At 39.5% G+C, this 144179-nt stretch overlaps 1 protein-coding gene and 1 non-coding gene across 3 annotated transcripts; both read left to right on the top strand.

The window, feature by feature from the left end:
* Positions 1-29744: 29744 nt before the first annotated feature.
* LOC131237148 (metal transporter Nramp7.2-like) lies at positions 29745-116987 on the top strand. Of its 2 annotated transcripts, XM_058234818.1 has the most exons (12): positions 29747-29904; positions 30273-30313; positions 30482-30560; positions 112015-112119; positions 112772-112881; positions 112975-113156; positions 113841-113910; positions 114109-114282; positions 115428-115532; positions 115635-115766; positions 115845-115940; positions 116414-116987. In XM_058234818.1, the coding sequence occupies exons 1-12, from the start codon at positions 29802-29804 to the stop codon at positions 116732-116734; spliced, it is 1518 nt and encodes a 505-aa protein (XP_058090801.1). In that variant the 5' UTR covers positions 29747-29801; the 3' UTR covers positions 116735-116987. The 2 variants fall into 2 exon arrangements, with proteins under 2 accessions (XP_058090802.1, XP_058090801.1); XM_058234819.1 differs by lacking the exon at positions 112015-112119 and having other exon boundaries at positions 29745-29904.
* Positions 51481-51587, top strand: LOC131238388 (small nucleolar RNA R71). The gene has a single exon (XR_009167793.1). It is a non-coding gene; the product is annotated as a small nucleolar RNA R71 (small nucleolar RNA).
* Positions 116988-144179: the final 27192 nt, after the last annotated feature.

Here is a 144179-nt window from a genome sequence, read left to right as displayed (position 1 = left end):
GTGTAGACAGTAGCTTGTGTAGGTTGTGAAGGTTTGTGATTAACCTAATTTAAAATCATCAGATAGTGAAATCTGGCACACTCTAGGGTGGAGTGCATTAGCCGTGAGTAGAGTAGGCACTTAGCCGAACCACTATATATCGATGTATTTGTCATGATTCTTGCATATTTGAATTGATAGGTTGATAAGTGTTAATATGCAGTATTTGTGTTCTGATTAACTTGGATCCTTGATATTCTTTATAGCCATGAATATGAATAATTCTCTGATAATCTTACTGAACTAATTTGGAGGAGTAAACATTACAAGTCAATAAGATTAGAAATTTTGAAAAGTCCTATTCACCCCCCTTTTGGACACTTTGACTAATTCCATACTTCTACTATAGCGGTATCACCGCAATTTCAATTGGTATCAAAGAGGGTTCCTCTTAAAGGATTTAATCACCTAGAGGAAGATCTTAATTGAAGTTGGAATTATGGGCAAAGGAGATGGACCATCAATTTCATGTCCTCCCATCTTTAATGGCTTAAATTATGCGTATTGGAAGGCAAGAATGATCTTCTTCTTATAAACTTTAGATCATGACGTTTGGGAGATAGTTAAGAATGGATATGTCGCACCCACTAAACAGGCGGTACTTGAAAATGGTATAACAATCTCCAAACCCACACCAAAAGAGAAGTGGACTCAGTTTGATAAAGAAATGAGGATGTGCGAAGCCAAAGCTATGAATGCAATTTACTGTGGAGTTTCACTAGATATGTTCAGTTAGATAAGTACTCAAAGGCAACATGGGAGTTATTGGAAACTACCCATGAAGGAACTAACACAGTAAAAATGTCAAGGCTGCAACATCTCAATTTGAACGTATAAAGATGGAAGGACATGAGACATTCATGGAGTTTTTCACTAGGTTGAATGGTATATGTAACTCCATGGGGGGACTTGGGGAGAGAATTCTGGTATCTAAATTTTGTAGGAAAATTCTGAGATCCTTGCCAGAACGATTTAACCCCAAGGTCCCCACCATAGAAGAATGTAGGAACATTGATGAAACAAAAGTAGAAGAACTAGTAGGTTCCCTACAAACTTTTGAACAACACCTCAAACCACACACAAAGTCCAAAAATAATGCTCTTAAGACCTTTAAGAACATGACTGTGATAGAGGAAGAGGAAACTAAAAATGAAGGTGGTGATGAGGAGGTATCTCTCTTGGCTCCACGATTCAAAAAATTCTTCAAAAAAATCATGGGAAACCATACAACAACAAGGGGAAACAATTGGACAACAAACGTCAAATAGGCAAACCATTTAGAATGTCCAAAGAACCCCAATGTTATATCTATAGGAAATATGGTCATTTATCCACTAATTGTCCTACCAAGAAATCGAAAGGAAAGGCTATGGCAGCCACATGGGATGACACAGATGAATCCAATTCTGAAAGCAGTGATTCTGAAAGTGATGGAGACCAAAAGTCTTAACAAATACTTATGGCCTTCACCACCACAGTTATTTCCAGCTTAAAGGATAATGAGGAAAAATATGATTCACAAGCCAAAAAGAGACACGCTCCTCGGATGATGAGGAAGAAGAAGAAAAGGATAACATCCATGATGCTTATGATCAACTTTATATCCATAGCATTAGTGTCCTTAAGAAACTTGGTGTTGCTGAAAATAAAAACAAACAGTTGCAAGATGATTTGAACAAAACTCTAGAGATCAATACCCACTTGATAAATGATCTTTAGCAATATCATATGGAAAATGATAAACTAGAAAGGACAACAACTTCCCTCACATCTGAAATACTAAAATTAAACAAACAGATTGAACATCTAGAATTGGAGAACATGCATCTAAAGACTGAAAATCATAAACTTAGAATAGATGCAGAAAAATAAAAACAATCTGTTAAACTTAGTCAGAGGTTCTCCCAAAGTAATGAGAAACTAGAGAGACTTCTAGGAATGGGTAGAAATCAAAAGGATAGGAGAGGTTTAGGCTATGAAATTTGCAAATCAAACTCTTTTCCTGTATCACCTGTGACTAAGAAAACTGTTGCATCTGGATGCAACACAAAGAATACTCCTATTTGTCATTCTTGTGAAGATTTGGGACATTACAAGTTTGAATGTCTTACATTTGGTAAGTCTCACTCCACTTCCGGGTTAAACGATTCTGGTAAATTTAAACCAATTGGAAGAACATTGCAAAAACCAAATAGTCCTTCAAAACGCACAGCGAATGAAGGAAGAAAATATCCTACACCACCCAAGATGACAAAAAGGATGTAGGAGCTACTAAATTAGGTAGCTCAACTGAATGAATTGATGAGACATGGGAATCTGGTTCAGTTGCCAGAGAAATCTAAACAGCCCCAAGGTGAAGACAAAATACCATCTTCAAAGAAAATTTTCACCAAATGGGTGATAAAAAATAAGAACAACTGCCTTGTAATTCATACTTCTCTCAAAACATGCAGTAGTTCTAAGTGGTATCTTGATAGCGGTTGCTCCAGACACATGACCAGTGACTGGACCCATTTCTATAATTACTCAAAATTTGATGGTGGGTCAGTTACATTTGAAGATGGGAGCTCCGCTAAGATAATTGGACAAGGAACAATAGTTGGCCCAGGATTGCCCAAGATTGAAAATGTTCTTTGTGTAGGATTAAAACATAATCTCCTGAGTATTTCTCAAATCTACGATAAAGAACACATGGTCACTTTCTCCAAAGATGTGTGCAAGATCTCATACCTTACATGAAAATTCATTATGAAAGGTCTTCGCACAAGTGACAACTGCTACGTAATTGAAAGTTGTGGGGAGAATGTCATATCTACAAGATGCGACATGGCAATAAATTACGAATCCAAGTTATGGCACCAAAGACTTGGACATGCTCACTACCGAAACTTGAAAACGCTAAGCTTAAAAAATTTGGTAAGATGTCTACCCAAGATTCGAAAGGAAGAGAAGATTGTTTGTAGTGATTGTCCTAAAGGCAAACAAATAAAGGTTGACATAAAAAGACAACAACCATAGCAACTTTCAAACCACTTCACTTGTTTCATGTGGTTCTGGTGGGTCCCACCAAAGTTAAGAGCCATAGTAGAAAAAGATATTTTCTAATAGTGGTAGATGATTACTCTAGATTCACATGAGTCACTTTTATTAGGGAAAAATCTGATGCATTTGATGAATTCCATATTATTGCAAAACAACTCCAAAATGAGAAAGGATATTGTATAAATTGTATAAGGAGTGATCACGATGGAGAATTTGAAAATAATCAATTCCAAAAGTATTGTGATGTGAATGTCATACGACATGAATTTTCAGTCCCAAAAACACCACAACAAAATAAAGTGGTTGAAAGAAAGAACCGGGTGTTGCAGGAAATGGGATTGGTTATGCTAAATAGCAAGGACATGGCTAAAAGCTTCTAGGCCGAAGTTGTCAATAACGCCTACTACATAATCAACAAGGTGTATCTGAGAGCAGGATTAAGTAAAACACCGTATGAGTTATGTTATTGGAAGCAACCTAGTGTGAAACACTTTTGTGTCTTCGATAGAAAATGTTACATTCTTAAAGATAGAGAACAACTAGGAAAATTTGACTCTAAAAGTGATGACAGCATTTTCCTCGGATATTCTCCAAACAGTCTTGCTTACAGAGTATATAATTTAAGGATCCTTACTATATAAGAAAATAGGTAAATCTCATGATGTGGATTCATGCATAATAGGTGAATTTAATGACAAATCCATCTCCCCTAATGAACCTCAGCCGTTGAACAACACTCCATTCATTAAGGATCATCCTCTCAATCAAATCATTGGAGATCTTAATGACGGCGTGAAAACTCGACGTCAACTTGAGGGTATTAATAGTCATCTCTGCTTCACCTCAAAGTTTGAGCCCAAAAATGTTATAGAAGCTCTCCAAGATGAATACTGGATTGCGGCTATGTAAGATGAGCTACAACAATTTACGAGAAATGAGGTATGACAACTAGTTCCCAGACCACTTGATACAAATATCATCGGAACCAAATGGATCTTCAAGAACAAATCCGATGAATTTGGGAATGTGGTAAGAAATAAGGCAAGACTTATGGTGCAAGGATATTGATAAATAGAGAGCATCGATTTTGATGAAACTTTTATCCTAGTAGTGCATCTTGAGTCTATAAGGATTCTCATGTCTATTGCTTGTGCTTTACAATTCAAATTGTTTTAAATGGACATGAAAAGCGCATTTCTCAATGGTGTACTTGAGGAAGAGGTATATGTTGAACAACCGAAGGAATTTTTAGATCCTAAGTATCCTCATCATGTATATCTATTGAGCAACACACTTTATGGTCTTAAACAAGCACCCCATGCATGGTATGAGCGCTTGACGCAATTTTTGCTAGACCACCATTTTTTGTAGGGAAAGTGTTGATAAAACACTATTTACGCAAAAGGCATAGAACTCCTTACTCATTGCCCAAAATTATGTGGATGACATAGTCTTTGGTTCCACTTGTGAAGATGTTGCTCATAATTTTGCCAACTTAATGAAATCTAAATTCGAAATGAGCATGGTTGGTGCGCTGAATTTTTTTCTGGGTCTACAAGTGAGGTAAATACATAATGTGATATTTGTATGTCAGCAATGAGCACCACACTCAAACTTTCCGAAGATGCCAATGGCAAGAGTGGGGATCAACACTTGTACCACAGCATGATAGGTAGCTTACTATACCTAACCGTGAGTCGGGTGTATATAGCTTTTAGTATTGGTGCATGTGGACAATTTCAGGTTGATCCAAAAGAATCTCATCTATCCACGGTTAAAAGGATTATCAAGTATGTGTTTGGAACTACCAATTTTGGCTTATGGTACCTGTTTGATACATCTACCATCATTGTCGAGTATTCTGATGCCGATTGGGCTGGAAATATAGACGATCGAAAATCAACCATTGGTGGTTGTTTTTATATCGGCAACTGTCTTGTATCATGGCAAAGCAAAAAATAAAACTCAATATCCTTGTCTACTACTGAGGCCAAATACATAGCAGCCGGTAGTTGTTGCAACTTCTTTGGATGAAACAAATGTTACGGGATTATGGGATTGAACAATCCACAGTAACACTTTTTTGTGATAACACAAGTGCCATTAATATTTCCAAAACTCCAGTCCAACATTAAAGAACAAAGCACATTGACATTCAACACCATTTTATATAAGAACTGGTTGAAGACAAAATTATTATGTTGGATTATGTGCCTACCGAGCACCAACTTGCCAATATCTTAACAAAGCCCCTAGATGCCAATAGATATGGAGATCTCTAAAAATCTACTAAAATATGTGCAATCTAATATAGTTTATGAACCATGAACGTCTAATGCTATATTTGAGGACTTTGGGCCTCCAAAATTCTTTTTAAACATAAACATTGGATGTGTTTATAATTTTGGTTTTTATCCTTTTTTGTATAACTTTTGTTGAGTGTACAAGTTGGTAAGTAGTTATATTCTTTTGTATATCTCCTTGATCCAATCGAAGCTGTCAATCAAATCCTAAACTTCTCGCTTCAATGACACATTCGATGAATCGAATGACGCCTCGATGATATCGAATTAATTTCGATGGCATCGAAGGCATATCGGGAACTAAACCATCCAACATTCTCTACTGTCATCGGCCGACTCTTCGATGACACCAACATCTGGACATTCGATGACATCAAATCAGTACCGATGCCATCAAAGAACCTCAACTTATAAAAGTAAGGGGGAGCGCAAAAAACCCCATTTTTGGGTTTTTTTTTGGGCGTTCATTCGTCTTCCTTAATCCTTCCATTTGATGGTGTCGTGACACTTGTCTTATGCTCAAATCAGCTCTAATCTTGGTAAATCTTCCATCTTTCCATCACTTTTTCATCAATCAGTGGTTTTTTAGTTGTCTTCTTCTTAAACAATGGGTAAAGATAAGGGTCCAGCTTTTACACAAGGTGAATCATCCAAATGCAAGAAAACCAAGAAACACACACTTATCTCCATCTCCTGTCCTCCTACAGATTCATCTTCGGACATAGAACAAGTGACTGAGTGGATTGTCCTTAGTACATGTATCGAAACTTTTTGGGGTTGTTCTTCTTCTAGGGATGAATGGATGGTACAATATCATCAATCTGGGTGGCGAGTTTTAATATGACCTCATACATCAGTTTCTAAACACTTGTCACATTGTTAACAATGATCTCCCATCCATTAGTATCACGTTCATGAACCAAACCAAGCACGTCACTCCTGTGTTGATAGGTCGTCTCTTGGGTATGGAAGTTACTCATATCCCAGTGACTGACCGCAATCTGAACTCACTAGGAGTTTGGGGAGAACTGACTCGAGCTCTGTGCAGTGGATCGATGATATCCAGAAATGAGAGAAACTTTCTCCATGCTAGGTATCTAGACCCCACATTTAAAGTACTTCACAACATCTTTAGTATAAATGTCTATCCTTGTGAAGTTACTAGCAATGAGCTCTCTCCCTATGTACCCAACATTCTATATAATGTCCATCAAGGGATCCAAGTGTGTCTACCTACTCTTCTCCTACAACAGTTAATCCATGTTGTCAAAGGAGAGCATCTTGCAACACTTCCATTCCTGTGTCTTATATGCAAGATCTCAAGATTTGTTAGACTATCACCTTCATTTGATTCCCAGTACCCTTGTGCTTGGCTCATACACGAAACCATACATAGTTTGAATGTGACTGGCAAAGTATATCCAACCAGTCTGATTGGTCAGACCTTAGGCGAGGAAAATGCTTAGCACAGTCCGGTACCAACTCTCAGAGACTCCACTCGTACCCCTGTGCCTCTACACAGTCTAGACTCTGTCATTACACATAAGTTTTTCTGACAGAATGATCTCGCCAGACATCTTCTCGACAGTCAATCAGATATGGCGGATCGACTTGGCCAATGTTAAACCCAACTCTCTGGAATTGAGCAAATGGTGATAGCCTTGCAGCATACAACGCAACAATTTCTTGATATACTAACCTGCCGCCATACCAATACCAGTTCTCTTGCTCCATAGTAGATCTTCTCATCATTAGATACATATGTTCATTCATTGTACTTGAGGCATAGATATCTTTTTAGATGCCTTAAGTATGTGTGTATGCATGTGATGATCACTAACCATTTTTTTTTCTTTTATTGACATACTTGTGTATTTGTGGTGGATGATAGTGCCCATGGATGGGCTGAATGTTTTTAGATTTCCTTTTTGGATATTTCTTAGAATATTTTGTTTATGCCAAGCTTGGGCACTTATTTTCTGATGCTATATGTCATGCTTGCCTATGTCTGGTATTCAAATTGCACTTTTCTTTGTGTTTCTCCTATGCAATTTAAACACTTCCACTTTAGTCATATAATGTTTTTATTTGTTTACAAACCCTTTGCCAATGACTGACAAAAAGGGGGAGAACAATCCCACCCTTCTGTTCCTATAGTGTATGTTTAAAATGAATGGTGATGCGGGATGATAGGGGGAGCAGCACTCAAGCAATACAGTTGTGTACGAGTTTAGTTTTAGATTACAATATGTAAAATTGTGTAATGAAGTTGTACACACAATTTTGGTTGTTGTTCCAAGTGTTATAGGTGTTTTGTCACGTAATTGACAAAGCGGGAGATTGGAAGTGCCTTTGTTTGTCAATTAATGTGAAGGTTGAGTCAGTTAGTTCAGTGAACCCCATATGAAAGAACTACAAGATGCAGACTCAAACACAGCGGATGGATTAAGATCGTCAAAGGTAAATTAAACCTCACATCCCATGACCAAAACACCTCAAGTATATAATACCTATTAAAAAACACTCTAATCTATTAAAAAACCAACAAGGAAAACATGTTTTAAGGATTAGGGAATAGAAAACTAAGTTGGAAATTTATATGAAAATTATATTAGTTTTCTACCTCTTTCGAGTCATCGAACATTCATGTTCGATGACATCGAATCTGACTCGATGACATCGAAGAATGACCTTGAGATGTCCAGCGAGCTCAGAAGGAAAATCACCTGAAAATTTGATGAATCGAACTATGATTCGATGTCATCAAAATTCGAATTTCGATGACATCGAACAAATACATGAAAATGTCCAGAGAGCTCTAAAGGAAAAATCACTTAAAAGATCGAGGAATCGAACTTGATTCGATGACATCAAAATTCAAATTTCAATGACATCAAGTTAAGTCAAGAAAGTGTCCAACAAGCTTTAACATTTTTTCATCAAAAATCCCGAGTCATTATAAGTGTTATGGTTTCTAACTCCTATAATTGTCAAATTTTGTAGTGTCAAAACTTCTTGGAATCTGTGTCTTGTGTAGCACATCAATATATTCAAGACATTACAAGGACAATAATCTTTACTTCAAGAACTTGAAATGAAAGATTATATGTTCATGTTCGAGTACAATATCAAGTGTGAATTCAATGTTTCAAGATTCAGAGTTCAAGCTTCAAGTCAAGAAAAAGTTCCTATACTTTGAACCTCAAGCTCAAGCTTCAATGTTAGTTATATTCAAGGGTCAAAAGGTCTCAAGTTCAAGCTTTTATATTTGTCAAGATCTCAAGCTTCGCGAACTTCAAAGATCATCTATAAACCGAAGGAAAAGAAGTTTCAATATTCATACATTATGTATAAGGTATGAATGACCCTAGATTGACCATAGGGTAGGTCATTTTGAATACATAATTTAAATTGAGTCACTTTATAAGTGCATTGGCTATTTCTTGACTAGTCTTAGACTATGTTCGACTAGTCCTAACACTAGCTCAACCAGTCCTAAGGTTGTTACTAATTTTCAAAAATTTTTGTTAAACCCTCAACCAGTCCTGGAGACTGCTCGATTGGTCGTATGAACAGTTCTCGATCTGTGCTCGACCTGTCCTGCAAGCTCGACACAAAGTCCAGCAACTAAATTAGGTTCCACATGACTAGTCATAGACATGACTTGACCGGTCGTGCAGGTCACTCGACCAATCGAGCAATCCCTATGACCAGTCGTGGAACAATCTTATCTTATCGCGCCTAAATTTCAAAAGTTTGTTGATCCTACGACCAGTCGTGCCAACCTCAAGACCAATCAAGAGTGCGATTTCTACAACTATAAATAGAGCATGAATTTAAGAGTTTTATATTCAATTCAAGCTAAATCAATACGCCACTCTTAGAGATAAGTTAGTGATATTCTTAAGCTATTTTGTGCTTATTATATATTCTCTTTAATTAGCTTTCTTTATATTTGATTTTGTATACTGCATTCCAATGTTATATGAAAGAGGAATTGAAGTATTCTCATTTCTTGGAATCAAAATCAAATCAAGCTAGCCCAAGGTGATTTAATTTAAAATCAATCTAGAACCTATAACCATTTCATAAGTGAGTGTGGGCATTGAACTTCTATGTTGAACTTCTACTCTGATTTGGTTCTTCTAAGCTGCATCAAAAGGAGAATATTCAGGTATTTTACAGCTTTGTAGATTCTTTATTTTGTTTTCATAGAGATTGTACCAGAAAAAACTCTTTATTTTGGTTTGTTTGAGGTGATCCAAAAAACCCAGACTACGGGGTTTTTTGAATTGTGTAAGCCCACTTGAAAGACACAATTGTGAGGGTTTTACGTGAACCTTAAAAAACCTTTTTTTATAGTAAACGCTAATATCCACTGTGTGAGGATATTAGGAGTAGTGTATTTTTGTGGATGTTGTTTAACAGTTGGTATACACACAAGCGAACCACTATAATTCTTTGTGTTTGGTGGATTTGTGGTTAATTTTCTTTATCTTTTGTGATTAAAGATTGTGGGATGTATTTGTGGATGTGAATGTTGTAATCTTTACATTTCAACATTGTGTGGTGAATGTTGTAATAGATTAGTTTCTATTTCTTTCATATCCTCTTCAGTTTGAGTTTTTGATACTCACCTATGTTCTAGTAAGGTTGTCCTGCCAAAAACCATTAGCTTTTTGTGTCAGGTTGTCCTTAGAACCAACTTTGTATCAACCTCTCAATACTAGATTTTTGAGGTTGTTTTACATTTCCGCATTGTGATTGTTTAAGTGTTATCTTTACTTAATTGTTTAAATTTTGCTGTAATTTTTTTAATTTGGCATAGTCCTATTCACCCCCACCCCCCTCCCCAGGATTTAATAGCTCGGCCTTTTCAAGTGGTATCAAAGCCTAATAACTCATTTTAATTGTTATTTCTTTTAGATTAATTGCCTAATCGATTTGAGCTTTGTAAGATGTCAAATTTTAATAACCTTTCGGTCTTCAAGCCTCCACGATTTGATGGCTCCAATTATGCCTATTGGAAAGCCAGAATGAGGATTTTCTTAAAATCCATGGATGAGAGTGTGGCAAGCCACAGTGACTAATTGGACCCCTCCTACCACTGAAGTAACCGGTACCTACCGATCCAAAACTATGAAAGTCACACCTTATTTCTCTTGGACCACTCTTCAGAAAAGTGAGAGTAGTGTCAATGCAAAAGCACTAAATACAACCACTTGCGCACTATTACCGGACAAAAGAATTATATCTCGTGATACTGCAAAACAAGCCTAAGATATTTTAGAAATGACACACGAGGGAACAACAATTGTCAAGAAATCTAAAGTTCAAATCCTCACAACCAAATTTGAGGAAAAACGTATGGAAGAAAGTGAAACTTTCATGGACTTGTATACAAGATTAAATTGACATTGTTAACTCTATGTGGGGTCTCGGTGATAGAGTCCCAGAAAGTAATATCTGTGCAAAGATCTACGCTCACTACCTGAATGGTTCAATTCAAAGGTGATGGCGATCCAGGAACTTCGTGATACTGATAATATAAGGGTATAAGAATTAGTTGGTTCCTTACAAACCTATGAGTTAACTTTTAAAGCTCTTAAAGGTAAATCTATTGCCCTTAAATCTTCTAAATGTATTTCTTAGGAAAATAGTAGTAATTCTGATTTAGAAAATTCTAAAGATAATATGGCCCTTTTAGCTAAAAAGTTTTATAAAATTTTTAAAAGTAAAAAGAGGGTTGATTTTTAAAAACCTAATGAAAAGAAAAGATCTAAATCTAAAACTTGGAAATCTTTAAAAGACATTTAATGTTACATCTACCATAAATATGGGCATTTAGCGAACAAGTGTCCTAAAAAGGACAAACCTAAAAAGAAAGGTATGTTGGCTACTTGGGATGAATCTTCTAGCTCTAAAGCCTCTTCTGAATTAGAAGATTCTGAAACCGAGTCGGGTAATGAAGTCAAAGCCCTTATGACTCTAGCCAAGTTCACTTTTTTAGATCATGATGATTCAACTAGTGAAAAAAATCTGAATAGTGTTCGTGAAAATGAAGAAGATCTTCAAGATGCTTATAATGCCCTTTACAAGGAGAGTTGTAAAATTGTTGTTAAACTTAAACTTTAGAAAGAGAAGTTTTCAAAACTTAAAGAAAATTTTGATTCTCTTGTTTTAGAAAAATCTCACATTTCAGATTGTTTTGAAAAAACTAAGTGCAACTTAGATTTCAAAAAATCACAAGTTGAAAAATTAAAATCTGAAAATGAAAAGTTAAAACTTGAAATCTCTTCACTTTTAAGTTTAAAGGACACATGGAAGTATGCTCAAGGTGATCTTAAGTTAGAAAAACTATTATCCGGATCCAGAAAATATGGCGACTGATCTGGATTCGGCTACGATAAAAGTATTCCTCCTAAATATAAGAATACTCCTCCTAAGTTTGTGAAAGGAGAGTCTTCAAACTCAAACGGGAAAAGCCTAAATCAAAATTATCATAAAAATGCTAAAAGTTTTCAATCCTTAAAACCTAAAAGCAACCATATCAACTACAAAAATCAGAATCATATCCTTTAGCTGAGAAAATTTTTGATTTACTTAAGGAGCCGTTAAAATCTAACTCAGTGGGTCGGTCTTATAACAACTACAAAATAAGAAGACCAACTATACTCTGAAACCCAAGACTGTAATGAAATGGGTTCCTAAAATTACTTGCTTGGTTGCCCACACCGCTTTCAAAGCTTCAAGCCATTCAAAGTGGTACCTAGACGGTGGTTGCTCCAGACACATGACAGGCAATAAGGGTCTATTCACCAACCTTAAAGATATGACTGATGGTTCAGTCACATTCAGTGATGGTAGCAACTACAGGATTGTTAGCCAAGGTACGGTCCAACTTTTTAACCTCCCTTTATTTGAGAATGTTTTATATGTAGAAGGGTTAAAACACAACTTATTAAGCATTTCTCAAATATGCGATAATAATCATAGCATAAAATTTACTAACCTAGGGTGTGAAATTTTAAATAAAAATAGTTCTGTAATATTAACTAGTTGTAAAACTTCTGAAAATTGCTACATTGTAAGTGATTCTAGCTCAACTAATCTATCATGTTACATGGTCCATACCAATGAGATCGAGTTATGGCATAAACGCCTCGGACATGTACACTACCATAACTTGTATAGATTGAGAAAAAGAGAGTTAGTAAGAGACTTACCTAAAATATAGAAAATAAATAAAATATGTGGTAAATGCCAGATTAGCAAGCAAACTAGGAGTACTCACAGAAAGGTGGACTCCAATGCCACATCTAAACCGCTCGAACTCCTCCATATGGATCTTATAGGACATACTGGAACAGAGAGTCGAGGTGGTAAGAAGTATATACTAGTAATTGTTGATGACTTTACCAGATATACATAGGTAGTCTTCTTAAGAGACAAATCAGAAACTTTTAATGAAGTAAAAAGGGTACTTAGATATATCCAAACTGTAAAAAGAGTCTCAAGTCTGTAAGATCCATAGCGATCATGGATCAGAATTTGAGAATAGCGTTATTGAGAAGTTTTGCAGTAATCAGGGAATATCACATGAATTCTCTGCGCCCAAAACACCACAACAAAATGGTATAGTAGAAAGAAAAAATAGAGTGCTTCAAGAAATGGCAAATGTAATGTTAAATAGTATGAAGCTCCCTAAAAATCTATAGGCCGAAGCCGTAAATACTGCGTGTTATATAGTTAACAATGTTGATACTAGAAAATCAAATAGTAAAACGGCTTATGAAATGTGGTTTGATAAGAAGCCTACTGTCAAATACTTTCGAGTTTTTGGCAGCAAGTGCTACATTTTACATGACCGAGAAAATCTGGATAAGTTTGACACCAAAAGTGATGAAGGAATAATTTTAGGGTATGCTCTGAATAGTCAAGCGTATCGGGTTCTTAATAAGAGGACTGGTATTATTCAAGAATCTATTAATGTGGTCATTAACGATCACTTGAATACACCTATCTTATGTTCAGAAAATGATGAATTACTTCTTATTGATAGACCAGTTTCTTTATCAAGTCAAAATAACTCTGAATTGAGGACTGTTAAAGATTATCCAACTAATAAGATTCTTAGAAACCCTCTCACTAGTGTACGCACTCATAGACAACTAGAAGATATATGTAATTACGTGTGCTTTACATCTCAGATAGAACCGACTAACATAAAAGAAGCTCTTACTAACAAAAACTGGATAGTTGTGATGCAAGAAGAGCTTAATCAATTGGTTAGAAATGATGTTTGGTACTTAGTTCCAAGACCTAAAGATAAACACATTATCGGAACTAAATGGATTTTTAAAAATAAGTCTGATGAACTTGGTATTATCATTAGAAACAATGTTAGGCTGGTTGTACAGGGGTACACTCAAATTGAAGGCATCGATTATAATGAGACTTTTACCCCAGTAGCTCGTCTTGAATCAGTCAAACTATTTATATCAATTGCATGCTTTAGAAAGTTCAAAATATACCAAATGGATGTAAAGAGTGCTTTCTTAAATAGCAATTTGCATGAAGAAGTGTATGTTGAACAACCAAGGGGTTTTGAAGACCCTAAGAATGTTGATCATGTCTATCGCCCAAAAAAGGCTCTCTACGATTTGAAATAAGCTCCCAGGGCATGGTATGAAAAGTTGACTAAGTTTTTACTAAGTCATAATTTTCTAATGGGAAGTGTTGATAAGACTTTATTTCTTAAGAAACATAATGATCACATTTTAATTGTGCAAATTTATGTTGATGATATAATTTATGGATCTATCTGTGCTAACATGACTGTTGAGTTTGCAGATCTTATGAAATCTAAGTTTGAAATGAGCATGGTTGGGGAATTGAATTATTTCCTAGGATTAGAAGTTAAACAACAACCTGATGGTTTCTTTATTTCTCAAACCAAATATGCTCTGAACTTAGTTAAAAAGTTCGGATTTGAGAATGGGAAAAATTTTTATACTCTTATGATACTACTTTGAAACTCTCAAAGGACTCTACAGGTAAGAGTGTAGATCCTAAACTATATCAAAGTATGATTAGAAGTTTACTTTATTTAACTGCAAGTAGACCCGATATTGCATTTAGCGTAGGAATTTGCACTAGATATCAATCTGACCCTAAAGAGTGACATTTAACTACTGTTAAGCGGATTATGCGATATGTTGCAAGCTCTACAAATCTGGGTCTTTGGTATCCACATGATACTAGTGTTTAATTAGCTGGTTACATTGATGCTGATTAGGCTAGTAATATTGATGATAGGATATTAACTAGTGGTGGTTGTTTCTATGTTGGGAACTGTTTAAATTCTTGGCAAAGTAAGAAATAAAGTTCCATATCGCTCTCAACTGCTGAGGCTAAATACATTGCAGCAGGTGATGCATGTACTCAGCTTGTATGGATGAAAAGAATGTTAAGCGATTACGGAATTGCACAGAATTCTATTGTTTTATATTGTGATAACTTCAGTGTAATTAATATATCTAAAAATCCAATCCAGCATTCACGAACCAAGAACATTAACATTAGATATCACTATATTTGTGAATTAGTGGAAGAAAAGACAATTTCCTTGGAATACATACCGACCGAGATCAACTTACTGACATGTTCACAAAACCGCATGACAAAAGTAAGTTTTCTAAATTGAAATTTGATCTTGGTATGTGCAATTTGAATTGATTATTCATGTATTTTTATATCATAATGTGTGTGTGTGTGTGTGTGTGTGTGTGTGTATATATATATGTTAGTTTAAATGTTTAAATTTCAAATTTTCATGAAAATTGCATATTTTAAGCTGTGCACGACCAGTCGAGTGCTTACTCGACCAGTCATGGCACGACCATTTGAGCAAATACTCGACCAGTTGTGTAGTGAAGGTTGGTGCTTTATTTAGGGGGGAAATCCCTTTTTCTTCATTTTGGGTTTCTTCTCAAATGGGTCCTACGTCGACCGGTCGAACCCATCTCCTAGTTCTTCAAGGTTAGTATTTTATTTCCATTTTCCTAATATATTCAAGTTCATAGCACTCCTTTTTCATCATTGATGTGATTTATTTCTTATTTCATAGTGGTTTAAACCCACTCTACTTCTTTTACAATCTCTTGGTTCCTTGATTTCCTAGTTACAAATGGAAGGTAGAGGCAAAAGGAAAAGTTCTCGAGGTCCTTCATCTTCTAGATCGTCACCTATCATAGTGCGCCACCTTCGGTCACCCGAAGATGATCCCTCCTATGTGTGGGATATAAGGTTGCACAATGTTATAGTTGAACGACCTGTTCATGTTGAACATCTTGCTCCATTTGAAATCCTTCATCTTCTTCAATCTGTAGGATGGTATAACATTGTACATTAGGGTGGGCCAACATATCGGTCCATTGCGCAAGCTATGTATGCATATATCTCTGATTTTTCTACTGAAAATCTTACATTTATTATTGCAACTAGAGAATGTCCAATTCAAGTAGGCCATCATCTGATCTCTGGTTTAATGGACATACTTGTCAATGATAAACGTATTCCCATTAACACTCTAGTAGTTAAACCATCTGAATCTAAAAAATGAATGCTTACTAGAGAATTGTGCAATATAGATGTGCAATGGAGTACTAATGGAAATGCGTTTGCTTCAAAGTATTTGTTACCCAGATACAGCGTCCTTCACAGGATATTTATTTCTAATGTTTATCCTTGTTCTGGTAACAAAACCAAACTCACTACGTTCATGGTTCAAATTCTTCATGCCATTATTTTTTGAACCAATATATGTCTTCTTTCTTTAATCTGTCATTGCATTATTCAATTCTTTCTCCATTCTAGACATAGTGATATCCCTTTCGCTTATTTTATGACTATGTTGGCCACCTATATATTAGTGGCTATGCCTGTTAGAGAGGCTCCCATTCAACACCTAATATTCAACAACTCCAATATAAACAAAATGAATTTGAAGTTGGCCGCAGGCCAAGTCAATGTGGGTGTTGGAGGAGCGGCTGCAGTGAATGAAGAAGAAGTGATTTACCTCCAGATAACATAAACATGGATGATATTTTTGATGAGATCGAGTCTGATTCAACAGATGATCCTGATTATCAGCCATCTGACTTTGTTACGCTCACTTGAGGAGAAGGTAGAGAATATAAATGTGTCCCATGATTTGCAGTTCAAAAATATGCATAAGTATCTTAGGCGCCTTAACAAGGGACTTCATAAACTTGATCCTACCATATCTGCTCCTTTATCGGGTTCTGATTAATCTTTGCTAATCTTGGCTTGTAATAGCTTTAATGATACTTAGATTTCTTTTATCTTATGAGGTTGTACTTGACTTAACTTGGTTTAACCTGGTTGTACATGGTTTAATTTAGTTGGTTATGCTTGAACATGACTTACTTATGGATTTATTATATTGTTATCTTGCTCCATTATTCCTCATCATTCTTCTTATTCTTCCTTATATATCTACTTTCACTTCTATTTATTGGTTCCTTCCTTTGTCATATTGTGGTAAAAAGGGGGAGAAATTTGTTATGCATGTGATATATGGCATGTGGAGTGTGGATGGATTAAGGATAGGTTGAGGTAGCCGCTCATCCTTCTTTTTTTTTGGTAAGGGGGAGTATAATATTGTTGGTGGAAATGATGTGAATTGATTCAATTTGTTTTAATCTGTTTATAACTGATGCATGATTCTTTAACTAGATTGTCACTGGTTTCTTTTGATAACTGGTGCATGATTCTTTGTGTGTATAATGCTTTTGTTATTATGAAGTGTGTTTTGTCACAAATTTGACAAAGGGGGAGATTGTAAGTGCGATGGTTTCTAGCTCCTATAATTGTCAAATTTTGTATTGCCAAAACCGCTTGGAATCTGTGTCTTATGTAGCGCATCAATATATTCAAGACAGTACAAGGACAATGGTCTTTACTTCAAGAACTTCAAATGAAAGATTACATGTTTATGTTCGAGTACAACATCAAGTGTTAATTCAATGTTTCAAGATTCATAGTTCAAGCTTCAAGTAAAGATAAAGTTCTTATACTTTGAACCTCAAGCTCAAGCTTTAATGTTAGTCAAATTCAAGCGTCAAAAGGTCTCAAGTTCAACCTTCGATATATGTCAAGATCTCAAGCTTCGTGAACTTCAAAGGTCATCTATCAATCGAAGGAAAAGAAGTTTTAATGTTCATACATTATGTATAAGGTATGAATGACCCAATATTGACCATAGGGTAGGTCATTTTGAATACATAATTTAAATTGAGTCACTTTATAAGTGCATTGGCTGTTTCTCAACTAGTCTTGGACTATGTTCGACTAGTCCTAGCACTGGCTCAACTAGTCCAAGAATTCCTCGATCAGTCCTAAGGTTGTTACCGATTTTCAAAAATTTTTGTTAAAGCCTCGACCAATCCTGGAGACTGCTCGACCGGTCGTATGAACAGTGCTCAACCTGTGCTCGACTAGTCTTGCAGGCTCAACTCAAAGTCCAACAACTAAATTGGGTTCCATATGATTAGTCGTGGACAGGACTCGACCGTTCGTGCAGGCCAATCAACCGGTCGAGCAAACCCTACGACCAGTCGTGGAACGACCTTATCTTATCGCGCCCAAATTTTAAAAGTTTGTTGATCCTACAACCAGTTGTGCCGACCTCAGGACTACTCGAGAGTGCAATTTCTGCAACTATAAATAGAGCACAAATTTCAAAGTTTTATATTCAATTCAAGCTAAATCAATACGCCACTCTTAGAGATAAGTTAGCGATATTTTTAAGCTATTTAGTGCTCATTATATATTCTTTTTAATTAGCTTTCTTTGTATTTGATTTTGTATTTTGCATTCCAATTTTATTTGAAAGAGGAATTGAAGTATTCCCATTTCTTGGAATCAAAATCAAATCAAGCTAGCCAAAGGTGATTTAATTTAAAATCAATCTAGAACCTAAAACCATTTCATAAGTGAGTGTGGACATTGAACTTATACGTTGAACTTCTACTCCGATTTGATTCTTCTGGGCTGCATCAAAAGGAGAATATCCAGGTATTTTACATCTTTATAAATTCTTTATTTTGGTTTCATAGAGATTGTGCCAGAAAAATTCCTTTGTTTTGGTTTGTCTAAGGTGATCCAGAAAACTCAGTGTGGGGTTTTTTGAATTGTATAAGCTCACTTGAAAGACACAGTTATGAGGGTTTTAGGTGAACCTTGAAAACCTCTTTTTATAGAGAACGTTAATATCCACTGTGTGAGGATATTAGGAGTGGAGTAGTTGTGTGGCTATTGTTTAATAGTTGGTGAACACACAAGCGAACCACTATAATTCTTTGTGTTTGATGGATTTGTGGTTTATTTTCTTTATCTTTGGTGATTTAAGATTGTGGGATGTATTTCTGTATGTGAATGTTGTAATAGATTAGTTTCTATTTCTTTCATATCTTCTTCAATTTGAGTTTTTGATACTCACCCACTTTCTAGTAAGGTTGTCCTGCCATAAACCATTGATTTTTGGTGTCAGTTTGTCCTTAGAACCAAGTTTGTATCAACCTCTAAATAATAGATTTTTTAAGTTGTTTTACATTTCCGCATTGTGGATTGTTAAAGTGCTATCTTTATTTAATTGTTTAAATTCTGCTATTAATTTTTTAAATTTGGCATAGTCCTATTCACCCCTCCCTCTAGGACTTAATAGCTCGGCCCTTTCACATTGAACTGCCACTCGATGACACTGAAGGTAGCCTTCAATGACATCGAATGTAAAAATATTCTGCCCATTTTATTTCCGTTGGGGTTTTTGTCTATATATCTGGAAGTTTGCTTTCTAACTTAGCATTGAGAAAAAGAGAGAGTTCTAAGAGGGTAATTACTTACCTACCATCATAAATCGTTTTTCTCATGGGAGTTCATTCCTCAATCCTCTCTTAAATGCAATCATTGAATATTCAATAAATTGGATTGGAGAATGAACTTCACCATTCAAGGATCCTCCAACAACTAACTTAATGGCAAATCATTATGCTGGAATCTCTTGAATGCACAAACCTTGGAATCACTCTATCTCTTAAAGATCCACATTCATTAGAGTAGATTCCGCCAAATACCTTGACCCAACCCCAGTTACTTATGTTGGAGCATCTACAAGTGTTGCGGTTCAAGGGAGCTGAAGACACTTCAACATCAAGGGAGGTCATCTTCATCACATGTTGAACGGGGCTCACCTACTTACAAGTAAGTCTTTAAGAGTCCATAAAAGCTGAGGATCCTTCCTTGTGTAGGTTTGGTCTTCAGGTTGTGTTTCACAATCTTACCAAGACCTTTTACAGGCCTCCGACGGGAGAATATGTATAGTGTCCTTGTGTAGGATCTATTGTCCTTGTGTAGGGCATGTATGAATGCCTTTGGCAGGAAATTCCTTGTGTAGGATATGTGTCTTGTGTAGACAGTACCTTGTGTAGGTTGTGAAGGTTTGTAGTTAACCTAATTTAAAACCATCAGATAATGAAATCTGGCACACTCTAGGGTAGAGTACGTCAGTCGAGAGTGGAGTAGGCACTTAGCAAAACCTCTATATATCGATGTGTTTGTGATGATTCTTGCATATTTCAATTGATGGGTTGATAAGTGTTAATATGTAGTATTTCTGTTTTGATTAACTTGGATCCTTGATATGCTTTATAGCCATGAATTTGAATAATTCTCTGATAATCTTGCTGAACTAATTTAGAGTAGTAAACATTATAATTCAGTAAGATTAGAAAATTTGAACAGTCTTATTCACCCCCCTCTGGGACACTTTGACTAATTCTATACTTCTACTATAGTGGTATCACCACAATTGCCAAATGTGCAATTCGACTGGGCAAATTCTCCCGAATTCCAAAAGTTTGCATTGCTGGAATTTGACACAAACTTTACTTGAGCAGGGCGAACTTCAGGTTAGGCTAGCCGAACTAAAAGTTAAGCTAACCGAATTTTCAACAAATTTTAATTTTTAGCCCAAACTTGAAGTTAGGTTAGCCGAGGAAGTTAGGTTGGCCGAACTCCTGAATAAATACAATATAGATAACCCAAAAATGAATAGACTTTTGAAAGTACCTAACCTAATATCTTTCTAGGATTATATCACTAAGCAATGTCTTCTTAAGATGATAAGCCGATCTTGAGCTGATGTTCAAACATGTAGAGTAGTTGTGATCAAACCATACTTTAACTGGTATCACTTTTATCTTACGAAATTTGACAACCATATGTGTGCTAAACATATAAGTACTTATAAATTTTATAGCTCAAAATTTTTGCAATTCAGCATAAATTTGAAGAATTTCCAAAGGAAACCTACCCCCCCAACCTAAAATCTACATTGTCTTTAATGTATAAACATATGCAATAAGATCAAAATTAAGAGCAACAAAAATAAAGAGTAGATGAAAATGTACCTAGAAGGCGATAGACGGATGGGCTAGTGCAATTTTCCTTTCAAAAGATGTTCCAACAACTAAACTAAACCTAATAAAATAAACAAATCATAAAATAAAGAAAACACATTCCTAATCCTAAACTAGGAAAGCAAGGGAAAACTACTCATTCTGAGAGATGGGTTCCTCCTCCAGTCAGTATCTCGATAAATTTCTCTGTAAGCTTCTCAACAAGATCATCCAAAAGTCTTTTTTGTAGTAGGCTTGGATGCCCTGGAGTATGAATGTCTAGAGAAATTTATGAACCTTAATAAAAATATCTTCATTTAATCCCCTGAAGTATCCAAAGTGGATAATATTCACCTGTGAGAAAAAAAATTCAATGTTAGTACACTATGGTGAATCAGAGACTACGATTAGGTGAAATTCATAAAAATTCTCATCGGGTAGTGTAGTCTCAACACATTCCAAAGCTTTAGACTTCGGCTGAAATTTTAGCTCCTCCTTTAATGGTAAACATTCAAGATCTGTGGAAGGAGGTTCTTTAGAATAATTATTCCCTCGGTCAGTATCAACTACTATGGTATTTTCTCACAAAGCATCTACTATGTCTTTAATCATGTAATCATTAAAATTTTCAAAGTGTGTTAAGCAATATTCTAAAGAGTCGGGATATGCAGTTAAAGGGACCCATTCTCCACATTGGAATCAAACATGTCATGTAGGTGGAGTGAGTCATCATCACTACGTTTGAAAAATACTCGTGCTTCTCGATCATTAACTTGGACCATTATCGAGATCGACTCTTCGGATAATTGAACCATATACTTATGAATATAATCCAACTCCTCATGAAAATAATTCAGTATAGTCCACAAGCGAGTTGGAATCACTCTCCTCACATTGTGTTTCTAGATTGGGTTGAGGCAAGGATAACCTAGCCTATTCCTCATCAATAAGTCGTGACTGACATTCTTGAATGGGTGATTCAATCAACTCTAATGATTTTCTAATATCAGCGAATGATTGCGGGACATATTGGTTGAATTGTTTTTTAGCATCCATGTATTTCTGAAGTGAATTCTCTTAGATTGTTTCTAGTTGGATCTTAGAGGTAGGAGATCCAAAAGGATAGTCACTATAATCCATTACTGGTTTGAAAGTGCCCTAGTTTGTCAATTAGCATGAGTGTTGAGTCAGCAAGTCAAGTGAGCCCCAAAGGAAGATCATTCAAGCGTCTACCTCAACTGCATGTGTGCTACAAACTCGTCAAAGGTAAATTAAGCCTCACATCCCATGTCCTAAAAACACCCAGGTATATAAAAATACCTTAAATTGAGTAGAATAACATATGTGTTTGAGTATGAAAACTTATCTTGCAAAATAAGAAAATGTCTAAGTTTTCAACCTTTCTCGATATATCATATCACATCAATGTGATCGAACACCTGTTATTGATGTCCTCGGAAAGTACTCGATATCATCGAATTGAGAACATCTGGTGTCTAGCAACCAACTTGATCCTGGACAACACTCTCGATGAATCGATGGACCCTTCGATATCATCGAAATTCAAATACCGATAACATCGAGACAGCTCGATATAATTGAATTTTAGCTAGTTTGTGTCCAGCGTGCTGATAAGGCAAAACTCATATTTATCGATAACTCAAAGCTAACCTCGATTCCATCAGAAATCAAATTCCGATGATATCGAGGGACCTCCGATGTTATCGAATTCAGACCAAACTAGTCCAGCGAGCTCAATAAGAAAATCCTCTAGAAATGATCGAGGAATCGATGATGTCTCGATATGATTGTATTTTAAACATCGATGAAATCGATATATGCTCGATATCATTCAAATGGATCAAAGATTGTCCAGCAAGCTCTTTTGAAAATCATGTGAAAATGATCGATGTATCGAACAGATTGTCGATGAAATTAGAATTCAAACTCCGATGACATCGACGCTCGATCGATGGCATTAATCCTCAAGCAAAAAGTTTTAAGTATATATTTCAGTGGAGTTTGTATCATCGAACCTTGGTTCGGTAGCATCGAAAGTACACGTTCGATGATATCGAAGCAGGCCCGATGATATCGAACTCAGTCAGAATCTAACATCTTTATTGCCGTTGGAACTTTTTGTCTATTTAAGGAGAGCTTGTTCTTGGTTAATGTATTGAGAAAAAGAGAGAGAGCTTTGAGAGAGTAATTACATATCATCTAACCTAAGCCCTTTTTCTCATGGGAGTTCATTCCTCAATCCAACTTCTTCATTGACATTCAATAGAGTGTATTGGTGAATGAACTTCCACATTTAAGGATCTTCCGGCTACCACCTTAATGGTAAATCATTGAGCTGGGATCCCTTAAATGCCTAAAATCTTTGAATTACTCTATCTCTTTAATGATTATCATTTAATAGAGTAATTACCAACATAACCTTGACCCAACCCGTCACCACATATCGAAGCATCATCAGTGTTACGGATCATGGGAGCTGAAGGTTCCTCGTCATCAAAGGAGGAGATCTTTGTCAACGTGTTTAATGGGGCTCGTCTACTTATCTGTAAGTCATTAGAGTCCAGAGACCCTGCTGATCATTCTTTTGTTTAAGATTGGGTCACAGGTGATTCTCACCCCTTTCAAGTCCTCATAGGAGGCCTCCGATGGGAGAGTACGTGTGGGTGTTATGTATTGACCCTTGCTCTTGTAGAGCATAAACTTAGGTCCTTAATGTAGGTCCTTGGCCTGTGTGGCCTCAAACTTAGGTGTTGTGTGTTGACCTTTGCTCCTGTGTAGGGCATAAACTCTAAGGTCCTTATGTGGATCTCTAAACTGTGTGGCCTAAAACCCTAGGTTCCTTATGTGGATCCTTTGCTCATGTGTATAGCATAAAATCCGAGTGTTGTGTGTTGACCCTTACTCCAGTGTGGGGCAAAACATGTATCGCATGGAGACATGCCTAGGTTCCTTGTGTAGGCCTTAGAGTTGACCTTGTGTAAGTTGTGGAGGTTAGAGGTGAACTTGATTTAAAACCTCCTTTAGTGAGATCCAGTACACTCAAGGGTTGAGTGCATCCGCCGAAAGTGGAGTAGGCACGTAATCGAACCACTATAAACAACTATATTTGGGATTGATATTTTCGCCTTACTATTTGTGTTTACTTTAAATGTTCTCATAAAGCATGCTAACATGATTATTTAAAACTCATAAGAATCACATCCCACACACACACAGTCGTATTGTTCATTCATCATAAACTAAGATTGCACACTATTTAAATACTAGATAGTCTTATGATTAGATCCTCTATTTGGCTTAGAAGCCATTAGAGTTAAATTGGGGTCATCTTGATAGGTGTTTGTTAAATCAGGATTATGATAATGGGATTTTAAATCATCATAAAATTTTATAAAGTCCCATTCACCCCCCTCTAGGACACTTTGACCTATTCCCACTTCTATTAAAGCGGTTATTACCGCAATTTCATAGTTCACCTCTCCAATTTAAACTTTGATGTTTCCACTGATTATAGTCATACAAGTCATATGAGTGAGAGTTCAATGGTTGTTGGTACGTGTTATCACCCATAATATAATCACACATTGTTTTCTTCTTGCCGGATGCATTATAATTCTTCCCACTCCAATAATCATGTAACGATTTCTTAATCAGTGGAGTGAAATTGTTCTCCCGGATATGAACGCGTAAGGACTTCTTAACCGGTGGAATATTATATCATGGTCGGTTCTCAATCATGGTTTTAATAAAACTTTGACACAGGTTTTTTCCTAACATAATCATCTGACATCCCTTCACAGTATCTCTCACATACTAGAAGTATATTAGAGTATTCATGTGTCCACTCTTGCATAAACATGATGAAACCCTAATTTTGAATCTAATCCTAAAACAAATCCCTACAAAAAAAAATCCTATAGCAATATGGAAAGCAGGTAAGGAGAGTAAGGGAAGATATAGGAAGTAGAATGAAGATCTTATAAGATAAAAATAATAAACTATATTAGTAATGTTAAAGAAGAAAAAAAAAATTAAGACAAACCCTAAAAATAAAATTCTAAAAATTGAAAAATCTTAAAAACCCTATATTAGAAAAAAAATGAGAAAATAAGAAAAATCTAACTTAAAACAAAAATTAAACCTAAAAAACCTAAACCTAATCCTGCTCAATGTTAATCTCCAATAACAGTACCAAAATCGTGTTCACAACCCCAAGTGTAGGGTCGCGATGTAGTAATAACTCGGTGAGACGAGATTGAATCCACAAGGAATGCAGAACACGGCCTAGAACTAATCTAAGTCTAATGAATAATCTGGGTGTTTAATCCAACGAGATAAAAAGAGTTTTAAACAATAAAGATAAAAGACTAAGGATCCATGAATTCACTCATAGCAATCTCGATATTTAATTTACTTGATTCAATGGATAACTCAATTGGAATTGAAGTCCTATCCTATCTAATTGGATAATGGAGCGGTTAAAACATAATGAGATTCTGAACTTTCATTACAGTAGTTCACTCATGAGGCACCAATGTGATGATCGTAAAAAATTCAACCATCTACCATGCCCAAGAGACAATGGTAAATTACAAATTTTACAAATCTCATGATTGTAAAATAGATAAGAAGATATCGAAAGCTTTTAAGAATCTATTACAATTGGAGTCACAATAAACCATAGAAAACTTAAAGTATTCATTTATTCAAACTAGAAATCAATAGAAGTTTAACCATAAACTTGAATCAAAGTAAACTAAACATCAAGAAGAACTACAAGCTTCATCCCTTAACCTAAGCTAAGAGATTATGCTAACAAGACCAACATCGTAGAAGAAAACTAAAAATATCAACTAGAACCTATGAAGAAATTGAAGTGGAAGAACGTTGTATGCGCTCCGCCTTGCCCTTCTCTCCCTTTCCAAACCCTAGAAGATGCTTTGAAACGTTCTAGGGACTCCTATTTATAGGTGGAACTCCAATTTTCACACCGACTTGGACATTTCACAAACCGAACTTGGATTTACACACTTCTGTTATGCTTTGGTCGCATCGAAGTTGCCTTTGGTCGGACCGAAGTCACATCTGAAAATTCTATGCAGAATCTGACAAATTTAGGTGGGACCGAAGTTAGCTTCGGTTAAACCGAATTAAGGCTCAAATTTTCACTTTATCATTGGACTGTTTTGCGCGATTTCAGTAGAACCGAACCGAACTTCGGTCTGACTGAAGTCCCTTTTTGGAATTATTTCAGGACTTCTCCTTTTAGACTCAAAATTTTATAATATGATTTTTTTGGCCAATTTTCAGGATTCCTTTACTTTACTTCAAATCTTCGATTCTCTTCATTCCTCACTTGGTTTCCTTGGATCTTTGGCATGTGAATTCTTCATTAAACACCTCTAATTCTCCAATTCTTCATTATCTTCTTTTGAGCTCAAAATCTATCCTTTTAAGCGCATATTCATCTTTAGGTCCAAAACCACCTCGTATAACAAAAACATATATAATTAAATCGAATTAACACTTAAATGCCAGGAAAACCGATGTGATTGAAGGGTTAAAATTCAATATTTGAGTCTCAACAGTACCATATCTTCTGACACCATTAGAGCACCAAGCCACCACTACATTCTAAAAAGTTCAAAAAGGTAATTTTACCTAAAGGCAGTCTAGTATGGACCATTTCTAGGTGATAATAGTCCAGTAAGGACCATTTCTAGGTGCATTCACAATTGTGGGGCTCCCTACGTCCTGATTCGTTTTGTAGTGCAGCTAGAAGGTTGCTGAGAAACCTCATGTGCCTAAAAATGCCCCTTAAAGGCAAGTATCAGGATTTCCTAGGCTTATTTAAGGGGGGGCTCATTGCAAATGAGCCAAGGGGATAGAGGAAGAAGGAAGGAAATTTGGATGTAGAGTGGAAGATTGAAGAAAGCAGAGGTCGTGGGAAGCCTGATCGTCCCAGAAGAAATGTTTTTAAGTCAAGTATTGAAGTTAGTCTCAGTCGCAAAGCACTATCACTCACTTAAAATCTATACGCGTCCAAACGCATTGATCCTCTACCATGTATGAAAAAGCTATCTATAGGGCCACTTCGTCCTACTAAAGCATGACCCATTGAAGCCAAAGAAGATATTGAAGTCAACGAGTAGGGTTGGAATTCAGGACATTTGACCATCCTTTTTTATCAAAAAAGATATCTGATTTTCCCTTTCTCTTTTCACATTTCGAATCAAGCCACATTCACTTTCATACATACCTGAATATCATCAACTTCTACATACCACACCCCCATGCATCTTCTTTCACTTTTCTTTACATCGCCTACCCGGGTCTTGAAACCTTACGCAATATGGCTTAATAGAGTTCTCTCTCTCTCTCTCTCTCTCTCTCTCTCTCTCTCTCTCTCTCTCTCTCTCTCTCTCTCTCTCTCTCTCTCTCTCTCTCTCTCTCTCTCTCTCCTCTTCTACTATTTTTTTCTTCTGCCAATTTAGGTCTTGGAACCAAGTGTAATATGGCTTAACTTTGTAACATTGAAAGTTTCACTCGAATCCCCTAAAAACTGTATAATTTCGTATAGTAAAGACTATGCATTGCATGTATGGAAAATGATGCCTAACCCAATCTTTTTCCATAACCTCTCTCTTACCCAAAATGTATGGTGTAAACCAACTCAAGAGTCACTCGAGTCGAGAAGTTTTTAAAATTTTCAATCTTTAAGTAATTTTATAGATTCTAGCCAACCCTAGATTTTAAAAATCAGTAGCAGTAACTCCAGATCAAATGCATTTTTATTGTTGAGTCATCTATATATTTAAAGCCAACCAGACTAGAACAAAACAGATAGAGAAAACTTAGAAAGTGAGAGCATTTTGCGCATGGGCATGGGTCACCGTTCACGAGATCATCATATCAGTATGGTAGCCACTCAAATGTGTGTAGGACGTAATGAGCAGTCTAGAGCAATAGATTAGAAATGTTTAAGTGTCACGGTGCAAGCACTGGAGCATCTCTCAACGAGTAACTAGGAAAAGGTGCGTCTAGAAAAGACAACTGTTCCAAAATGACCATGGTACGGAATATATGTCCTCTCTTGCACTCTCCTTGGCACTATTTAATCAAAGGTGAAATACTTTGGTACTCCAGTGGCGTGTAATGGATGATACTCTGACGCTTAGAAATTTCATACATGACACTTTACAAATTTAAATTAAATTGTAAAACTTATGAATCAACTTTAGATGTCTTGTGAACCAAAAATCATCCCTATTTGATTATCTAACTATCAGATTGGCAGACATTCGTTGGACTGCTAAAAGTGAAAAATGTCCACTGATCCTATTTCAACAAACCTCCGCCTTGCATGAGTAACAAGCGTCATACCCTGCAGAGTATCAAATAACTCCCCTATCAAATATGGGGCCCATTTGTCGACTAGCCATACTATCATTATCATATGGGCTCGATAGGTCGTTGACACGCCCTGAAAGCTGTCAACAAGCTTGTCGCCTTATCAGTTTACACAAGGATGGATATCCATACCATCCAACTGATGGACCACCTCTCAGATAGGTCATAGCTCAAAGACTGCAATAGCTGGATGATCCTAACTCCAATGCATGGCCTATACATTGACCATTTTACTGAGCGTACAACAGTCAGAAATCAGGAGTTTAAGAACACCTGATTGGTGCAAATTCAAATTTACAGCCGACCCCAAAAGATAGCCCATCGATTGGACGGTTCTGATTGATCAAAATGTGCAAGAGCCGTGTTTTCCTTTACAAGTAGGATCAAACCTTCAGGCGGGAATTAACAATCTGAGGTGGCCAGTTCACCTAAATGGATAGACCAGGTAAATTGCATAAGATCCATAGAAAGAACGTGGATACTGACAGATGCTAACTACCTGGAGTTATGATTTATTTGAAGTACACAAGCCAACTGAATGAACTTCACATGTGGTTGCTGGCATAGTTTTAATACTACGTGACTCGTCCGAGTTAACTCGGATTCAATACTATCCAATTTAGGGCTGAATGTCCAGTGGGTTGTGTCGGGTTGGTGCTCAACCCTAGCCCAACCGAAGGTTCCTATACCTCAACCCTAACCTAACCCAACCTACGTTAGGAATTTTCAACCTAAGCCCAACCCAAGTGGGCTCGGTCGGGTTGGTCGGGTGAATATATGCTAATATTTTTTCTTATTACATTAATTTATTATACTTCAATACATATCTTATTTTTTTGTATCTATGATTTTATTAATTATATATGTTGTTACTTATTGGAAAAAACTTCAAAAAACTTCAATTTTTCTAAACAAACAAGCTAAAATATAGGATAACTAGTCATTTAAAAGGCATGTTGTGTAGCGTGCAATCTATTTGCAAGAGAGAAGTTCGGCGTATCTTGTTAGCTTGAGTCATCGGAAATGACTTAGACCAGTGAGACCCGACGGCACTGAAATTTCATGTGCCTTCAACATAGACGATCAGCACTCAATTATAATTTATAAGTAACTTATATATCGATCAGGTTTGGGTTGGGTTGGGCAACGCAAAACTTCAACTCGAGCCGGACCCAAGTTTTATTAGGTTGGTGTTTGTATAGCCTAAGCCCGAGACCAAACCTGATAAATCCTGCCCGAGCCCAACCCAATGTTGGGTCGGCCACTGGTCGGTCAGGTTGAACCCGCCCGACTTTCAGCCCTAATCCAATCCTCTTAGGTACCACAAGTCGTCCCGAGTCAACTCTTACTCGTGTGAGTTGTGACTCTAGTCTCAACTTAACGAGTCTATTTGAGTCGCTGAGTTTGAAAAACATCAATGCTGGAGCCTATCCATTACTCCGTTTATAAATTTCAAGATTTCTTACACAACTCTATTTCCATTGCTTCTTTCAAGAGATAAGACATGTCACTTGTTCTGATCAAAGAGACACCCAGATGGAAGAAGCTCTTGGGCTTCATTGGCCCCGGCTTCTTGGTTTCCGTTGCATATCTGGACCCCGGAAATCGTATGAACCCCACCATTCATTTATTACTGTCTTCCTACCTACAACATGGAACTTTGGGTGTAAGATGGCATGGAATTGTATCTGTCATATTCATGTAACACATGCATGGAACATATCATGCGTGTAATTTCAACCTTTGAATGTTCTAATATGATGGTTTCATGGGTTTGTCTTGGTTTATAGATATGACTGACTCTGTATAAATCGTACGTATTTTATACATTGACAAATCAAGATAACTGTTATGATTTGTTGCTTCATCTTTCTTTCTTCTTCTTCTTTTTTTTCAAAGTTGGGTATGTTTTGATTTCAAAGGTGCTTATCTCTTTTTCTTTTTCCTTGTCTTTTTAAATGTTGCAATTTGGAAGTGGAGACTGATTTGCAAGCAGGTGCTGAACACAAGTATGAGGTTAGGGACCTCTCTCTCTCTCTCTCTCTCTCTCTCTCTCTCTCTCTCTCTCTCTCTCTCTCTCTCTCTCTCTCTCTCTCTCTCTCTCTCTCTCTCTCTCTCTCGCTCTCTCTCTCTCTCATTCTTCTCTCTTCTCTCTTTCGGTCTGAATGACCTATCTGAAAACAGTTGCTTTGGATCGTGCTTGTTGGATTGACATTCGCTCTCATAATACAATCCCGCTCTGCAAATCTTGGGGTCGCTACAGGTTTTTCTTCTTTACTCCATGTACTACGTAGAAGAGATTTGCTAGAATACATCCCTATGTATTTTGCTAGCCATTGGATTTGGGACTTTTTCAATGAACAACACTGTTCATGTGATAGTACTCTCTTTGGATGAGGTATGCCCCAAAAAAAAAAAAAAAAAAAAAAAAAAACCCCTCTCAAATTGAATATTTCAACCCTTTGCTCATACAATAACCTGTGATAGTTCTTGTTTCAAAGCGAAAGAGCCAAATTATCTATCAAATGGTTGAAATAATCCAGTTGAAATATTTATTATTTGTTTTTTTGTCTACCATACAAATCAATACTCGTAGTATAAATGTATTGGATCAATAAAAAATGACTAGGATTCAAAGGATAAAGTCCCGCTATGTCATGCTGCAATGCATAGGGATGCTTTCCAGCAAACCTCCATATCAAATTGATGGTTGAGGCCATCCTTAAATGAGGAATGCTAATTCTAAATTGCGAAATTGATCCTACTGACCTCGATATATAGTCAAATTTCCTAAAGAGATTCAACCTTTCAAATATTTCGTAGGTGGCCTTCTGACACGCCTTCGAAAATTATTCGGACCAAAATGCCCTTGTCATTATTTCAATAGTTGTACATGTTTTTTTTAGGAAATAAGAAGTTACATCGTATTTAATGCCAAGAAAGTGATGAGGACGGAACCTTTTTTTGCACGTGGGCAAGGACCAAACTCGTGGGACCCACATTGATGTATGTGTATAATCCATGCCGCCCATCCTTTTTTCTGTATCATTTTAGGGCTGGGCCCAAATATCAGCCTGTTCCAGAGCTTGTGTGGGTCACATAATAGAAAATAATGGTGATAATGACACCCACTATTGAAACTTTCCAGGCTCACTGTGATGTTTGTTGGAAGTAGTCGCTGCCCAAGTTAGGACTTTTTAGGCCCACGGCGAGCTGGCGGACAAGGTGGACGGAACAGATCACCTCATTGTGGGCCTTAGGCTATTATAGCAATGGCTATCATTTCATTTGCTAGTAAAGGAAGTAAACATGTAGCAATCACGACCCATATAACACGACAACCACGACCTATAACATGCTATGATCAATGACAACTACGACCCATATAACATGACAACTATGACCCATGACAACTTCGAACCTTAGCACATTACAACCACAACCCTTACAGCATTACAACCACGACCCTTACCGCATTACATGCACGATCCAGGTATGGGTCGTGGTTGTCATGTTATATGGGTCGTGGTTTTCATGGGGTAAAGGTCGTGGTTGTCATAAGGTAAGGGTCGTGGTTGTCATGCTATACGGGTCGTAGTCTTCATTTTATAGGCCTTGGCAATGACCAGCTAGTAGGGCCTATATTGATGTATGTGAATAATCCATGTCGCCCATCCTTTTTGTCGTGTCATTTTAGGGCTAAGACCCAAATATCAGCCTGATCCAGAGCTTGTGTGAGTTCAAATATCAACAGTGGGTATCATTGTCACCATTATTTTCTATTATGTGGCCCACATGAGCTCTGGATCAGGCTGATATTTGGATCCTAGCCCTAAAATGTCACGACAAAAAGGATGGGCGGCATGGATTATTCACATACATCAGTGTAGGCTCCCTAGATGGTTCTTGCCAAGGCCTTTAAAAAGAAGACCACGACCCGTATAACATGAAAATCACGAACCTTACCTCATAACAATCACGACCCTTACCTCATGAAAACCACGACCCATATAACGTGGCAACCATGACCCATATCCGGGTCGTGGTTGTAATGCGGTATGGGTCATGGTTGTAATGTGGTAAGGGTCGTAGTTGTCATGGGTCGTGGTTGTCATCTTATATGGGTCATAGTTATCATGTTATATGGGTCGTGGTTCTCATGTTATATGGGCAGTTGTTACATGTTCACTTACCACATTTAACATGAGAACCATGACCCATATAACATGATAACTACAACCCATGACAACTACGACCCATGACAACCACGACCCATATAACATAACAACCACGACCAATATAACATGACAACCACGACTATGACAACTATGACCCTTACCATATTACAACCATGACCCTTACCACATTACAACCACAACCCAGGTATGGGCCGTGGTTCTCATGTTATATGAGTCGTGGTTTTCATGAGGTAAGGGTCATGTTGTCATGAGGTAAGGGTCATGTTTGTCATGCTATACAGGTCGTAGTCTTTATTTTAATGGCCTTGGAAAGGACCATCTAGTGGGGCCTATATTGATGTATGTGAATAATCCATGTTGTCCATCCTTTTTGCCGTGTCATTTTAGGGCTAGGACCCAAATATCAACCTGATCCAGAGCTCATGTGGACTCAAATATCAACAGTGGGTGCCATTATCACTATTATTTTCTATCATGTAGTCCACACGAGCTCTGGATCAGGCTGATATTTGGAACCTAGCTCTAAAATGACACGGCAAAAAGGATGGGCGACGTGGATTATTCACATACATCAATGTAAGCCCCATTAGTTTGTCCTTTCCAAGGCCTATAAAATGAAGACTACTACCCATATATCATGACAACCACAACCCTTACCTCATGACAACCATGACCCATATATCATAACCACGACCTATGACAACTACGACTCTTACCACATTACAACCATGACCCTTATCGCATTACAACCACCTGATGTGACGTATGCTATGATACAAATATCATTTGTACGACTATTGTATGAGTTGCACTAACTTGGTGACTACATGAGACAAACATACATAAGATCCTTACTATCTATCAGATGAAACTCCATGGGTCATAGTTATCATGGGTCATGGTTGTCATGTTATATGAGTCATGGTTTCCCATGGAGTAGCCCACCTGACCATTGAATCATTCTCATCTTTGGGTCTCAATCTAAATATAAGGTGGGGTATCTAACAGACGGTGTGGATCTTATTCTCATGAAGTTATACCATACAAAGTTAGAAAAGTAACGTGCCCATTCGTACCAAAGCTAGCCTAGCATTTTTTGAATATGAGATGACTATTGATAGACTGCAAAAGAAGGCAATACAGGTTATATGAGTCGTGGTTGTCATGTTATATGGGTCGTGGTTGTCATGGGTCGTAGTTGCCATGGACCATAGTTATCATGTTATATGGGTCGCAATTGTTACATGTTCACTTCCTTTACTAGTAAATGAAAGGATAGTCATTGGTACAATAGACCCTAAAATGACATGGCAAAAAGGATGGGCGGCATGGATTATTTACATACATCAATGTAGGCCCTACTAGTTCTTCCTTGCCAAGGCCTATAAAATGAAGACTACGACCCGTATGGCATGACAACCATGGCCCTTACCTCATGACAACCACGATCTTTACCTCATGAAAACCATGACCCATATAACATGACAACCACGACCTATACCCAGGTTGTGGTTGTAATGTGGTAAGGGTCATGGTTATAATGTGGTAAGGGTTGTAGTTATCATGGGTCGTGGTTGTCATATTATATGGGTCGTGATTGTCATGGGTCGTAGTTGTCATGGATCGTAGTTATCATATTATATGGGTCGTGGTTGTCATATTATATGGGTCACGGTTGTTACATGTTCACTTCCTTTACTAACAAATGAAAGGATAGCCATTGGTACGATATTCTAACGCCCACAATAGGGTGATCCGTTCCATCCACTTTGTCTATCAACTCGCCGTGGGCCCAAAAAGTCTTGACTTGGTTAATGTCCACTTCTAATGTCCACTTCTAATAAACATCATGGTGAGCTTAAAAAGTTTCAACAGTAGGTGTCATTATCACCATTATTTTCTATTATATGACTCACATGAGCTCTGGATCAGGCTGATATTTGGGCCCTAGCCCTAAAATGACACGGCAAAAAGGATGGGCGGCATGGATTATACACACACATCAATGTGAGCCCCACGAGTTTGGTCCTTACCCACGCGCAAACAAGGGTTCCGTACACATCACTTTCTTGGCATTAAATACAATGTAACTTCTTATTCCCTAAAAAAACCGTATAACTACTGAAATAAGGACAAGGGCATTTTGGTCCGAGTAATTTTCAAAGGTGTGTCAGAAGGCCACCTATGGAATATTTGAAAGGTTGAATCTCATTAGGGAATTTGACCATACATCAAGGTCAGTATGATCAATTTCGCTTCTAAATTACTCATGTTGCATGGAGTTTCTGCACTTGCCTAGGGTCATCAAAGGATCGGATCTTGAAAAGGATCCAATTCGAATTTTATTCGATTAAATTAGATTCAGATCAATAATGGCATCTATGGAATCAAATTCAGATCACAAAAACAGGATACATTTATAATCTGAACGGAGACTCCGATTTGACTTGATAGAGATCTGATTAGACATTTCTCTATTATATTAAAGATCCGATCCGACATGTATCTATTATATGTAATGTTTGTGTTCACGAATTGCTTATTCAGTTTCTAGCTATACATGTGCGGGTGTGTTAGAATTGAAATTACGTCTTCAATTCAAACCGAACAACTATGACCCCGAGCACCAAGATAGGAAGACGCATAGTTTATTACTGATATTTGATGAGATTGGTTGCCTATTCAGCCACTTACTCAATGTGTAAACAGGATTAGGCGATATTCAGAGGGTGGGGTTCGTCCTCTGATGATGAGTTGTACATTTGACTTTCATATGAAAAAACTTTTCAATATAGACAAAGTGAAATGAGAAAGGATTCTTATAGTCAGGCATGAAGAATAACTACAAAACAACTTTCTAAGTGAAGAACTAAATCTAGTGTGTAAGCGTAGACTCAAATTAAAGCTAAACTTACCAGCTACTTGATTAACACTACTGATTACACTACAGAATGTAAATAGCAAGCTGAAAATAAAGAATTACACTAAGAAATGTAATTTTCTTGATTAAAAAAAGTAAAGGATTACAATATGGAATATAAATTGACTGGTAAATGAAAGAATAATTGAAAGGTAGATTTTTTTTGTTTTGTTTGGGTTGGTATGAGGCACCTTTTTCTTACTGAATTCATCTATTATTTATATCTTTACCCTGGCCATCTGGATTCTTCCCACGTTCTAACGATTGCCATAACCGTTCGACACTACTTGGATTCCTCTGTTTCTCCATTTATCATATGTCGTATAATAGTTTCTTCACAATTGTTTCTTCATCGGCTGCTTAGACATTGACATGGCATTGTCTGATACGTTCCAACTATTGTTTGCTATGAAATCTTTTCAAATCTCTTAATATACCATGTGGATTTTTTTTTTAAATCACATGTAATCTACTCTAATTGGCTCTTAAGAGGAATGACGATAATGGGGATGAACATTACCCCCCCCCCCCCCCCATGTCGACTCACCTTTAGAAAAAGGTGAAAGAGACATATGACCCCTCATTAATGTGGCATTTATTGCCTACACGTGGCATCGAGTCGATAACCGTCTTCGGCTGATTTAGCGTAACATGTCAGCGAGGGTTGTACTTTATAGAAGTAAGGATCAAACCCTATGTTGACACATGTTCTTACATCGTTTCCTACAAAATTGCAATGATGCCTTAATAAATGTTTCTTCTCTTGGCCAATATAAGCGTCATTTTGAATTCTCTTTCGTTCTATGCTTTCTTTCCTTACTCTCTTTTCTAAACTAATCTGAATTCCAACTTTCTCTTGAGCAATGAATGCCTTTTCATCTTTCACCCCATTGTTCCAGTAAAATAATCTAGTTACAATGATGGATGCACTTGTTGACAAGTACATCAACAAGATAGTCTTTCAATCACTAATCGGTGATTACTACTGCTTAGGCCTGACGTTCACTCCATCAACAAAAGTTGAGGAACTTAGTATGATGGATTCTCTATTTTCTCTTTGCCTTAGTGAGACCTTGCTGATCCAAACTGATCTTGTCCCCGGTCCTGTCAATGCCTTTAGGAATCCTCGATCATGGTTGAAACCCCTCTCAGAATGGGATACTTGGTTTGCATGTCTCATCCCAACATAAGGCATCATGGAGAGCATCGGGCATCTACAAGTGTATCAAGCTCTCTGTTTTTTATTATCCATTAGATCTAGCTCTTCTCCTTGTAGCTTCAACCTTTTGGAGCCCATCGACCAACACATTTTTTTTCAATTACGGCCTCATGAGTCCAACTATTTTTTATATTACAGCTCTAACCCAACTTCTTCCCTTTGGTGAAGCCATTTATACTAGTTTTGCGCAGAAAAGCACTAAGCGCTTCTCAAATAAGGCTAACAAAGCCTATTCCCATTTTATACAGGCCTACCGTAATACCAGCGGACCAGTTGATTATGAAGAACACACTGCTTTTTTTGTTTTGGATTTGTCGCCACATGCTTTGTGTGAATGCCCTGTAGATAATCACCGAGTATGTCTCTTTGGCCGAGGCCCTTACCTAAGGTCAGAAACCTGCCTTGGTGCCTTATGTACTTAACCACTTCTACAGATGAATCTGTGAAGTCACCACTAAGGGTCTGTATCCAGGAGGAGGACCAATTTGGCTTCTCTAGATGTTGATCTATGAATACTTCCGCACTTCCCTTGCACATCACTCCATCCATTCTGAAGCAGTCTATACTTCTTATAGTGAGTGCATCATCAACTCTCCTCAAGAAGTTAAATCCTTTTCGATGTATATGGATATATTGTTTTTCTCTTCGAGTAAGAGTAGACGAAATTGTTCATTTATTCCATTTCATGAAGGAGAGTATGGACCTAGTTGGTTACCTATCGATATGAGTAGGAGAACGATCATGGGGCATTCCAAATGCATATGGCTTAGGAAAGCTACCTCATCGCCCAAGAATGTCAAGGCTGGAATCTAACAGTATTACCCGAATTTGCTTGCTCAGCAATTCAGTTTGGTTTAGTGTATCCCTTATCTGTTTACCCAAAAGACTTGCAACTAGCCCCCTTTTAATCGGCTAGTTGCCGATAAATTCTTCCTCTATCAATCTGTCCATTCTTCTTTTCAAGAGGCCATCCTGGCTCTTAATATTCCCTTTTATCCCAATCAACCACAGGTAATGAATATGTTTGTTGTTTGGTGGGAAAGACATTACCAGTGATTGCAGAATAAATCTCCAAAAGAGATCATAGCTCAACTTTCTGCAAAGTTTGAGCCTAAAGGAAAGAAGAGGGTAGAACTCTCATTAGCCAGTACACTGAGTCAGAAAAAAATAAGCCGAAGACAAGATTGGTTACGCAATCTCCCCCTCAAACTTCGTTGATTGAGGTAGTAGCTACTCCACCCAAATGCCAAACAGCTATGGCAAGGATTCCTTCTGCTGCAACACCTCCACCGATCTGCAAATCTTCACTAGCTACAAAGAGGATTCTTGACATAGGAGCTCATCTTGGTCCACCTCTAAAGCCTCCAGTATTAGTTCTTCAGCGTGTCAACCCACCTCCTCAGGTAACAATTCTATATCGACCATTGCTAGTTCCATCAAAGCCGCAACGAACACCCGGTACTTCCTCAGCCAAGGCCATATCTTTCTTTGAAAAATACTTCAAAACTAAGTATTGGCCAAGTCTCTCCATCACCAATTACTCAAAAGAAATTGAGGAAGGCTTGAAACATTACTAACAGGATGATTATTACAAATGCTGGAACAAATGATGGAAGGATAGGGAGAGATTAAATAATTTCGATCTTCCTTTCGTTGAAAAATATCTTACTCCTTATCATCCCAATCTACCACCATTCTTTAGTTCGAGGGGGTGTTGATAATGGTTAAAAAAATTCCTCGGGTTGTGGACACATGATCCATCACTTACATCGCCCATTCTGACTTAGGTGGAAATTACTTACCTATATACATAGCTATCATAGATTTTCTCAATTTTCATGATAATTAACTATGCCTTTTCCTTGCAGTTACTCGGTAGTTATCGGCCACTGACAAATAGATCATCATGGTGCAACCATTACAAAGCGCCCACCAGTGACCAATCGATGCCCCTGAGATTGTCGACATCTAGACTGTGGATTCTGAGAATATGGTCAGTGTTGAGACCATTCCATCTCATAGCCCTTCTGAAGTCACAACTCTTCCTTTAGTGTCCGAATATATGATTGACATACCTCCGACACCTCCTATTGTAGTCGATAAGAGAGAATAGGAAGCAACAGAAGAAGAAGCACCCCCCCGCCATCTGCCATTCGAGTGAGAAATTATCTTCCTAGCCACTGGTTCCTTTACTCGACAAACAAGTTCCTTTTAACAGTTGAAGAGTCTCCAACCTATGAAGGGACCAACAACATGACTGAGGAAACCATGGTGATCGACATCCCAAAGCCCTACTTGCATTTGTCATCCATTCCTATACTAGCAATGGTGAGCGATGCTTCGACTCTTGCCGCTGCTGATGAAGATGAACCTCTTATCGATGATATCATTTCTTCGTTCAAGAGGGCCCTTGCTGAGGATATTGTTGTGGCCGAGTCGCATTCTCTATAGAAATCTGCCAAGCATTAAAGTAGAACTTCGAGTCCTCTTACAAATGGGGTCATCTAGATCTCTCTTAGCTGAGATCGTCAATAAATTCGAATGGTTGGTCGAGTTATATTGTGTTTGCTCTTGGTCAGATCCTAGCCTGATAAACAAACTATCAATACTTCAAAAATTTTTGGGGATTATCAAAGCACACAACCATGTACATGCTATTGTCAACCAAATCGAAGAGGAATATTGTACAATTGAGTCCCAAATGACTTTTGCCAAGGATATCATCAAGGACCTTATGACTGAGACTATTGGACTGAAGACCTCTAGAACAAAGCTCGAGGACATGGAGGCTAGAATTAAATGTTTGGAAGTAGAGCAGATGACGCTAAAAAGGGACTATGTGGAGACGCATGAAGAACACTTCTGCCGCAAGGAGACGGTCAAACGATTGTAAGCGTTGGTTAAGACTCAAATAACCACCATCGGTCAACTCTAGTGATCGGTGATTAAGCAGGAGGCCACTTTACAGCTAGTGAAGGGCCAATTGGAGACGATAATCATGTCACTTGAACCCATCTCATTTGTTGAATTGCAACTTTGTATCGACCGTCACTTATCAATACAACCGACAATCGAGCTTGTTTTATTTTTTTCACACCTTAGTTTTTTTTTGCCCTTTTGTGCTTGTAACTGACTGCTAAGCTGGCCCTTAAAACCTGAAACATTATGGGCTTACTCCAAATTTAAATCCTCAATCACTATACATCACTTATTGCTCGGAACATGCAGCGACTTCCTTATTATAATCGCTCTGAATCGTGGGTGCCAAAATCACCTATTTAAACTGATTCAAACTTCATTCGAATATAAAAAAATCTTGTCTTTATACCTATGTCTTGCTCCCATGGCTTCCAACTCTTCTACTTCCGTTGCCGACGCTGAGAGTTATTTAAAAGAGATCTTTGAGTGGGGTTTAATGGAGTTTTTTCAATCATCGTTACTCTTTGATGTGAACTATTTTGTCAAAGAGGCTTTGATAATGGCTGAATAAGAGGTTGTGCTCAGGGAACTCCTCTAAAAGCTGAAGCGTCTGTATTCTATGGGATGTCGTTATCTCGAGCTTACGTTTGAAACTTAAGTGGTCTCTAAATACCTCTACCAGCAAGCATCGGCCAAGGAAGACTATAAAAATGAGTAAGACTCATGAATTGCTTGGCATGATCGATTGCGCTGGGTTCAAACGCACCAATTCAATCACACCATGCTCCATGCATTACAAGCTTACTGTATTGGATTAATGGAATTACTCAAGGAACAAAACGTGGTCATCTAAGAACATCTCTCATTTCTAGATGAACAGATTTCTATCTACTAGGTACGATCGAAAATAAGCCCCGACACGAAGAGAGCAGCCGGTAACAAGGTTTCTTCAAGTAATATTCACGTTGACCAGCTGCTTCACCTCTTGTCGATCATCAACAAGAAGGGAGAAAATTGGGCATTAACGTAAGAGAAGAATGAGACCGAAACGCAGGCTCTCATTGAGGAATTCGAGGGAATAAAGATTTGAGTCACTCGGTTGCTTTAAGTTTTACTTTTCCATTTCTCTTTCCTGCGTATGCAATCCGATTAATGATCTACAACGTTATTAAATAAATCCTCCCTCTTTATAAATAAAATCAATATTCTAGCACAATATGGGATGTGTTTCTTTCAGGTATTAAAACTTTGACCATTGGTCACAGCTAGAGATGTTCAGAAGGTTTAAACAATATTCCCTTAGTTAACTGAGTTTCTTTATCACTAGTCGGCCGTTCAACACTTACTATTTTTCCACTTACATATGCTTTATCATATGCTGACTCAGTAAAGTAAATATGCAACGTTCCTCAAGGAGTCTTCATTTATTCCCTTGTGTTCCCCCATATTCTCGGAAACAAATCACTAACCTAGTTGTCTACTTCTGCTTCCCAACTATCAAACCCTATCCACTACATGTATTAATCACTCCTCTTGCCTTTTATAAAAAAACACTCCCATTTCATATTTACAGAACGCCACGAATAGGAACCCTCAGTAGCAAACCTTGACATCATGACTTCTTTTTCCTTCTTCGCCTAATCCTTAAAAGTTCTGAAGGAAATTTTCAGAGAAGGGATCAACTCCTTTTCCCATTCCTCTCTCCTCCATGATCCATATTCCATCCTCAAGGATGTGACCGATGAACCTCTTCAAGAGGTCCTTAAGATCATCTCGAAACTCCAGCAGCTGGGAGGTGTACTCTAGGGCTGACTCTGAGCTCGAACGATGTACTGCCCCATTAATGGAACTCTTGGCCCTCTGTACTGAGTCCGTAGCTCTTTCAACTCGCTATAATGTAGCTTGGAAGAATCGACTACACTGGATTCATCAACATCGCTTTAACAAAGAGACGTTACGATCCATGGAGGTTGTACTTGAAAACCTCTTCACTGACCTCTCTGAGACCCAATGTGTAACGCCTCGATTTTTGAAACCGAGTATACAACTCATTTTTCAAAAATTGAGTGTTAACCTTTAAAGATAGCTAAAATTCATGTGTTTTTTTATCTTTTATCAGAGTTAGCAGTTTAGCAAGATAGAACAAGTCAAGCATAAAAGGTAATCCAAATACATAAGTCCAATTATTCCAGTGGCTGCCCAAAGGCTTATACAAACCAATGTCTCATTAATCACAATTATAAAAAAAAAAGATATAATTTAATACATAGAACAAGATAAATTGCAACTGGTCTTAAACTACAAGATCACGTAGCAACTCTTGAGCAGACTTTATACCCTGCTCCTCATCAACCTGAACGTGATTATCATTTAAATCACCTGCACTACCTGTATGGTTATATATTTGAAGAATGAGTAATCAGCTCAGTGTGAATTCTCCTCAAGATTGCACACCATCAGATTAATCAAGCATAGTTTTAAACAATAAGACATATAAAACAATCCATGATGTGATCTTGTTTAAGTGCACAGATGCGTGAATGCACATCAACTGGGGATGCACATCCAGTTGGGCAAATGAATGAACCTTTCAAATAGTCGATTCATTTCTAGTAAAATGATGGACATTTTAAATAGTCGGTCCATCAAGAAAGAGAATGGGTCTTTCAAACAGTCGACTCATTCAACTTGCAAAAGAACAAGTCTTTCAAATAATCAACCTGCTCAAGTAAGATAGTGGGCCTTTCAAACAGTTGGCTCACTTAAGCATGAATGGGCCTTTCAAACAGTTAACTCATTCATGCATGTGAATGGGCCTTTCAAATAGTCAACTCATCCCTAATAGGAGAATGGACCTTTCAAACAATCAGTCTATTCAAACAAGAGAATGGATCTTTCAAACAGTTGACTCATTCAACTTGCAATGGAACAGGTCTTTCAAATAGTCGACCCGCTCAACTAAGATAGTGGGCCTTTCAAATAGTCACCTCACTTAAGCAAGAATGGGCCTTTCAAATAGTTGGCTCATTCATGCACGGAAATAGGTCTTTCTAACAGTTAACCCATTCCTAATAAGAGAATGGACCTTTCAAACAGTCAGTCCATTCATAATACAAGTGTCATAAATGTCACGTCCCAAACTCGTAAACCGGGCTCACAGAATTCTCGATCACCAAATCTAGTGTTGACAGCCTCTATAGTACCCCATTCTCGGCTTCCAATACCCATACACCAATTTTTGATCCTAGGATCCTACAAGGAGCACTTTCAGTATGAATTTTTTTGTGTAAAGGAGCATAACCACAAGCATAACCAAGTCATAAATGACAACATCAACACCACATATCTACTAATATAACCATTCGAGTATAATGCTCAAAGGAAAATACACAAATAACAAAATCTCCAAAGTGATCTGCCATAAGCTCCTGCCTCAATGCTACTACGACCTAATGTCACTTGCACACAACAATCATGCATAAGCTTATAGAAAGCTTAGATGGTGGTGCAAGTGTGTGCGCAAGATAAGTTTCAAAAACATAAATATCAGAGTAAGTGAAAATACTAACAAATCCATAAGTCATACAATATCGGAGTATGGAATGCAGATTGTTCACACCCCAAGTGCAGGGTTGTGATGTAGTAATAAACTCGGTAAGACCGAGGTCGAATCCACAGGGACTGATACCTGTACGTTATCTGGAACCAAGTAGAACTAGAACTAGACTAAGATGTGATCTAAACCAAATAGAATTTAAGAAATAATTGTGGAATAACTATCTAAAACTTTAAGGAATTCAGAGGAAGGAAACTAGGGATTCAGAGGATCCACTTGTAGAGATCAGGGAGATCTTATGCCTGCATCAAGGATTATGGAATTCAAACTGAACTTACTTGATCTGGTTTTTAAGAGATGAAAAGTATATGAATTAGAATGGATTCCATCATCTAACCATGCCCAGGAGACAAAGCAAACAACAGGATTAAACTAATTACCAACTAATCAACAATGTATGAAGATCAGGAAGGGTACTGTCATCCTACCATGCCCATGGAACAATGATGAACAACAGGGCTTCCTGACTTCATAAACATAAAAAGGGAAAAGAAATATTCAAAGCCATTGCAAACCCATTGTAATTTCAGTCACAACAGACCATTAAAGACTAAGAAAAATATTCCTTGACTAATCAACTAGAATCACATTCAGTTTATGAATTAAAGGCATACAGTAAAATCTCCCATCTCGCTATAGGCTTCACCTCTTAGCCCTAGCTAAGAGGTTTAGCCAGACATGAATGGCTTGAACTCAAGGCAAATAAAAAGAAAAAGAAAACGACAAAATAAAAGAAAATAAGAAAAACTGATTATCTTTTCCCTCTCATCTTTCGTTTTCAGCCCCCTATTCCAGCCACGTCCAGCCTTGTCCTTCAAAAGAGTCTCCACGCTGCTCCCTGTCTTCAGCCACGTCCAGCAGAGCGCCCCAAAACCGAGCACTCACGGCTGCCTCTGCCCACGTGCTCCACGGCTCCTTCCTTCCTATTCAAAACTCTTCTCTTTCTCTCTTGCCTTGCTCTTGACGTCCCAGCCGTGGATGCCCTTCCCTGGTCCCGCTCACCTCTCCTTTATACATCCAGGGGCGGTGGAGAGCTGGAGTCTGCAGACGAGCCAGCTGCGGAAACTCCCTTTACGCACAGCAGAGACGTTTCGCAGCCGAGAAAACAACAAGGTTGTTGTTTTGTTTGCACATGCAATCATGCACGTAGGGCCAAACGGCGACCTTGGCGAGGGTCTCGTCCCACCTCCGGACATCATGGACGATCCAGATCATCAATATGATCAGCGATGGTGGCCCACCTGAATCGACCGCAACCTCTGCTGCGGAACAGAGCTCGCGCACACGTCGCTGTGAAAGTCGGTGGGCCTTTTGTCGGTGCCCTTTATGGAAATCCACTCGGCTCATTTGATTCACCTCGAAAAACCGGTCGGACATGGTCCGTTTTAGATCGGATCTGATGTGCCCCACAGAGTTCTTCACACTACCGTCAGTCCTGCGTTTAACGGCTGGAAAACCGATCTCCGGTGTCTTTTGGCATTCCTCCACCTAGGTGTGGGTCACACCCTCCCTCTGGACTTGGTGGACGGTTCAGATGGATGATTTGGATGCTGAATGGGCCCCACTGCTGAAAAATGGACGAACGTTGTCCGTCCGTTGTTCATCCGTGCTCGAGAAGGAGAGGGAGACGAGTCTCCGTCGCTGACCGGGGGACTTCGGTCCAGTGCACAGCGGGCGTACGCCTGCTGTGTGCACGGGCCGTGTAAAATGGGCCCCACCCTGATGTCTTATACACAATCCAATCCATCCATCCGTTTTGTCTCCTCAGATAATGGGTTGAGACCAGTTTTTAGGCATATCCAGATCTCAAGTGGGCCCAAAATCAATGGTTTATGGGCTGCTCTGAGTGTTGGACCACCTGCAGAGGGATCCAATGGCTAAAATTTGACGTGTACGGTTATTTTTTGGTCCTCAGGCCACGTATGGAGTTTTGAACTGATTAGATGGTGGGAACCCTATGATCTTGCATTCTGGACACTTTTCAGGCCACTTGAGCTTCAATTTCTCAATTTTCTTGGATCCCTGGCATGCAAATCTGTCGATCTTGGTCTCTTCGGGTCCGTCCCATGCTCCTGGTGCTTTCAGACCGTTAAATCCATGCTTTTAGTACCCTTTCCCAGTCCAGGCTCGTGAATACGCCCTGCATCACAAACATGATTAAATTAGGCTGTTAAATCGTACTATGTTCGTAAATCTAGGCAGTAACTGGGTCTGGTATGCAATATTTGACCCTCAACACAACCCCCAACCAGCATCTTGCTAGTCCCGAGCAAGGGATGCGAAAAATAAGTTGAGAAATACAGGACAATTTCTACAAACTCAAGAGATTTATGAAAAACAATTCAGATACTCGAATTCTAAGATTCATGAATGTTGGCATTACTTTCTCCTGAAATCAAGCTTACGGTAAACTTCATAATCAAGCTCAAGTGTTAATCCATTAATCAGAACGATTCTAGATATTGAGTTCCATGGATGTATCGTGTAATCTCAGCTTAACATTATTAAAATTCACTTCTCTATTTCAGGGTATCATTGGTAACCAATATGATAATTCATGATAACCAAAACTTTCCTCACAAATCATCTTTTTATTCCTCCAGCTTTTGATTTTTTCATTAAAAGTAACGCCAAAAAGGGGAATCAAATCTTCACCTACAGGGAGCAAACCTATGGTGAAGACCGATCGCCAAAAAGTTTATGAATATCAACCTTGGGGAATCAAATCTTCACCTATAGGGAGCAAACCTATGATAAAGACTGTTCGCCCAATCCATTCAATTTTCCAAGTTGGTTCCTTTCAAGCTTAGTGATCACCAAATTAATCCTTCAATATCGAATGAAACCTTAATGTGTAAACGAGGTGTGACATGTGAGATCATAACTCAATCAAAGTGTACAATCTTCTAATTCTGAATTAACAATTCAAACTTAGCTGTGAAATTTAATAGATAACTGAATCCAAGAGTCATAAAGTACCAACATCACGCATCTTGAAATTCTAAGTGCCCTAGATGGCCGTCAAAATCACTTCGTATTCATCAGAAATCTTGAGAAATTAAAAATTTTCACAACTTTTGCTCAAGACCAAGAAAATACAGATTAAGAGACCTAATCTCCCACCCCCAACCTAAAATCTACATTGTCCTCAATGTAAAAGAAATAAGCATGCGATGCACATGGGACAAAATAAGTAAATGAGAAGTGATGGAAAGATAATACCTGGATGAAAGAATCAAGAGGCTTTCCAAAGATATCTACGTAAGAGCGGGTCAGCACAAGAGAGAAAGCAACAAAAATAACAAAAATAAAATCCTACCTATACCACTTTCGTAGGTGCTCTCGATTGCATTTAGCGTATGCAACAAGCCTTTAAACCCCTAGGTTGTCCCTAGTGGACGAGTTGTAGTCTCGTGAGGGTTTGCAGTAATGTTACCCACAAACATTGAACTAATTAATGATAAAAACAAAATGAAATGACGAGCTGGGTTGCCTCCCAGGAGCGCTAAGTTTACCGTCTTTAGCTAGACAAATAAAGCAACTACCCTAATCCTAAGAAAACAGGAAACCTACCTATACCTCCATCAGACTAGGAGATCAATTCTGGTAAACAGGATCAGTCAGAGGCATGGACATGTCCTCTGAATCAAATTTCTCGACAAATTGTTTCAATCGATGTCCATTGACTTTAAACTCCTTGCCATTGTCGGGATCTCTTATCTCAACGGCCCCATACGGAAAAATAGTGACTACAATATAAGAGCCGGTCCAACAAGATCGAAGCTTACCCGGAAAGAGATGTAATCGAGAATTATACAAAAGGACCTTCTGACCAGGCGTGAATGATTTTCGCAAAATGTGTTGGTCATGAAATGCTTTCATCTTGTCCTTGTAAATTCTCGAATTATCGTACGCATCATTCCGGATTTCTTCAAGTTCATTCAATTGAAGTTTGCGTAGCAAGCCAGCATTATCCAGATTGAAATTAAGATTTTTGATCGCCCAGTACGCTTTATGTTCCAGCTCCACAGGAAAGTGACAAGCTTTCCCATAGACAAGTCTAAAGGGAGACATTCCAATAGGGGTTTTAAAGGTAGTACGGTATGCCCATAAGGCATCGGTCAATCGGATTGACCAATCCTTACGATCAGGGTTAACCATTTTCTCCAAAATGTGTTTAATTTCCCTATTAGAAATCTCAGCTTGTCCACTTGTCTGTGGGTGGTACGGGGTGCTCACCTTATGAGAGATACCGTATTTCTTCATTAAGCTCTCGAATGGTCTATTCCAAAAGTGTGAGCCCCCATCACTAATGATGGCTCGAGGCGTTCCGAATCGAGAAAGGATGTTTTCTTTTAGGAATTTAATGACCGTGCGATGGTCATTCTTTCGACACGGAATCGCTTCGACTCATTTAGTGACATAATCCACGGCGAGCAAAATATACAGATTTCCAAATGATTGGGGGAATGGTCCCATGAAATCGATGCCCCAGCAATCAAATGCTTCAATGATAAGGATGAGATTCAAAGGCATCATATTTCGACGGGACAATGCTCCCAATTTCTGACAACACTCACAAGCTTTGCAAAACTCATGAGTGTCCCTAAACATAGTGGGCCAGTAAAAGCCACACTGCAGAATCTTGGCCATGGTCTTTTTAGCAGAAAAGTGACCACCACAGGCCTGTGAGTGACAGAAGGAGATGACGCTCTGATGCTCATCGTCTGGTACACATCTCCTTAGGATTTGGTCTGGGTAATATTTAAATAAATAAGAATCATCCCAGAAAAAGTTACGCACCTCGGTGAAAAATTTCTTCTTATCTTGCGCAGTCCACTGTGTCGGTATAGCACCTGTAGCAAGATAATTAGCAATATCAGCAAACCAAGGTGAATGGGAGACTTTGAACAGTTGTTCATCAGGGAACATGTCATTGATATGAGTCGTCTTAAGGGACTCAGAGGTATTAAGGCGAGAAAGGTGATCGGCCACTACGTTCTCTGCTCCCTTTTTATCTTTAATTTCCAAATCAAATTCTTGGAGTAGAAGGATCCATCGTATCAAACGGGGCTTAGAATCATTCTTCGAAAGAAGATACTTAAGTGCCGCATGATCTATGTAGATAATGATCTTGGATCCGATCAAGTAGGACCTAAATTTGTCCAAGGCGAATACTACAGCTAAGAGTTCCTTTTCCGTAGTCGAGTAGTTCACCTGGGCAGAATTTAAAGTTCTACTTGCGTAATGAATGACGTAGGGCCTCTTATCTTTTCTCTGGCCTAGGACCGCCCCAAGAGCATAATCAGAAGCGTCGCACATAAGCTCAAAAGGAAGGCTCCAGTCGGGTGGCTGCATGATAGGTGCAGTGGTTAATGTGCCCTTAAGCTTGGTGAAAGCTTCCTGGCATTGCTCAGTCCACTCGTACGGAGCATCCTTTTGAAGAAGAGTGCATAAAGGACGAGAGAGGAGATTAAAGTCCTTTATGAATCGCCTGTAAAATCCTGCGTGTCCTAAGAAGGATCGCACATCTCTGATGTTCTTGGGTGAAGGTAGGTTAGAGATAAGATCTATTTTTGCCTTATCTACCTCGATTCCCTTGGACGAGATGATATGCCCAAGGACAATTCCCTTCTGAACCATGAAATGACACTTATCCCAATTAAGTACCAAGTTCTTCTCTTCACATCTTTTCAGCACACATTTAAGACTTTCCAAGCACTTAGTGAAAGATGGACCGTAAACAGAGAAATCGTCCATGAAGACCTCTAGATATTGCCCCACCATATCAGAAAAGATACTAAGCATACATCGCTGAAAGGTGGCAGGGGCATTACATAGCCCGAATGGCATCCTTCGATAGGCAAAGGTGCCGTAGGGACATGTAAATGTGGTCTTTTCCTGGTCTTCAGGGGCTATCTCTATCTAGTTGTAGCCCGAATACCCGTCAAGGAAACTGTAATAGGAATGACCAGCTAACCTTTCCAGGATTTAATCAATGAATGGTAAAGGAAAGTGGTCTTTCCTCGTGACGGTATTCAACTTCCTGTAGTCAATGCACATTCTCCAACTAGTAGTGACTCTAGTTGTCACGAGTTCATTATTAGCATTGGCTACGATGGTGATTCCGGACTTCTTAGGGACCACTTGAGTTGGACTCACCCATTGACTATCAGATATAGGGTATATAATACCCACGTCCAATAGTTTAAGAACCTCCGCCTTAACCACTTCCTTCATGTTTGGATTTAGTCTACGTTGTGGTTGCCGAGCGGTTTTTGCATTATCCTCAAGATATATGCGGTGAGTACAAATCGAGGGATCAATTCCCTTGAGGCCCGCTATCGTCCATCCCAGGGCTCCTTTATGCTCAATGAGAGTAGATATGAGCATACTCTCCTGTTCTTTCTCCAGGTGGGCAGAGATCACCACCGGGTATGTCTCATCTTGACCTAAATAGGCATATTTCAAATCAGAGGGCAAAGGTTTTAGGTCAAGTTTCGGTGGCTTGAGTTAGACGGTAGAGGCACTACATCGGTTTGTGGCAATTCTTCAAATTGTGGCCTCCACCGATTAACTTCAAGTACCGGTGCAGTATTAAGTAAGACACACGTCTCCCTAATCATGTCATCATCAAAATCATGGGAGTGGGCCAAGCACGTCTCCAGATGGTCGGAGGATAAGGTCAGCGGTGTCGTATCTTCCACGAAAGAGTCAATCATGTTAATGTCATGGAAATCGTCATCATCCTCTGAGTTGTTGCCGTTATTGAAAAAAATGTTTGACTCCAATGTCAAATTTCCAAAAGACATAGTCATGACACCATTCCTGCAATTGATAATTGCATTTGACGTGGCAAGGAATGGGCGACCAAGAATGACGGGAATCTGAGTGCTCATGTTATTGATGGGTTCGGTGTCCAGGATGATAAAATCTACAGGGTAGTAAAATCTATCGACCTGGACTAACACATCCTCAATTATCCCTCTTGGTACACGAATAGAGCGATCAGCAAGTTGTAGTATGGTTAGGGTGGGTTGTAATTCACCCAAACCTAACTGCTTGTATACCGAGTAGGGAATCAGATTGACACTCGCTCCTAAGTCAAGAAGTGCGTGATCAATTCGATGGTTCCCGATTACACATGATATGGTTGGGCTACCGGGATCCTTGAATTTCTGCGGCACGTCTTGCTTCAGGATGGCACTCACTTTCTCAGTCAAGAAGATTTTCTTTTGAATAATTTTCCGTCTTTTGGTCGTGCATAAGTCTTTCAGAAATTTGGCATATGAAGGAATCTGTTTCACGACATCAAGTAGAGGAATGTTGACTTTCACTTGTTTCAACACCTCTAGGATATCCTAGGAGTTAGAAAGAGGTTTTGGTGAAACCAACCGTTGGGGGAACGGAGCAACTGGCTTCTCTAGAAGTTTCGGTTCTAATTTTTGTGGGGCATCACTAGCTCCATCATTGTTGTCCTCTTCTGGTTCTTGAGGTTTTTCGGGTCTAACCGGAAGAGTTTTATCAATGATCTTCCCACTCCTAAGAGTGGTGATGGATTTAGCATGCCCCATCTGATTTGAAGAGCTGGGATCATTAATCTCGTACTACGGTTTAGGATTGGGGAGAGGTTGTGCAGGAAGCATCCCCTTTTCTATAACCGTCATACGAGAATCTATCTTTTGCATAAAATCTGTAATTCCCCGCATTGCCTGAGCCAGCTCTTGTATGGGATTTTGAACCGGTTCCTCTTAAGGTTTCACTTGATTTGGATTTTGATTGAAGAAACCTGGAGGAGTAGCCGTTTGTCCATTCCTCCAACTAAAGTTTGGATGATTTTTCCAGCCAGAGTTGTATTTATTGGAGTTAGGTCCAGTAAAAGGTCTTTGATAGTTATTTACGGCATTGGCTTGTTTATTCAACACTCCTCGAAAGGCAGGTATTGTAGGACAGTTTTCAGTTGTGTGAATGTTGCAATCACAGATGCCGCAAACAATTTCATTGACCTTATCCTTCTTTCCTTCCATGGCCTCAACTTTCCTTATGAGCGTAGTCACTTTACACTTGAGATCATCCTCTTCTTTCAAGAGATATAATCCACCTTTCTCCTTTAATTGAGTCGGCCTAGACATGGTGTTCGACTTTGGGTAATAGTCCCAAGATTGTGTTTCTTCAGCCAAACTGTCGAGGTAGTCCCATACCTCGTCAACATCTTTATTAATGAACTCTCCATTACACATTGTCTCGACCATTTGGCGCATGGACGATGTCAGTCCATCGTAGAAAAAATTTGTAATGCACCACGTTTCAAATCCGTGTTGTGGGCATGAACTGACCAAATCTTTGAACCTTTCCCAACATTGGAAGAATGTTTCATCTTCCTTTTGGGCAAAGTTCATGATTTCTTTTCTGAGGGTAATCGTTTTATGATGTGGGAAGAATTTTTTTATGAATTCCCTCTGCATGTCGTTCCATGTGCCAATGGATCTAGGACGCAGTGAATGTAACCACGTCTTAGCTTTCTCTTTTAAGGAAAAAGGAAAGAGTTTCAGCCTAATTGTATCCTCAGATACATTAGGAAAACATAATGTAGCTATAATCTCATCGAACTCTTTCAAATGTAAATATGGACTCTCTGATTCAAGTCCATGGAATTTGGGAAGGAGTTGGATAACTCCTGGCTTGATGTCCATTTGTCCTGTGTTTTCAGGGAAAATCATGCATGAGGGCGTACTCACTCCCGCCGGTTGTAGATAATCTCGTAAAGTACGAGGCGGGGGTGTCTGTTGCACCTCATTCTCATCTTGGGTATCCTCCACCCTGGGTGGAAGTAGAGGAGGTTGGTCTTCAGCCATAACTTCACTTAACTCAGGGGATTTCGAGTGGTGTCTAGTCCTGCGATGGATAGTCAACCCCTCAACCAATCCTCCTTCAGTCAAGAGACGTCGAGTGTTGTCACGGGCCCACTTGGGCATGAAACACTCGCAACCCTCAATTAAATTCGAACGAAAAGAAAATCTAGAAAGAAGGAGAGAGAGAGAGAGAGTTGGAAAGAAATTACCAAATTGAAGCCCCTAAGTTAAAGACCTGCGAAATAAAACAAAGATAAGTTAGATTCTAAAAGGAGAAAAAACAATCCTTTAAAAGAAAGATAACAGTAAACTGATTTCTAAAAAAAAAAAAAAGGTGGAAACTTCTAAAATAATTTAGGAAAGTCCTAAACTAGAAAGTAAATTATTAAAAGAGAACTGAAAAATAGAAAGTAGGGAAGGAGCTTACCGAATTAGAAATTTCTATCTTAAAGGCCTACAAAATAGGAAGGTTAGTTTCTAAACAAAAATTCTAAAAATAAATTAGGAAACAAATTAGATTCTAAGAGAGCTAGAATTAGAGAGTTACTAAAATAAAAATAGAAAGTTAATTTCTAAAAAGGGAAAGAAATAACCTAATTTCTAAAAATAAACTATTTCCTACAGAAGGGAGGGCACTAGAATTTAAAAAAATTTCTAAAATTTTAAACCCTAATTCTAAAAATAAGAAAAAGTAGAGAGATTAGGAAGGAATTACCAATTGAGAAACTTATGTCAAGATCCTATAAAACAGGAAACAAGTTAGTTTTGAACTCAAATAAAAATAAATAAAAAACTAAGGTTAGTAAAATCCTAATCTTAAACTAATCCTAAAACCAATTAATTTCAGAGAATCGTAACCGTCACGGCGCCAAAAACTTGTTCACACCCCAAGTGCAGGGTTGTGATGTAGTAATAAACTCGGTAAGACCGAGGTCGAATCCACAGGGACTGATACCTGTACGTTATCTGGAACCAAGTAGAACTAGAACTAGACTAAGATGTGATCTAAACCAAATAGAATTTAAGAAATAATTGTGGAATAACTATCTAAAACTTTAAGGAATTCAGAGGAAGGAAACTAAGGATTCAGAGGATCCACTTGTAGAGATCAGGGAGATCTTATGCCTGCATCAAGGATTATGGAATTCAAACTGAACTTACTTGATCTGGTTTTTAAGAGATGAAAAGTATATGAATTAGATTGGATTCCATCATCTAACCATGCCCAGGAGACAAAGCAAACAACAGGATTAAACTAATTACCAACTAATCAACAATGTATGAAGATCAGGAAGGGTACTGTCATCCTACCATGCCCATGGAACAATGATGAACAACAGGGCTTCCTGACTTCATAAACATAAAAAGGGAAAAGAAATATTCAAAGCCATTGCAAACCCATTGTAATTTCAGTCACAGCAGACCATTAAAGACTAAGAAAAATATTCCTTAACTAATCAACTAGAATCACATTTAGTTTATGAATTAAAGGCATACAGTAAAATCTCCCATCTCGTTACAGGCTTCACCTCTTAGCCCTAGCTAAGAGGTATAGCCAGACATGAATGGCTTGAACTCGAGGCAAATAAAAAGAAAAAGAAAATGATAAAATAAAAGAAAATAAGAAAACCTGATTATCTTTTCCCTCTCATCTTTCGTTTTCAGCCTCCTGTTCCAGCCACGTCCAGCCTTGTCCTTCAAAAGAGTCTCCACGCTGCTTCCTGTCTTCAGCCACGTCCAGCAGAGCGCCCCAAAACCGAGCACTCACGGCTGCCTCTGCCCACGTGCTCCACGGCTCCTTCCTTCCTATTCAAAACTCTTCTCTCTCTCTCTTGCCTTGCTCTTGACGTCCCAGCCGTGGATGCCCTTCCCTGGTCCCGCTCACCTCTCCTTTATACATCCAGGGGCGGTGGAGAGCTGGAGTCTGCAGACGAGCCAGCTGCGGAAACTCCCTTTACGCACAGCAAAGACGTTTCACAGCCGAGAAAACAACAAGGTTGTTGTTTTGTTTGCACATGCAATCATGCACGTAGGGCCAAACGGCGACCTTGGCGAGGGTCTCGTCCCACCTCCGGACATCATGGACGGTCCAGATCATCAATATGATCAGCGATGGTGGCCCACCTGAATCGACCGCAACCTCTGCTGTGGAACAGAGCTCGCGCACACGTCGCTGTGAAAGTCGGTGGACCTTTTGTCGGTGCCCTTTATGGAAATCCACTTGGCTCATTTGATTCACCTCGAAAAATCGGTCGGACATGGTCCGTTTTGGATCGGATCTGATGTGCCCCACAGAGTTCTTCACACTACCGTCAGTCCTGCGTTTAACGGCTGGAAAATCGATCTCCAGTGTCTTTTGACATTCCTCCACCTAGGTGTGGGTCACGCCCTCCCTCTGGACTTGGTGGACGGTTCAGATGGATGATTTGGATGCTGAATGGGCCCCAATGCTGAAAAATGGACGAACGTTGTCCGTCCGTTGTTCGTCCGTGCTCGAGAAGGAGAGGGAGACGAGTCTCCGTCACTGATCGGGGGACTTCGGTCCAGTGCACAGCGGGCATACGCCTGCTGTGTGCACGGGCCGTGTAAAATGGGCCCCACCTTGATGTCTTATACACAATCCAATCCATCCATCCATTTTGTCTCCTCAGATAATGGGTTGAGACCAGTTTTTAGGCATATCCAGATCTCAGGTGGGCCCAAAATCAATGGTTTATGGGCTGCTCTGAGCGTTGGGCCACCTGCAGAGGGATCCAATGGCTAAAATTTGACGTGTACGGTTATTGTTTGGTCCTCAGGCCACGTATGGAGTTTTGAATTGATCAGATGGTGGGAACCCTATGATCTTGCATTCTGGACACTTTTCAGGCCACTTGAGCTTCAATTTCTCGATTTTCTTGGATCCCTGGCATGCAAATCTGTCGATCTTGGTCTCCTCGGGTCCGTCCCATGCTCTTGGTGCTTTCAGACCGTTAAATCCATGCTTTTAGTACCCTTTCCCAGTCCAGGCTCGTGAATACGCCCTGCATCACAAACATGATTAAATTAGGCTGTTAAATCGTACTATGTTCGTAAATCCAGGCAGTAACTGGGTCTGATATGCAATATTTGACCCTCAACACAGATCGGCTATACAAATGTAGAGTCATAAAGAGCCAAATATCAGATGCCGGGGATGCAATGCAATATATAATTCCTAATGAACCACAATTACCATCAGCCTCATCTAGGCCATATAAATGAGGAAACATAACAACTCAAATGCCATATGCCGCGGATGTAATGTAATATGCAGATCCTGGCGAGTTTATAATACCATCAACGTTATTCAGGATATGCAATACAAAACCATAGTAAACCAAATGCTATGTGTTGAGGATGCATGCAATATGCAATGCGAATGATGTGAAGTCGAGATGATAGTACATAGTATCGCGAGCTGTGGGGTTCTTCACAAGGGACTTCTATCCAAACTGGCCGATACCTGATTTGGATAGCTGGACATAATGTGGTAATCTCTTAATCTCAGGTTATTCAAGTACCCAACTAAAATCATGGCCATTGCGAGGGTATAGATATTGATCTAATTGCGCACCACCAGCCTGAGTGGATAGTGAATGAATTAATGAATGAAATGCTGAGTACGCAACTCTTACTCAGTAAGTCCACATATTAGTACAGTACATATCTGAGATCATCACCACGGTCTAGTACACTCCACACTAGCTAACGCCTCCCTAGCTGCGCAACCAAGTGAGTGAAAGAGACCTCACTACTTGCCTACCCATGTAAGCCCGGCTCGTCAGTAGCAGACCCACTCATATCTGGTCAAACTCAGCCTAGTTTACAGCCCCCTCACTTGGGCGGATAAGGCCACACCCCCTTCCAACCGACCACGAAACAATAGGAGACGCGGCCTAATGGTATATGGCCCTCATGCGCTCGTATATCCACTTGGTCTAGACTTTGGAGCGTCTCCTGCCCATATATGTCATGCCCCAAACTCAGAAACCAGGATCACAAAATTCTCGATCACTGAATTCGGTGCCAACAACCTCCGTAGTACCCCATTCTTGGCTCCCAGGGCCCATACGCCATATTCCGATCCTGGGATCATACAAGGAGGATTTTTCAATGTGCATTTATCTCGTAAGAAGCATAACCACAAGTTTACCCAAATCTCAAAGGCAATATCATCATCACATAGAGAGGGAAGGAGAGAGAGAGAAAAAAAAATGGTGGAGATGAGAGGAGCTCCACCACTATAAGCTCGTCCATGTGCATGCATACATCAAGATGGGTCCCACCACAAGTGGGCCCACAAATGAAATCAACGATGGATCACCCACCTATATCACTCCTTCTTTAGCTCCTTGGACTCCTAAACTCCATGGCTATCCCTTTGATGGAAGTTGATGAGATTTAAAGGGTGAAGATGAGAGATCTTGGGGTAGGGAGTGGGCCACACTTGACTCCTCTCATAGACGTTTCCTCTCCTTGAGAATTACTTGAATGGAATGAGAAAATGAGAGTGAGAGAGAGGTGATGTAAGAGTGAGTGATGGGTGATGGGTGAGTGTAAGAAAGGGATGGGTGGTGAGAGAGAGAGTTGACTTTGGGAATAGGAGAGGGATGGATTGCTTGTACTTGACTTTTACTTGTGATAGGATTTGTACTTGATTGATAGATGTGATGGGTTGTAGAGATTCTCTCAAATTTACGACGCATGACATTTTCCTCAAAATAAATGTGGGCCCACAACTCCTGACTTGGATATCGCATCAGTGTGCAAGTCGCAGCGACAGCATTGGAACCACTAAAACGGCGCGGTCGCAAGGGTACAAGTTTTGGGTCGAGCTGACTCTGATATACAGGATGCAACTTAGGGTCATGCGCAAATACTTATTACAAGTTGTGAGTTGCCGAAATTCAACAGGGAGGACCGCAGGAGTCTAAGGAACGGTATGGGCTAGGATACGGGCCTGACAACTCTCCCCTCCTAGTAAAAATTTCATCCTTGAAATTTACTAACGTCGTAACTAGACATAACTCATAAGGCATAACATTATATATATATATATACATCGAAAACAAAATATAATCGAATAGTGCTTGCAAATCTCAGGCTCTTGCTCCCATGACGCGTCATCTACACTATGATGACCCTACTGATCCTCGGATCCTAGATCAGAAATGATTGAAACCAGAATACTATGTAACCTCACAATCTCAATGGTAAGGAACTATATCAGAAAGTTTTTATGTTATTCGAACTCAGGGATCTAACCAGTCTAAGTTCTCAACAATCATAGAGTGTAGGGTAGCTATCAGCAGATATGTGATGTTATCATCAAGTATTCCCCAAGTTATGCTCTGATACCAAATTCTGTCACGCCCCAAACTCAGAAACTCGGCTCACAAAATTATCAATCGCCAAATCCGGTGCCGACAGCCTCCGTAGTACCCCATTCTCGGCTCCTAATGCCCATGCGCCAGAATCTAATCCTGGGATCCTACAAGGAGGATTTTTTAAAGTACATTTATCTCATAAGAAGCAGAACCACAAGTTTACCCAAATCTCAAAGGCAACATCATCATCACATAAAGAGGGAAGGAGAGAGAGAGAGAGAGAGAGAGAAAGAGAGAGAAACGGTGGAGATGGGAGGAGCTCCACCACTATGAGTTCCTCTATGCACTTGCATACATTAAGATGGGTCCCACCATAAGTGGGCCCTCAAATGAAATCAACGGTGGATCACCCACCTATATCACTCCTTCTTTAACTCCTTGGACTCCTAAACTCCATGGCTTTCCCTTTGATGGAAGTTGATGAGATTTCAAGGATGAAGATGAGAGATATTGGGGTAGGGAGTGGGCCACACTTGACTACTCTCATGGATGTTTCCTCTCCTTGTGAATTGCTTGAATGGAGTGAGAAAATGAGAGAGAGAGAGGTGATGTAAGAGTGAGTGATGGGTGATGGGTGAGTGTAAGAAACGGATGGGTGGAGAGAGAGAGAGTTGACTTTGGGAATGGGAGAGGGATAGGTTGCTTATACTTAATTTGTACTTGTGATAGGATGTATACTTGATTAATTGATGTGATGAGTTATAGAGATTCTCTTGAAATTCACAACGTGCGGCTTTTTTCTAGAAATAAATGCGTGCCCACAACTCCTGACCTGGATATCGCATCGGGGAGCAAGTCACACCGTTAGAACCGCGGTGATGGGGCGGCTGTAAGGATACAAGTTTCGAGTCGAGTCGACTCTGATATACGGGATGGACTTAGGGTCATGCGTAAATGTTGATTATAGGTCGCGAGTTGCTGAAATTCGACAGGGAGGACCGCGGGGGTCTATAGAACGATACAGGCTAGGATACGGGCCTGACAACGGAGGCTTGGAAAATTTCACCCATGGAAAACTAACGTGCCCAGATGATTGAACCAAACATTTTAGGTGTCCCATTTGGCCATCCACGACATGCCTGTGGAGGCCACAGCCCTGATGTCACTAGAGTGAATAATGGTCATATCACAAAATACGAATGCATGAGTCATACCATCCAGTCATGCATCAAACCTGCGCATAGCACGCGCTCATGTGGGGAAACTCCATCTCATAAGGAGTCCCATAAGAAACTAGCCCAACGGTACATACTACGATCAGTCATTCCTCATAACAAGCATACATATGATACGTATGGGCATATATCACGATGTAATAAAGTACATAAGCATGATTATCTGATAAGGCGGACAACAATAATCCACAATCGACCTTCACCGGCATGTCACATACTAAGAGTATAAACTAAACAACATGCTCCTTCTACAACTATAGGAGTCCATGTGGTACATCCCATGTTATACTAACATTAGCCTTCCAAGGTATTGATATATCATATACTCCAAGACAGGGTCCATTGGAAGGATGGCGGATGTTGTTCATACATCGAGATAGGCTCTATATGGTGGATATACTAAATTTGGTACCACATATTCTTCCATCTACAGCAAGAGGTAATGGTGTACTAATGTCAAGGATAGGCCTCATACTTATCCTAAGGAAGTAAATGGACAATGTGGATGATATATATGTGACACTGAGGTCCTAGTAACTGGATACAAGGATAAGATATGTCTCATGGGGCGAGTTAAGTGGGTGCACCACAAGTTGAGTTAAAAGGGTGAATATATATACAACAAGTTGACTTCCTCACCCTCTCTATCATGTAATAAGTTGGGCTTTCCTATGGGGAGCCTGATATGTACACAAGGTGGCTTGGTGGGGTTCATACATCTGGGACTATGTGTCCTTCCAAGCAGATTGGGTAGCCCGCCCAACACCTAAGGGGACCTTAGGTAAGGTCACTAAACTTGGGCAAGCGCAAGTATCTAAATGGGCCACACTTCCTATGGAAGGCCTAGCATGAGCATAAGGTGGGCTTCAAGGTTTGTATAGTCCTACAAGGTATGGTGGAAACCACCATCATCAAATGGGGGCCCAACGGATTAGGATAGCCTAATCAAGGGAAAGGTGGGTATCACTAGCATCAATGGGGGCCAAAAGGTTTGGGCTATCCTAATAAGGGAAGGTGGGTTATATAATCATCAATAGGGGGCCCAACGGTTTGGGGTAAGCCTAATAAGAGGAGATGAGAATGGGTCTAACCATGGGCCTTAGGGAGATTACAATGTGAACATTTAACTATCATTGCTCCCAAGGTAATGGGATTAACAACAGGCCCTGGGGAGGATTTCAACGGTGGACATTTAACCACTATTGTCTCCTAGTGTGTGGTCCACTTAGGATTTGAATCTAACTCTCTATGCAGCCCACGACCCCTATACAAATCAGGGAAATGGATAGACATCGTGTATGTAACACATACAGCGTGATGGGCCTCATAAGGCAGCCCTATGGTGGGCATATAACCCATAAATCAGGGTGGGCCTCTCAAGGCAATGGGGCCCACGACCTTAGAGAAATGGATGAACAGTGTGAATATAACACATGCATCATGGTGGAATCACTCATCACAATCGGGCCTCATATAAGGGCCTCGTATACATCACATCAGATCTCACACAAGGGCCACATATACATCACATTGGACCTCACAGAAGGGCCACATATACATCACATCGAGCCTCATCACATGGGCTACACATACATCACATCGGGCCACATACATCGCATTAGGCCTCACACAAATAATGGACCTCACACATACATTGGGCCTCACACACGGGCCTCATACATCACCTGGGCCTCATAAGATGGATAAATTTAGATATAATACACACATTGCATGGGCCAGCCGGGTATCCAACCGATGGATGGTCTGGATATAATAAACATCACGGTGGGTCCCACACGTACAACAGGTGAGCCCTGCACATATAGCAGGTAGGCCCTGCATGTACAGCGGGTGGGTCTCACACATAATGGACAGCGTGGATATAGCATACGTTCATCAAATGGGTCTCATGTTCCACGGACGGTGTGGGTAAAACATACATCATGTGGGTCACCACGGCCGCTGGACAGCGTGGACAGAAACATACATCACGGCTGGTCCAGTCCACGTCCAGGGACTAGATGACGTGGAATAAAACACACACATCAAGTGGTCCTACTTGGACAGTGTGGATTTGAAACACATACATCATGGTCAGATCCAAGAACTTGCTGACGTTAATACAGTACCTATAAATGCTGGTGGTCCCCACCATCCAGATGGACAGTTGGGATATAACACACCTCACGGTGGGGCCCATAGAACTTGCAGAAGCCAATACAGTAGCGTTCAGCTACTGGATTACTGGGCTGCTAGCCCAGCATTCAACAGATGGACGACTTAGATATACACATGTATTAAGGTGGGTCCACACGTGTGGGGCCCACCAGCTTTGGATTTAAGCTGATATTTATGATTTCTCTTCATCTGGACCTGTCAAGGCAGACAGGCAGTAAGCCCGTTTGCTGGACAATCCAGCAAGGTGGGCCCATCACGTGGATGGCATGGATCAGATACATCATGGCATGCCACAAGATGGGAAAAAGAGAGATAGAGAGAGAGAGAGAGAGAGATGTGAGGTGGGGGAGCTCTGCCACTATGAGCTCCCCTAGGTGGGCCATATACAACACATACAACAAGATAGGTCCCAAATCATGTGGGCCCTAAATCAAAATCACGATCTAGTACTATGAACAACCACCAATTGTCTTCTTCTTTAGCTCCTTGGAATCTTTGGCTCCTAAGATCTCTCTTTAATGGAGGATGATGAAGATTGAAGGGTTGGATGGTGAGATTTAGGGGTGGGAAAGTGGGCCTAACACTTAGCTTCTTTTCTCTCCTTAGGATTTTTCTCTCATGGTTGTTTGGGAAATGGAGGGAGATAAGATGGAATGGGTGAGAGATAGGAGAGAGGAATGGGTGTTGTAAGAAGAAATGACATGGAGGGTATGAGCTTGGTTGACTTTTGAGTGAGAGAGGGATGGGTGTCATGCCTTGTTGGTAAGAGAGGGATGGGCTAGGTATGGGCTGTGATGGGATGTACTTGACTTGTGATTGATTGATTGATGTGATGTTTGGGTAAAGATTCTCTTGGGATTCATAATGCGCGTCATTTTTCTCAAAATAAACTTGGGCCCACAACTCCTAGCTTGGGTATCACATCAATGCACAAGATGTGGCGTTGGAACCATGGCGACGGCATGGTCGCATTGGTACAAGTCTCGAGTCGAGTCGAATCAAATTTATGGGATGCGACTTAGGGTCGCGCGCAAACACCGATTACAAGTCATGAGTTGCCGGAATTGACGGGGAGGATCGCGGGAGTCTAAGGAACGGTATGGATTAGGATACGGGCCTTACGATGAATGGATGATTAATCCTAGCCATTATTATTCTAATTTGTAAAAAGCCAATTTAGAAAAGCTCAAAGGTCACTATGGGAGGCTCATCACCTGGCATATGCTGACAGCTCGGTTATAGTGTCTCATTCCACCATCCTCGACTCATGAGACTCCATCATTAGGATGTTTAATGGATCCTCCTTAACTAACAACTAATCGCAACTCAATAAGTGGGACTTTCATCGCATGGTCACATAAAATAATCTATCAAGCCTCTTTACATGGATGGTAAGCCCACTTCAATATTCTATTTAATCCATTAGTCAAATAACCACTAGGTCGAAGGTCCATTATACTCACAATCAGTCAAGTTACATCCCAAGTCTGGATGTACACATATAAGTGGGGTTTTTCATTGATAGATGTAGCAAGTCAAGATCACAAGTAATTCATAAGCAATCCACAAGCATGGAAAGATACACCAGTACAACATATAAAAGTTCATACAAGATAAATGTTAAGCATGTAGTTTTGATAATCAAATTCAATAACTAACACAAGTAATCATGAATTAAAGATAATTATCAGCTAAAATAAAAGTTGAACTATTACTTAAGTTAACGTGGAAGAGGAAAGCTCAAGGGGAAAGATTCATCACCTTACGAGTTCAATCGCCTACCACGGTTGCTTTGGAATGCATTCGCCATCAGAATCGAATCTGCAATCAACCATGCTAATTTGATCGTAACTTGACCTGACCTTCATTCAAACTAGCGATCCACGCATGAATCAACCGAGTCGACCCGATTTTGACTCGATCATAAGTTACCTCTCTCTCTCTCTCTCTCTCTCTCTCTCTCTCTCTCTCTCTCTCTCTCCCTCTCCCTCTCCCTCGCTCTCTTCTTGTTCCTCTTGCAAGTTTATCCCTATTTGGACTCGGCCAAGACTCACCTAACTATTATACTTAACTCGACTCAAGACTCGACAATGAGTCAAGCTCCTGGACTCACCCTAACAATCGCACCACCACCTCTACTACTTTCTCTCGCGTTCTCTCCTTTTCTCTCTCCTTCTACTTAGGAAAGACCCAGACCCAACTTAAACTCGGTGTGTCAAGTCTACTTGGCCTAATAACAGGTTGGACTCGCACTAGAACGGACCTAACTCAATCAATCCACGACTGGCTCAAGTCGTGTTGGTGTGGAAAACAACCACCACATGCTCTCTCTCTCTCTCTCTCTCTCTCTCTCCCTACTGGACCTTCGCCAAGGCTGGACCAAGCCCAAGCATGACCCGACCCAGCTGGACTCGGTCCCAATCGAGTTAAGTCGGTCTCCTCTCTCTCTAGTTTCTCTTCTTTTCTCTCTTTTTCCTTTCTCTCTTTTCTCTCACTCTTTTTCTGCTTCTATTCCTCCTTTCTTTCCTGCGGAAGTCCAACAGGCCTCTAACTCGAACCAGCTAATTCGGCAGCGAGTCATCTCACACTTTAACCCAAACTCTCCCTCTTTCTCTCTCTTTGTTTTATCTTCTCTTCTCTCTCTTCTCTTTTCTTTCTTCTCCTTCTTTTGCTGGAACCCCAGCATAGCCCAAACTAGGCCCAACTCAAACCGCGACCTGACCGAGTCAAGTTGGTGTGCACAAAAGCATCTTCCCATGAACTCTCTCCTTCTTTCTTTACTTGTTATTATTCTTCTTCTTCATTTCTTCCTGCTTCTCCTCTCTCTCTCTCTCTAGACTTTCACGAGGTCCAGACTCGACCAAACATCGCCCCAAACTCAAGAAGACTTAGTGCAGCTTCGAATGAGGAAGATGACCAGCCATTAATGGAAGAACACGGTCCAAGTTGCCTTTCTTGATCTTCTTCCTTTCAGATGATTTGGCTCAGTCCTGGGAGCTCGGGAAGCTTCTAATCGAAGCTCCAGTGGGGTTCTATCATGGGTTGGAAGGAAGAAGCTTGCGGCCATTTTCTCAGGCTGCAGCATAAAATGGAGGAGATATGCTCGAATATCATTTTTAGGTTTCTTTGCGAGCATAAGGAGCCCTAATGGATGGTTGGAATTAACTAGAAGCTATGGTTTCTTATTTTGGTAACCTCAAGTGAAAGAAACAAAAACCTATCCGTTTAAATCACATACAGCCGATCCATGTGAACTAGATCTAATGGCTTGGATCTTCCCATATGGACAGCTAAGATGAAGGGAGGGTTCTCTACACAAATTCGTCCAGCTGTAAGAATTGGAACAGAATCTTTCTGTTTTCAGAAAAGTTCTATCTGCATGGACCTACTTGAGTGAGAGTTTGCATGTCACATGCAAGTGTTAGCGTATGAAATCCATAGGGTTTTGGTCAGACCAGCATCGTGGACTTGATGGATGGTCTGGATCGTGTTACTGGGCCATAATGGTGGGCCTCCATCCTTGCAAACGGACGTCGTCTGTTCGAATCACATTTGGCAGGAAACCAAAATGAGAGGAGGAACCATTCCTCTTTCCTATTTTACGGGTCAAACCCGGTTTGACCGAAATTCCTAGTCTGATGCACCTCTAGTGCACCTCCTTTGGTGCACACACACCTCCAAGGTGGGGTCTACAGTGATGTTTGTGGGAAATCCACTTCGTCCAATCAATTTAAATAGTCCCCATAGGGCATTAGACCAAAGATCCGGTAGATTCACTTCTTAACTGGGCCATACTAGATGGTTTCATGTTTGAATAGTGGTTTGTAGGACCCACAGACGTATTTTAGTAAATCTGATCCGCCCATTCATGTAGAAAGGTAGGTTAGGGCAGGAGATCAGATGTGTAGTTGATCAAAGATTCAACTGAGCCATACTTTTAGGTCTTGGCATTTGATTTTGGGTTCTTGTCAGCCCAATGACCAGATTGCATTCAGATCTGACCATCAATGCTAATGGGTTCTTGGGAGTTGTTCTTCATAATCAAGTGGTCAAATTCTGTGATCAGGTGATGATTGGATCAGTAGGGCATGGTGGACATAATGAATAGTGGATCTCATGATCCGGGGTTCTAAATCTAAGTTGGTCGGTTAGATTCATTTATCAATGAAATTGAAGTCCTACAAGTAGGCCTTTCTAATATGTGGTGGTCCATCTTGAGAAATATTGGATGGGTAGCTTTGTATGTTGATGGGAATTACTTTCAATAGTCAGATTTAGACTAAAAGCACGTGAATGTTTGCTTAAGCTGGTTTGTAATCATCCTAAGTTAGGTTACATGGTAACACCCGAGTACTGAAAAGTATGGGGTGTTACACAATAGCTCTACCTGGACCATGATTGGTGGCACAATCATGACTTAAGAAACTTCATTGAGTCCCAGAAAGAACTCTATCAGGCTCACAAGGAGTCCAGCAAGTTCGATGGATCAAAGGTGGAGCAGGAGTACGCAACCATCGATTAATGCATTGATGAAGTTAGTAACCTTCTCCACGAGCTCATAGACCAGTAGCCTACATGGAGAAGAAAGTGCACACTAGCTATGAAAGGCAAGGAATTGGTCACCAAGAGATTTGAAGAACTTTGGGGAGCCTACTTGTAACTTGGCCGATTAGCCGAGAATATATTTTTGTTCTCCCTCTCCATTTTTTTGTAATCAAATGGCCTTTATTTTAGTGCCTTTTATTTATTTTAAAAAAAAAAACTTACTAATCATTCGATCCTTTAACTTCACTTGGCCTGCTCCTTAACAACAATTCCTACAATGAACGAAAGTGGGGTTTTAGGAATCGGCCATTAATCAGGGCTTTTGTAACCTTCCTATTCATATCCTTTAAAACATAGGCTCCTCCTTTGATAACTTGGACAACAACATATGGTCCATTCCATGTGAGAGACCATTTCTTACCGAAAGCATGGTCTTTCTAACCAATAGGTAGTATCACCTTCCATATTATATCTCATACCCCAAAGGATTTTCCTTTTACATTCTTATTATAAGCACGAGCAACGATCACTTTGTGGGTGACAATCGAGTCAAGGGATTTCATTCGAACATCATCTAGCCCTTCGTGCTCAGCCAACATCACTTCTATAAACTCAAAAGGGGTTAATTAAGCTTAATAAGTGGTCCGTAAAGATGGCACAATGACCTCTAAAGGCACCACTGCATTGTGCCCATATGTTAGCGCAAATGGACTCACGCCAATACTTATATGTGGTGAATTTCAATAAGCCCAAAGTGCTTCTAATAACTTCGTTTACCATTCCCAAGAATTCTCTTTGATCATTTTTCTTAAAATATTTTATATTACCTTGTTAGTAGCCTTAGACTATCCATTAGTTTGCCCGTAATATGGTGTTGAATGCAAAATCTTTATTCCATACTTGTCGGCCATCGTTCGCACTTCATTGGCTGAGAACGATGCACCTTGATCCATCGTTATAAATTCTGGGATTCCAAATTGATGGATAATATTATTTTCAATGAATTCAATAATTTCTCGGTGACTGATTCCTTTCATATGCTTTGTCTCTACCCATTTAGTGAAGTAATCGGTCGCACTAATTATAAATGAATCCATCTATGATGAAGGTGGGTGGATTTGTCCTATCAAGTCGATCGACCAACCTCGAAATGGCCAAGGCTTTATAATATAATGTATTTCTATGGTTGGTACAAGTTGAATCGACCCATTCTTTTGACAAGACTCACAACCCTTAGCATACTAAACACAATCGGCCATCATTGTTAGTTAGATGTATCTGTAACATACGAGTATGAGCCTCATTTTCCCTCTAGCTTGGTGGGCCCTACATATTTCTTTGTGGACTTCTCCCATTGCTAGTATAGCTTCTTTCTTAGACAGACATCAAAGAAAAACTCCATTAGCCCCTTCGTTATATAATTCATTATCAATCATGACATAATTGGTGGCCGATCTCCTCACATTCTTATTAGTCTTAGTACGCGGGATTTAAAAATAACCCATGAGAGAGGCCCTCCAATCTTCCACCTCTAATTCTTTCTGGCATATCTTCATAATATCTCCCCCATCAAAGACAGATGGCAAACACCTTCTTTGGATGGTAATCGTTCGCTCGGTTGGCCTTCTCAGGGCATCAAACCCCATGGCAAGATGTGACATTTCATTGGCATCCCCGTTATGTTCCCTAATCACATGTATCAATTCCACTTCTTTAAAATGGTCTAACATGTAAGTTGTTAAGGCATAATATAGCAACAAAGTTGTACTGGTGCATTTGAATAACCCTGCCATTTGATTAATCACTAATTATGAATCACCTATAACGATCTTGGTCCTTGAGCTTAATTCCACTAATAATTCAAGGTCAATTATCATGGCCTCATACTCGGCCTAGTTATTAGTGCTGTTAAACTCCAATTGGAATGCAAATTCCTACCTATTTCCATTCGGAGTGATTAAGATTATACCAGCACCTGATGCATTATGTTTTCTTGACCCATTGAAGATCAATTTCCAAGGGGTTAATCGCACATAGTATATATCTAAGATATCTAAAGAAGTTTATTCCTTCTTATCGAAGGGGTGATCAGCCAAAAAATCACTATGGCCCGACCTTTCACTAATTTATATGGAATGTAACAAAGATCGATTTTAGATAAGGCTAGTACTCATTTGCCAATTCAGCCATTCAAAATCAGCCAATTCAACATGTATTTCACTAAATCGGTTACCACTATCACATTTAATCTCTCTGCCAATAAATAATATCATAATTTAATGGCCGCAAAATACAATGATAAAACAACTTTTTACAGTGGAATACTGTTTCTCGGTGTTGAGTAATGTCGAACTTAAATAATAAACTGTGCATTCCTTTCATATATAGCTTGAGCGGTCAACCTTCGATTGATGACATCAGAACAAGTGGCCTCATCAGATACTCCTTGATTCGATTGAAGGCCAACTAGTGTTTCGCCTCTCAAACAAATTTGAACCCCTGCTTTAATGTTATTAGTGGAGAGAAAATATTAGTCTTTCCTGCACAATTAGATATAAATCTTTACATAAAATTGACTTACCTCAAGAACTTTTACAACTCTGATTTATTTCTCAGTAGATGAGCATTAATGATCGCTCGAGCCTTATTTTGATCAACCTCAATCCCTCTCTAATGTCCTAGGAATCTTAGAAAATTACCAATCGAAACCCCGAAATCACATTTCAAGGGATTCATTTTCAATTTATGAAGCCTCATCCACTCGAATGATTTGCGCAACTAGGCCACATGATCTTTCATATCGGCCGATTTGACCACTATGTGATCCACATAGACTTCCATGAGTCGGTTGATCATATCATGGAAGATGACATTCATTGCCCTCTAATATTTAGCTCCTGCATTTTTAAGTCCAAAAGGCATTACTTCCCATTAGTAGGTTTCTAATAGACTAGGACATCTAAATGTCATTTTCAGCACGTCATCCGTTACAATGTAAATTTGATTGCATCCAGAATGCCCATCCATGAAAGACACAATTCCATGGCTAGCAGCCTGATCAATTAATTGATTAACGACCGACATCGGGTTTTTGTCCTTTAGTGTGGATAAATTTAAAACTTTGAAATAAATACAAATTTTTAACTCGCCATTCTTTTTTATTACTGGAACAACATTTGACATCCACTCGACGTATTTGATAGGCCGAATAAAACCAGCCTTTAACAACCATTCAAATTTCTCTTTTATCTTGTGGGTAACTTTGATTGTCATCCGTCTAGGCGGCTACTTGTGCGATCAATATCCTTCTTTTATCGACAACATATGTTTGACTAAGCCCCGGTAGAGCCCTAGCATATTGTGATAATCTCTTGCAAAACAATTAACAAATAATTTGAGTAGACTCATCAATTATTTCTTCTCATGAGGCTTTAACAAGTTGCTGATGAATGTAGACTTTAGGTCCTACTCAATCCCTAGGTTGACCTCGACCAACGGATCTTGAACTTGGGGTCGAGAATCTTCCATCTTTTCAGGAGCCTCCTCAAGGTTGATGTCATTCTCTTCGGCTGAGTCCTCTGTATTGGCCAAATTTACAAGACATACATCGTCTATCTCTTTCAGGCTTTCTTCGAGCCTTCTTATTCTGGCCATGAAGTCGGCTAGCGGCGCTCATCTCTTGGCATGTTGGTCATAGAATTTCTTCAATAATGTAGCATGGAAGTGGCTGATAAGGAATGATGTCCCTCAACTGGGTGTCACTTAATCACATTACTTCAGTGATGGCTTACACAATACTCTCCACGTTCTTCTATACTAATATTTTGATTGGGCAGCTGAACTTATTTCTTCTAGTGAACCAAATTAGTCCCACCTCTTTCCTATAATAATAATCCTTATTGGCGTTCGAAGTGGCCAGAAAAGGTTTATTATTAGCCAGGACTAATCCAACCTTATCTTGGTTCCAAAAAAATCATGAATTGATATAGGGAGGATGTGATACATGCAAATGAATGAATCTAGTCCCTCCCCAACAAAGCATTATAACTTGATGAGGTATCGGCCATAAAAAAATGAAGCTAATACTATTGTAGTTCCAATAATCAGATCAACTAATAAGGCACTATGAGTATTCATGACATGACTATTCGCAACCCCAAGTGTAAGGTCGCAATGTAGTAATAATCTTGGTAAGACCGAGGTCGAATCCACAGGGACTAAAACTTGTACGTTTCTGAAATTAACTGGAAGTAGAACTAGAAGAAGATGTGAAACTAATTCTGAAGTATTTGAGAGAGTAATTGTGAATAGAGTAATTAAAACTAAGATTTAAAGGTGGGAACTAGGGTGCCAAGCATCCACTTGTAGTGATTAGGAAGCCCTCTTGCTTGATTCAAGTACACAATTAGAATTAGAGTCCTATCTTATCCAATTAGAAAATATATCAATAAAATAAAATTTGAACTTCCATTGACTTAATTCTCAATAAAGGAGAACTATGATAATTGGTAGGGATTCCATCACCAAACCATGCCTACGAGATAATGAAAAACAACAGGATTTACCAATCCCATAATCTCAAAGTAGGAGAATTGTGAAGATTAGGAAGGATTCCATCACCCTACCATGCCCAAGGGACGATGGTAAATAACAGGACTTACTAATTTCACAATCTCAAATCAGGAAAATAAGATACTTATCGATCTACTATAATTTGAGTCATAATAAACCATTAAAAACTGAAAGTATTCCTTAAATATCAAATTAGAATCCATGAAGTTCAACAAAAATATGAATTAAAGTAATAAAAACATCCCATCGTGCTACAAGCTTCACCTCTTAGCCCTAACTAAGAGGTTTAGCCAACCATAGACATGATTGGACCAAAGTCCCTCAAGAAAAATATGAAAACAACTAAGGAAGAAGGAGAAAAACTCTTGGCGACGGCTTCTCCACCCTTTTGTTCTACTCCTTAAACCCTACAAAATGCCTACGAACATCCTAGGGAGTCCTATTTATAGTTGTAGAACTCCAACTTTCGCACCTAGTTGGAAAATGCTAGAAACCGCCTCAAAATTAATGCAGTTTGATAAAATAGACTTCACTCTGCGCAGTTTTCCAAAATAGATTTCACTCTGCGCAATTTCACAAAATGACCCAGAGTTTTAGAATATACTTTTTTAGCACGATTTCAGGATTCCTTTTCTTCACTTCAAATCTTTGATTCTCTTCATTCCTCGCTTGATTTTCTTGGATCTTTGGCATGTGAATTCTTCAATCTTGGTCTCCTAAGTCCATCCCTTGCCTTAGTGATTCTTGAGCATCAAATACATGCTTTTAGCACCCTTTTCAATTCAAGCTCTTAAATTCACCTTGCAACACAAACATGAGTAAAATAAAATATTAAGTATTATCATGTTCATAAAACCAAGATATAAATGAGGGATAATATGCAATATTTGACCCTCAATAATGACCAGTGAAATTACTAACGGTTGCCTCTACTGAAATCAAATTGGTCAGGTTTTTCCCAATTCATCCATCATCCTCAATGGCAAAAGATTAACGACGGCCCCATTGTCAACTAAGATTTTAGTAAAGGGGCAACCTTCTAAGTAAGATGATATGTACAATGGCTTGAGGTGTTACATCATGTTGTGGGTAAGTTTATCTATGACCACACTTTCAGACATAGCCTCTGCTTTTATTATGATAGAGTCAACATGAGGGGCTTCATCGGCCTCAGATTCATTTCTAGCATCTTCTTCGAATAGAAACAAAACATGTTGTATTATTATCGAGAGGGTATATTCTTCTACATCACCTTCCATTCTGTTTGGCTAAGTTGGTTTAGCTTAGAAACTGGAAGGTAATGTGTAAACTATGTTGCAATAAAACACAACCGGTGGCAATGTCCAAAACACAATTCCATCATTTGGACATTTCTCCCTTAGTATTTTAGGGTCTGCTTCCGTTCTAATATCTTCTATTTAATTAATGCTTCCATCAACCGCAAGTTCGGATGAGGCGTCTGTTGGTGAGACAATTTTTAATGCTTCAACTGTCGACATTAGTTCATTAGCCAACCATTCATTCGGTAGGAAGCACTCATCGCTGAGGTAGTCTGATAAGTTACCATAGTCATCTTCCTCCTTAGGACTCGCTTACTAACCAGGTCGAGCGAGAACATCCGAATCATGGTTCGTAACACTAGAGATAGTATTGCCCCTACTGCATTTACGGTCACCTGTCCTTCAGTCATAGGAATTCTCCAAAAAGGCATGTACGAAACTATTTCTGACCAAGAAGTCTTGCATTCTCTTTTAACTTCCTTCTTACCATGGATCGATGCCTTTTCCATTGATACTTTTGAGTCTAGGTTAGTGTTTATGGCACTGCTGGGAATTTCATATGCATGACCTGCTTCCATATTCCTTCTTGAGTCATTGGGGATTTGACCATCCTTTAGCTCGATGGTTCCATTTGATGGCAGTAAGTGGGAGCCATCTGTTGCCGTCAATGATGGTCGTTGCTTCTAACCGGCCGAGGGGCCACGTAATGGCCTCTCGATCTTAGCTCAAGAGGATCCCTCCATCTTAGAATAGTTCTTCAAGCACCCTAGTTACATAGCCGAGAGCCTCAACTAGCCCATCGAACAACGTTCGAATGATATCATTCAAATCAGAGGGCCGGTATTACCCCCGTATTAGTCGTTGTGACAATTCTCCTTGATTATTCAGGCTGAGATCGATCTTCAATCATGAATGATTCCTCAAATTAACCATGACCATGTTGAGCTTTAGGTTAGATGGGAACGGGTCCGTCTCGATTAACATGGCTTCCTCACATTTCTCAGGAAACTTCAACAATCCGCGGTCGATGTGATCCTGGATAATGTTCCTAAACACAACACATTTGTTAGTTAAATGAGATTGAGTTCCATAACATTTGCAATATTTGGTCCTTGCAATTCGTCAACCAAGGGTATCTTATGGTTCATAAGGATTTTGAGAAACCTCCCAGCCAACAGAATGTCAAATATTTCCTCAGCTCTAGTGATGTCAAAGGTGTAAACCTTTTGAACCTTCTGTGCAGTCGATTCCTTTTTTATCAACACAGAGCATACTAGTGGCTTCTTAGCTACCGCTTCGGCTATTGCAATCTCGTAATTCAGGTCATTGTAATACATCCCTAATGACAAGTTATTTTGCTTGGATCCTTCTTGTAGGAGTTCCTCATAGCGAGATACCTTCTTGGGTAGGTCATATAAGTCTATGAACTCTGTGTCTATGAACTTCTTACATAGTTTATACTCAAGCCCATCTTACACAAGTTACACAAATTTGGCTATAGTCATGATAACCTTACAACGGCTCTTTACCCATTTTGTGATATAACTCTCGCATGTCTCTCTAGAAAACTACCAAAAATGGGAAAGATCAGACATGGTGATTTCTTTGTTCTTAAAGAAGAATTGTGCATAGAACTTCTCTTCCATTTCTTACCAAGTGTGTACTAAATTTGGCAATAGTTTTGAATACCAAGTAAAGGCTGTTGTTATTAGCGAATGAGCAAATAACTAGAATTTGTGATAATTATTATTAGCCAATTCTCCGCATTGCATTGCAAATTGGCCAACATATTCAATGGTCGATTGACCAAACTTGCCTGAAAATAAGGTAAAAGCTGGTTAATAGTTCATCAGCAATGGTTGTTGCCGATCTATTCACTCAGGGTATGTTTATGATACATGGATAGTGTTATGGCTAAGTATTTGACCAACAACTTCTTGGACGATTTGCATAATCCGATTGCAATCCATCCGGTGAGGTTCTAAGACTAGCGGTTAGTCGGGTCCAAATTAGTTCACATTACCTAGAATTTAGGGAATTGTTGGGGATTGAATCCCCATTAATTCTGATTCATAGGTATAAAGTTCCTGGCCTCTTGCTCTGGTCGCCTAGCCACCATAGGAGGTGGAACATTTCTAATCTCCTAGATAGGGACGAGTGGTGAATTCCATTGCTGAGAGGGCATGAATGGTAGCAAAGGTGCATTGTCGATAGAATTTCCTTCAACATTGTATTGCATTACCGATGGTTTTCACTAAGTCATTATTGCCATTAATCAATGCATGGCTTTAGCTAGGTTGGCCATATACTGATTAGTATTTTCAACTTCAATATAAAATTTCTCTCCCTGAGCCCTTTCATATTCCTATACAAGCTAAATGCTCATTTGTACATCTCAAAATACAACGACTACCTTGTCTGAAAGAATAGTTCGAGAGGTCGATGCTCCTCCCTGATCCCTAGTATTTGGCATTGGACTATTATTTAAATTCAATGCCTCAGGGTTACTAAAACCGACACATCCCCAACTAGAGGTGGTGCGGTTGGCGTAGAGGGATTAATCCTAGCAATGTGAGTACTCCTATTCATAATTGACAATATTGTGTCGATTAATCAAAGACAGGGTCCCATCGGGCGTGCCAAGAACTATTCGTGTGTTGCTTATTCAATTTTTGGCTACATATGTGCGGGCGTGCCAAAATTGAAATTATGGCTTCAATTCAAACCTAACAACTATGACCCCATGCACCAAGATAGGCAGACATGTAGTGCATGACTGAGATATGATGAGATCGTTCGCCTATTCAGCCACTTACTTAATGTGTAAATAAGATTAGACAATATTCAAAGGGTGGGGTTTGTCCTTTGATGATGGGTTGCACATTTTCCTTCCATATGAAAGGACTTATCAATGCAGACAATGTGAAATGAGAAAGGGATTCTTACAATCGGTCGTGAAGAACAGCTGTAAAACACCTTTCAGAGTGAAGAACTGAATCTAGTGTGTAAGCGTAAAGTCGAATTACGACTAAACTTAACAGCTACTTAATTATAAATACTAATTACACTACATAATATAAATAACAGGCTAAAAATAAAGGATTACACTAAGAAATGTAATTTGCTTGACAGAAAAAGTAAAGGATTACATTATGGAATATAAATTGAATGATAATTGAAAGGATAATTGAAAGGTAGATTTGGTTTGTTTGGGTTGGTATAAGACGCCTTTTTCTTGTTGAAATCCTCTACTATTTATATATTTACCCTAGCTATTTGAATTCTTCCCATGTTTTGACGGTTAACACAACCGTTCAACACTACTCGAATTCCTCTATTTCTCCCTTTACTATCTATCCTATAACTATTTCTTCATGATTGTTTAATCATCATCCACTTAGAGATTCACGTGGTATTCTTTGATACATTCCAGCTGTTGTGTACTAAGAAATCTTTTCAAATCTCCAAATACACCACGTAGAGTTTGCATAAATCACATGCAATCTACTTTGATTGCTCTTAAGAGGAATGACAATAATGGGGATGAACATTTTGAACAATTTTGCGCTCCAAAAATTTTAAGGGATTAAAACAAAAATGACACTCTTTTTTTGTCATGCCCCAAAATTCGACATTCGAGTATAGAAACTCTTATCTCGAGTTCTCACGTGTGAACCTAGCAAAATGCACATGAGTGAATTTTGACATGCTTGTGCAATCTGGTTAAGATTCACCCATAATCAATAATCAGAGTATCTTTAAATCAACAACATCGAAAGCTAAACAGAAGTAACTAAACCAAAAAATTATGGATAATATTTAAAACGCATAACTCCAAAAGTGGTGTCCACCTAAATCGGGACTATACAAGCCACAATAAACATTCAACAATACCAAACAATGAAGTCCACCAAGTTGGGGACTCCAATATATACATGCCAAAAATGAATAAACTATAAAGTTTCCTGTTTTTGTACAACGCCCCAAAAACATCGGCGATGAAGCAAGCCGATTTATGCCTGCACATATGAGACCTCAGTAGTACTTGCATCAATAATATCATCTGGTTGATGTTCTAAAACACATCTCAGGTGGGAGTGAGTAGCTAACTCAATGGTACCATTTTCTAACTTACACATATTATCTACCCAATCAAGCGTAGGTAATGATGCTAATGCAAATACAAATAGTTCCTAAATTAGTTAATTTAATGTTAGTATGTCATAATATGCAAACACTGGTCTTGGGAATAGAATGAGGGTCGTCTGAATGCTCTGGCCTTTAACAGTCAGCTAGACACCAAATAAACAACAACTTGGCCTTTAACAGTTAGACAAGTACTAAATGAATAGTACCTTGACCTTTAACAGTCAATTAGTTACCCAATGAATAGTACCCTGGCCTTTAATAGTCGGCTAGGTAGGTAATAAACATCCATGCAAGTTGGTGCATTGGCCTTTAACAATCAATCATGCACCCTATGCATGAGGATACACTGGCCTTTCACGGTTAGTCATGCACCCTGTGCATGAGGACACACTGGCCTTTAATAGTCAGTTAACTGCCCTATATGCCCATGTATGTGTATATACTTAGCCCAGCCTTTCTTAATCTATTTTCATATAGCTGTATTAGCAAAGTGAGGATACCTACATTATATCAAAAGTCACAAAACAGATTCATAAAGATTGTGGAGGCACATAGTGGCCCCTCACTAGTGTCCATTGATCCTGTTTTGGGTTTATTACCTAAAGGTCTAACTTATATAATTAAACAACAGTAAGAACTCATCACCCAAGGACGATCACAAATAATGTAAGAGTTATCACCCAAACATAAATGTGGTGAATGTAGGATATCAAACCCATAAATAATATGGTAGGCTCATGGCCTTCACTAATACTCAATAATCACTATAGGGAGGCTCATCACCTAATTTTTTACCAATATGGCAGGCTCGTCACCCAATTTTTTACTAATATGATAGGCACGTTACCTCAGCATTGGCCAATAGTTCAGACATGGTGTCACATGCCACCATGCCTGGCTCTTGAGTCTTTGTAGGATCGTAACACACTAACGGTTGTGAATGGACATAAATCACAGCTAACAGTGGTGTCCCAAATTCCTTTGAATATTATACAATTACCGAACATAAGAATGATTAAGTCATGTATTGGACTAGTCTGATCCATAACCAAGGACCCCGAAAAAACTCGGTATTGGGTGTAAAGTATCCCGTGTCGCTCCAACTACTGTCGGTCGTCAATGTTCAACCTCAGCCGACCGTATAAGTTTAGGATAGCTAACATAAATCAAGACATCCACTTAGCAATTTATAGAGCTCGACGCACCACATCAATAATTCAGATTATCAACACATAATCATAATCACAAATCAACTTATTACCACATCAGGGTGTATTGATTAAACTCATGTACAATCCAGTATAATCTTATTTATATCAATATAATCCACATATGTCAACAACACAAATTAACATCACACTTGGGTATATCAAAGAACTCATGTACTAATCAATACAATTTAATTAACATTAATACAAATCAACATGTGTCAATAATACCTATCAAATGGCATAAAATGGATTTTAATAGTAGGAATTTCATATTGATTAAGCACTTCATCAAATATATATGCTACCAACAACAAGTAACATTAGGATTACAATAATAAAATAGCACAAGCAAAAATAACATATGAAATCTTATAATCAAACTGTAACGCCCTGAAATTCGGGGGTCGAGCATAACTCAGCTCCCGAGTTCCAAAACATCACTTATGCAACATATTTAATGATGGATGTATTTTGACTGTATTAGTGCATAAAACATGGAATAGATTAAGCCAAAACACAGATATAATTCAGGGATAAGTGAATAAAGCAAGCGGAAGACTTATAGAAATATGTGTACAAGTGTAAATCCCTGAAGTACATAAACAAACCAGGTCGTATTGAAAGTGTTACTTATCAAAATTACAAGTTACATCATTTAAATTCCCAAAAATAATCCCATAATCCCGCGCATCAGCACGAGGCTCGCTTGAAGTCGCATCAACATCTGCAACATCAGAACCTAAGACAGTGTCTGGTGGGTGTTTAACACCGCCCCAGAACGTGGGAGTGAGTGATCAACTCAGTGGAACAATAAGGCACTGGTTAACATGTTATCAGTTCAATCAAACAGTAATGATAAAGCAGAACAATTAAATAAATCCTAAGTACTCTTGTTAATGCAAGGATGTATGCAAAATGATGTGTGCCCTCACGCGTATACCCTCAGCGTCTTCATCTTACGTTACGCATGACACCACCTCAAAGTGCACCACATCTACAAAGCACATGCAAATGCGGTACATGGATATGATTACCAAGATGTTATTAGTCCTTTTTATTCAGCAGGATTGGGAAGCTAAGATACCTTCCTCATATCACCATCCAAACAGTGATCCATTCTAGGGTCGTCAGTCTTAGACATCTCATACGATCATATGGTTTCAGGTCGTAGCAAAGGGCTCGTCACTAATCAATGCATGCCTATCACACCTTTATTACGACAGTTCGATTCGTCACCTCATTGCGGTATCCAGGTATGCTCGAGGTCACTACAAAGGGCTCGTCACCAATCAATGTAGGTCGACAGCACGAATATAGTGTCCCATACCACCATAATCGGCTCACGAGTTTAGTTGCTCACTGGTCACTACGGGGAGGCTCGTCACCCCAGCGTAGGCCGACAGCACGACCACGGTGTCCCATACCACCATGTCCGGCTCATGAGTCTGAGCGGATCAAGGTACCATGGTTAATAGGATTTCACTGGTAAGTTCGGTACCCTAGATTCAAACAGTAGCATCCAATACATGGTGAACATACATCGGACAATCGGGTTACTTGACGAACTCGACTAGCACGAGCGCACGTTGAGTAGAACGACATAGAGTGCGCAAACACTCCGCATGGCCAAACCACTGCCGCCAACTCTAGTACGGCTCGGGTTCGTCTAATACGTCCTACGTGGCGAAAGCAACCTCAACCACGATCTTAAGGCCGATTACCGATTTCCTAGACTAATACATAGTCCCACACACATTATACTACAACAGATAATCGTATTGAATGTAAACAGTAATGGAGCAACAACTCAAATCATGTGGTACTCAAGCATTTGAAGAATATCAACTTAACATAAATGTAAGCATAAGTAATGCTTGAAATTAAATAACATGGAATGTAACTAGCAAGAAGGAGATCATGCACATCAATAGGAGTGTTGAGAATCACTTCTCAACGCCCGCAATTAGTGTAATAAATTACACTTTAAATCATTCAGACATTTCTACAAACACGTAGCATACATGGATACAACATACATGATGTATATTGAAATACATGCATTTGGACAATTCCTTTTACCAAGGAGTTGTCATACATACATCTAGCATACATACATGACAAATAATCATGGCAAACACAAGTGCATATTTTATACGCATACGGTACTTTATACATACACATAGAATACACAAATCTCAATATAACACATACATATCAGGAACGCAACATAAACACAACATTTGGCATGTGAAATCTCATCCATAACAAGAATAAATCATTGACTGGCATTGAAAGCCTTGAAAACCATAACCTATACACTTAAAGTCCGCACCTTAAGTAGGGAAAGAAACACCGAACTGATTTAGACGAGTTGTCTTTGTCAACTGCGATAGAATACCCTAAAACAAGGATAGAAATGAGATACAACAACACCAAGACTAATCTAAGCTCTACACAGATCAGGGTTAGGTTAACTTGCCCCAAGATGAACTCAGAATCGTCAGAATAACGATTCAAAGTGAAGGTTCAAAGATGAAGAAGAATAGGAAAGAATCCAAGATGATTCACCAACTTATCTCTCTCACTTTCTCTCTCTTTTCCACTCTCTTTCCAAGCTAGGGTTAGAGAAAATTCGTATGGAAAAGAGAGCTAGGGTTTAAGGACTATAAATAGGCCTATAATTGATGAAAATAACCCCAGGGCCAAGGTATACTTAGGGTATAACCAAAACCTGACTCTTGCAATCCAACGAGGCACTTCTGGTGGGCCAAATACCACGAAAGGTCGGACTTAAGCTCACTGACCATGGATCTAGGTCAAGCAGAGTTTTCGTACCGACCGGCTCTTCAGATCAGCCGTGGCGGACCACACTCAATTCAACGATCACGGAATCTCGATCAGGTCCACAAGCACAAGGACATGCCTGGGCCACCTTCCCTGATCAGAGGTTGAAATTGGGTCAGAAATCAATGGTCAGATAGTTTAAAATCGTCGCACAAGCGACACGACTCAGATTCCATAAAAACTTATTAAATATCCAACCGTTCTCACACTCTTCACTCCGAACTCAATCAAATCAACCTAGAACATCACATGGACTTGATTTTCGAGGTGATGGCCAACCCCAACATAGTGACCGCAACAACCTAATATCATCACCATCGGACTTTCGACATGCGGTCCAGGCCCGATCCAGATTTTCTAAAAATTTCCTAGAACAACTGGATTTAGCAATGGATCCCAGATTTCAGAGTAACATAGCGCTAACTAATCTACAAGTTTTGAGCCATGCAGATACAATTTAAAGTGACTGATGTGAATTTCACAAGCAATCGAGTATAGCACTAATTACCCCAAAAACAACTACTTAAGGAAAGACTAGCACAAAATTTCCAAGGTCGTTACAATCTACCCCCCTTAAAGAAAATTTCATCCTCGAAATTCATACCTTCATATAATCCTCAAGGAACAGAGGGTAGGTCTTCCTGACCTCAGCTTCAGATTCCCAAGTAACTTCTTCCACACCATGATGCCTCCATAGTACCTTCACAAGAGGGATAACCTTGCTACGCAATACCTGCTCCTTCCTATCGAGAATACGCATCGGTCGCAGTACATAAGTGGCATCCTCACTCAACTGCACTTGCTCCCAACTGATAATATGCTCAATTGCACTTGCTCCCAACTGATAGAAACATGAAATATGTTATGCACGCCCGCAAGAGGTGTGGGCAAAGCAAGGCGGTATGCTACCGCTCCCACTCGATCCAGAACTTGAAATGGACCAATAAATCACGGCGTCAGCTTCCCCTTCTTACCGAACCGCAGAACTCCCTTCATAGGAGAGACATTCAGAAAAACATGGTCTCCAACCTCAAACTCAAGCGGTCGACGCCTCATATCAGCATAACTCTTCTGCCTGCTCTGCGCTGTCAGAAGTCGACGTCGAATGATGTCAACCTTTTCAGAAGTCACCTGCACCAACTCCGGGCCAAGCAAACTACGCTCACCAATTTCTGCCCAACAATGTGGTGCTCTGCACGGGCGACCATACAACACCTCATAGGGAGCCATGCCGATACTCGCTTGGAAACTATTATTATATGCAAACTCTGTATACTGAAGACAATCATCCCAACTGTCCTTGAAATTCAGAACATAAGCTTGCAACATATCTTCCAGGACTTGATTCACGTGCTCCGTCTGCCCATCTGTTTGCGGATGAAACGCGGTGCTGAACTTCAGTTTCACACCCATCGCTTCCTGGATACGAGTCCAGAAGATAGATGTAAAACGCGTATCTCTATTAGACACAATCTCCAGGGGAACTCCATACAGACGCACTATCTCCTTGATATACAACCTAGCCAACTCGTCTGCAGAGTAAGTGACTCTGATCGGTAAGAAATGCGCCGACTTCGTTAATCGGTCGACGATCACCCAAATAGAGTCATATCCCTTCCTCGTCCTCGGCAACCCAGAAATAAAATCCATAGAGATGAAATTCCACTTCCAATCAGCTATGGACATGGGCTGCAACAACCCAGGAGGTCGGCGATGCTCTGCCTTGACCTGCTGGCACATGAGACAACGAGAAACAAATTCAGTAATCTAGACCTTCATATTGTCCCACCAATAAGACCTCTTCATATCCTGATACATCTTTGTGCTACCTGGATGCATCGCAAGTTTAGAACTATGGGCTAACTCGAGAACCTCCCGTCTCAAGTCAGGGATGTCAAGAACACATAACCGACCACGAAATCGTAGGCCCCCATCAGAACTAACACTCCAGTCAGAGTTCTCATCTGGACCAACCCGCTTCCTCATCTTCACCAAAAGCTCATCATCTGCCTGAGCTGCAACGATCCTCTCGTCGATAAGGGGCTGTACACGAATGTGCGCGATAACCTCATACAGCTCAACCACCGTAAGCTTATGCTCAAAATCTCGCACGAACTCCAACATATCCCACTCTTCTATCATCAGCGGAGCCGCAAACTCAATAGCCTTCTTACGACTCAACGCATCTGCCACAAGGTTCGCCTTGCCCGGATGGTAAGAAACATCGAACTTGAAGTCCTTCAATGTTTCCATCCATCGGCGCTGCCTCATATTCAAATCACGCTGCGTGAAAATATACTTAAGGCTCTTGTGGTCGCAAAAGAGCTCGAACTCCTCACCATAAAGGTAATGTCTCCAAAGCTTTAATGTGAAAATGATAGCTGCTAACTCCAGGTCGTGCGTAGGGTAATTCTCTTCGTGTTTCCTCAACTAACGCGAAGCATAAGCAATCACCCTATCCTTCTGCATAACGACACAACCCAGGCCAACGCGAGAGGCGTCAGTATATATAATATACTTAACCCCTTGCTCTGGCAATACTAGCACAGGGGCGGACGTCAACTTGTCCTTCAGCTCCTGAAAAGCTAACTCCACCTGCTCATTCCAAGCAAACTTCAAATCCTTCCGTGTCAACTGCGACAATGGTCTGGCAATCTTCGAGAAGTCTTAAATAAAACGTCGATAATAGCCTGCAAGACCCAGAAAACTCCTTACCTCAGTAACTGAACCAAGTTGCTTCCAGTCCTGCACTGCAGCTACCTTGGCAAGGTCGACGGCTATTCCTTCCTTGGACACCACATGTCCCTGGAACTTGACTTCCTCCTTCCAGAAATCACACTTCTTGAACTGTGCGAAAAGTTGATTCTTCCTAAGAGTATCCAAAACCGCTCTTAAGTGCTCCTCGTGCTCTGTCCGACTAGCCGAATATATCAAGATGTCATCGATAAAGATAATAATGAATTGGAACAAGAATGGCCGAAACACCCTGTTCATCAGATCCATGAACACGTCCGGTGCGTTCGTCAGACCGAACGACATCACAAGGAACTCATAATGACCGAAGCTAGTCCTGAAAGCGGTCTTCTGCACGTCCCCATCCTTGATACGCAACTGATGATACCCTGACTGTAGATCAACCTTCGAAAAGTACCGTGCCCCCTTCAACTGATTAAACAGATCATCAATCCTGGGCAAAGGGTACTTATTCTTCACAGTTAGCAAATTCAACCTGCGATAATCAATACACAATCGCAAGGAACCATCCTTCTTCTTCACAAACAGAACAGGTGCTCCCCAAGGAGATACACTAGGCCAAATAAAACCCAAATCCAGCAAACCATCTATCTGATTCCTCAACTCCTCCATTTCACTCAGAGGCATACAATAGGTGGGTAAAGAAATGGGCACCGCACCAGGCATAAGATCGATAGCAAAATCAATCTCACGCTGAAGAGGTAATCCAGGAATCGACTCAAACACATCTTCAAACTCCCGAACTACGGCGTGCTAACTAACGCTGATTCGGCCAAACTCTCCAACAGAGAAGAATAATAATCAATACGAAGAGGGTAACTGACCTGAACTGGGAAAGTAACAGTCTCGCCCTCAGGTCCATAGATCGTCACTGATCTAACTTCACAATCAATCTCAGCTCGCATCTTCGTGAGCCAATCCATACCCATAATAACATCGTAATGATAAAGAGGTGCGACAAAGAAAGCCAACAACATGCATTCCATTAATCAACATCGTCGCAATACAAGTAGTGCAGCTATACATGAATCACCACTAGGAAAGCATGTGAACTACAACATCTAACACTTCAAACAACCACAACAACTACAAACAACTACAACAACTCCAACTACAAAGCCAACAACGGCTACACACAGAAAGAAAACAACAAACAAAGCAAAGGACGGCCACAAGTCAGAATCAGGAGATGGAGGCGGGGCACCCTTATCCTGCAATCAACACAAGATAGACTTCAGAGTTCGAGTCACCTTCTTAAACTTATGTTTAACAAGGCCTCGAAGATCAACGATATTCTGGCGTAAAACAGCTTGCCATTCTTCAAGCCGTGTAAGACGGGCATCTCTGACAGTCTGCTCTGCGCCCTGCTCTAGCGCCACAGGAGGAGAGATATCACTCGAATCATGTGCCTCATCCTCTTCCTCGTCCTGCTCTGTTTCTTCTTCAATCTCCGCACCACCTTCAGTATAACTCTCTTCACCGCCGCTCTCAGACTCAGCCTCACTCTCTGAGGCATGACGACCAGAACCGATCTCCATCTGCTTAAGAGTCCTCAGGTTAATGTGACGAACAGGAACCGGCTTCTCAGCTCCAAGCCTATAGCAAAACTCATGTGCAAGCTTGCAAATGAGGTGGCCAAATGGAAGCGACTCGGTCCTCCTACTCGAACGAGCGATGAGAATAATCTGGCGCAGGACGTACGTCGGCACACACAACTTTGCTTCCTGCCCCACCTGATATAGGAAATCCACCATCAAGTGCGTACACTCGCTGCGGTTGCTCCACCTTGAGTATACATTGAACGTAAATATGTGGTGAAGCAAACGGAAGTCATCCGTCATGTAGGTAGCCAGAAGACTCCTATTCGACTGCCATTCGACCAGACAACTACACAAAGATCGGGTGCGACGATCCCTCTCGCGCACACTGTTCACATTCTTCTCGCTGGCATGCACTTCACCAAGTGGCACATTCAGGAGTCAGGATATCAAGGCAACATTGACAATACCCACTCGACCGCTACCACAAGGAATCTTGAACTGCAGAGGCTCCAACGAAGGATCAAGAATATTGGCATAAAAGGCTCGAACAGTGCTAGCATTCGCGCGATACTCTCCTTCGAACAAGGGACCCCAACCAGCCCCTTCTAGGCGCTCCAACAACATAAACTCACCAAAGAGCCGCGGATCAACATGAGCCTCAAAAAGGACTCTACGGCCTTCATAGACTCCATGCGATAGCTCCGCCAACAAAGTTCTACCAATGGGAGCTCGAGGATCGAGGTCCTGCTTGGTCTGGAATTCACGAGTGGCAGACGTGCTCGCGGCGGCACCTCTCGGCCTCCGTGCACGGGTTGGGCGGCTCATCCCGGCTTCATCCACGGGCGCTCTCTTCTTCCCCATCAAGGAAAGAAGGGAAGAAATGGAAAAGATGGCCGTCACAATCTCAAAGAGGGCCATGAGAAATGAGAGAAAGAGAGAAATAGGAAGATGGTGAAGCTTCCACACACTTGAGAGCCAAAAAGGGAAAGTAGGAGCTCAAATGAGAAGGAAAGAAAGGGAAATCAGCAATGGGAATGAGGGTTTTGAGATAAGGTGATGGGTTTGCACGAAAAATGGAAGAAGAAGAAGATTTGAGAGAGATTTGGAGAAGATTGGAGAGGGTTTTCAAGAAAGGGAGAGCTTGGGAGGGATGTTTGTGAAGAAAATAAATGAAAGGAAGGATTTTAAGCTGAAAACCATGGATGAGTGGGCCACACAAGGCCTAGGAATCATCGGCCCGTGCCGACCCGGCCCGCCTGGCCCACTGATTGGCGAGCCTTCGCCGAACCGGTGATGGCATCGCCGGTCTCTGGACTGACTGGCGATGCCTCGCCATTTAGGCAAGGTCCTCCTAGTCCCCCATGGTTAGAAAAGTGCGGTTCCCCCTGGGCCCCACAGGAAATGCCCCGATTGGCCCCTTGCATGATTTGACGCCTATCGGGCCATTCTGGCAGAAATCTGATTCAAATAAAGATTTCTTGAAGGTTTAAGGGTTAAAAAGGGAAGATAGACCATCTAAACTCATTAATAGATGGTCTAGGAAAGGTTTCGGGTCGCTGTGTGTGATTAGGCAAGAGTACAGACTCGATCTCGGTGAAGGTTTTCAGGAAACTTTCGCCGATAGAAGCTACGGAGAGCAAACACACAATCTATGATAGACCCGCACCCAAATACACTAAACTGGCAACAACGTGGAGTGTGTGACCATAACCTATGTCTGGTTTAATCCAGATCATGCTCTGATACTAACTTGTAATGCTCTGAAATTCGAGGGTCGAGCATAACTCAGCTCCCGAGTTCCAAAACATCACTTATGCAACATATTTAATGATGGATGTATGTTGACTATATTAGTGCATAAAACATGGAATAGATTAAGCTAAAACACAGATATAATTCAAGGATAAGTGAATAAAGCAAGCGGAAGACTTATAGAAATATATGTGTACAAGTGTAAATCCCTGAAGTACATAAACAAACCAGGTCGTATTGAAAGTGTTACTTATCAAAATTACAAGTATCAAGTTACATCATTTAAATTCTCAAAAATAATCCCATAATCCCGCGCATCAGCACGAGGCTCACTAGAACCCGTCTGAAAACTGCATATAAGAGAACGCAGCCTCATCATTATCCATCTCCCGCTCTGCCTTAAAAGTCGCATCAATATCTGCAACATCAGAACCTAAGACAGAGTCTGGTGGGTGTTTAACACCGCCCCAGAACGTGGGAGTGAGTGATCAACTCAGTGGAATAATAAGGCACTAGTTAACATGTTATCAGTTCAATCAAACAGTAATGAATATAGTGTCCCATACCACCATAATTGGCTCACGAGTTTAGTTGCTCACTGGTCACTATGGGGAGGCTTGTCACCCCAGCGTAGGCCGACAACACGACCACGGTGTCCCATACCACCATATCCAGCTCATGAGTCTTAGCAGATCAAGGTACCATGGTTAATAGGATTTCACTGGTAAGTTCGGTACCCTAGATTCAAACAGTAGCGTCCAATACATTGTGAACATACATCGGACAATCGGGTTACTTGACGAACTCGACTAGCACGAGCGCACGTTGAGTAGAATGACATAGAGTGCGCAAACACTCCGCGTGGCCAAACCACTGCCGCCAACTCTAGTACGGCTCGGGTTCGTCTAATACGTCCTACGTGGCGAAAGCAACCTCAACCACGATCTTAAGGCCGATTACCGATTTCCTGGACTAATACATAGTCCCACACACATTATACTACAACAGATAATCGTATTGAATGTAAACAGTAATGGAGCAACAACTCAAATCATGTGGTACTCAAGCATTTGAAGAATATCAACTTAACATAAATGTAAGCATAAGTAATGCTTGAAATTAAATAACATGGAATGTAACTAGCAAGAAGGAGATCATGCACATCAATAGGAGTGTTGAGAATCACTTCTCAACGCCCGCAATTAGTGTAATAAATTACACTTTAAATCATTCAGACATTTCTACAAACACTTAGCATACATGGATACAACATACATGACGTATGTTGAAATACATGCATTTGGACAATTCCTTTTACCAAGGAGTTGTCATACATACATCTAGCATACATACATGACAAATAATCATGGCAAACACAAGTGCATATTTTATACGCATACGGTACTTTATACATACACATAGAATACACAAATCTCAATATAACACATACATATCAGGAATGCAACATAAACACAACATTTGGCATATGAAATCTCATCCATAACAAGAATAAGTCATTGACTGGTATTGAAAGCCTTGAAAACCATAACCTATACACTTAAAGTCCGCACCTTAAGCAAGGAAAGAAACACCGAACTGATTTAGATGAGTTGTCTTCGTCAACGGCGATAGAATACCCTAAAACAAGGATAGAAATGAGATACAACAACACCAAGACTAATCTAAGCTCAACACAGATTAGGGTTAGGTTAACTTACCCCAAGATGAACTCAGAATTGTCAGAATAATGATTCAAAGTGAAGGTTCAAAGATGAAGAAGAATAGGAAAGAATCCAAGATGATTCACCAACTTATCTCTCTCACTTTCTCTCTCTTTTCCACTCTCTTTCCAAGCTAGGGTTAGAGAAAATTCGTATGGAAAAGAGAGCTAGGGTTTAAGGACTATAAATAGGCTTATAATTGATGAAAATAACCCCAGGGCCAAGGTATACTTAGGGTATGACCAAAACCTAACTCTCGTAATCCAACGAAGCACTTCTGGTGGGCCAAATACCACGAAAGGTCGGACTTAAGCTCACTGACCATGGATCTAGGTCAAGCAGAGTTTACGTACCGACCGGTTCTTCAGATCAGCCATGGCGGACCACACTTAATTCAACGGTCACGGAATCTCGATCAGGTCCACAGGCACAAGGACATGCCTAGGCCACCTTCCCTGATCAGAGGTTGAAATTGGGTCAGAAACCAACGGTCAGATAACTTAAAATCATTGCGCAAGCAACACGACTCAGATTCCATAAAAACTTTTTAAATATCCAACTGTTCTCACACTCTTCACTCCGAACTTAATCAAATCGACCCAGAACATCACATGGACTTGATTTTCGAGGTGATGGCCAAGCCCAACATAGTGACCGCAACAGCCTAAGATCATCGCTATCGGACTTTCGACACGCGGTCCAGGCCCGATCCAGATTTTCTAAAAATTTCCCAGAACAACTGGATTTAGCGATGGATCCTAGATTTCAGAGTAACATAGCGCTAACTAATTTACAAGTTTTGAGCCATGCAGATACAATTTAAAGTGACTGATGTGAATTTCACAAGCAATCGAGTATAACGCTAATTACCCCAAAAACAACTACTTAAGGAAAGATTAGCACAAAATTTCCAAGGTCGTTACACAAACAAAAATCATTATCTAGCACTATCAAGTGTTGATAATATGAAACCTAGAAAAATGGTCCACACCTTTGGGGAAAGATTTCTTAATCTCTGAGCACCTAGAGTTAGGGTTTGTGGAAAAGCCTATTCCTACATCAAATCAAGAGGGCTTGTGTAAGATTTATGGAATTCAAGATTTACGAGCTTGAAATCGGAAGGTAAGATACTCTTGTTACCTCCGATCATGAGTGGAGGTGGATTTGGCAGAGGAAAAGGTGGCTCTTAGGGTTTGGTTATACAATAGCAACCCTCAAGACCTTAGAACCCAAATCCAAGCTCTCAACCTCACTCTCTACCTTTCCCTCTTTTCCTTCTCTCTTCTTTCTCTCTATCTCAAATTTCTAAGGCAAATTCGTATAGAATGGAGGGGCTACCCATGTATGAGTATTTATAGTGCCAGATGTGGTGTAAACGGCCCTAGGGACTAGGTAATCAATATTATAACTATATAGGAGGTTGTTTCTAAGCCATAAAATAGTTGCCCGTAGTGGTGCTTACGTATGGATATGATCGACTTGCCATTTGTATGTGTCGATCAACATGTATGATTAGAAGTCAGCTCGACGGCCACCGATAATTGATCGAGGTAATGGCTATACGGATAGGTGCATCATATTAACTTAGGTTGGTGCCATAAATTTGGTTGCAATCTAACAATCTTAAAGATACAACTTTGGCAAAGATTGGACAGGAACAATTAACTTAAATTCCTGACAATTTTTAAGGGCATTTATACATCTCATGAACTCACCTTGTGATCCTAAGTTAAACAATTTGACACATGATCCCAGCTCAATGTCCTACTATGGACGTCAAGTCTACCAACACGAACATCTTTCTATAGTTTCGATTCTAACGGCCCACTAACGAGAGATTTAGAGTTAGTTTGGCTAATCAGGGCATTTCTGTAATGAATTGGGTCATGAGATTTCTTTTACATGACAATTAGGATTTAGATTAGCCAAGTTCACAATGTTTCCTTTTACAATTAGTGAAAATGGTGATTCGGCTCTAATCACCCTAATCAAGAGTCCTAAATCAACTAAACTATAAATAATTAGGAATAGTTAAATATTAAAAAAAAAAAAATCATAATTTAATCATACAGGATGATTCCTGGTATGATTAGAATCATTTCTTAAGAAGACACTAAATACTAAAGCTCTAAGATGAAAAAGATACGTCTGAATCATCAATGACTTATAGTTGCAGAAATTTTCAATTTCAACAGGGCTGTTCCTTGTAACGTTTTTAACACTTTTAGTTACTGAATTTTTTTAATATTTTTTTGGTAATTTGTTATCAAGTTTACTTTTGTCCAATAATATTTCATTCCATTTTGAGTTCTAAGAAAAATTATAAAAATTCTAGAAGTGCCAGATGTTTGAAATTGACAATTTTTTGTATAAATCTAAAATGTCCTAAAATAAACCTCCCATGAGTTTGATTTTTATTTTTATTTTATTTATTTTGAAAAAATAAACTTATCAAGCTTCAATATGGCTTTTGTAGAACCTAATTCAAAGTTGTATTGAATAAGATACATATTTTTTTAAAGTCAATGCACTAAAGTCGCCAATCGCTTAACAATGTTGTTCAGGGCTGAAGAGATGGTGACGGTGGCACCATGGATCTGACAGTGTCACCATTGACCAATGTCTAGATGGTGACGGTGGTACTATTAGCCACTGCCCAAAAATCTCCATTTTTCATGGTGGCACCATCGTGTTCTGTCCAGGTTTCCCAAAATTCATCATTTTTAACGATGGCACCGTGGATTGTTGTCCATGTTCCCCAAAATTTAGTACTTCCACTTGGTCAAGCAGTTTTTATGGACCCAAAATTACTCATTTTAGTCTCAAACATTTGCGAATACATGTACAGACATGCACTCAAATCGAGAAAGCAAAAGTAACATCCAAGGGCATCCAATTCCTAAGTTGGCAAAATTTTGAGGCATTATATTCTTATAAAAACTAAAAAAAACTATAAAAAAAAAAGAGAGAAAATGTGTAAACAATATTGTTTACACTCGGCCTGTCATAGTCCATGTTGCTTAGTGAAAAGCTATCACGTATCAGCACTGATACACAAACGATGGGGAGAAATTGTACCTGTGCCAAAAAAAGCCATACGCACTTAGTGATCAGTGGAACATTGCCTACCAAAAGAAAGCTAGCTCAGATCCATATGCATGTCGGTGATTATAAATAAATAAAAAAAAAAGGTAGATATCATTTGAAGGCACATGACATGTGTAACCTTAGCATGTGAAAGAAGTTTCCATAGATTTACTGATGGTGGATTCCTCGAAATCTAGTTCAGATAAGGCACAGTCATCACAAATAAAAAATAAATTCATAAAAAGAAAAAATTTCTTGGTACGATTGATATTTCCTCGAAGGTAGTTAAGGATTAGAGAAATTAATGGAAAGTCCATCAAGAATTAAAAGTAAATCGTATAAGATAGCATCATACAACAAAAAACCAAATCCTACTAGGATACAACCAACATGCGATTTACAAAAATTCATAAGGAAGCTACAGCACGACCACTGCCTCTCAAAAGCATATAAAAATAGTACTCGAAGAAGAGCTCGGGGCCCTCCCCACACACAATCAATCTCTCTACAATGCAACACTACTTATCCTTAGTTTAGTTTCTTAACTTAGATATTTCACTTTTGTTATGTCCGAAATTCTTAGTTCAAATTTGTTATTGTCCAGCATTATCACTTTAGTACACCCTAGGAGTAGGTTAAATATACACGACTATTGTCGTCGAATCCCCAATCACTAAGTCCTTAATTACTAAATCACCATTCACATCTCACTGAATTCACACCACAATTGCCTCACGATCGTCCGATATTTTTTCCACAGTCATTTTGTAATACAAGCAACCATAGGTACTTTTCTTATTTACTTAGTTTATTTTTCTTTCACTAATCGTACTGTCTTTATTACCAAATTAATAAAATTCGTGATCTGGCCTTATTTTTAATCTTACTCATCTATTATTGATCTTTTGGAAAACCTAAAAAGCTATAACCACTGAAAGAAAAGTCCTTAGCTTATGGCAAAAAGATCCCATTTTAAAGGAATAACCCTCCCCTTCTAAAATTGCCTGATTGTTGTAACAATTAGTGTCTGAGCATTATGATTAACCTTCACATGTCGGATCCTAATCTGGTTAGTTTGGCGCATGGGTCACAAATGTTCAATCAGTTCAAGTCGAGTGCAACTCTAGCACGCTCAAAGTTATCCTAATCTCACATGTTTAACCAAATTTGGGTCATTCATTACATATGTGGCCATGCATTGGGATTGAGCAACAATAATATTTTTTGCCACACCTGGTGGGACATGGTATGTTGTGTTAAGTGTTTCTCAGAAAATCAATATGGTTGGCAAACCAAAAAAGACTAATAATTCCCTTGAGATTGTGGAAGAGTCACAAGACGAGGAACAATAAGTGGAACTCATTAATGTGGATGCAGGATCCTCTTCCCATTCAAATGCCACATTGGATAATGTTGCTCATCACATCCTCAGTATGCAAGGAGATTTGTGGTAACTCGTAGAAGGCAATAGGGCACATACAGAGAGCCTCGCAAGGATGATAGAATGCTTCTTTAAAAGGCTCATGACAACAAAGAATCACCAACTTGCCAATAATTCCCCAGAGGAATTAGAAACAGAATGACTGTCGGAATCCTAGTTACAAGGATTAAATGGCTGAACCCCCAGGCCATCTTCTAACACCTCTAGTGATGAAAAGAAGTAACGGTTGGAACAACCAACAAACCAAACAACAAGAATATGTGGACCCCTAAAACACTTGTATACCCATGGGCAATTCCATGCAGGCTCTAAACAACTAGAGGGAAAACCTCCTATATTTCCAGCATAATAGAATTATTATGTTGGAGCTAAGTAACCTCCTGTGGTGCCAATGGTTCATCAAGGTTATTGGAGGGTTGAGACACCAGGGGGACAACCCCTCATTCCTCAACCCCCGATAGTAGCAAACCTTGTAACGCAAAGGCAATACCCTCCATAGCCATAACGCCTAATCAGTCGAGATGATGTCAACTGACTCATCCAAGAGTATGACATCTAAACGAATGGTTGATGGGTTACTCGACCCATTTATCATAAACCTTATCCTGATTGGGTGATCAATAGTTTAAATTGCCTAGAGAATACATGGTCCCAGAATTAAATCTTTTCTTAGGAGAGGGCGAGTCCACTATTGAGCACATCAGTCTAGTTCACCATGCAATGTGGTGAAATCTCGACCTATAATTTCTTGAAACTTAGGTTATTTGGTAACTCCCTTACAGGAGCGGCTTTCACTTGGTACATCAACCTCCCTATGAATTTGATCCAAACTTGGCTTAAGATGGAGGAAAGGTTTCATAAAAAATTCACCAAACCAAGCTTGAAGTCTCTATGGCTGATCTTTCCAGACTTCAACAATTTCCTGGAGAATCGGTCACATAGTTTATCATCCAGTTCAAGAAAGCTAAGAAACATTGCTCCATAGTCTTACATGATGCCGAGTTTGATGATGGCATGGACTTTAAGCTTTATAAGAATTTGAAGGTATGCACTTCAAGGACCTTTTTGAATTATCAATTAAGGCCACTCGCTATGAATGGATTCTCCACGAGGAGAATCAAAGGATAAGCTCATCATATGACATATATTACCGTGACCTTAACTACAAGTTAGTCATCACTAAGGTGATCGCCAAATAGTTATACAAATGTCTGGCCTTGAAATGAATGGAAGTTCAAACTCCTGTTAAAATAAATGCTTGGAAGAATACATTTGAATTTTTCAAAAAATATTATTTCGACATCTTCAAGGCTGATGAGATCTTCTACCTCTTTTTAGAGGTCAAGTTCATTAAATTACCTCAGTATCAGAAGGTTTCGTTGACCGAAGAGCTAAAGAAAGACAGTATTATAGTTGGCACAGCTCCAAGACTCATTGTACTAGAAATTGTTTCATTATCAAGAAGGTTATTGAAGAAAATATTGACAAGTGCCTTCTCAAGTTCCCTAACAAGAAGAAGGCCATGGTGGTTAGCCGAGCCCATTTCCCAAAAATAGTTGACGTTAATATCATCCAAGCTGAGTTAAAAATGGTAGGCCATTCTTTTAGATAAGTAGATAACATTAACAAATAAAGCATCACCCCTGTAGAGTTAACAAACGGACATTCAAGCTTTAGCATTAATCGTTTGTGGATAGCTAGTGTGACGCCCCGTCACTATTGCACATGTGGGTGGGCACACGTGGGCGAACGCTGATGTGAGCGATGCCTAAGGGCCTGGGCGAGCTACCAGTGGTTGGTAGGCTACTGTGTACATAGTGGAAAGTTGAACTTGTCCCACATCGGAAGAGCGGTCCGAAGTAATGGTGGTTATATGTGTGGTTCGGACCTTCCTTATACGAGGGCTTTTGGGGGCAACCCTAAGAACAAAACCGTGTGGGTCCAGTGGGACCCAGAGCGGACAATATCGTACAGTGTTGGTCGGGCAGTTGCAAATGGTATCAGAGCCGAGGATGGCTATGCCCTCGGTGGGGGATATTGTGACGCCCCGTCACTATTGCACACGTGGGCGGGCACACGTGGGCGGACGCTGATGTGGGTGGGGCCTAAGGGCCTGGGCGAGCTACCAGTGGTTGGCAGACAACTATGCTGGTAGGCTACTATGTACGCAGTGGGAGGTTGAACTTGTCCCACATCGAAAGCACGGTCCAAAGTAATGGTGGTTATATGTGTGGTTCGGACCTTCCTTGTATGAGGCCTTTTGGGGGAGACCCTGAGAACAAAACCATGCGGGTCCAGTGAGACCCAGAGTGGACAATATCGTACAGTGTTGGTTAGGCCATTACAGCTAGTTCAAACAAAACATAAGACAGGTCTCCACTACCCACCATAATTGTAGGAAAAATGATCAAAAGGTCTTTATTTATCTCCAGTAAAAACACAATTGGTCTATCCTTGTCCTTGCCTATGAAAATTGATGGGGAGCCATTAGCTCAGTCAAAGGATAATGGCAAGGCCCTTATAGCCAATCTTTACTTTGGGAGTTCGTCAGCTATCACAACATCTAACAAAAGATCAGTTATCCACAAATAAGACCCGGTGAAACACTCAATGTCATGCCAGATTTACCATGGGAAGATAAATCATGACAACAAATGAATATCCCTATCGGTGACACAATATTCCTGTGCAAGCATTAAACTTGTCTGGTATGAAACCCTAAGTGGTCGTTTCAACCTTGATGCCAACTTTGAAAGTCATCTGAGAGTAGCTAGCATAGTTGGGATGTAATAAAAAGACACATGTAATAGTCAGGCTTATGGGAGAAGCATCTGTTGATAAACCAACATTTTTTTCTAGTAAACACGTGGCCTTTCTACCTTTGTGGTCAACACTAAAGGTCGCCCAAGCATGATCAATTCAACCACAGGGTAGAGGGAAGTCACGCATGGTTGAGATGGTTGATAGGTCATCATCAACGCCTAAAATAACGATGGTCATTTTGTTTAAAAGCTCTACTAGGGCATTATAAGAGTTGTTTAACTGAAGTATAAAGTAGGGCCCCTAACAGATAGCTCACCCAAACATTCAACATCATGTTAGTGTTGTTCCACAGAGGTTCGCCATCAGAGTCAGCAATTGCCTCATGCAAGGCATGGTACCTTAACACAAATCTCCAAGTCACCCAATGTTAATTCCCAAACAGCTGATTCCAAATCGCAATAAAAACCTATTGAGCCCCACCCATCAGATACCTAAATCCTCAAGGTCAACGTGGACCATGCATACTATATCTAGTGAACATATAAGAAGAGTCGCTTGGTCAAACGGCCTTACTCCTAGGCATCTCGTGCCAAGTCATAACCCTCCAACTTCTCAGAGATTACATCAATGTCATGGCGAAACCTAGAAAGTGAGCAAACAAGATGACCACAAACACAGGTGCATGGAGGAATGTATGCCATTATCGAAGGAACCAAATCATTTGTCCTAAGGTCCACAACCTCCTGATTAGTTAACAAGGACACAAACATTGCTTATAGAGACATAAGGCCATGACAAAAAGAAAACAAAATCAACATGAAGTAGTCCATGAGACAAATCGTCCAATGGGGAACAATTTCCTCCCATGGCCGATAATGATACAACAACAAAAGCAAGTGCAAGTTAACAAGCTTGCCAGTCATCAAGCATGTAAATCTTAGAGTAATCCTATCAGAGATACATCATCATTAAGTTTGAAGCCAAAAGAAAAAAAGTTGGCTTGGAGGTGCAAGCTTTCGGTTGTTTGCTCGGCATGACTCGTAGGAAAGAGCAACTAGAAATAAGCAGTCGAACCCTAGGGAATATAACTTGGATGATGAAAATGACAATCACTTACGGCTGACTATCATAGGCCATAGCACCATTATTAAGGGTATATAAGCATAAAAGAAGGATAACAAAAGCAAAAGCATGAGCATTAATGGAAGATATCATAAAAAGGACTAATATATGAGGTATTTTGGCTTGATGATAGCCAGATCTAAGTCTTTGCCATAATTTCACCTTACAGTACCTGTAACAGCTCACGGTTGTTTCAACCTATTTAAAATAGTAAACAAATATTTGGCCAAAGGCCAAAATAAGTTTTTAGGCATGCCCATGCCATCATTAAAAAAAGTCATATAAAAAGGAGGGACATCTTCTTATTGCCCAAAACTGATTCTTTGATGTTCTAAGAAGTGATACTTCGCTTCCTTTATCTGTTGTCGCACTTCCTTCAAGTGAGCATCCTAGCTAGGAACTTCCTCCTCCATTGGATGCAGCTTCTTGAACATCAGATTTTCTTCTTCTTCTTTTTTTTTTCTTTTTTTTTTAGTAGCCATGTCTTTCTCCCCTTCACAATGACATATTTGGACTTTAATCCACTTGCAGTGATCCTCTAACACCTAGATCTCTACATCCAAGAGTGTCGCTTACATCATCAAGTCTTAGATCCTATCCTCCAGCTCCCTTATCTTGTAGTTTGTCTCAATAATTTATCCCATCAAATCCTCTTATAGGGTGATGTTAGAGTCATGTTTCTCTTTTAGTGTTAGGAAAATCTCTATTGTTCTTCTCCGATCTTCAAAGAATGTATTTGTTTTCTTAACACCTTCCTTGGCAATGGGATAGTCAAACATCGCTGAAATTATTTTCTATGTGTGACACAATTTTAATGCCCATTCATCATCATAATCAATGGCCCTATGCAAATCTTTAACAACCTTTAGAAGGGAGCCAAATTCTTTCGAGGAGGCAAGATCGGGTAGTTCCATTTCAAGGAACTCCAAAACAAGCATCTTCAATGCGTCCCAGTCATAAGAGCACGAGGACCTTGAGGAACCCCTAATTTCTAACACCCTCGTAGACAAACTTGGGGAGGAATGAGAAAGGATTTCACAGGACTGACAGTCACGCTAATCAGCTGATGGTCATAGGATAATAGACAACAATTGCGAGCTCAAAAGGAGTGACATTTTCCGCACGAATACAAGTAGTCTCTACTGATGCCATCTCCACGTGTCCTTCTTTATCACGTAACTGAACCTTTAGGCTATCACACATTCGATACTTTGTCCCTTCGCTCGAATTCTTGGATGACTTCTCCTTCAGTGGGCGGCATCTCATCTCATGTTTCCCAGGAATTAATCCTACTGGTATCCTGCTCCAATCAAATTGGGTCTAGAGCGTTACTAACCTCAACCGCATTTCCCTGATCGAAAGGAGATGACTGAGACCCTTCTCCAGTCACACCACCTGTTGAGGTTTGTTCAATGTTTTCCTCGACTAATCCTTGTTTAGTCGGAGGTGCTTGGGCATTGTCTTTGACATCCTGTATGCCATCACTTTGGGGGACTAAAGTAGCCATAGGGTCTATTCTCTCACCTACTCTCTGACTGGTTGAACTCATGTTCTCTCCAACTCCCTAATAGGTCACAACAATATCTATGACATTATCCCATAAGAAACCTTCATTAGTCGAGGCTGGTTCAGGGAATGGGATTGTAGTCCTCGTAAGGACTCAATGTCGTTTGATCAATGATTTCTCATCATCATCATCTTCTTCTTCTTCTTCTTCTTCTTCTTCTTCTTCTTTGCCAACATTAAGAGTTGTGGTTACTGAAAAAAATTGGGGGTAAGTTAAAGAGGATGATAAAATTCCAACGAATGAAAACACAGTATGATGAAAGATTACCTCTGGCAAGAATAAGGGTAACATGACCAGCCCAACCACTAAAGATGGCCTAACCACATTTCAGGAGCCACCAATGCTCAATGAGGGATTAGAAGGAGGACCTGCACGACCATCAACAACTCCTGTTTGTAAGGTCTCATGTGTGGGTGCAACCATTTTAGCACAAGAAAACTTAGATGATGCTTGTATCGGTTTTCCTCGACCACCTCCTCCCCCAATAGTTTCAGCCATCATGATCATGTCGAGACCACAAACATCCTAAGTCATTTCAGCAGCCACCAAGTCAGCAAGTCGAGGAGCCTGCGATACTACCGAGGGAGATGGAGGAGAGAGATGCTCGAATTCAAAGACATTCTGGAAATACCGATAACCCTGGTAATAAGACACCCGCCAAATGCGGAACCCTAGGGTCCTTGACAGCCAGTACAATAAACAAGCAGGGAGAGAAACTGGTTTGTTGCATTATTGAAGTTTTGACGAAGGAGGAGATATTCTTCAAGTAGATAGAAGAATACTCTCAAGAGAGGGTGAATGTTCCTAAAGAAAAGACAAGGAGAGGAATGCTCTACGTCAGTTCAAACTGACAATCGTATATGAAGGAGGGGTATCATTCAAACCTTTGCCTTTGTGTTCATGTTATTAACGCCAAAAGCCCCACCATAGGGAATGTCACGAGCTATCAAGTAATTGGCCCATAAATGATTCAGGTTCTTAACGTGCTCAGGGTTATAAGGGTTGAATCCCGCACCCATGAACCAAGAAAGATCATAAGACATATCCTTAAATGAAAAGAAATTGTCATTAGGATAATCAAATTAAGAGAAAGAAAGAAGTGCAGGGAGTCCCAAAAAGGTAGGTTAATTAAATGATAATAAGATAAATAACAATGGTCATAAGTCGAAGAATAAGGAGGCAGTGATCTTTGCGCCTTGCTAAAATAAGAGAGAAAGTACTCACACAATGGAAGTTAGAGGATTCAAAGCAGACCCCTAACTAGATGAAGATTTTTATCAGAATGCCCCAGGAGAACTCCATAGAGATGAGATAGAACAAAAGGAGTAAGAGCTAGTTTACAGCCGAAAGCAAGTTCCTCGCTCAAAGAATTGTATTCTTTGGTCATCTGACCAAGCTTTACGTAGAAAAGGAAATAGTAAATCCACATCAAGAGGAAGGAACAATGTTCCTAATTTCTAATATACATGTACCAATCTCACTTTTGACATAAATGGCATAAAAATATGGCGTTATGATTATTGAAATAGGAAGAAGGTTGTGGAATACTAACCTCCACATACTCACTAACAACTGAAAGACCGATGATGGCATAAACATCCAAAACTATGGGGCTCATGGGCCCACACTAAAAGTGAAAACCATTTAAAGACTAACTCTAAAAATAAATGGCCAAAGTCAACATAGAAAGGTACATGATGGAGTTAAGGTGGGAGATCTGGATATAGTAAAAAAAAAAAAAAAAAAAAATCTCTATTTCTCTATAGTGGCCCCCAAATTTTGCATCTACTTGATTCAGCCAAATGATCCGATTAGAGGTTAGATACAACCATAGTTTATACTTCAAAGATGTGGGATTCCACATTGACTAGTTGAGTTAGTCAACCCCAAGAAGAAGTTTCTCTTCCGAATATAGAGGAAAGTATGGAGAAATGGGGAAAGATCACCAAGAAAATATGAACAAAATGTCAAACTAAGAATGCACCCCTAATCAAAAGAACTTGAAAATTAAGAGGAAGAAGAAGGACAATCTAGAGAAGAATGTAATCTCTGAAATGTTTGATGACAGGACCCACTATTCGAGGAGCAAGTTTATTCATCGTGTCAAAGTCAGAACCAAAAGCGTTGGAAGACAAGGAAGCCATGAGAACAGAAGTAGAGGAAGAGATGGAGGAATGAATGATATTAAGAGAAGGGGGCTTGAGAAGGATGGGGGAAAAGGAGTGGCAAACGACGTGTGTTTAAAACCGTTCTTTAGCAATGTGATTATTGGATTTCATGTCCATAAGCTTGAAATCATGACAAATGATTTTTTATGCCAAGAGATTACGCACGATGATTGAGCGAGAACCTTGTGCCTCCACGTGTTGCTCGTCGAAAAACCATCAAAATCAAAACATCACAATGTCCCTTCACATTTTTTATTATGAAATGACTTGGGGGTCATTATTTACACGTAACCTATCATAATCCATGTTACCTATTGAGAAGTTGTCACATGTTGATACTCATTATACAAATGATGTGAAGAAATTTTACTCGTGCTAAAGAAGATCCACAAGCATTTTACGATTAGCGACACGTAACCTGCCAAAAGCAAGCTGGATTAGAACCGTACACATGTTTGTAATAGAAAGGTAGATATCATTAGAAGGTGAATGACCAACACATGCACAAAATGTGTAACCTTGTTGTGCGAAAGAAGTTTCCAAAGACCTGCTGATGGTGGATTCCTCGTAATCTGTTCCATGCATAGCACAACCATCCCATATAAAAAAAACAAATCCATAAAAAAGAAAAAATTTCCTTAGACAATCAATATTTCCTCAGAGGTAGCTGAGGATTAGAGGAATTAATAGAAAGTCCATTTAGAATTAGAAGCAAATCATATACGATGGCATCATATAGTAGATAGTGGACACGGCTGACGCACGATCAATATAAATTCACAAGATAGTAGATGGTGGACACGGCTGACGCACGAACAATAGAAATTTAGAAGGAAGCTACATCACGGCCATCACCTCTTAGAAGTCTATAAAAGCAGCACTTGAAGAAGAGCTTGGGGCCCTCTCTACATACAATCAATTTCTCTACATCACAACACTTCTTATCTTTAGTTTAATTAGCTTTGTAGCTTATATATTCCAGTCGTTTGGAATCCTAGTTTAGATTCGCTATTTTCCCGTAACATTACTGTGGTACACCCTAGGAGTAGGTTTTAAAAAAAATAGATGTACCTATTATATAATTAGTAGCTCCTAAATTAATTACTGAAGGACTTAGTGCAAAAATAATGTGAAAGGTTGTGAAAATATTAGTTGTAAAGCAAAAAAACATATATGAAGAACCTTATTCTGAGTGACATCTTTAGTAAGGTATCATACTTACTTTTTGAGACATGAACAACATCATCAACTGATGAAACCACAATTAAATTTGCCAAGAATAATGACCCGAACAATATCCCAATATTTTTTTACCATTTGCAGCTGCATAATTAGTTGCTCCGTATTAAGGTCGACCATGAAGGACTAAACAATAATAAACATAATCTTCATATTTACCACAATAAGTGTATAGCTGATCCATACCACGATTATGATTTTCAGCATCATCATGACTACCTCTTTCTATACTTCTACCTTGTTCAACACCAACATTATCAAAATTCCTTTATCTTATCATTTGGATAGATTTCTCAACCACTACTGATCCATAACCATATGCCGCTTTTCATTTCATAAATGCAAACAGCATTATCAAAATTCCTTAATCTTATCATTTGGATAGATTTCTCAACCACTACTGATCCATAACCATACGCCGCTTTTCATTTTATAAATGCAAAGGATATACACTATTAAGTGTATGTAAAGTAGGAGAGCCAAGAATCGAAGCATGAATAACTCAAATTCAGAATTAAGACTTACCAATTCAAATGTCATTTTCTACTCAACTCTTCTTTTATATGCCTCTGTATCTCTAAAACAAACAAATTGAAGATCATCAAAGAATAATAATTTCTGTCATAAACCACACATCTTAACATGCTAATCAAGCACCTATCTCTTTTCCTATCTCAAATGACTAATCTTCTTATAAATATTGTAAATTCTGACCATGTTATTCTGATGAGCATATAATTTATTAGTAAATTAAATCTCATGTGCAATGGATAACAGAATAAAATCCTTTAGTAACCTCTTGTTCCATAGAATTCAAGAGTCATGACATAACCGGCAATTTGTTTGATTTTCACTCTCCATAAGAATGATACTTAAGTTTATGCGTCGTAATCTAGAACACGTGATTCTCAAAATGAGCAAGCAACCTCTCCAGGTGAAACCACTCCAGGTGATGGGACCAACCGTATGAGATGTTGATGATGAAGCTATATTTAATTACAAATAATAACAAGAGTATCAAATATCAAAATTTCACACCCATTAATATGAAAAAAATTCCTGTAACCAACATTGCAGCTGATTGTTGGTCGGAGGTAGCTTCCGATAGTCTTTTTTTTTTTTTTTTTTTTTTTTTTTAAAGTACCAATCCTCGTGGCTCCAAAGCAAACCACAAAAAGGAGAGGATAATCTTATGACTAAATTCACCAAATATAAACAAATCTGGATAATATTGAAAAACAAGGATAAATCTCAAATAACTAATTGTTGGTCACAAGAGAACTTAAATGGGGACAAAAAGAACCCACAAAAGTGTCCAAACAAAAATATCCAGCAAATCCTAGCTGTTAGAAACAAATTTCTTTAAAAAAAATAATAATAATAAATGGAAGAAAAGTCCCTAAAATATGTTATCAAAACTAAATGTCTAGCAACCCTTCAAAGAAAATTAGATACGATTACAAGATTCCTCCTCATTAATTAATTAGGCTACAATGACTATTCAACCAAGAGAAATTTTGAGAAAAAGGCTTTAAAAAAAAAAAAAAAAAAAAAGGAGGATAATGAGGAAACCTTATGAGCTTTTTTGCTTTGATAGAGAAAAAAAAAGGCATCTAAAAGGAAAAACTCTAATTACGCTTGAACGTTTTATATATTAAAAAAAATCTTGGAAACAAGAGCAAATGAGAAACAGTAAAAAAGAAGAATAAAAATGGTCCTTGGTATAGAGAAATAACACCCACGGTCTAGAGAGAGGGCCATAGACTATAAATATCTAAAAAATGTAACGTTACTCGATGATATATTTACCTCAAAAAAAAAAAAAAAAAAAAAAAAACACTAGTATAACTTCCTTCATAATGGTACATGCGGTGTAAGTGGTCTTACTCAGAACACATTATTTATTTAGGTGGGTCACACACAACAATCCAATGTGGATATCTGATTATTTTATAGAGGACCAGTGCCTAATTAGCTCTCCCATTTATTATTGTTAATAACATCATAATTTGTTGGTGTAACCCAATTAATACTCACGTGACGTTCATCCGGCAAGAGATTAGGCCTAGTACGAGACTAATGAGTATTCAAATAGCCCAGGTCCGCACTCATTAGGCTTAGCAAATACACCTCTGGGCTTGGTCGAAATGGGCATAAAGCAGACTATGTCCACAAAGCTGGTGCCCACCTTTTTATGTGACAATACTTTTCTGATATTTGGTATGAGCCAACCATGCAATGTAGCAAGATTTGATATCCTCCAATGTTTTGAGAGCACTATAAGTTATTGTATGTGGGCCCATTTGTATGATGGTTGACGGGGTGGGAGATCCTTACGCCAGGCTCATTTATTGTGCTCACTAGAAATTTCAATGGGCCCACCATGCACTAGTTTAACCAATGCAGTGCTGTAGTGGGCCTAAAAGAAACATTAGAATGCACATGGACCCTTTGAATGTCATGGATCTTGAAATGTATGGGCTACCCTCCACTTGTGCAGTGGGGCTTTAATAAGCTGTGCGCCTTTAATGGTTGGAGAAAACAACTGAGAACCACCCAACCAAACTAACCCAACCCGTGTTCAATAGCTATTTGGCTGACACCACCAAGTTCTATGGGCCACACCATCATAATATATGTGTTGTATCCACACCTTCCATCCACTTGGAGAGATCATTTTAGGGCATGAGCCAAAGAATGAGGCAGATCCAAAGCTCAAGTGACAGTGGCGTCCACCGTTCAAACCTTCCTAGGGCCCACTGTGATATTTATTTGAGATCTAGCCTATTCATAAGCTCACACAGACATGGAATAATGGAAAACATGAATATCAGCATGATCGAAAACTTCCGTGGCCTCTGAGAAGTTTTTAATGATAGGCGTTCAATCCCCACTGTTTTCAGTGGTGGGATCCACCTGAGTTTTGGATTTGCCTCATTATTTTGCTCATGCCCTGAAATGATCTCTCCAAATGGATGGACGGTGTGTATAAAACACATACATCATGGTGGGGCCCACAGAACTTGGTGACAGTTACTTCACTAGCTAGATAGTTGTCAAAGCTCTCAGTTGCTAATCCGAGTCGACCTAACCCAGGCCCAGTGCGTAGAAAACATCTATGGTTGGACCCAAAAATAGGCAGTACCACTTGGCTTCTAAGGGCAAATGACAACATGTTAAGGCCGAGCAACATCTTCCTAAAGGGGGATAAGTACTCTGAATCCACATAGCTTCTCTAGACTTCTCACATAAATATCTCGAATCCACGGGGAAATTAAGAAAAATAGAATAATTTCTAAAAATTCATAATAAATCGATTAATAATTGTTTAATGTGCATACGTATATTACATCATTAATATAAAATAAATAAATAAATAAATAAACTAAAATTTGTAATTACCAAAAGTAGAAAAATTCTAACTCTAATAAAAATCCTAATTCTAATAAAACTCATTTAAAGCCTAATTTTTGAAAATAAAAATTCTAAATAAACTTTTGCTGGAAGAGTCACATCATGATTAAAAGTTATTTCTAAAAAAGAAGAAAATCTAACAGTATAAAAATAAGAAAATATTATAAAAATCGAAATTACTAAAAATAGTAATGTTTTTCTTATATTTCCGTTTTTGAGTTGAAAGCGCATGTTTTCTGAATAAACGGACAGATGCAACCCACTTTGTGGGTTAGTTCACCTTGGATGGCCCGTTACAGTAAAGATTAATAGGTTGTGCATCACATAATGATACCCGGATAAAAAGTTATGGTCAATCTACGGTCCACTTTCTTTTGGTCCAACCATCCGAGGAATGCATTGGTGTCACGTTCTACATCATACCCCACCACTTGGAAAATAAAAAACTCATCCTCGAGTTATCCAAATGACTTTGCACATGATACTCAAAAAATTTCTGGTACCAATGTTTGTTAACTTTTTCCTTGCACTTTACATCAGGCTCTTGAGCTAACACAATACATGTACTCATACTCTCCTTGACTTAACTAGTATGTATTAGTTCCTTCACTTGTGCCTACAAGATCTTACCTTCTTTATGATAATGTGGGCAATTAGGCAAATTTGTCTCGAAGACAAGATCAATGTGGTTTTGTATATCTTATATGGGAGGCAATTTATTAGGGAGTTCATCAAGCACAATCACCTTGAACTCCTGCAACACTGGTTTCAAATCCTCTGGGATGTTCACAAACTCCATATATTTTTTTCTTTTCAACTAATACACACACACACACATATCATCTTTCCTTAGATTGTTTAACAAAATCTTGTTTGATTATGAGAGACTGTCCCCTCAATTTAGATGTCTTAGCTTGGTTCTCCGTTCCCATAGGGGCCAGTCTGCCACTGATGAATTTTTTGGCCTGTTGCGACTCTGTTTCGACGAGATCATCTCTTGCCGACAAATAATGAGATTTCTCTACATATTCTTTACTAATTGGCTATCCTGCCAACAATTTTGGTTTTGTTAGAATAGTACATGATTGTAATCTCGAGGAAGAAATCGTATACATAACAACCGCTTCATCTACAACCACGTGCAGATTGACGCCTTCATCTGTCTCATCCATGTGAGTTGAAGTTATTCCCACCAAACTAAAGATCCGCCCTTCAACTTGTAAGTCACAAGTTTAACTTTCTTCTCTTCCACAATATCCATATAGTCGAAGAAACGTTCAACTTCAAGTAAGCATTCGGGGAAGTCATTGAAGTGGAGTTGACTGTTGAAACTAGGAAGATCAACTTTCATCTTAAATTCTCAATCCGTTTGAACTATCCAATCAGTGTTTCGTCCGGGATGTTGTGGAATCATGTCGTTGGATCTCACATTTTCTAGAGTGATCTTGTGGTTCACTACTGGCACCGTCCTACTATCAGTGCGATCATGAGTTTTAGCACTTGCTGGGGGCCTATCACTGCCATGAACACGGAATTGCCTATTGGCTTTCGTTAAGTGATTGGTGATAGCCTATAGCTCTTACATGACTTGCTAATTATCTCGTCGTGCTACTTCGAAAGTTGCCTCAAAAGCTGCCGCTATTAAAGAAGAATTCCCTGGAGCAACATTCATAAGATTATTGTCCAACTCGTCGTTAGAAGTCATAGATCTAAGGAAAAACCTCGCTCTTATACCAAACGGACTCAGGGAAGAACGTGTTGAGGTCGAACACTGTCTTCCTCAGGGGGATAAATACTTTGAATCCACAGAGCTTCTCTGGACTCCTCACAGAGATACCTCGAATTCACGAGGAAAATAAGAAAAATAGAATAATTTCTAGAAATTCATAATAAATTGATTGATAGTTGCCTAATGTGTATATGTCTGTTACACCATTAATATAGAAAAATAAATAAAATTCGTAATTACCAAAAATAGTAAAATTCTAATTCTAATAAAAATCCTAATTCTTATAAAACTCTTCTACGACCTAATTTCTAAAAATAAATATTCTAAATAAACTTTTATTAGAAGAGTCTTATCATGATTAAAATTTATTTCTAAAAAAGAAGAAAATCTAAAACTCTAAAAATAAGAAAATATTATAAAAATTGAAATTAATAAAAATAGTAATTTTTTCTTAAATTTTCATTTTTAGCTGAAAGCACGTGTTTTCTGAAGAAACGGACAGATGTGATCCACTTTGTGATTTGGTTCACCTCGGATAGCCAGTTACAGTAAAGATTGATAGGTTGTGCTTACTAATAGCTTGTACATCCTGTAATGATATCCAGATCAAAAATTATGATTAATTTACAGTCCACCCTCTTTTGATCCAACCAATAATATATCGATGGCACATCCTACATCAAAAAATGGAGGGGAGAAAAAAAAAAAAAAGGAAGATGGAGAGAGAAAGGGAATACTTGATGGGGCTGAGTTACCGGTGAGAGGGAGGTAAAGAAGGGAGAGATCAACAATGGAACATCAAGAGAGGAAGATCGTAGCAAGAATCCACATCCACGCTGCTAGAAACAATTACTATGAGGCTGCAAACCTCCAGAGGCCATGAGAGGGTGATGGGCTGGAATCATTGGCTATGCAGAGGGGCTGTGTGTGTGTGTGTGTGTGTGTGTGTGTGTGTGTGTGTGTGTGAGAGAGAGAGAGAGAGAGAGTTATAGGGCTTTGCATTCAGATTCACAACTCCTAGCTCCGTTTTCGATTAGACGTGATTTAGGGGACTTGATTACCTACGAATCCAAATCCCCCAATTCCTTCCTCCTCAATTCACGAAGCCACCTCGAAAAACCTCCCAATACACCCAACTACATCTAAATACACGACGCCTGACAATATCTTAGCCAATTCTTCTTAAACAATCAACCAATTTCACTCTTTAGGTGAGCCACAGCGTTCAACGTACATTAATGGTTGAAAACTTTTTTCTAGCCATTCATATGCTTGATATGCTATGATCATCTGAGTTGTAAAATTACTTGATTTTCATGTCAGAAGATCCCAGGATGCGGTTTGGCTAGTGACGCTGCCACTAGCCAGGTGGCTAGTTGTCGGTGCTCTGTTTGCCCCACTGTGATATATGTGTTTTATCCGCACCGTCCATCCATTTTTAAAGATAATTTTAGGGTTTCTTTCCCAAAAATAAGGCAGATATAAATGTCAGGTGGAACACACCATGGGAAAACAGTAGCGATTGAATGGCCACCATTTAAAACCTCCTAGGCCGAATGTGTGTTTATTTGACATCCAACCTGAATGTAGTGTTTATTTGACATCGAACCTGTTGATTAAGTCATACAGACCTTAATGAAGGGAAAAAAAAAATCAACTTCATACAAAACTTTTGTGGCCCCCAAGAAATTTTTAATGGTGAAATTTCAATCAACAGTGTGGTCCAATTGAAATTTTCATCTACCTCATTTTGCATATGATACTCAAAAAAAAAAAAAAAAACTCATCCTTGAGTTATCCAAATGACTTTGCATATGATACTCAAAAAATTTCTGGTACCGATGTTTATCAGCTATTTCCTTGTACTTTGCATCAGGCTCTTGAGCTAACACAATACATGTACACATGCTCTCCTTGACTTAACTAGTATGTATTAGTTCCTTCACTACCTTCTTTATGATAATGTGGGCAATTAGGCAAATTTGCCTCGAAGACAAGATCAATGTGGTTTTGCATATCTTATATGGGAGGCAATTTGTTAGGGAGTTCATCGAGCACAATCACCTTGAACTCTTGCAACACTGGTTTCAAATCCTCTGGGTTGTTCACAAACTCCATATATTTTTTTCTTTTCAATATATACATATATATCATCTTTCCTTAGATTGTTTAACAAAATCTTGTTTGATTATGAGAGACTGTCCCTTCACTTTAGAAGTCTTAGGTTGGTTCTCCGTTCCCATAGGGGCCAGTCCGCCACTGATGAATTTTGTGGCCTATTGCGACTCCATTTCGACGAGATCATCTCTCGTCGACAAAGAATGAGATTTCTCTATATAATTCTTTACTGATTGGCTATCCTACCAACAATTTTGGTTTTGTTAGAATAATACATGATTGTAATCTCGAGGAAGGAATCACATACATAACAACCGCTTCATCCACAACCACGTGCGGATTGACGCCTTCATCTGTCTCATCCGTGTGAGTTGAAATTATTCCCACCAAACCAAAGATCCGCCCTTCAACTGGTAAGTCACAAATTTAATTTTCTTCTCTTCCACAATATCCATATAGTTGAAGAAACGTTCAAATTCAAGTAAGCATTCGGGGAAGTCGTTGAAGTGGAGTTGACTGTTGAAACTAGGAAGATCAACTTTCATCTTAAATTCTCAATCCGTTTAAACTATCCAATCAGTGTTTCGTCCGAGATGTTGTAGAATCATATCACTGGATCTCACATTCTCTAGAGTGAACTTGTGGTTCACTGCTGGCACCGTCCTACTATCAGTGCGATCATGAGTTCCAGCACTTGTTAAGGGCCTATCACTGCCATGAACACAAAGTTGCCTATTGACTTTCGTTAAGTGATTAGTGGCAGCCTACAGCTCTTACATGACTTGCTGATTATCTCATTGTGCTACTTCGAAAGTTGCCTCAAAAGTTGCCGCTATTAAAGAAGAATTCCTTAGAGCACCGTCCATAAGATTATTGTCCAACTCGTCGTTAGAAGTCATAGATCTAAGGAAAAACCTCGCTCTGATACCAAACTGACTCAGGGAAGAACGTGTTGAGGTTGAGCACTATCTTCCTCAGGGGAATAAGTACTTTGAATCCACGGAGCTTCTCTGGACTCCTCACAGAGATACCTCGAATTCACGAGGAAAATAAGAAAAATAGAATAATTTCTAGAAATTCATAATAAATTGATTGATAATTGCCTAATGTGTATATATCTATTACACCATTAATATAGAAAAATAAATAAAATTTGTAATTACCAAAAATAGTAAAATTCTAATTCTAATAAAAATCCTAATTCTTATAAAACTCTTCTACGACCTAATTTCTAAAAATAAATATTCTAAATAAACTTTTATTAGAAGAGTCTTATCATGATTAAAAATTATTTCTAAAAATGAAGAAAATCTAAAACTCTAAAAATAAGAAAATATTATAAAAATTAAGATTAATAAAAAATAATATTTTTTTCTTAAATTTTCATTTTTTAGCTGAAAGCACGTGTTTTCTGAAGAAACGGACAGATGTGATCCACTTTGTGATTTGGTTCACCTCAGATAGCTAGTTACAGTAAAGATTGATAGGTTGTGCTTACTAATGGCTTGTGCATCCTGTAATGATATCCGGATCAAAAGTTATGATTAATTTACAGTCCACCCTCTTTTGATCCAACCAATAATATATCGGTGTCACGTCTTACATCAGAAAATGGAGGGAAAAAAAAAAAAGGAAGATGGAGGGAGAAAGGGAATACCTGATGGGGATGAGTTACCAGTGAGAGGGAGGAAAGAAGGGAGAGATCAACAATGGAACATCAAGAGAGGAAGACCGTAGCAAGAATCCACATCCACGCTGCTAGAAACAATTACTATGAGGCTGCAAACCTCGAGGCCATGAGAGGGTGATGGGCTGGAATCATTGGCTATGCAGAGGGGCTGTGAGAGAGAGAGAGAGAGAGAGAGAGAGAGAGAGAGAGAGAGAGGGCTTTGCATTCAGATTCACAACTCCTAGCTCCGCTTTCGATTAGACGTGATTTAGGGGACTTGGATTACCTACGAATCCAAATCCCCACCAATTCCTTCCTCAACTCACGAAGCCACCTCGAAAAACTTCCTAATACACCCAACTACATCTGAATACACGACACCTGATGATATCTTAGCCAATTCTTCTTAAACAATCAACCAATTTCACTCTTTAGGTGAGCCACAGCGTTCAACGTACATTAATGGTTGAAAACTTTTTTCTAGACATTCATATGCTTGATATACTATGATCATCTGAGTTGTAAAATTACTTGATTTTCATGTCAGATGATCCCAGGATGCGGTTTGGCCAGTGACGCTGCCACTAGCCAGGTGGCTACTTGTCGGTACTCTGTTTGCCCCACCGTGATATATGTGTTTTATCCGCACTGTCCATCCATTTTTAAAGATCATTTTAGGGAATAAGGCAGATATAAGTCTCAGGTGGACCACGCCTTGGGAAAACAGTAGCGATTGAATGGCCACCATTTAAAACCTCCTAGGCCGAATGTATGTTTATTTGACATCCAACCTGAATGTAGTGTTTATTTGACATCCAACCTGTTTATTTACAGACCTTGATGAAGGGAAAAAATAAATATCAACTTCATACAAAACTTTTGTGGCCCCCAGGAAATTTTTAATGGTGAAATTTCAATCAACACTGTGTGGTCCAATTGAAATTTTCATCTACCTCATTTTTGGGCTCATATTATAAATTATCTAAAAAAATAAAAATAAAAAAATAGGTGAATGACATGGATGAAACAAATACATCATGGTGGGGCCCACAGAGCACCTACCACTAGCCATTGGCTAGTGGCAGGGTCACTAGCCGATCCGTTTCCCATAACCAAGGGGTGTTCCTCACCTTAGGGAGGACTCAGATATCACACACGTCCCACATTTAGACACATGCATTTCGTGGAAGTTTATGGTTCCAAATACGTGTGGAATTAGCATGAGAGATTAGAAAGTACCAAAGAAAGAGGAGAAGAGAGGAGGAAAAAGACCAGGGGACGATGAAGAGAAGAAAACGTACGGGCGTCCCTTTTATTTCTCTTCTTAACCATCTACTTGTAGGCCACAAATTCAGAGGTTAGGATTTTCCTGTGGGCCATCGTACAGGAAACGGTGGTGATCAACCATTAAAAATTTCATGTGGGCCACGAAAAAATTGGCTCAAGATGATATTTTTGTAGGGTCTTCATCTAGGTGTACGTGAGCTTATCAACGGATTGGATGGCAAATAAATATTCCAGTGGAATCCATGAAGTTTTTAATGGTAGGAACTCAATCACAACTGTTCCTGTGGTGTGGTCTACTTAAGATTTGGGTCAGCTTCATTTTTGGATCATACCGTAAAATTAGCTTTAAAAATGGTTGGACAGTGTGGATTTAAGGAAAATACATTACTGTGAGACCACAGTAAAGGATCCCACCCACCTCGGTGGATCCGGGTCTCACCTAATCCGTTCCCGAGTAGGCGATGCAAAGCCAATATTTCCATCCTACAATTCCTAAAGAAAGATGCAATTAATACAAATGATTTTAATTATGTAATGACACAAGAAGTCCAAGGGGCGCGGATTGGGTACTTACCACCACCAGTACCTAGACGGACGGTCGGGGCTCTGTGGGACCCACCGTGAAATATTTGTTTTATACAATCCATCCGTCCAATTTTGAAAGAGTATTCTAAGATATATTCCGAAAGAGGAGGCAGATCTTAGGCTCCGGTGGAGCACACCACAGGAAGCAGTGGGAACAACTACCCCATCATTCAAATCTTCCTTGGGCTCACTGTGATATTTATTTGCCATCCAACCTCTTTTCATAAGGCCACATAAAACTGGATGGAAAAAATATATAAATATCAGCTTGATTCAAAAATTTTGTAGCTTCAAAATATTTTCAACGGTTGACTTTTAAACCCCCACCGTTTCCTGTGGTGCGGTCCACTTGAGCAGGAGTTTTTTAAAAAAAAAATAAAAAAATAAAAATTGGATAGTTATCTAAAATAATTTGTTACAATATATGAATTGCGTGGATAAAATACATACATCACTTTAGGCCCCACAGAGCCCTGAGAGGCCGTCCGTCTCTAGCTAGGTAGCCATGGCCCCGTTTCTTTTTCTTTTTTTTTTTTTTCGTTCATGGGCAAACCATCTTTCTTTAGCCGTCCATTTGCTTCATGCAATGAGGCCCACTTCATTGGAGGACAGTCAGATATTTGAAGTGTACGAAAGGGATTGATTTGTATTTTAATGATATTTATATGCACAGGCAAGCATCTCTCAGAGCACTGTAGGATCGAATACCCCAAGCAGGTGAACTACTGTCTATGGATCCTGGCTGAGGTTGCCGTCATTGCAGCGGACATCCCTGAAGGTCAGTCTCCCAAAAATACTAATAATAATAATAATACAAGTGGGACTCTCAACAGGTGGTCCACACGTATGTAAAATGCATCCATTCATTAGGTGTTGGCCCTACCATATGTGCAATCTGGCCTGATGATCAGGTGGTGCACACGTGTACACTGAACGTGGATTCTTGAACAATTTTCTAACCATCCATTTTTTCATACATGTATGGCTAACATAGTTTAAAAACTGGAAAAAGCTTTACTCGACCATACCAGGTTTCACCCAGACTCAAGAAAAACTCGATTTGGTCATGACTCGATTAAAACTCTGAGAAAACCCTGAGTCGACTCGAAAAGACGGCAAATATATATACACACACACACACACACTCGACTTGTCACAACTTGACATATTTATATATTATTTAATCATTACTGAAAAACTTGGAGAGATTCGCACAAGTTTTATATTAACTCGCCCTAGTTTTTAAGCTGACTTCACTCAACTAGGTTTCTGAGTTGAGTCGAGTCGAGTCGAGTTTTCGTGGTTTTAAAGTATGATGTGGACCACTTTTCTCAGAATATCTGGTTGAGGTTACCTGATGAGTGGACCAGATTTGCCCACGTGGAGTCAGTTGGATGATGTGTGGTATTTGGATTCTTGAATTTTGATAGTGATCGGAACGGCCTTTGCTCTTAACATTCTCTTCAACGTACCCATATGGGCTGGGGTGCTGCTAGCTGGTTTGAACACCCTTCTCCTCCTTGCTCTCCAGAGATATGGTGTAAGTCGTCATCTCCTGTCTATTGTAATCTTCATCTATTTAAACTCTTAATGGCCCCCAATCATGTGGTTCTTTTGTCACATGATCTTGTAGATAAGGAAGCTGGAGTTTGCCATAGCTGCACTCTTATTGGTGATGGGCAGTTGCTTCTTCGCAGAGATGGCCCACGCCAAGCCCAATGCAGTCGAGATCATCAAGGGGATGTTCATCCCTACATTGAAGGGACGCCGGGCCACAAGGGATGCCATTGCACTACTCGGCGCCCTGATCATGCCGTAATTCCACCCTGCCTCCTACTCGATCATATAGGATCATGGTATATAGCGGATGATCCGTGATCAGATGGTGGGACCCACCACATTGTACAGTTACTGACCTGCTGGTTTTGGCCATAGTGGTGGGCCCCACACCATGATCACCATTTCTTCAAGACTGGGTGGTGTTGGTTCCATTATCATATATACACAATGATTCATGCAATGATAATTTGGTCCACTATCGACCACATCATCTGATCATCATCAAAATGATCTTATGGTGATAATTTCACAATGCATTTGCAATCAAATGGATATTATGCACTGAATGGTCACTCTCATATGATCATATCCCTATGGGCCTCATCATCAAAATGATCTCTTATGGTCCCCCACTTTCAGTCCACATTTCTGATTACCATCAAAATGATTTTATAGTGGTAATTTCGCAGTGCATTCCAATCAAGAGGATACTATGCACTGAATGGTTCTTCTCATAGTATAATAAGAATATGAAATAGCTAATTAATCATCTTTCTTACACTGATTGTCGAGGATTCGATGGTGATCATTACATTATTCATCATAATCTAATTTATACCTACGCCATAAAACATTATTCAATACACAATGGAATGTGCATGCAATCGCTAATATATTTCTTTCTTTTTTTTTGGCCTTTTTTTTTACGTCGAATCGCAGGCACAATCTCTTTCTACACTCGGCATTGGTGACATCTCGAAAAATCCCTCACACATTCCATGGAATCAATGTGAGCTAATGATGCTACACAAGATATCACATGTACTGACAATCTTTCACCATCAGTTTGGTGGGCCAACTTCCAGAGGAGTTCTGGCCCATGATGAGATGTCTGATGGGTGATGGTCGGCAAATGTTTCTGATATGCTAATTTACACACACATTACTGCTTTCAGCTTTGATTGCTTACACCAACTTGTTTCTGCAGAGCGCATGTAGGCATTTCTTCATGGAAAGCGGGCTGGCCCTTTTCGTTGCATTTCTGATCAATGTGGCTGTTGTATCAGTCAGCGGCAGCATCTGTTCTGAGCCCAACGTATCATCCCAAATCAAAGTCGCTTGCAAGAACATCACCCTCAACTCTGCAGCTTTCTTACTAAAGGTCTCTAATAATTTTCCACTCTCAATACATTGAAATTTTGAATACTCACTAGAGGAGAGAAGCCTTGTTGATAGTTAGCAAAACCCCGTACGGCATATAAACCTCCTACACACACACACACACACACACACACACAGAGAGAGAAAATGTACAGATTTAAATCCATTTCAGTTGCAAAAAAGACAGTAAGAATTTTGGCTAAAGAATGAAAATGTGGAAAAAAATAAAATCCAAGAATAAAAAAGTTCAGGCTTAATATAGTTTGGACTAAATAATCGTAGTGAAAAAATGATTATATTTCTACATAATATGTGTGGATGCACCGTATATAAATAAGATTTTAAAAAGAAATTCGACTAACGTAGATCGATTTCTACATGCAAAATTATAATCATCATCATGTCATTGTCCTCAAAGACTAATACCAATTAATCGTGCTTGGCTAAATGAATTCTGTTCCCCATTCTCCTCTATCAAATGTCATATTGTTTGAATTCATGATGAAAGTCAGGGCATAAGTTTGATGTATGCTCCTAACCTGATGCAATTCTCTTTTACCCGAGTTGGGATGGCCAATGAGAGCATAAAACCCCGATTGGCACAATGTAATAAACCATTATCGATTACAATCAAGCATGATCTAATAGTCTACTTATGTAGGTTGATTACAATCAATTAATTATACACATGGGTATAATATACAGGTAATCAAATGGTAAGTTAAAATCATTCTTTGCTTCTCTCAAATCTTTCATTCTTTAAGTAATCTTTATATAAAGGATTTGACTCTACTAAGAGTTTTTCACCTCCTACTTGAATCCATCATTTGGTGTATTACAAATCTTTGTTTTCTATATTCCCCACAATTATTTTTTTTCCGTTTTTTTTTTTTTTTTTGATATATTAAAATACGTTTTTTTGTGTTCCTTAATGAATGATTTTTTATTATTTTATTATTTTTATTTATTTATTTATTATTATTATTTTTTATTTTATTTTTTTTGTATTTTATGAAGTATGTAAAGTTTCAAAACATTGAAGAGCTTTTTTTTTAAAAAAAAAAAAATTATATATTAAGATGATAATGATATATAATTCTTTTTATTTGGAAACTCCTATTACTTTTCCTTTCTTTTTTTCTGTAGAATGTATTAGGAAAATGGAGTTCCAAAGTCTATGCTATATCGTTATTGGCATCTGGGCAGAGTTCTACAGTGACCGGAACGTATGCAGGCCAGTACATTATGCAAGTATGTATAAGACACTCAATGAAGTCTATTCATCGGCAAGTAGTTATTCTAGAAGATGAATGTGGATTCATTTATATTTATATTTTTTATTTTTATTGGCAGGGATTTTTGGATATAAAAATGCAGCCATGGCTGAGGAACCTACTCACTCGGTGCATCGCCATTGCACCAAGCCTGGTAGCATCTATCATTGGTGGCTCCTCTGGAGCTGGAAGGCTTATAATCATTGCTTCGGTACTTAAAAATGTCCATACATACATCCACACTTGAAAACAATAATACATGTATTCATTTAAGGTCATGTTGGTGCAGATGATCTTATCATTCGAGCTGCCATTTGCATTGATTCCTCTCCTCAAGTTCACAAGCAGCAGAGCCAAAATGGGCGACCACAGCAACTCTATGCCGGTGAGATTTTCGGCTCTTGAGAAACAATGAGACAATTCGTGCAGGTAGAGATTGAGGATGTGATTTACTGGACAACCACATTAGCCAGTCATCAGGAATAGCCACTATGAACATCTGGTGGCCCAAAAATCTTCCCAATCCATTAATTGGTAGGGCCATATAACTGCAAGAAAACTGGACAGTTGGAAAATAAAATGACCAACATTCCATATCGTCCCAAGTTGTAAGCAGACAATCCTGATTTTTGAGCCACAGAGCATGTTCACAAGGCCCCCTGAGGAAGAGCCCAGATTGCACACAGATGTGCCACATTGTCCTGCCAATCGCCCATTTGATCTCATTAGAGTGCCTGATAAATTTTAATTTTTACGACTAAGATATCGCTTTTCGAATCTCAGTTTTGCATATGACTGGACCACCTAATGAACTATTTCCTTCTTTTTCTTTTTTTTTTGAAACATTTTTATTAATAGGTTACTGCAATTTCGTGGGCCATGGGCTTCTGTATGATTGGTATCAACATGTATTTCCTAAGCACCATTGTCATGGCCTGGTTGATGCATTACCGCTTGCCGAGGCCTGGTTCCATACTAACCATAGCCGTTGTGTTCCCATGTGTAATGCTTTACATTGGAATGTTGATTTACTTAACATTCCGAAGGGAGACTGCAGTAGCACGCTTGCCACCTTTTGTGATGAACACGATCAGAACCAATCAGACCCAATTAGAGATGGGGACCGATGTTGATGATGGCCCACATGCCCAAGAGATAGAGGAGGATATTGTCACTTGAGAAGTCCATACAGGCATCTAGCTTTGAACTGCCAATGAAGGTCCACTAATAAATAAATGAGATTTAGATGTCATGTAGTAATTTGTACGTGCATGGGTGATCCCTACTAAATTTGTGAAAATTAGATGTTAGATCATGTATGGCTTTTTAGGTGAATTGGATCATGCACCATGTTTTTATATTTATTAGACTTTATTGGTAATTATCCAATGTGAATGAATGCATGTGGATGTGATTGTATCAATTATTTTTTCACGATGAACTGTGCATATTATTTTTTATTTGGTCTTTACTATTAAGAGTATTATCAATTATTGGAAATATAAAGGCTTGATCTACATTCCAAATGCGTCCACACATGCACTGTAGTGTAGTGCATAATGAGGTACACATACATGTGAGATGTACCTCTGCCTTGGTCCAGGAGGAGATCCAGCTGGATTGCGCAAGCATAAACTCAATAAATGGGATAGTTGATGGTGCAAAGTAGATTGCATACAATTTCATGGCCAAGATGGATCAGAAAAGGCCCATTCGGAGGCCAAAGTGATATGGACTGCAAAACTTTAAAACCGGTGTAACTCGCAAACCGGAATGAGTTATCCGACGTGTGATATATGATTTTGGGGTATGACGAGCTACTTTAGCCACCCAACCCCACCATGCCAGGTTGTGCATGCCAAATTTGTGAGATTCCATTAGATCGACGGTCGAATTTCTATTTTATTTTTGTTTTTGCTATTTATAGTAAGTTTCAGTTTGATTATGACTCTTCATCTGTTGGGCTTTAGGAGTTGCGTCCGACATGAAAAGTTCTTAGAATAATTAGGAGAATAATATGGTTGAGCCAATAGGACACTTACTATTTTTGGCCGAAAACCGTATGTCTAGTAGGAATCTCGACCTTATATAAATAGTCAGTTTACTATTTATAGTAAGTCGCGATTTTTAGGACTTTTGGTTGTAGTTTAATTCCGAAACTTCTTCCTAGGTTTCATGTCATTATTTAAGAAGGTTGTAAGCTCGTTTTAATCATCAATCAATTTATTATGAATTTTTAGAAATTATTCTATTTTCTAATTTTTCTCGTGGATTCGAGGTATTTTTGTGAGGAGTTCAGAGAAGTTCCATGGATTTAGAATAGTTATCCCCTTAGGAAGACGGTGGTTGACCTCAACACGTCCTTCCCTACATTAGTTGATGAGATTATCAAAGAGATCTGCTTCATGATCATGTGTATGAAAATCACAAGATCAATCATAATGCATTAATTTAGTTTCATGTATTGTAAGAGTACTTACCTACAAGTGATGGACTGATTCTATCTTGGTGGTTATGCAAGCTAGTTGACCCTTGTCTATTGCACTTCTCAATATGTGGTTGGATGGTGATAAAATGACCCTACTTTAGTGATATTCTCAAAGTTATGGCTAATGGATTCGGCCAGGTTAGACATACGTTGAGAAGTGATTGAATTTAATTTAGAGTAAGACTATAAGATGTGATCAAATAATTTTAGAGATAAGTAATTGATTTAGCTACTGCTCAGCTAGACTGTGTAAGTTTTGGTCCATCCATGGGATAAGTATGCCCTAACCTTATACTCGTCGAAAGTTCGTTCATCATGTTTAATCATGTTTCTACACATGTATATTGAATATACGTCAGTTCTACTATCTTTTTCTTGGAGCTTCAGTTTTAATTGTAGTACACCCACTACAACAAATTAGACTTTTTGCAATGATTTTTTTAGCGACGAGTCTAATTTCATCGTAAAAAGTCAATTTTTTACAATGACATTTCAAGTCGTCGCAAAAATAGATTATTTACGATGGCAGTATAAATCGTCGCTAATAGTTAAATTTTTTGCGATGAGCTTTAATTGTCATCACAAAACTTATCGTGAAAACTTGTCGCATGAATTTTTCACAACGAGCTTAACTAGTCGTCGCCAATAGCCACTTTTTCCAACAAATTAGGCGTCGTTAAAAAAAAAAGGTTTTTTACGACGACATAAAAGTTATCACAAACAGTAGCTTTTACGACAACTGATTAAGCTCGTTGCGAAAATACAACATTAGACTCTTTTTCATAATTCTTTTTGCAACGACTAGTTAAACTCATTACAAAAAATACTGAATTATACTTTCTTCGGCAAATGTAGTTCATTGCGAAATGGTAGAGTATTTGTAACAACATTGTAAATCATCGCAAATAGTCAACATTTTTGCGACGAGCTATAATTATCATCGCAAAAATGTTTCCCACTAATTTTTTTCGAAAAAATTACATGGCGGGAAAGACGTTTCTGAAATTGCGGTAATGACCGCTTTAGTTAAAGTGAGAATATGCCAATACGTCCTAAAGGGGGGTGAATAGGACTTTTTAAAATTTTATGATGATTTAAAACCTATCAACCCAATCCTGAACTAATATGCAAATAACAGGATTTCTTCAATGTAACTCTAATAGCTTCCAAGTCAGTTAGAGGATCCAATCATAAGGCCATTCAAAATATAAGCAAGATGTATAACATAGTTTATAATGGATGTGACTGTATGTGAGATGTGATTCTAATTTGTTCTAGATAATCTTGTAAACATGCATTATGAGAACATTCAGAAAAATCACATAAGAAGTACAAGTAAAGAATAATCCCAAACACAGTCATTTTTATAGTGGTTCGACTACGTGTCTACTCCACTTCCGGTGGACGCACTCAACCCTTAAGAACAATCTCACTAACGAAGGTTTCAAATTAGGTTCACCTCAAACCAGTACAACCTACACCAAGATGACTCTAACTTGTCTCCACGAGACACAAGTTTATGCCTCACACAGGAGCAAGGGTCAACACACAGTACCTAAATTTTAGACCACATAGGTCGAGAATCCACACAAGGAACCTAACAGTTTATGCCCTACACAAGAGCGAAGGTCAACACACAACACCTAGGTTTTAGACTACACAGTTTAAGGACCTACACAAGGACCTAAGTTTATGCTCTCCACAGAGCAAGAGTCAACACACAGCATCCTATGTACTCTCCCGTCAGAGGCCTCATATGAGGACTTGAAAGGGGTGAGAAGCACATTTGACCCAATCCTACAACAAGAATGATCAAAAGGATCTCTGGACTCTAATGACTTACAGATAAGTAGATGAGCCTCATTTAGTACGTTGATGAAGATCTCCTTCTTTAACGACGAAGAATCTTTAGCTCTCTTGAACCGCAACACAGATGATGCTCCAATGTAAGGCGACAGGTTGGATCAAGGTTATGTTGGAATCTAACTCTATTAAATGTTTTCCTATTTGAGAAACAGAGTGATTCTAATCATTTATGCATTTAAGGTATTCCAGCTCAATGATTTGCCATTAAAGTGGTAGCTGATGGATCCTTGAATACGGAAGTTCATTCCCCAATCCACTCTATTAAATATCAATAATGAGGGTAGATTGGAGGATGAACTCCCATGAGAGAAAAAGACTTAGGGTATATGTAAGACCCCTATCCTAGCCCGTACCATTCCATAAACTTTCACGGTCTTCCCAGTCGAATTTCGATGACCCGCGACGCGTAGATAGCATTGGCATATGCTCTTGAGTCATATCCTGTAAACCCAAGCCAACTCAAAACGAGACCTATGTCATTGCGACCGCGCTGTCACCACGGTTCCGACGATGCGTCTTGTGCGTCAATGTGACGCTCAGATTATGAGATCCGGCCCATGCATTATCTAGGTCGTTGATCGCTTGATCGTGGGACCCACCTATCCCTGTTGTTGTACTTTCCTAAAAACATAATTACTATGATGTCACCCTATGGGTGACATCACCCTACCCTACCCTTAGCCTTAACCCCTTACAAGCAACCACCCCTTCCCTTTTCCCCATAAGTCAAACTCATTAATTGTCATCACATCTCTCTCTCTCTCTCTCTCTCTCTCTCTCTCTCTCTTATCTCTTATCTCTCTCCCTCCCTCTTTCTTTCTTATTTCCTAACAAGAGGAAGCTCCCCACGTCCATGAGAGCTCTCCATTTTCAACCCTTTTCAAGCTCTCCACCCCTAAATCCAACCCTCCAAAATCAATCCCAACCATTAAATCTTGTTCCCTTGGAGCTCTAGATCACATTGGTGGAAGAAGAAGTCCAAGATCTAAAGTAGGTGATTCTCTCTCTCTCTCTCTTTCATTTTTGTGTGATGTGTGGCCCACTTGGATGGACCCCACCTTGATATATGTCTTATCCAAACCATCCAAGTCATGTGAACCTTACTTTATAGATGATGAGAAATGCTAGCAGACCCATTAGGTGGGCCACGTTCATGTGGGACCCACCTTGATAAAGCGTGGGCCACATACATGTGGGACCCACCATAACACTGTGTTTATCCATGCCGTCCAGCATCCTGGACACTGGACGTGAAGCTGGCTGCATGGAGTGCGTGTGCTGACATGGGTGTGTACTAACAAGCTAACCAAAAATATATAAATATAATATGTATACAAAACGTCAGTGGGATTTTAGACTTTTGGGTGGGTCATTCATACAGGCCCCACCTTGATACATAAATTTAATCCAAGCCATGCATTCTATTCCCCTGATTATTTTAAGCGTTGAGTCGAAAAATGAGGTTAATCTAACTCTCAAATGGGCCTTAGCATATCAAACAGTGTGTGTACCATTGAAATCCACCCTGTCATTTTGATGTACCAAAAATATAGTGAATATTGGACTTGTTTGGTCCGTCTTAGGCCATGGAATACAATGGGTGGTGTGGATCTGATTGATGTGGGCCCTACCTGCAAAAAACCACACAAAAACTAATTTTTTTAAAAATAATAATAATAATGGTAGCAGCAGCTGCTGCTGCTGCTTACCGTCAGAGGACTCTAGCGAGTGTCTTGTTGCATAGGCGGATGGGCCAGGGACCACAGTCCCAGCCGTGGGCCCCACCGTGATGTGTGTTGTATACCTACACTGTCCATTTTGTAGGCCCCCCTCCAGGAAGTAGGCCACCCCAAGAATCATCCATATACAAAGCTCAGGTGGTCCACATCATAGGAAACAGTGGTGATTGAACGGCTGCCATTGTAACCTATTCTTTGGGTCACAGAAGTTTTGGAACATTGTGAAATTTGTTTTTCCTATTCATATGGGTCCATGTGACCTTTTCAACGGATTGGATGGAAAGTAAACATTATAGTGGACACCACATGTATGTGTTTTATCAATGCCGTCCAGGCATTCGCTGGACAACCAGTAAGCCCCGCCATGTCTGTGTTATATCCAACCGTCCTTCTATCTAGTGGGCCACACATGTGGACCCCACCATGAGGTATGCCGTCCATTCCTGTGGGACCTACCATGATGCATGTGTTGCATCCAAACCGTCCAATCCTTTAGCAAGCTCGTCCTATAGGCTTGAGACTAAAAATAAGTCAGATCTAAGGTTCAAGTGGACCCCACCTTACTGTATGTATTCTATAATCACACCATCTATGGAATAAGTGTCCAGAGGCTGGTGTTTGATTATATATAATAATAATAATATATAATAATTCCTAATATAAATAATAGTGGTATATAATATTATATAAATATTATATGATGTTATATAGTGGACCCCACTTTGGACCCACCTGTGATGGGATTAGATTGGCAGGTGTACCACACGCTAGCCTATAGCTGCTGTTGAAGCAACAGGTTATGTGGAGCCCACCTTGGTGACGGGTGCAACCCATGTGTGGGACCCTCTTTGAAGCATGTGTTGCATCCAAACCATCCATCTAATTGGCAAGCCATCTTAGGCTTAAGACTAAGAATGAGGTTGATTTATCAGGTGGACCACACCACAGAAAGCATTGGAGAGACGAACACTTACCATTGAAGTCCTTTTTGGACCATAGTAGTCTTGGGTTAAATTAATATTTATTTTTCATCCCAACCAAGTCTTTATAACCTTAGTAACAGGCTAGATGGAAATAAATTTAATGGTGGGCCTTGGAATTATAAACGGTGAAAATCATTATCTCCAGTGCTATTTGTGGAATGGTCCAGATCCTTCAATATGATCTTTTTTTTTAGGAATGTATGAGGCCCACCTTGGTATATACATAAGGCCCATTTGAGGAGGTTCACCTTTAATGTGTGTATGGCCCATCCATGAGGCCCACCTTTGATGTGTTTGTGGCTCATCCGTCAAGCCCACTTTGATATACTTGTGGCCCATTAGTGCGACCCATTGATGCAGCCCACCTGTTGTATATTTGAGGCCAATGTAATGGGGCCCACCTGCTGCGTACTGAAGCTCATGGGCATGGCCCATTGCGATGTATTCGGGGCCCATGAGATGTGGCCTGCTTTGATGAACATGAGGCCCAAGTATGAGGCCCACTTGATATGTATATAAGTCCACGTGAGGAGGCCCATTGTGATGTATTTGTGACCTTTGGCAAGGCCCGACGTGATGTATATGCGGCTCGTATTTGAGGCCCAAGCGCAGGGCCCACCTATTGTGTATTCAAGGCCCGATGTGATGTATATAATGATGTTTATATGGGGCACTCCTTGGGAGCAATGTTGGTTAAAGGTCCACATTTGATGGATAATAATGGTTAAATGTCCACATTGTGACCTTTCCGTACGCCTGGTTAGGCTCATTCTCATCATTCTCTAGTGGGTTAACCCAAATGAATGGGCCCCATTGATATTGCTAGGTCCATCATCGGTCGTCCATCTATGGACCCCGCCTTGCGTCGAGATCGATTTCGATTTGTCGTGGCCGATTGCCGATTATCGATCGAGGTCGATTACCGATTCTGATTTGTCGTGGCCGTTTGCCGACTATCGATCGAGGCTGATTACCAATTCTAACTCGTCATGGTCGATTGCCGATTATCGATCGAGGCCGATTACCGATTCTGATTCGTCGTGGCCGATTGCCGATTATCGATCGAGGCCGATTACCGATTCTGATTTGTTATGGCCAATTGCAGATTATCGATCGAGGTTGATTATCGATTCTGATTTGTTGTGGCCGTTTGCCGATTATCGATCGAGGCCGATTACCGATTCTGATTTATCGTGGACGATTGCCGATTATCGATCTAGGCCGATTGTCATGACCGATTACCGATTTTGATTTGTCATGGACAATTGCCGATTATCGACCGATTCCGATTGTCATGGCCAAATACCGATTATCGATCAAGGCCAATTACCGATTATGATGTGTCGTGACCGATTGCCGAATCCGATTGTCGGGGCCCAATGTGAAGTATATGCAACCTGACGTGATGTGTATTCAGCCCGTGTCAAAGGCCCAATTGATGCATATGAGGTCTATATGGTGAGCCCATTATGATGCATTTGTGGGTCAGGCGATGGAGCCCATTATAATGTATGTTAGGCCCATGAGAAAGGCCCATTGTGATGTATTCATGGCCCATGATGCATGGCCCATTCGATGTATTCGAGACCCATGTGTAGGGCCCACATGTCATGTATTTGAAGCCCATGAGCAGGGCCCGCCTGTTGTGTATATGTGGCCCTTGAGTAAGGCCCACTATGTTGTATATCAGGCCTTTGTGTGAGGTCATGGGTTTACTATATGTTAGGATCTATGTGGGCCATTCTTTGAGGGCAAATGTTGGTTAAATATCCACATTGTCGAAGACTGTTGAGGCCGGTTATTGACATCAATTGTGAATATGTGACAGCATAGCATCATGATACATGCCCATACGCATCATCTGCATATTTGTTATGAGATGTGGTTGATCATTGCATATGTCATTGAGCATGTTGTTATGAGACTCCCTGATAGGCGGAGGTTATCTCACATGAGCATGTGGTATACGCAGGATTGATGATTGACTGGATTGTATGACTCATGCATCTCGTTATGATTACTATACGCCCTAGCAATATCAGGGTCGTAGCCTCCACAGGCACATCGTGGATGACCAAATGGGACACCGAAAATGTTTGGTTCTAGCATACAGGCGCCATAGATGTCCCTGGATAAAAATCCCTAAACCTCCATGGCCAGGAGACGCCCCAACGTCGAGACCGAGTGGATACATGAGCGCCCGAGTGCCGAATACCAGGAGGCCGCGTCTCTCATTGTGTCATGGTCGGTTGGGAGGGGGTGTGGCCTTACCCGCCCGAGGGTAGGGGGCAATACTAGGCTGAGTTTGACTAGCTCATGAATGGGTCCGCTATCGACATGCCGGATAGGTATTGGCAGACTATTGGCCAGGCGGATAGTGAGGTTTCTTACGCTCACTTGGACTGTGCGACTAGGAGAGCGACAGTGCCATTTGGAGTGTATTAAACCCCGGTGATGATCTTAGAGAGGAACCGTACTAATATGTGGACTTATTGAGTAGGAGTTGCATACTCATGCATTCATTTCATTCACCATCCACTCGGGCTGGTGGTGCACAACTAATTGCTGTGTACCTTCGCATGACCAGCATTTCAGTTGGGTGCGCGACTAACCTGAGATTAGGAGTTTACCACATTGGGTCTGACTATCCAAATTTAGGTATGGGACTGGTTTGGATAGAAGTCTCTTGTGATGGACCTCATAGCCTGCGATACTACGTATTATCATCCCGACTTACACTCTAGCATGGTCATTCCATTTGCACCGCATATTGCATTACATTCATGACATATGATATTTTGGGTTACTGTGTTTCTGCATTATATGGTCTAGATACGACTGATGCTATTCATGGACTCATCAGGAATTGCATATTGCATCGCATCCTCGACATCTGATACCTGGCTCTTTACGCCTCCTCATTTGCATGGCTGTTCTATATTACGTATTCTGATATTGATTGACTCATGGAATTGTCCGTATTTTTGCTTACTTTGTTATCGTATGATTTATGATCTTGTCAGTACTTCTGTTTACCCTGATAATTCATGATCTTGTCAATATTTCTTCTTATTCCGATATGGTACGATTTATGGATTACCAGTATTTTTTGTAGTGTAAGACTATTACATTGCGTTGAATACTTGGCACTTACCTTGTGCACACACTTACACCACCCTCTAAGCTTTCTATAAGCTTATGCATGATAGATGCGTGCAGGTGATGTTAGGTTGCAGCAGTGTTAAGCTTGGAGGAGCTTGATTTTGGATTTATGTATTTTCCTTTCAGCATTGTATTCAAATGTTTATATTAGTGGATATGTGATGATGATGTTGCCTTTGTGATTTGGGTACGCTTATGGTTATGCTTATTACGAGTTAAATGTATAAAAAAATCCTCCTTGTAGCATCCTAGGATCGGAATCTGGCATATGAACGTAAGGAACCGAGAATGAGGTACTGCGGAGGCTGTCAGCACCAGATTCAGCGATCGAAAATTTTGTGAGCCCGGTTTCCAAGTTTGGGGCGTGACAGTATATGATCTGGATTAAATACTCAAAAGCTCTATCTTTTTTCTCTGCCAACAACTAAGGGCAAGCTCTCATTAAATAGGCAAAAAGTTCCAATGAAAATAAAACAGTCATATTCTTTACAAAGTTTGATATCATCGAGAAGGATTTGATATCATCGAGTGTATACTCTCGATACCATCGAATGACCGCTCGATGACACAAACTCAAGTTGTCAAACGCTTTTGACCCTTTTTGCCAACTGGTCGAGGAAATCGAACACTCTTCGATGTCATCGGATTTCGAACTCCGATTTCATTGATGCAAGGTTCGATTCCTCGACATTTGAAAATATGAGAGTAGACTTGCCTTTGAAGCATAACAGGTATTTAATATAATCGAGCATCCCTCGATATCATCGGAATTTGAATATTGGTGATATCGATAACAGTTTCGATTCATCAATATTTTCAAGGAACTTTTCAATAAGCTTGCTGGATAGTTTGTGTCTTATTTCGATGACATTGACCTGGTCTCGATATGATCAATATTTGAATATCGATTTTATCGAGTGATCCTCGATACTTGAAAGATTTTACCTGAAATCTTATTGGACAGTTTTGTGTCCCAATCCGATATCTTCGAAGGTCTATCGATATCATCGATGTTTGAATTTCGAGGATATCGAGGCTCTTTTCAATATATCGAGAATCACATGATTTTTCTTAACAGCTTATTGGACACAACTGACCAGATGTTCATGTTATCGAGCCTTCTCGATGAACTCGAGATTCAACATTCGATGATATCGAACATGCCATCGATTCATCGATAATTTAGTCCAAAATTCATTAAAGTTGTTAGACATCTGAAGTCCTCAATTCAATAATATTGAGTGAGTTTCAAGGACATCGATAGCAGAGTTCAATTTCATCGAATAACTTATCCATAAATCGACAAAGGTAGAAAACTTAAAGTTTTTCCTAATTTTGCAAAGTAGTTTTCTCACCTTAAACCCTAAGATGTTCTATGAATTTTTTAAGGGTTTTATATACCTAGTGTTTTGGGACATGGGATGTGAGGCTAAGTTTTACCTTCGACGGGCTCGGGCACACATCCTGTTAAGGCAGACACCTGAACAATCTTCCTATGAGGATCACTTCTCTTGCGGACTCAACATTCACGCTAATTGACAAACCAGGGCACTTTCAATCTCCCTCTTTGTCAATTACATGACAAATCACCTGAAGTCCTAGAATAACATCTAGACCAACACCCTAAATTGTTTGTACATAACTTTTTACCCAATTTTACAATGTTACTGTAAGTTTAAGCACACATATATGTAGTTGCGGCTCCCCCTATCTTCATGCAGCTGCTCCCCCCAACACCTGCACCACCATTAACAAATAGATACACACAATTTTCCTCCGTGGTGGGATTTGTTCTTCCCCTTTTTGTCAGTCATTGGAAAAAGGGCAATATAGCAATACTAATTGACTGAAGTTGAAGCATAAAGATATGAGAGAACCAATAGAGATTCAGTAAGGGACAGATGTATAACAGATAACAACATCTCTATTTGCAAGGAAACCATTTACACATACTAGGTCAAAGGAGAGCTGTGATTTTAACAGTATAACTATAAAGGATAAGAAATCACAATTCAATTTGCAACCATTAAGGAATATGTAGGAGAAATCAATCATAGTTAATATCAGCACTCTATGGAGATCAGATAATCATGGCAGCAAATATATATGAATGATCAACCAGCCATCAAAAAAATATCCAAGATAAAAAAAACTACCTAAGCTTGGCAATAATGCAACATCCATCCCAGACCATCAAAATCAAATATCTAGCCCACCCACGGGCTTATAAAACAAAAGAGAGAGAATAACCCAAAGCATGCAAGGTAAAAAAAAAAAAAAATATGTTGGCTTTGCAAAAAGTGATCACAGTGTCCATACACCTACACCTCCACTCGCTAGAGCGCACAAGGTCCGCCAGCCATCAGCAATTCAAGCATCTGTTGCACAGTGTGCTGGAGAGCGTCCATCCTATCCTCGATCCCAGATAATTTTCGTTCGCAGTTGTGGAGCCTCTCGTCAATCCCTGCTAGTCCATTTAGCAGATGGAGTTCAAGTACATGATGTCGGAGATTTGTGACTGACTCAGGTCTGCGGAGTGGTGTTTGATTAGATCCCCAAGGCGTTTGCACATTAGGCTGCTGGATGCTTGCTCCTACTAGTGGAAGACTATCTGCATGAGAATAGGCTGAAACGTACACATGTTAAACTACATCATGGTCGAACCATACTTCAGGATGTACTTTATCTGATGTCGTTGGCAGTCCTACCTAGTGTGCGAGTTTGTAAATGAGGGACGAAAATGGAAGTGTATCAAGATGATCCCCCTTGACTAGCCTAATCAGTTGCTCTAGGATAAGAGTTGGCAGACACACAGGAACCTCTTGATATACATCATACAGGACATTTAGCACAAAGGGGTTTAGTCCTGTTTCTTTGGCATCACATGGATACACGTTCGTATTGAAGATACTGTGGAGGATTTTGAACAAGGTTCCTAGATATTTAACAGGAAGTACATTTTCATCATTCCTAGGAATTGTAGCACCTTGGCACAGTGCATGTGTGATTTCCCCCCCACATCCCTAATTCATTTATACTTCCCACAGTGACTGGGATCCAAGTCACGCCAATGTCTAGAAGACATCTAAGAACCACTGGAGTAATGAGTTTGGTTTGTTGTACAAATTCCAGATGAATACATGGCGGATAATCCCGAATAATGTGGCAACAATTGAAGAATTGCTGGATCATTTCATATTGGTAGGGACTACCCATATTGAGTATATTTTGCCAGCCAATTGTTTCTAACAGGAGATCCACCCCATAAGGCTCAATAGTACTATTGAGAACAATACGATCCACGATCGTGACTTGTTCTCAATCTGATTGGTTTTGAGGTGATCGAGTTTCTATAGTGTTTGCATTTTTCCCTTTCTTAGCTTTGGAAGATTTTGAGGAAGAGAGATCCTTACCTTTGCCCTTAACCATCTTCTTTCTCCTCTTGATGTTTGGAAGGCAGCAAGGAAATGGAAGAAACCAGAGAAAATGAAGGCAAATGTGTGAGCCTTTCATGCTTCCATTCAGCTTTTATAACGGATTTGTTGATGTCATTGAAGTGATTTTGATGGCATCAAACACAAGTTCATAAATTCGTTGAAGACCGTGTCGATGACTGTTGGGAAAGCCTAACAGTCGTTGGGGAATTCCAACGGATACTAACTTATTGTTCCAAGAGTCGTCGATTACATCGATAGTGATCTTCGATATCTTTGACTTTTGAATCTCAATGATATCGAAGATGACTTGATATCGAAGATGACTTGATATCATCGAGTATGTTAAGATTTAGCATGTCTGTTGACATAAGTAACATGGTTAATTCATGAAGATTTGCCTATTTTGTTTATAATTAACCATGAATATCTTAGTTTGAAGATTTTCCTATGTAAATCATTTTATCTGAGTCTTTCATTAATTTGTACATATTCCGATTGATTTCTGGAGATCACTAAACTTGTTTGTATCAAGAGGCTTAGCTAGGATATCAGCGAGTTGTTTTTCTATAGACACATAATCCAACACAATAATCTTTTCTTCAACAAGTTCTCGGATAAAATGATGATGAATGTCAATATGTTTGGTCCGAGAATGTTGGACAGGATTTTTTGAGATATTGATAGCACTCGTGTTGTAGAAGAGGGTCATTATGGATTGCTCAATCCCATAGTATAATAGCATTTGTTTCATCTAAAGGAGTTGTGCACAACAACTACCTACAGTAATATATTCGGCCTCGGCAGTGGACAAAGATATTGAATTTTACTTCTTGCTCTGCTAAGAAACCAGACAATTTTCGATATAAAAACATCCTCCACTTGTTGATTTGTGATCATCTAAATTTTCAGCCCAATCAACGTCAAAATATCCAGCAATGATGGTGAATGTTTCAAATGGATACCATAGGCCAAAAGAGGTCGTTCCTGCTACATATTTGATGATTCTCTTAACAGTTGTTAGGTGGGATTCCTTAGGATCTGCCTGATGTCGAGCACACACTCCCACATTGAAGGATATATCTGGATGACTGGCTGTGAGATACAACAAGTTTCCTATCATACTTCGATGGAGGTGTTGATCCACACTTTTGCCATTAATGTCTTTGGAGAGTTTGAGTGTAGTGCTCATGGGAGTATGATAGGTACGACCAGACTCAAGTCCAAATCTTTTCACCAAATCTTTTGTATATTTGGTCTGACATATAAAGATTCCGTTGTTTGATTGCTTCACTTGTAAGCCTAAGAAGAAATTCAATTCACCGACCATACTCATTTCAAATTCAGATTTCATGAGATCGGCAAATTTACAAGCAGTATCTTCACATGTAGAACCAAAGACTATATCATCCACATAGATCTAGGCAATGAACAATGAGTCCTTTGTCTTTTGGGTGAACAGTGTTTTATCTACACTCCCCCTATAGAATTTATGGTCCAAAAGGAATTTCGTCAAACGTTCATTCCAAGCATGAGGTGCTTGTTTAAAACCATAAAGAGCTTTGCTCAGACGATAGACATGATGAGGGTACTTATGATCTGAAAATTCCTTAAGTTGTTCGACATAAACTTCTTCATCAAGTTCCCCATTAAAAAATGTATTTTTCACATCCATCTGAAATAGCTTAAACTTTAATGCACATGCAATAGACATGAGAATCCTAATAGACTCAAGACAAGCTACAGGAGCAAATGTTTCATCAAAATCAATGCCTTCTATCTGTGAATATCCTTGAGCTACCAACCTTGCTTTATTTCTAATCACATTGCAAGATTCATCGGATTTGTTCTTGAAGATTCATTTGGTTCCAATGATATTTGTATCGAGTGGTCTGGGAACCACTTGTCATAACTCATTTCTCTGGAATTGTTGAAGTTCTTCTTGCATAGCATTTATCCAATGTTCATCTTGAAGAGCTTCCACAATATTCCTGGGTTCACTCTTTGAGGTAAAGCAAAAATGACTATAGATGTTTTCTATTTGCCGTTGAGTTCTTACACCATCATCAGGATCTCCAATGATTTTCTCTCGAGGGTGATCCTTAATGAAGGGTAGATTGGATGACGATTAGGGTTCATTAGATTAGGGAGTTTTGTTATCTGATTTCTCTATGATGCATGAATCCACATCATCTTCTAATTCATTCAAGGGGTTATCTTCTTCATGGGGCTGGTCATTGACCACCACATTGACTGATTCTTGAATGGTGAGGGTCCTTAGATTGTATACCCTATAAGCACGACTATTCGAGGCATACCCCAGAAAGATACCTTTGTCACTTTTAGACTCAAATTTTCCTGGGTAATCTCTATCTTTTAGGATATAACATTTACTGCCAAAGACATAGAAGTATTTCACACTAGGTTATTTTCCATACCATAGTTCGTATGGTGTTTTGTTCAAACCTACTCTAAGATATACTCTATTTATTATGTAGCAGGCGGTATTGACTGCTTCAGCCCAGAAGCTTTTCGCCATATCTTTTCCATTTAACATAACTAACCCCATTTCATACAGTACTCAATTTTTCCTTTCAACAACTCCATTTTGCTGTGGAGTTTTTGGGGTAGAGAATTCATAACGGATTCCTTTCTCATCACAATACCTTTTAAATCACTCATTTTCAAATTCACCACCATGATCACTCCTAATGCGATTTATACAATATCCTTTCTCATTTTGAAGTCGCTTTGCCATAATTCCAAATTCATCAAAAGCATCAGATTTTTTCCGAAGAAATGTGACCCAAGTAAATCTAGTGTAATCATCTACTACCACCAGGAAACATCTTTTTCTGCCATAACTTTCAACTTTGGTGGGACCAACTAGGTCCATATGTAGTAAATCCAATGGCTTGGTTGTTGCTATGGTGGTTGTCTTTTTATGGCTGAATTTTATCTATTTACCCTTTAGGCAATCACCACATACAACTTTTTCTTCTTTTTTAATCTTGGGAAGTCCTCTAACCAGATTTCTTGAACTTAACTTGGCTAAGTTTTGATAGTAAACATATCCCAGCCTTTGGTGCCATAATTTGGACTCACTCTTCACAACCATATTACATTTTGTGGATAATACATTTTCATTGCTACTTTCAATAACGTAACAGTTGTCACTTGTGCGTAAACCTTTCATGATAGATTTTCCTGTATGATCTAAGATTCTACACACATCTTTTGAGAAGGTGACCAAATGTTCTTTGTCACAGATTATTAGGCATGATCTAAGGAGATTATGCTTTACGCCTTCTACACAGAGAACATTTTTAATCTTGGGGAGTCCTGGTCCAACTATCGTTCCTTGCCTAATAATTCTCACAGAGCTCCCATCTCCAAACGTGACTGACCCACCATCAAAGTCTAAATACTCACAAAAATGAGTTTGGTCACTGGTCATGTGTCTGGAGCACCCACTATCAAGATACCATTTTGCACTATTATTGACTTTCAGAGCAGTATGAATTACTAGGCAATTATTCTGATATTTTGTACCCTTTAATCCTACACTATTGGTCATGATTCCAACTTCAGTCAAGATCGCTCTCTAGGCGGTGAAGCCCTTAAGAGAGACTGGCTCTGATACCAATTGAAATTGTGGTAATGACCACTTTATTTGAAGTGGGAATATGCCAAGATGTCTGAGAGGGGGGTGAATAGGACTTTTTAAATTTTTATGATGATTTAAAACCTATCAACCCAATCCTAAACTAATATGCAAATAACAGGATTTTTTCAATGTAACTCTAATGGTTTCCAAGCCAGTTAGAGGATCCAATCATAAGGCCATTCAAAACAAAGGCAAGATGTATAACATAGTTTATGATGGATGTGACTGTGTGTGAGATATGATTCTAATTTGTTCTAGATAATCATGTAAACATGCATTATGAGAACATTCAGGAAACTCATATAAGAAGTAAAAGTAAAGAGCAATCCCAAGCACAATCATTTTTATAGTGGTTCGACTACGTGTCTACTCTACTTCCGGTGGATGCACTCAACCCTTGAGTGTATCGGATCTTACTAACGAAGGTTTCAAATCAGGTTCACCTCAAACTAGTACAACCTACACCAAGCTAACTCTAACGTGTCTCCACAAGACACAAGTTTATGCCCTACAAAGGAGCAGGTCAACACACAACACCCAGATTTTAGACCACACAGGTCAAGGATCCACACAAGGAACCTAACAGTTTATGCCCTACACAAGAGCAAAGGTCAACATACAATACCTAGGTTTTAGACCACACAAGTCAAGGACCTACATAAGGACCTAAGTTTATGCTCTCCACAGAGCAAGGGTCAACACACAGCACCCCCATGTACTCTCCTGTTGGAGGCCTTATATGAGGACTTAAAAGGGGTGAGAAGCACCTTTGACCCAATGCTACAACAGGAATGATTAAAAGGATCTCTAGATTCTAATGACTTATAGATAAGTAGATGAGCCCCAATTAGCACGTTGATGAATGTAAGACCCGTATCCTAGTCCGTATTATTCCGTAAATCTCACGATTCTTCCCAACAAATTCCGGCAACCTGCGACTTATGATCGATGTTTGCACACGACCCTAAGTCGTATCCTATAGATTTGAGTCAGCTTAATCCGAGACTTGTACCATTGCGACCGCACCATCGCCGCAGTTCCAACATCCTGTCTTGCATACCGATCCGATACCCTGGCAGGGAGATGTGGACCCGCGTTCAGTTTGAGGAAAAACACTACGCGTTTGCAATCCCAAGAGAATCTCTACAACATGTCTCATCAATCAATCAATCAATCACCTCATGTTAAGTACACACACCCATGCTTTTTTTTCTCCACAAGTCAAGCAGCCACCAAGTCAACTCTCTCTCACCCTCTCTCTTATACACCCATACATGTCAAGTACCACCTCACCTCACATCCATCACTCCATCACCTATCACCTCCCCTTACAACCCTCTCTCTCCCTCATTTCTCAACACAAATTCCAAGCTAACAAGAGAAGTGCACGTCCATGCATTCCAAGAGAGAAAAGTGATTTTGGTGGCCCACCTTCTCATCTCAAAAACCTTCATCCTAGACATTCATTTCTCATCTTCCACCATCAAAGTGAGACACAAGGAGATTGGCTTTCTAATGGACCAAGGAGATTGAATGATGGGTGCTTATTAGGCCTAGATTTATTACTTTGATGATGGTCCAAGTGAGGCCAACCGATTAATGGTATGGATCTCACTTTGGACCCTAGGTGTGGCCGATGACCCACCTTGATCCTCATGATCATTCCATGATGGGGCCATTATCCATGGACCCCATCATGATGTTATTTTTCTTGCATAAATAAGGTCATCTAGACCCTTCATTTTGGTGGCGAAAGGATCTCCATCATCGATTTTGGTCGATGGGCCCATATGTAATGGGACCCACTTGATGTATGTTGTAAATCGTGGCAGGGAGGACCCATAGTGCCGGGGTCCCTCAATCATCATGTGTCTCTCCCTCTCTCTCTCTCTCTCTCCTTCCTTTATTTTGTGGGCCACATGATGAGTGCATGTGATATCTATACCGTCCATCAAATGGACCCTATGGCCATCCAAACCATGTGGGCCCTACCTTATGGTGATGGGAAACCACAAGTATCAGATTGATTCAAATCAGGTGGGCGACGTCCATGTGAGACCCACCTTGATTTTTATATTCAAGCCATCCTTCCAGCGTCCCTGGACACTAGACGTGGACTAAATGAAGTGTGAACAGACAGTGAGTTTTTAGGCCTTTTGATGGACCGTTCATGTAGGCCCCACCTTGATGTATGGGTCCAATCCACGCCGTCTATTGTATTCCCCATTTGATTTTAGGTGTTGAGCCGAAAAATGTAGCTAATCCGCTCATCGGGCAGGCCATACCTTTCAAAATAGTGATTCTCACCGTTTAAATTCACTTTAATTTTGCTACATGTCGAAATATATTCAATATTGGACTTGTTTGGCTTGTCTTGAGCCATGGAATGCAATGGCTGTAGTGGATTCACCTGATGCGGGCCCCACATGTGAAAATCCCTAAATTTTAATTTTTTTCAAAAAAAATCATATAACAGCAGCATCGTCTGCTGCTGCTGCTGCTGACAAAGGCAGTGTCTTACTGCCGTGAACGCTGGAGGCAGGGACCATGGGTCCCAGCCATGGGCCCCACCATGATGTGTGTCATTTATTCACACCATTCATTGGGTGGGCCCCTTCTTGAAGTGGGCCCCCTCCAAAAATAGGACCTATCTAAAGCTCAGGTGGCCCACATCATAAGAAACAGCGGTGATTGAATGGCTGCCATTGAACCCTCTTGGGTATCACAAAAGCTTTGGGTCAATGTGAAATTTGTTTTTCCTATCCATGCTGTCTAGGTCCATGCGACCTTATCAATAGGTTGGATGGAAAACAAACGTTATGGTGGGCCCCACGTGGGACCCACAATGATATATGTGCTTTATTCCCACCGTCTAGGTGGATGGTGGAATCCATAATGATGTATGTGTTTTATTCACACTGTCCAATGACAGTGGGACCCACCGTGATGAACGTGTTGCATCCAAACCGTCTAACTATTTTAAAACTCATTTTATGGCATGAGCTAAAGAATGAGACAGATCTAAGATCAAGTGGACTACCCAGCAAAAAGGCAGTGAGGATTGAGCTTATGCCATTGAAACTCTTTAGTTGTCACAAAAGTTTGGATCATTAGGAAATTTTCTTTCCTCTTAATCCAGGTCTGTGTGACCTTATGAGCAGATTGGATAGAAAATAAATGTTATGATGGGCCTTGAGAATTTAATGGTGAAATTCATTACCCCCCTCTGTTATTTGGAGTGCGGTCCAGTTGATCTTTTAATATGATTCATACACACACACACACACACACACACACACACACACACACATATGGATGTACTTGTGGTCATCCATTGAGACTCATTTGATATACATGAGGCCCATGTGATTAGGCCCATTTTGATGTATTTTAAGGGCCCATGGGTCGAGACCCATTGTGATGTACTAGGGCCCGGGGGTTGAGGCCCATTGTGTTGTATTTTGAGCCCATGGGTTAAGGCCCATTGTGATGTATTAGGGCCCGTGGGTTGAGGCCCATTTGATGTATTTGAGGCCCATGGGTCGAGGCCCAATGGGATGTATACAAAGTCTATTGCATTGTGTGAATTCACCATATTTTATGTAATGACATTTATGGCCGGCCATGCCTTGGGAGCAATGTTGGTTTGACATCCACATTGTAAGAATAATGTTGGTTAAATGTCCGCATTATAACTCTCCCTAGGGCCCATTGATAGGCCCATACTTGTTGTGTGTAGGCCATCAAGGCCCATCTTCATTGTGAGGATTGTTCATCACCATATAAAATGCTTAGTATAACTCCATGATTCATGCCCATATGCATCATATGTATGCCTGATATGAGGAATGTTTGATCATAGCATACATCATTGGGCAAACTATTTACGGGACTCCTTATGAGATGAAGTGCCCACATTATCGCGCCATACGCACAGGATTGCTGCATGACTGGATAGTGTAACTCATGCATCTCGCATACATATGACTTGATCATTGTACACCCTAGCGACATCAGGGTCGTGGCCTCCACAGGCACATCATGAATGGCTAAATGGGACACCAAAAATACTTAGTTCTAGTACTGTGGGCACTTAGGATGTCCTTGGGTGAAAGTCCCAGAATCCTCTGAGGTCAGGAGATGCTCCAACATCTAAACCGAGTGGAATATGAGCACCGATGCCTATACCATGAGGCCGTGTCTCACACTGTGTCGTGGTCAGTTGAAAGGGGGTGTGGCCTTATCCGCCAGAGTGAGGGGGCTGTAAGCTAGGCTGAGTATGACTATCTCGTAAATGGGTCCGCTATTGACGAACCGAGTAGGTATTGGCAGACTGCTAGCTAGACAGATAGTGAGGTCTCTTCTACTCACTGGGCTATGTAGCTAGGGAGACAGTCGGTGTGGAGTGTAATAGACCCCAGTGATTTCCCTAGAGAGCTACCGTACTGATATGTGGACTTATTGATCCAGAATTGCATATCCATTCATTCATTCATTCACCATCCAGTCGGGCTGGTGGTGTAGAACTATTTGTTATGTCTACCTTCGCATGGCCAGGATTTCGGTTGGGCATGTGACTAACCTGAGATTAAGAGTTTACCACATTGAGTCGGACTATCCAAATTTAGGTATGGGACTAGTTTGGATAGAAGTCCCTTGTGGTGGACCCCGTAGCCTGCGATACTATGTACTATCATCCCAACTTCACATTCCAACATGGTCATTTCATTCGCACCGCATATTACATTGCATCTGCAGTACTTAGCATTTTGGGTTACTATGTTTTTTTGCACTTATATGGCCTATTCGTGGCTCATCAGGATTTGCATATTGCATTGCATCCTCAGCATTTGTTATTGTCTTATTATGTTTTGCATCGCATAGCCTTTGTACGGCTGATAACACTCATGGACTTACTAGTATATTTCTGCTTACTCTGATATTGTATAATTCATGATCTTGTCAGTATTTTTGCTTATTCCGATGATGTATAATTTATGGGCTTTATGGTATACTTAGCACTTATCTTGCGCACACACTTTCACCACCCTCTAAACTTTTGTAAGCTTATGCATGATAATGCGTGCAGGTGGCGTTAGATTGTAGCAGCATTGAACTTGGAGCGTGTAGCTGTCCTCTGGAGCTTTGATTTCGATATATGTATTTTCCTTTCAGCATGGTATTCAAATGATTATATTAGTGGATATGTGATGATGATGTTTCCTTTATGATTTGGGTATACGTGTGGTTATGCTTCTTATGAAACAAATGTACATTGGAAAATCCTCCTTGTACGATCTCAGGATCGGAACCTGGCGTATGTATGCCGGGGGCCGAGAATGGGGTACTACGGAGGCTATCGGCACCGGGTTCGGCGATCGGGATTCCTGTGAATCTGATTTCCAAGTTTAGGGCGTGACAATGAAGATCTCCTCCTTTAATGATGAAGAATCTTCAGCTCCCTTGAACCGCAACACAGATGATGCTCCAATGTAAGGTGATAGGTTGGGTCAAGGTTATGTTGGAATCTAACTCTATTAAATGTTTTTCTATTTGAGAAATAGAGTGATTCCAATCATTTACGCATTTAAGATATCCCAGCTCAATGATTTGCCATTAAAGTGGTAGCCATTGGATCCTTGAATGCGGAAGTTCATTCCCCAATCCACTCTATTAAATATCAATGATGAGGGTGGATTAAGGGATGAACTCCCATAAGAGAAAAAGGCTTAGGGTATATGATCTGAATTAAACACTCAAAAGCACTATCCTTTTTCTCTGCCAACAACCAAGGGCAAGCTCTCATTAAATAGGTAAAAAGTTCCAACGGAAATAAAATAGTCTTATTTTTACAGAGTTTGATATCATCGAGAAGGATTCAATATCATCAAGTGTATACTCTCGATACCATCGAATGACCGCTCGATGACACGAACTCAAGTTGTCAAATACTTTTGACCCTTTTTGCCAATTGGTCAAGGAAATCGAACACTCTTCGATGTCATCGAATTTCAAACTCTGATTTCATCGATGCAAGGTTTGATTCCTCGACATTTGAAAATATGAGAGCAGACTTGCCTTTGAAGCATAACAAGTATTTAATATGATCGAGCATCCCTCAATATCATCAAAATTTGAATATCGATGATATCGATATCAGTGTCGATTCATTAATATTTTCAAGGAATTTTCCTATAAGCTTGATGGAAAGTTTATGTCCTATTTCGATGACATCGACCTGGTCTCGATATGATCAATATTTGAATATCGATTTTATCGAGTGATCCTCGATACTTGAAAGATTTTACCTGAAATCTTGTTGGACAGTTTTGTGTCCCAATCCAATATCATCGAAGGTCCGTCGATATCATCAAGGTTTGAATTTTGAGGATATCGAGGTTCTTTTCGAGATATCGAGAATCACATGATTTTTCTTAACAGCTTATTGGACACAACTAACCAGATGTTGATGTTATCGAGCCTTCTCGATGAACTCGAGATTCAACATTCGATGATATCGAACATGCCATCGATTCATCGATAATTTAGTCCAGAATTTATTAAAGTTGCCGGACATCTGAAGTCCTTATTTCGATAATATAGAGTGATTTTCGAGGACATCGATAGCAGAGTTCGATTTCATCGAATAACTTATCGATAAATCGACAAAGGTAGAAAACTTAAAGTTTTTCCTAATTTTGCAAAGTAGTTTTCTCACCTTAAACCCTAAGATGTTCTATGCATTTTTTAAGGGTTTTATATACCTAGTATTTTGGGACATGGGATGTGAGGCTGAGTTTTACTTTTGAAAGGTTCGGGCACACATCCTGTTAAGGCAGACCCTTGAACAATCTTCCTACGAGGCTCACTTACCTTGCGAACTCAACATTCATGCTAATTGACAAACCAGGGCACTTTCAGTTTCGCCACGCGTTTCAATCGGCATCATTAATGTCCATTTTATGCGACGAATTGAGTGTCGTCGCAAAACATTATTTTTTATAACGACACAAAAGTTGCTGCAAAAAGTTTATTTTAGCGACGACTAGGTTAACTCGTTGCAACAAATACCAACTGAAGATTTTTGTGACGAATGTAATTTCCTTGTGAAATGTTAAAGTATTTGTAAAAATATTGTAAATCATTGCAAATAGTCGACATTTTTGCTTCGAGCTATAATTATCATCGCTAAAATGTTTCCCACAAATTTTTCCTTGAAAAATTAAATGGCGGGAAAGACATTTCATCACGCATTTCAATCGTCATCGCTAATATCCACTTTATGCGACGAATTAAGTGTCGTTGCAAAACATTAGTTTTTGCAATGACACAAAAGTCACTGCAAATAGTTTGTTTTAGCAATGACTTGGCTAACTCGTTATGACAAGTACCAACTCAAACTTTTTACGATGAATGTAGTTTCATTGTGAAATGTTAGAGTATTTGCAACAACATTATAAATCATCACAAATAGTCAACATTTTTACGATGAACTATAATTATCGTTGCTAAAACATTTCCCACCAATTTTTCCCAAGAAAATTAAATGGTGGGAAGACGTTTCGCAATGCGTTTCATTGTGAAAGGGTAGAGTATTTGCAATAACATCGTAAATTATCTGCCTCTGTGCTCTTATGAATAGTTTTTCTTCATCTATCTGTATACTCATCAATTAAACAGTTGAAACCAATATATATTTCCTCATTAAGTTCCTGATCGACGATCGAAAAGTGCGCATTATGGATGATCGCTCGATCGACTTCTTAACCAACAATCGGACGACACAAAGTATTGTTGAACATCTAATGAACCTCCAATTAATGATTGAATGGTACAAACCAATATAAATCTTGTTATCAATTCCCCTATTAACGATGGAATGGTGCACATCGACAATCGCTTGATCGATCTCCAATCAACAATCAAACGATAGAAAGTGTTGTTGACCATCCGATCAACCTCCAATCCCTTATCAGATGGTGGAAATCATCACACATCACTTCATTAAGTCTCCAATCAATAATCGAATGTTGCATATCACCGACAATCACAAGATCAACCTCCTAATCAATGATCGTACAACATAAAGTGCTTTCGACCATTACATCAACCTCCAATCATCAATTGAATGGTGAATGGATGTGATGGATGGATGGTTGGATGGATGGATGTTTGGACGTTAGGATGGAATAGTTAGATGGATGGATAGATGGGGTGGTTGGTTAGATGGATGGTTGAATGGGATGGTTGGATGGATCAATATGTGAATAGATGGGATGGATGGACCGATGAATGAGATAGTTGGGATGGATTGATAAGATGGATGGATGTTTGGATGGGATGGTTGGATGGTTAGATGGACGGATTGATGATTGGATGGACAGATGGATAGATTGATTGATGGGATGGATGATTGGATGGAATGGATAGATTTTGGATGTGATGGATAGATGGTTAGGATGGTTATGATGGGAATGGATAGGTGGTTGTTTGGATGGATGTTTTGATGATTAGATAGAATGAATGGATGGATGGGTTGGTTCGATGGATGGTTAGATGGATAGCTGGGATAGATGGATGAATGGATGGATGGGATGGTTGGATGGATGGATGGGGTGGTTATATGGATAGATGGCATGGATGGATGGATGGATGTTTTGATGATTGATGGGATGATCAGATGTGTGAACGAGATGGTTGGATGTTGGATGGATGGATGCATGAATGCATGTTTGGATGACTGGATATACAGATGGATGGAATGGTTGGATATATGGATTGATGGATGTTTGGATGATTATATGAGATGAATGGATGATTGGATGGGGGATGCAATGGTTGGATGGGGGATGAGATGAATGAGGCTCCGATGGGTCACTAAGGGGCCAACAAGATGTATGAATTCTATCCAACACCATCCATCCATTTATACATATCATTTTAGAATATGACCCCGAAAATAACGAAGATCCAAGGCTCAAATGGACGACAAATTAGGGATTAAATTCCTACCATTGAAAAATTCTTGGGGGCCACAAAAGTTTTTGATTAAGATGATATTTACTTTTTCACTTCATCCAGGTGTATATGACCATATCAACAGGTTGGATGGCAAATAAACAATATGGTGGACCCTAAAAAGGTTTCAATGGTAGCCATCCTTAACACCATTTCCTGTGGTGTGGTCCACTTGATATGTAGATATGCATTTTTTTTAATTTACCATAATCTAAAATGATATGAAAAAATGGATGGATAGTGTGGATATAATTCATACATCTCTCCGAATTGATGGATGGTGTGGATACAAAACACACATCATGGTGGAACCCATATAACTAGTGACGTCACTTCAGTAGGAGTCTCGTGGAAACAGGTTAGCTACTCCCCCTACCACCAGCCATTGGCTGGTGGTTAGTGCTCTGTGGGCCCCACCATGATGTACATATTTCATCCATGCCGTCCATATATTTTTCTATATCATTTTATGATATGAGACGAAAAAATGAGGTATATCCCAATCTAAAGTGGACCACATTACAGGAAACAGTGTTGAATTAATGTCAACCATTAAATATTTTTAGGGGCCATAAAAGTTTTGGATCAAGCTGATCTTTGTTTTTTTCCCTTCACCTGGGTTTATATGACCTAATCAACAGATTGGATGTCAAATAAACAGTACAGTGTGCCTTAGGAGGATTTTAATGGTGGATATCCAATCACTATTGTTTTCTAGTGGTGTTGATTTGACGGGACTTGATTTTTGGTCTAAACCGATTTTGGGCCCCACCATGGTTTTCTGTTTGCAGGTTGAAGATGTGTTTGGCATCGTGGCCACTAAATCAACGGTCCCTATAACCTCATTAAAGAATTTTGTCACTTTGAAGTATGACTTGCCAGGTCTCCAATTAGGGGTGGAAATGGGTTGGGCCCACCTAATGAGTCACTGGACAAGATGGTCATATATCAAAAATTGGAACTTATGGTGCAAGTTTGGATATATATTTTTTTTTACTTGTACAAGTGGGGCCCATTGCTTAGTAATCAACTATGTTGATTTGATGGGATCCACTGGAAGGGAACGGATTGGCTACTCCCCCTGACACCAGCCAATGGTTGGTGGTCGGTGCTCTATGGGCCCCACCATGATGTGTGAGCTTCATCCATGATGTCCATCTATTTTTACAGTATAAGACCAAAAATGGGGTATATCCCAATCTCAAGTGGACCACATTACATGAAACAATGTTGAATGAGCGTCAACCATTAAATAGTATAGTGGGCCTTAGGAGGATTTTAATGGTGGATATCTAATCACTATTGTTTTCATGTGGTGTGGACCACCTGAGATTTATATACATCTAATTTTTAGGATTAAGCCCTGAAATAATATTTAAAAATGGATGAACGGAATGGATGAAACACATACATCATGGTAGGGCCCACAGAGCACCGACCACCAGCCATGGGGCTGGTGGCAGAGGGAGTAGCCAATCCGTTTCCCCATAAATTGGTCATACCTACATCTCTAATGAATGGACTAGATCTTGTACCAATATGCCAGGTCAACACATGTGGCAGCGTGTGTGCATTATCATTATTATACACAACATGTGGGCTTGGCAAAGCTCTAATATGTTGAGTTCTTTAAGGCCGTATTTAATTTTCCAATACACTGCAAGTTGGTAATAATTTTTCATGATCACTTGAGATCATCAACCAAAAAATGAATTATATCCAAAGCTCAAATATTAATAATTTTTCATGATCATTTGAGATCATCAACTTAAAAATGAATTATATCCAAAGCTCAAATGGACCACACCAAAAATAGCGGTGGAGATAATGATTTTCACCGTTAAAAAATTCGTAGGCCCACCATAATGTTTATTTTCCATCCAATTTATTCATAAGGTCACACATACTTGTACGAAGAGTAAAAACAAATTTCATGTTGATCCAAAACTTCTATGATTCCAAAAAGGTTTCAATGGTAGATGTTCAATACCCCGCTGCTTCTCGCAACGTCGTCCATTTTATCTTTATACCTGTCTTATTTTTAGTCCCAAGCCTTAAGACGAGCTCCCCAAATGGATGGACAATTTGGATATAACACATACATCATGATGGGACCCACAGAACTTGCTGACGTCAATAATGCAGATATATAGCTGGTGTGTGGTACACTCGAGATTTAATGGTGGACGTTCAATCTGTATTATTTTCCCTGTGGTGTGGTCCACTCGAGATTTATGTAGATCTCATTTTTTGGGATCGATCCTAAA

Source organism: Magnolia sinica, chromosome 2 (assembly GCF_029962835.1).
Source record: "Magnolia sinica isolate HGM2019 chromosome 2, MsV1, whole genome shotgun sequence".
Lineage (NCBI taxonomy): Eukaryota > Viridiplantae > Streptophyta > Magnoliopsida > Magnoliales > Magnoliaceae > Magnolia > Magnolia sinica.
This window is presented reverse-complemented; position numbering and strand designations above follow the sequence as displayed.

Coding starts and splice junctions, on each gene's coding strand:
- LOC131237148 (XM_058234818.1), top strand. CDS start 29,802: ATGTCACTTGTTCTGATCAAAGAGACACCCAGATGGAAGAAGCTCTTG. Junction 113,911..114,108: donor ACACATTCCATGGAATCAAT/GTGAGCTAATGA, acceptor TTGTTTCTGCAG/AGCGCATGTAGGCATTTCTT. Junction 115,941..116,413: donor ACCACAGCAACTCTATGCCG/GTGAGATTTTCG, acceptor TTTTATTAATAG/GTTACTGCAATTTCGTGGGC.